The sequence below is a fragment of the Sylvia atricapilla genome, chromosome Z, assembly GCF_009819655.1.
Source record: "Sylvia atricapilla isolate bSylAtr1 chromosome Z, bSylAtr1.pri, whole genome shotgun sequence".
Classification (NCBI taxonomy): Eukaryota; Metazoa; Chordata; class Aves; order Passeriformes; family Sylviidae; genus Sylvia; species Sylvia atricapilla.
The window spans coordinates 39,807,681-39,951,859 of record NC_089174.1 but is presented as its reverse complement, the minus strand read 5'-3'; the positions used below and the strand labels follow the sequence as shown (position 1 = coordinate 39,951,859).

Here is a 144,179-nt window from a genome sequence, read left to right as displayed (position 1 = left end):
CGTTATCATGCAAATACCAGGGTAAGTCAAGGGTGGGATAAAAATCCCAAAGGACTCCAAAGCATTCAGGCAGCCTCCAATGGGAGACAGTCACAAAGTGACAAATCTAGTTCTCATCAATTGGACAGAGCTACCACCACAGCATTTTGGTCGAATGTTTGTACTTTCTTATTAAAGGTAAGTACAACATCACTCCTTTACCAGCAGCAGCACAATCTCTGTGAATTATGTAAGGGTGACCGTTTGCAAACTGTTCAGTGGCTCTTTCTCTCCTACTTTCTACTCTGTAACAATATCCTACTATATAAACATTTACAAACAGTTCCTTAAGCTTCTAAAAAATTTGATATTTCTCCAGTGTTATTGCATGTTCCTGATGCAATAACACCAGATGCAGAAGAGAGGTCCTCCTACCCATGCTGGGTTTTCTGATTCTCTTGGAGGGATGCAAAATTCAGCGGTTTCAAATATCCACACCTGTTCTGCTAATGCCTGAAAAATGATGGTCAAGCAATGAAATGTTCCTAGAGAACAGGCAAGAGTTTTTCTGTTTGAGGGAATTTGTGACAGACTGACACTCCTCACAAAAGGTGCAGCTTAGAGTTAACTTTCGTGCAGTTTCATTCACATCTCTCTCCAAGTCACACAGCAATGAATAATATGACTAGTGCTCCTGTACATATAAAGTGATGGGGCCCAAACCAACATTGCTTCTGTTGTATGATTTGGGTGGGAGTAAAAACCCTTGAGGTTTAACTCAGCTTTATTAGACAGAATTTTTTCAGCTGTTCCTAAGACTGATTCCTGACTGCTCAGGGTTCCCTGCTTACTTAAAACACCAAGGGTCTATGAAAGAATACTGTCTTAGCCAAACACCGAAAGATGAACGTATTTCTTGAAAACTAATAGTGATGACATTTTGCTGCAGGAAAAACCTAATTTTGGTTTCAGACAACAGCTGTCTTCCTGCATCTTTGCTCAAGTCCACAGGTTGAGTTCAGAATTCAGGAAACAAGTTGCAGTCTTTGCCTTTAAAGTCTCCTCTGACCTCTGTCCCACCACTTCCAGAAAACCTAATGCCTGTCTGGATAGAGCCCTATATATTGAGATGGGTCATTAGGCAAAGGAGGATGAGAGCAGCTTGATCACCTTGCCAAAGTGGCTTTTAGGTAATGTAAAGCCTGCATCCCTGGAGTCTCTTCAGGGATGTCTCTTCATGTCTCTTCTTCAACCCTCTAGCTGGTGAGATTAGATGACACTGGAAAACACTGGGACTAGAACTGAATCTCAAGAATTGACATTTGTATTTTTGTTAAACTAAGTTGCAAGTTATTTATACCTCTTCTTTGAACACACCCACATCCTCATCTTGGATGCATGCAAGCATCCAGCTTTTCACAGAGAGAAGTGCTGCCCAATCACACCAAAACCAACCTTTTTCTGACACACATATAGAACTTCACTTCCCATGTCTCTAAAAGATTTCTGTTTATAGTTTTTTCTTTCATTTCTCCAAATAAAGTTTAATTGTCTCTCTTCCTGTAGTTTAAGTGTGCCTAAATTAATCAGATACCACTTAACCTTATTACTCAAGTTCAGCATTAATAAGGTGGTCATGGTTGCTCTTTTTCTTTCATGGCAATATCAAGCATTAAATAATTATCAAAATACTACTATCAAAAGCATATATTGAACAGCAATAATTTTTCCTTAGTAGGCAGTATAGCCATGCTTGAGTTCTAAAGTATAACTTAATTAGAATAAAAGGCCTTTCTTCCAGACTAAATTAATAGTGAAGGCTGCAATCCTCTTTTGGAAAAGTCATACTCACTTGACATGATTATTGGACTCTTCCAGTGATACCTCTGCCTTTAAGAGCAAACAGAATATGTGGCTTCCCCTTTCACTCTACTGAGGAAGAAAGGATCTACAGCAGATTGCAGGGAGCTGAGCAATCAATCTCCTTGTCAGATATCTTTATACACTTCAGCTGGGACCTCTATTTTTCTGTATTTCTGGAACATCTTTATTATGATTTTGATCACACACTTGCTATGTAGCTATCTCCAGTACGTGAATTTTAAGCATTCAACCTTTAAATAAGTTATGCTGAAAGCATATATTGTTACCACTGTGCTAGACACAGAAGTTCCCAGGGCTACAAATTTCTTAAGAACTTCACACTTGGGAAGGCTCCCTGTGGGCTTTCCCTCTTCTGATACTCTTCTCTAGACATCTGCTCTTTGTCAGCAACAGAAAAAAAACTATTAGGGAGGATAGACCTTTGTTTTGAACCTGTATGCTTATATGTTTTGCTGAACTTTGTCCAAAAATCAAGCTTTATTGTTCATTGTTCAAAATGAATGTAAATGCTGGGAAAGGTATTTATGAATGATCAGGTATTGCTACCTGATTATCCGTAAGAAAGAAAACACAACATTATCCATAAGCAAGAAAACACTGGTAACATCTAAATGAAACCAGGAAAGTCAGTAGTGACAAAAATATATTATCTCATCCATCCTGCCAGTGTCCAGTATACCCTATGACTTTTTTTAGGGATTTTTCTGGTTTATGGTTTAAACTCATTGTAATGCAGCATAGCAGAGTCCATCCTTGGTACACCTCATCTTTCTTACAAAAAGAATAACTACAAAGAAGCACTAAAATAAAAATACACCCTAAACAACTGCAAGCAACTGAAAGGACAATTTGTCCTTCAAGAATAGGTCACACCTCAAAATTAACATTATAACATTATCATTTTTCTCATTTGTTTTAATAATTTTTAAAATAAGAGTTTAGGCATCATTAACTGCATCAAAGAGGGGCATTAGATAATAAAAACCCATATATTCTTAAATATTGTCTGTGCTTTCTAACTTTGTAAAGTCAGTCTCTGCTACTTGGAAGCAGAAGGCCAGTAAGGAGTGCAAAAAAAAAAAAAAGAGAAGGGCTGGTATTAAGGCACTTCTAGCAGGGATGATTATTACAGGCAATTAGGCTACATAACTGCCTCAGGAGAGGAAATCATCTGCTGCTAAGAAACAAAGAAACCTTAGTTTCTAGTAAGAGCCCCTACCAGCTGATATGCTGCTGCTGTGAAAGGCTTCATGTAAGAATGTTTGGTAATCTCAACTGGGAGTTATATTCAGTTTTCATTTTAGTAAACCATATGCCTGTGGCAGATTAGAGTGTTACTGCAGAAGCCGAATCAGGTGGCTGCTTTCTACTGCACTTATCATTAATGTAAATTTTATCTCCAGCTTGTGGAAGGAACTGCTGCTACTGAAGTTTCCCACTGGTCTTCTGGTATTCTTCATAGCTTCAGGGAGTAATGGGGAACTTGTCTATGTTACACGTTTAGCAGACAAGCAGTTGGCTCAGCAGAGATAAATCATGTGGGTGGATGGGAAGCTTTGTGAGGCTGGGGCAGAGAGGAAGCCCATTCCCTTCCCTTGGGCCAGGAGAATAGGTGGACTGGGTGGTTTGGGCACATCAGGATCCCCAGGACTGAAACTCTCCTGAGGCCACTACACCTTCTGCTTCTCAGAGACTAACAGCAGTGATGTATTTCCTACCCTGCTCTGCTTTAACTGCAGCCCCTGCCAAAGAGGCGCTGCAGAAACCTTGAGAGGACAACCAAATCTTACAGGCAGGCCCTTAGAAAGCCTGGAGCAACCTGCTCCTGGACAGGGAAGCTGCATGCATGTGTCTGAAGCTGTGGGCTCTGCAGAGGCAGCAATACAGGATGTGGGCCTAAGAGGGAGAAATGCAGGCTTGCGAGGTGGGGAACCAGTTCTTGCAAAATGTCCTCAACTGGCCAAGGCTTGCGCTGTAACGTCAGCACTCCTGGGAGCAGAGCATGCTCCAGCATCTCCACAGCGTCCTCCTGGATCTGGCCTGAATGGGTTTATTATCATAATTACACTGCAATTTGCTTCAATGACACACTACAGTAAGTTATTAGTAATTCAGGTGAAGGTACAGAAAGGCCAGTCAAATATTTACTTCATAAACAAAGCATCATATTATTTCTCAGATCCATGTGGACGCTCTCATGCAACTTGCGTGATGCAGCAGGGCTGTTATAACATCCACGAGCTCTGCGCCTGTTTTCTCCTGGATGCCTTCCTTAAAGGCTGGTTGTGCATGCTGTCAGATTCTGTTTCTGAAGCTGAATCGTTCAGAAATCCTTTCTCTAAAGATGATTTTCTGGAGTATGTAATAAGTTATAAGCAGCAGCAGGCTTAGCACCAGACAAGACACTGAGCAGTTCTCATCTATCTAGACAACAGCTTTTATAGGATCTTGTAGGACTTGGTTATTTTTCAAGAGTTCTGGTCGAGCTGGTTCAAATATTCGTTGTGAAGCCTCATATAAAGTATTCAGCCCTGCAGTCATAGGCATAAGACGTGTCTTTTTGTCACCAAATTCCAGTGACCATTTCCACACCTGATGCCTCCCTCTCAGCCATCTATCTACAGTTGTTCTTCCCTAAAAGGGAGTTTTACTGCTTCTGCATTCAGGCTAGGTAGAACTCCACTAAGCTCCTCTGGTAACCAGATACAGAGCAACATGTATTTCTTAGTGGTTAGATACAGATTAATTAGGACACCAAAACTTTATTGTAACATTGCTTTGAAAAGCTCCATACCATGTTACTTTTACCCCTTGGTAAGCTGCTCTTGCGCAACTCTTTCCTTTCTTGCTTTAAGAAATTCAGTGCTACCTCGTTGACTTCTGCATGTCAGATGCCAAACCATGAGCCCTGGACACCAATTGAACTGAGAGCTCTTGAAAACACAAAACAGGACAAATAGCTATTTGAAAATGCAGTCTAGAAGTACGTGTAGAGGAGGTACAAGAGTTGAGAAACCCTTTGCATAGTTTTCTGAGGGTTGCTATTGTTTTTCCACTAAGTGACCTGCCCCATGGGAACTGTGCAACACAGGCAGACCTTCATAGCACAGTACTGAGTTTGTTGGTTTGTTTCTTCTATTGGAACAGGCAGGCTTGCTGAGAGAGGCAAACCAGGGAATTCTATTCTGCAACAGTGTTCTGGTGGTAAATTTTCTTCCAACAAAAGATAGAGAAGAGCACACAGAGACAAAACACAAACCTATTTATATAGTGTCAGATTTGAATCATTCTACATCTTCCCGTGTGTACATGAAGTAATGCTTATGGGTGAGAAGCTATTTGCATACACCCTACAAGGATATGTGTACTATGTTTAGTTAAATGCAGTGTTTCTCTTCTGGAAACATGTCTGAATTATTTTACAAGTACAACTACCATGATTCAGTGCTAATGTTATTTATCTATTTTTTTTTTTTTTTTATTTAGCCACCCAGCTCTTCCAGTGCTTCTCAGGGCATAGGTCTAAATTAAGAATTGTTTTACATATTAGAGAAATCTTGAAGAGAAAAAAATATTATAAAATTCAACATATACCTTAGCATGGGGATAAAAACATAACATATTTTGCAATGAAATTATATTTTCACATGGTGTATTACAGGCCATGGAGAATGGCTATATGCCTGAAAGCTGATTTAGATGTTATAAAAGCAAACAAGCAGCACTTTTTAAAAGTTATTTAAATCAAAAAGCCAGATTCAGAAATGGAAAACCTCGCTTTCTAGAGAGCCATGCAATCTACTTTTTCTGTAAATTAGACTTGATAGCCAGATAGTTGGAGAGACCTGGAACAATTCCTGTCATCACATTTTATAGGCAGAAAGCATGCCTCTATTACCGGTGGCCCCATAACAAAATCAAAAGCACCTGTTTTTACACTTGTACAACAGCCTGACTTTGTGAGGCAGTAATCCATGCAAGGCTGAGCCTGGTATGAGTGGGAGTGAGCAATTTCAATCCCAGACAAGATAGGTTGTCTACAGCCCTTCTATCATTCTTCTGCAGGAGGTGTAGCTCCCAGATAAGATGGTCATTTAGTACAAACCATGCAGTGTTTGTTACTGCTTTCTTCATCCTCAATTTGCTTGAAGAAGTACAGAACATTTGTTTTTATAGCACTACAGAAACAGAGCACAATGTGAAACAGAGAATCTCTGCATTAGCGAAAAATGCAACAGGTACTTTGGAAAAGGGGAAGTGCTTTGCCATACTTCCTTTTTAAACAATATACAGCTTTATTCCTCATATACCATAAATATGCCTTCAACAGCATAGAAGCACCTACTGACATTATCCAATTTTTTGCTGCATTAACTCGTATATCTGGAAAAATAGCTTAGAGTAAGCAGGTAGCTTTAAACACAGAGAGAGATAAAGCACAGAAATGTTCTACAGGAGCAAAGACAAGAGATCAATTGTGGCACTGGTGTAAAAGCCCATAGTCTCTCACTTGCTGGCTACAATCTCCTACCATGGAATAAGAGGAACCACCTTGCACTTACTATATTTTAAAAATTGTTTGTGACATTGCTACAACTTAATTCAGGGATTCAGATCTTAATGTAAGGTTTTCTCTTGGGATACGGTCCTACTCATCCTTATGTCTCTGGAAATCATCTGCAAGTATTTTGTACCAGTGCACACTGTAGAAAGTCCAGCTGCATAATGAGTGGCAATTGGTCCCACACAGGGGACAGCCCCTGCTTTGGCCAGGACAGGATCCATGCAGTGCCTGCCTGTCCTATGGGGTGGCAGAGCAGCAGGGCGGGAGCACCACACATGGCTCACAAAGCCACCTGCTCCTCAGGCACAAAGGCATCAGGCCAGGGAAAGCTGCCCTGACACTGCCAGTTGGGCAGTGCTGGCCCATTACAAAAACTACCTTTGGCAGCCACTTTTAGAAATAGTCCCATTCATCGTTCTTGCCTCAGAAACAATTAAATTCAGCAAGCTGCTGCCAAAGCAGATTTTTAACCCTGTTAATTCAAGAGCATGCAATTGTTTAAAACAAATTGGTATGTGTATTACACTAAAATCACTTCTTTTGTGAAAAGTAGGCCAACGTACTTCTCTTTTTTGACTGCCAAGACTTGCCTATTTACTCTTAATCAGCAAATAATTGTACTGTATGTACCTCAAGTGTGGTCCTGTGAACTGAATGCACAATGGCAGCTGGAAAGCATTAGAGTATGACTTCTGGCTTGGTTTCTTCCAAGAGAAATCCTGTTTGCATGGTCCAGCTCTGCTCTGCTGTGTGAACCAAAGCAGGCTAGCAGAAGATCCACAGATTGATTCCAGCCACTTGACTGATCCAAGTTAAACATTTAATGCAGCTGTGCCCTTACAGTACACATGCTTAAGCAGAGGAGCAAAGCCTCAATCTGGTGAGCAAGCTTGTGGCTACACAGCTAAATAAGTAGATTGACTAGACAGTTTTGGCTCTGGGCTCACAGTTGAGCATATTGGTATCTAAATGCACTTAGTACATGTCTTGTTTCTGAAATACAAATTTGAAACTTTGGACCTTAGCTATTTATGCATTTAAATTGAAGTTACTAAGCTCCATTGCTTCATGCTGGTGTCAATAGGATGTGAAAGCTAAGTTCTCACAGGTTAGATACCCCAAAAAAGGGATCAAGAAGCAAAACTCAAATTCCCCACTCTGAAAATTCTTTAATTCAAAGTCTAGTGCGACAGAAATTCCTTGTGATATTAAAATTCATATTACATGTTCTTTGTTAAATTTTATCATATTCTGTGATGGCTTATAACACATGGGACTTCCTATCAGGTTTATAACAGCTTTTATCAAAATAATAATTTTAAAAGGTAGTCTTTTTCTTGCCAGTTATAGCACAGAGGCAATATAAAAACAGAAACTAAAGTTTATATTACTTTCTATAGCTATCTCTCCAGTCCACGGGTCGGGGGAGGGGGCAGAGCAAGCAAGCAAGCAAGCAAGCAAACACCCAACAAAAACAAAACAAAACAAAACAAAACAAAACAAACCCAAACACAGCCCCCCCAAAGCAACAACAACAACAACAACCCAAGAAAAATAGTTGAATAATTTTGAATTAGCAGTGTGTGTTGATACTAACACTGCAAAGTCATGATTTCAAAGTAAAGTCAGCTCTACAGAGAGGATTACACACACAGAAGGAAATAACTTTGTATTATTTTCAGGCATAAAAAGAAAATAAGCATGGCAAAATAATCATACACCAGTGGAAGACTGGAGGGGATATCATAACCACTATAACTGTGATATATGGGATCTGATCATACTTTTAAAGATACCAATACATTCAAATCAATATTTCACATACATTCCAATGGTCAGAATGTTGTGTATAATGCTATCTTATTGCAGAACAATGCAGAATAATACAAGTGTTCACTCTTTCAGTATGAAGTAATTGTACAAGTATTAACACAGCTTTTTCAATATCCTATTGTTGCATGTTGAGACTTTACTAAGTGAGTAAATTATATCTGTCATGATGAAATGAATAAGGAATAAGCAGAAACAAAAAGTAGCTATCATAGAAACCTGTAGAAAGAAAAGCTCCAGTGCATGTACTGTCTCTACAGCTCTATCCCTCCACCAGCCTTGGATTCTGCCACTGCTGCTTTTACAGTGAATGAAGTGCTGTGGATGCATAGTCATGAGCCCAGCTGTCCACAATGTGTGCCCCTACAAGGAATACAATGGACACACATCCTACTCCACACATCTCTCTTGCACACACATGTGATGGCATTTGCTTCCACTTGTAAGATACTGTCTGCATACTTGCCATGTTTTAACACGGGGAACGAGCTGGCATAAATAGTTTTGTTGGGACGAGCCAGATCTTCTTTATGTGTCAGACAGCAATGCTATGGCATGTTTCTGACACTAGCAATTTTGCAAAGATCTCTTTACAGAACATACATTAATTTAAACAGCCTCCACCTATAACTAAAACTCCACCAGTCTGCAGAAATCTAAGCTCCTTCCCTGAGCATCCAGAGTTATAAACATCATTTATATCATCCAGCATATGCACAGATTTTATGCAAACTTTATTTTATGCAGTAGTTTGCCTTCCTCTTCATAATATTCCTTTTATTATCTCCTTTTTTGTATTTTCTACTCCACAGGAAAAGAGGAAGCATTGTTTACAACTATGTGCCAGTATTCATACATATATCCTGATAAGATGATAATGCAGTTAATATAGCACAAAATAAAACTGTCAAGCATCTTAACAGATGATTATCTATAACCACGAAGAGAGAAAGGTAAAGTAATGCACAGAAGTGTAACAGGAAGAAAACACCATTAAGAGAAGGAAACCACATATGAAAGGAAATTCCTGTCAGTTGTTACCATTAGGTGGTGAAATAGATACAGAGAAAAAAAAGCAAAATTATTTCTCAAAAAAAAAATTATATGCATCACTTCATTTAAAAATATACCTAGAAACATAGTCAGCACAACACCAAATCTAATCATGACAATATCAAAATACACAGTTTTTATCACCTAGTAGCACAGAAGTGAAGAGTGTAATGGAAAGCAAAGCCAGAAGCATCACCACTCTGTAACACCACTCCATGTCCTGCACCTTGTGCATTGTCCCTCAGCTGGTCATGTCCTGAAGAGCCATCATTATTATTAACATCTATTAACTTACATCTCCTCCCCAGAACCCCCTGATGTGGCTGCCATGACACAACACAAGCAGCCTGTGCAGACTGTGCAACACAGCTGGGAGGGGGGCAAATTGGCAGAGCTCCCAGTGGCTCTGGAAACCCACAGTCCCTCTCTCCTGGGTACTTCTGTTTACTGGGAAGGCAAAGTACTCAGGACATATTGCTGACAGACACAACAGACTAATGTCCCAACCTCCAGATCTCCCAGGTACTTGACAAAACATCCTGGATATCTGGTGAGCTAACCATCTCCCGACCAGCTGTCCCCACCACAGTCAATAATACCCAAGTCAACTCCCTATCTTTGAATGTATAGTTGCTCTTTGTGCAGTTATATATCTGACCATGTAAAGATGTAGATACCACCTGCTGAATTTTTGCTACATTAAGTAGCGTTGATCATTACAGATACTTGCAGCACCACATAACTTGCACGTGTCAAAGCTGCCTTTGGTTGCAGCACTGTATTAATAATATTTGAAGGCTAACCCAGTTTTGTACAATTTGCATGACAGTGTTTGCAGTGATCAAGAAGGGATTTCAGAATTGTGTAAGTCAGTAAAACAAGAAATTGTGTACCTCTCATGGAGCACTGCTTATAGTTTCACGAGGCTGAAGGAAAAGCTCATCCTACCATCTATGGGACTAGAGGAAACATCCTCACAAGGGTATTTTGGTGTTGCCCCACTAATTTCATTGTTTGCTGCATAGTATACTCCTTTCATAAAAGCTTGGAAGTTAAACTTCCCACCAGGTACCACTATCTATGCCTACTGTCTCAGTCAACAGACCAGTTACACTTACTCTCTGCTATACTTTAATGATTTATGTAATTGTATACATTCATGAAAACTTCCTTGAGTTTTCTAAGGCTTGTTTAAACCACTCAAGGCTGTATAGTACTGCTTATACTTCACATGAAAGTTGGTTTCAGAACAGGCCACTTTTATCTGTTCTTGACTCTGAGTAGTGATTAGGCCCCAAGCAAAGAGCAGAAATATGCTTCCTGGCTGTAAAATGAAGAAACCTGCATTTGCTAAGAGAAAAATATAAAAATGTCTAATAAAGTGCCCACACTTGGTATTTTCTGTGTATCAAGACAACTGCCTTAAAGGCAGTTTCTGCTATCACAGCTGCCAGAGTTGTTTATTCTCTTGCTTCTCCATGTGACTTTTCTCAAAGTCCTGGACACACCAGTTGCTGAGTACAAGTTAAGTAGAAAAACAGGCTGTGCAGAAACTCCTGTATCTTAAGTGCAAAACCGAATACTTAAGAGTCTGAGGGCCTCGTAGTGTTTTCCTCAGTGTAAGCCCTGGTTATGCTGCCAGCCTACAGCCTCTCATGACACAGTAACAAAGGCCAAAACACTGCTAGATAGATCCTGTACAAGGAAGCATATTCCAGGAATGCTGTAGCTGAATTTGTACTTCCCTTATCGGGAACAATGAAACTAAGAGCAACCAGCTTCCTTGCTCAAGTGGAAATGACGACTTCTCAGCAAGTGCTACTGTCAATCACTGCGAGCCAGCCCAGAGGAAATGCAACTGTGATAACTGAGTGGTTTTAGTGCCTATAAAGGAAGTGAGTAGTTTAACTTTCTTGCACTGTGGAGAGGGATTACTCTGCCATTTTAATGTCAGGTCCTGGAGCACATGCATAGTTTGTACACAAAAAATGGGGTGATGTTTTCCCTTTTAACATAGGGCCAAATCAACCCACTCATATTAACTTTTCATGAGAGGATCTCTAAAAAAGGCCACACCATCCCTAAATTGTTTTGGACTTAATTTGGCATTGTCATGCAATTAGGTTTCAAAAAATTGGCTTCTAGACTGACAGCTGCTATTGTTACAGCATATGGCAATCAGAGAGCAGCTTGTGGCAGATGTGATGTTTATTCATCATTTGCTAGTTTTAGATTTAATGATGTCTTTCTAATCAAAGCAAATGTTAGATGTGTTTGACATCTAAGGAGTTTTGCAGTCCCCCCATCATGTTTAAGCCACTTCTATCAAGTGGAAACACATCAGCACTGAATGCATCTAAGTCATATTTAAGAATCAATGATGCAATTTACTGGAGGTCTGTATTCCAAAAATCCATGTCTGTAACATGCATTGTGTTCTTCCACCAGACTACAAAGACCTCCTATTACAATAAGTGAGCTCATTAGGCATGCAACTCCTTAGTCTTGCAAGCTGTTGCGATAAGCAGCTGTTGCAAGAGGGTAAAAGGTTGAATTATCAACTTGGACAGCACAGCACTTCATTCAGCCAGCCCAGGAAAGTATTTGAGCAATAACTCTATTACTGTGGAGCAGATCTTTGACTACAGCACGCAAGCAAAACATCAGTGGTATTTCAGTGACATGCTTCCCCGCACCCAGCAAGCAAGACACTCCCAGAAATTAATTGTCAAAAATTTATTATGAAAGCTTCAATAGCAGCAAATATTTTAATAAAAAGTTACTGCAGTATTAAAACAGATCTGCAGAGTGACCCAAGAGGCCTGTTGAAGTCTGTCTGCTTTGGAATATCTGCATTTGTCTTAGTAACCAATCCCCAATACTCCATAAATATTGATACTTTATCCTGTGTTTTACAGACAGCACCAACAGTTTCTAGTTACAGTACTCTATCCAGTCCTTCTGGAAAGTTTTGGCCCACTTCCCTCACACTTTCTCTCTCCCTTCTGAAACAGCTCCACATAGCCAAACTTGCAATACTTCTTTCAGTTCCATGGTATGTCAGCCTCTCCACGGTTGCAGCCTACTGAGGCTCACTGGTGAGATGAGCTGTTTTCCTCTTTCTCCTCTGTAAGAGCCCACTGCATGCCAGTCTGAGTGACTTAAATCCAGTCTCTTGACCAGGCTAATCCATGGAATCAGCAGCTTGTTGCACATTTTGGTGAACGCACAGCACGTTGAGAATGCAACAAAGGTTTCAGCCTCCCCAGTGCACCAGGTGACCATCACTCAGGCAGGGTGATAGCTGGCACCCAGTCATTGACATTTCGGCTCTCTTCACAAAACAAGTTCAGCTTCTCCAGAGCTGGGTCCTTCCAGCCTTCTTCATTCGGGTTCTGCAAGAAAGAAAAAAGTTGCACACCATGAGTGCTGCCCGTCAGCTGAGGTCATCATAATATTTACAGAAATATTAGCTTAGCACTGGAGGCACTTCCAGACAATTTCTGTGTTCTGACACAGACAAGACAGGAAACAGAGATGCTGCCCTTGTGGACAGCGGAGGAAATCCAGTTACGAGAAATTCTGCCTCCTCCGCCTCCTACTACTACTACTCAGCTGACTCGCTGGGCGCCAAGCACTCTATCTGTGCCCAGTAGGGAACTCGACCACCCGCAGCGGGAGAAGGGGCCGTCCCGGGGAGGCTCTGGCAGTGCGGGGCAGAGCCGGCACCGCCAAGGGAACAGCGCCGGGAGGACACCCACCGTGATGAGGATGCAGTGGAGATCCCGCGGCTCCCCGGAGTCTTCGCTGGACCCCACGATGGCCGCCAGCTTGGCCATGTCGTTCACCCGCACGATATCGATGTCGTTCTCGCAGCAGAAGGCTTGTATTAGAGTGAAGTGGATCTGCAGGGCGATGTCCCCCTCGTCCTCCTGGTCCGCGGCCAGCACGCAGAAGGCGACGTTGTCGGGGTCGCTGCAAGAGGGGAGCAGCCTGATGAGTCCCGCGGTCGGCGCCAGCCACCCCGAAGCCCTGCCGGGCTGACTTACACACTCCCCCTGCCCCCGCCGTCCTACTTACACATTCATCAGCTTGGCCGACTCGTAGACGCCAGCGGTGAGGCAGCCTCGGCGCTGCGCCGACACCAGCAGCTCGTGGAGGGCCGTGCCGGCGCCCTGCATCCTGCGGGCCGGGAGAGAAGACACAGGGTCAGAGCGGTGCCACCGCCACCCCGAAACCACCCACTGCCCGCTTTCCTCAGCTCCCCAGTGCCCACCCGCACGTACCAGTCGTTGCCCGCAGGGAGGGGCTGCTGTCCGTGGATCTCCTCCAGAGTCATAGCAGTCACTCTGCACAGCCCGTCGGCGGCAACTCCCACAACCCCAGCGCTGGATACCCCGTGAGCGTTCTGAAGCGGCAGTCGGCAGGCGTGCGCTACTTATAGCCCTCGCGGGCGGCTTCCGGCCTCCCATTGGCCGGCGGAGGAAAAGGGGCGGCTTTATTATGCTAATCGGCGCGCGCCGGGGAGGAAGCTCGGCGCTTGGGGGGGGGCGGCAGAGAGCGGCTCGTGCCGGTAGGCCACGTGGGGCGGGGGGGGAAGGGGGGGCGCGCAGGCACGCGCCGGCCCGAGCCAGCAGTGTGCCAGAGGTGGGCCGGGCCGCACCGCCGGCTCCCCGGGCCGCACCGCCGGCTCCCCGGGCCGCACCGCCGGCTCCCCGGGCCGCACCGCCGGCTCCCCGGGCCGCACCGCCGGCTCCCCGGGCCGCACCGCCGGCTCCCCGGGCCGCACCGCCGGCTCCCCGGGCCGCACCGCCGGCTCCCCGGGCCGCACCGCCGGCTCCCCGGGCCGCACCGCCGGCTCCCCGGGCCGCACCGCCGGCTCCCTGGGCCGCACCGCCGGCCGGTAGGCACTGACAAGTAGTAGGGCGATTTGTGTCCAAAACTTAGAACGGAAAATCTGAACAGTGCAGGGGAGATAGATGGATGGATGGATGGACGGACAGATGGATAGATAGATAAAGAAAAAAGGAAACAAAAGGGCTTATCAATATGGTTTTTGCAAATGTGAACGCCGCGAAGGGAGAGCCCACCAGCGCTGAGGACAGCTCTGCAGAGAAGGGTCTGGGGCTGTACTGGGCAGTCACCTGGTGAGGCTCAGCAGCGGCCCCGGCTGCAGCAAAGCCCCTCTATGCCCTGCTGTGTATGAACAGGAGCATGGCCAGCCGGCCCAGGGAGCTGATAATCCCCCTCTGCTCAGCACTCACGGGACAACAGCGATGTTGTTTGTCCTGTTTGGGCACCCCCAGCAGGGGAAACACATGGATAAACTGGAGCAAGTGCAGAGGAGGGCACAGAGGGGTCCAAAGCCGCGGCGCTGTCCTGCTCTGCAGGCTGAGGGACCAGGGCCAGTTCAGCCTGGGGAAGGCAAAGTTTGGGTGGTAAAGTGCAGTCCCCAAAACCTGTGGAGCAATCATCGAGAAGAAAACACCAAGGTCTTCACAGCAATACCTAGTGGGGAGGCAGGGGACAATGAGGTGAATCAAAAGCTCGGATCGGATATGAGAAAAAACGTTTCTCCCTGAGAACGGTCAAGCAGCAGAGCAGGCTCCTGGTCCAGAGCGGCTGTCTAGATTTCATCCTTGCAGGACTGTAAGCGCGGATGAAGATCTGTTCTGATATCACTGGTAGTCTTTCTGTAGGCTGTTTTGGATTTTTAAGTAGCTGTAATTTGGACAGTGTATCCCTCATAATTAACTCAGACTGAAACGAGTGTGATTGCTGAACTCAGATTTGAACGTGTTTGCCAGCAAACCAAGCAATAATAGAACACATTTTCCCGCTGTGAATGAGGACGGTCTAAATATTAAAAGACAAATCACTTTTCACGTCCCTTCAGCGTCTGACACGCTTAGGCTTAAGCTCAGTTAGCACTTGTCTCCAAGTCACCGCTTCCGAGCAGCCCCAAGCGGTTTCACAGAGGTTGTGGAGAGCCACCTTGGGGTAACCTGTGCTACTGCGACCTGTCTGGACATGTTCCAGACGACTGCACGGACAAATCTCTCTAACTTGTCACCTTTGCTTTCCCTAGCCTGCAGCCGCAGCGTCCCCGTTCAATTATGTTGAAACTCGGGGATGTCCTGTCCAGTACTTCACTGGGAGTCCTGGATGAAGCACATCTTATCTGTGACACTATATGCTATAATCTGCTCAGTAGTTTCAGTCTCTTTGAGCACCAGAGTTTCCAAAATGCCTCTCAAACTGAGCCACTTTAATGAGCTGTTGTGTTTCTACTTCCAGTTATTTCCAGTTAGTGCCCTCATGACACTACAGGTGACAGCATTCGACCTGGCAATAATCATTTACTGAGTTTCCATTTTAAACTAGTGACAGCATAGGCATGATGTCTGCCAGATACATCCAGCCTCTGTAAGAATATTTCTCTGCTGTCTACAGACCTGTGAGTACTAGGGAGAAAATTCTTTGTTGTAAACAACAATTCTCAAGCCTAACAGTCTTTTTTGCATGTCTACTAATATGCAAAGGTATTCTTGACTGGGAAACCAAACCAGTGACCTGTCAGTCTGAATTTGTTTGAGAAGGGCATAAATTCTTAGTTTGCTTTCTGTAAAAAAAATGTGAGAAGTTTCCAGAAAATTATCCCCTGGCCTGTATTCAGGCAAGTGCAATTGTCTCCACTTGCTGGAATTAGCATTGTGTACATAGTGTATACCATTCATACTCAAAAGTATACCATTCCTTCTTAAAACCCCTTCATACATCTGCCTCTTTTCCTTTTCCCCCCCTTTTTTTTTCCTCTAAGTATATAAATGGGGATGAATGCAGAAGAATAACTTGAATGGTAAGACACAGTAAGTGGTATGTCTCTTAGAAGTATTCAAGGGCCTATTTCTGATGAAATAGGTGGGAAATCTAGAACTGACTGACAGCTTTGAAAGATGCTGACATCAGCTATTACTCTGATGACTTTCTCATTACAGTAAAAGTGAAAGTTACTTTAAATGGATCCAAATTGGTAAGCCAAAGTAACTCAGCATGGAGAACAGTGCATATGTCATAGTAAAATATATCTGTCTAGATAATAAAGTGATATATGGAACCATATTAACACATTAATCTTTTGGCATGCAAGCTTCCAGTTTCAGCTTAATGATGCAGCACCCTGGAATGAGGGCTTCTTGACATTATACTTTTCTGTTTGCCCCATTATTCCCAAGTCTCCTAGCACAGATGGTGCTGAAGGCCATGGAGCATTTATTACTAGATACTTGATCCAGCTTATTTCAAACCATAGTATCAACACCAGGCCTCTGACGTAGAAGAGTAGGTATAGAAAGGAGAGCTGTGCAAGCCCAAGGTCCCGTCCCTGGTTTGAAGGCATCAGCTCTGCAGATGTGATACCTTTGATGCTTAATAAGCAAACTGAATTTTAGTGAAGGTCGGTGTCCACTGCTTGTTTTCTTCGTCTTTTCCTCCCATGTTTTTAATACATTTAACTGGTGGGCACAGACCTTCAGCGGATCAACTCTTGAGTGCTCGAAATCATCCTGTAGGTCAAGGAGGAGAATGAAGGACAGTGGTGAATATCACATGGCAACAGCACTCAGCGGATTCTGCCACCGCTGCCGACGGCCCTGGTGTAAAGTCCCACAGCGCGGCCAGGCTCTCCGCAGAGCTGCCCGTGAGGACGGCCCGAGGTGCCGCCGCCGGCGCCGCGCTCGCAGCACAGCCTGCGCTGACCTCTCGTGGTCACCGGGCGCATCGCTGCTGCCGGCGTCCGGAGGCGCTCCCGCAGCACCCTCGGGGTGCCCTCCTCGCCCTGCGTCCCGAACGCTTACAACGAAGACACAGAAAGACAGAAACAAAAACAAAACAAAAAAAAACAACCGCCAACCAAACAAATGAAAAAGTAGACCTTGATGAGTCCTATACAAAAAAAATCCCTAAAGTGTGTTTGTTGAACCGTAGATGTGCTCAAGGGTAGGAAGGCCCTACAGAGACCTGAACAGACTCAATCGATGGGCCAAGGACAACGGCATGAAGCTCAGCAAGGCAAAGTGCTGGGCTCTGCATTTTAGTCTCAGCAAACCCATGCCGTGCTACAGGCTGGGGGAGAATTGGCTTAAGAGTTGCTTGACAAAAAGGGACTTGGGGGTGCTCATTGAGAGCCAGCTCAGTGTGAGCCAGGGTGTGCCCAGGTGGCCAGAAAGGCCAATGGCATCTTGGCTTGACCCAAGAATAGTGTGGCCAGCAGGACTATCGCCCTGATTTTTCAGCCTTCTGATGTTAACCTACACAGGACAAGGGGAGTCATCATCCTCCTGTACTTGGCATTGCTGAGGCTGCACTTGAAGTCCAGTTTTGGCCTCCTCACAACTCCAGGACATTGAGGTGCTGGAGCTTGTTCAGTGAAAGTCAACAAGGCTTGTTAAAGGACTAGAAAACATGTCTTATGCCTGAGGGAGTTGGGTTTGTTTAATCACAAGCAGAGGATATGGCCTTCAGCTGAGATAGGAGAATCAGATTAAGTATTAGGAAAAAAAAATAATAATCACTGTTAGGGTGGTGAAGCATTGGAATAAGTTGCCCAAGGAGGTGGTGGAGTCATCATCCCTGGGTCCTTAGAAGACAGCTGGATCTGGTGCTGGGTAATGTGGTTTAGTGATTTAGAGTTACAGTGGTAGTGCTGGGTTGGCTGTTCTACTGAATGATCTTAGAAGCCCTTTCCAGCCTTGATGTTTCTAAACAAGCCCCCTAATATAAAAAGTGAGCAACAGAGTAAGGGGGAAATAATAGTATATTTAATCCCAAAAAAAGGCAAGAAACCTGGCAGAATTTAACAGGTAAAAGTGCAAAAGTATTACACACCTGTATGGCTGATAACAAACATAAAGTTTGTCATTTCACAGAGAAAAATAACAGCATATCTCCAGCTGATGTGCAGCAGTCACAGACATTACATCTTGGCCTAAGTGAGAGGATATTCAAACCTTCCACATCAGACAAGGCTTGCAAGCCATGGTAATAGACATCTCCGCCATGGGGCTCCTACATGGCACTCACCTGCCTAGCGCTTCCCTGGCTTGTGCTGCACATCCAGACTTCCCATCAGAAAGACTCTCTTTAACAAGACAGACCAGTCCTTTTGGATCAGATGGAGTACTCCCTTCTCATTGTCTTTCCCAATGCATCAGAGCTTCTCCCACTCCCATCCTCCATCCTGTTCTTTTCCCTTGCAGACCTATTGTAATCACACAGCAAGCTTCTTTCTCCAGGTGCAACATCTCACAAAATAAAAAACAAATCAAAAACCTTTCTACGGAACACAAGTTTTAGGAGGCTCTGCAAATCCTGTGGTTAAATTCAAGCTGATTTTGTGTTTCCAGCAGATCAACAGGTCACCTACCTAATCCTCATATAATTTCTTTCCATGGAACCGGACACAGATACTGCTGATCCTCACGCCTCATAAACCAGATAGCATCCTCTGTACATAAACTTTATTCTGTGACACTTTTGCTACAGAAGCAACACCAGCCAAGACCAAACATCCACAGTCTGTAGGCAACAGGGATATTTCACTTACTGAGAAAGCAGTGAAGTAAGGCCTTTCATAGCTTCTTCTTTAAAAAAAAACCCAGAAACAAAACAACAAATAACCCCACCAAACAAAACAAAGAAAAACAAAACCAAGACCAAACCAAACAAACAGAAAAATCCCTGCATGTCACAAGTCTTGGTTAATAAAAAAAGCTGTGGTAATAGAAGCAGCAGTCTTCTCAATGAAGTATTCTACTGTTGAATTATTATTTTTATTATTCTAATAAATGTAAGTGAAATGCTGAAGAATGGAGAGCACTTAATTGCTTGCATAGGCCTGAAAATTACAGAATGTTGTGCAGATGAGCACAGAGCCTCATTTCTTCATCTTTTCAGGCTTTGCACCAAAAAGGGCAAAAGCACTTCTTGCACAAATTTTGAGTGTTTGAGTTTTTGTACCTCAAAACACAGTGCCATTTTCCCCAGCAGGTTTGCTTTCATTGCAATGCATAAACGGAAATATTTAGCAAGTTCAAGCCTTTTTCCTCTATATAAATGATCTATTTGCTGTTTAGATTCCTATACAGCATACATCTAGCCATGTGATCCCTCAATAGTCACATACGGAACCATAGAATCATTTAGGCTGGAGAAGGCCTTTAAGATCATCAAGTTGAACCATTTATGCAGTACTGTCATGTTCATCACTAAATCATATCCCTAAGTGCCACATCCACACATCTTTTAAATATTTCCAGGGATGGTGACTCGACCACTTCCTTGGGCAGCCTGTTCCAGTGCTTGGCAACTGTTCTGGTGAACAAACTTCTCCTAGTAGTCCATCTAAACCTCCTGTGGCACAATTTGAGAAAAAAATTTCTTTTTGTCTTATCCCTTATTACGTGGGAGAAGAGACAGACCCCCCCACCTGGCTACAGCCTCCTTTTAGGCAGTTGTACAGTGATAAGGTTTCACCTGACTCTCCTTTTCTCCAGGCTGAACACCCCCAGCCCTCTCATCTGCTCCTCATAGGACCTGTCCTCCAGACCTTTCACCAGCTCCATTGCCCTGCCCTGGACACGCATCAGTACCTCAAGGTCATTCTTGCAGTAGCACTGCATATTTGGGTTTCATATTTTAAAAAAAGACCACCCCCACCAGGAGTGACTAATGGAGTTACAGACAGGAGATGTTTTTCCTTTTATGTTTATCTCCACTGTTTCACTCCTGAGAGACCCACTCTAGTGTGCATGTACAAAAAACAAAAACAAAATCAAACCAAAACAAAAACCAAACCAAACCAAACCAACAAACAAACAAAAACACTATGGTGAACTGCAATTGTCTGGGACAGCTCCCTCCCCAGCCCTGTGCTAAAATCTGCATAATTTAATCCTACTGGAGCTAAGAAGGGTAGTCCAAAGCAGTAAAGCAGTTCGTGGGGAATACCTGATAACACGTCAGGGAACCTTCTGCAACATCCCATTTCAGGAGTCTATCAGAAACACTGGAAGGCATGACAATTTTTTTTTCTTTTTTCCTTTTCTTTTTGTTTTTCATTAATAACTACTGAAAGTCAGTTTTCTTGGCAATGCTTTCTTTCTACCAGGGCAGATTTTTCAGGATTCTCTCCTGGGATTTCTGTGTGTCTGTAAGTCCAGCAACTGGTGCCTTATTGTGCATTCACAGCAGCTCTGACTGGCTGCTGTGTGACTGGTAATCCTAGACACATTCACAGCCCATATGCACTATGGCTGCGTAACAGTAAATCCTGTGTTTTCTGGCCAAATTGGACAGATTGTGCATGCATGTTCAATTGAAGCCTGTGTGCTAGGAAGTCTGCAGTGTCAGATTTACTATTCTTGAGGGCACACCTTGTCCAAGAATTCCTGAAAATCTTACTTAATAGGATGGCTTCAGATGGAAGGTTAGAAAATTACGTAAGTGACAGAAAAAATTATATTTGCTAGTAATTCAAGCCAGAAGAAAGGGGGGCAAATCAAAAATCCCAGATTCTGTCTCTCCATTCACTCAGCATTGTCTTCCAGATGCTGCTAAGTCACAGTCTTCTAGATGCTGCCAAAAATAATCTCAAGTAAGGCTCAGTTACAAATAAAAATGGGAAATTTTTAAAATGTAGCTGTCTTTCACTCCCTGTTACCTTAGTTCCCTAATTTTTTTTTCTGCCATATCTGCTAATTCCTGCATACGGGCCTCTCTCCTCCAGCAGAATAAAACTGCTGAAGCACAGCCTTGTTTCGCTCTCTCCAGTCCAAACAGATGACAATAAAGAGAGATTTGAATTATGATGTTGGTTTTCCCAGTGAATGGCTCCATACAATGCCAAAGTGAATTTTTTAACAGCTGGACATAACTTGATCAGCATTTTTTTGTTGTGTACTGATATTTTGTAGAGATGCCCAGAAAAGTTAAAAATCAAGTGCTTAAGAAGATCACTGAAGAGCTGTCTGTTAAAAAGAAAGAAGAGCAAAATCTTCCCTTAGCCCACACGCTGTCAGAATCATTCATTTTGCCGGGTAATTCTGCAGCATGAAGAAATGTAATTCACAAAGAAGGCAGATCATAGAATCATAGAATCATAAAATGGTTTGGTTTGGAAGGGACCTTTGACACCATCTAGTTCCATCCCCCCTGCCAATGGGCAGGAATATCTTCCCTTAGACAAATTTGTTGAAAGCTCCATCCAACCTGGCTTTGAGTTGGGCAATCTATTCCAGTGCTTCACCACCCTCACAGTAAATAATTTCTTCCATATATCTAACCTAAATTTCACTTCTTTCAGTCTGAACCCATCACTCTCTGTCCTACCAGTACAGCTCCCAACAAAGGATCCCTTCTCCCATATTCCCCTTCATATACTGGGAGGTTCTTAGGGGGTCTCCATACAACCTTCTCTACTCCATGATGAACAACTCCAACTTCCTCATCCTGTCTTCGGAGGGCAGCTGCTCCTGTCCTCTGATCAACTTGGTGACCCTTCCTTGGACTCTTTCCAACATGGAAATGACATGGAACTCCATGTCATTCATGTGCCAAGGACCCCAGAGCTGGATGCAGGGTTCCAGCTGGGGTCTCACCAGAGCAGAGCAGAGAGGCAGAATCCCCTCCCTCCCCTGCTGCCCACGCTGCTTTGGATGCAGCCCAGGACACGTTTGGCTTTCTGGGCTGGGAGTGCCCATGGCTGGGTCATGTCCAGCCTCTCACCCACCAGCACCCCCAAGTCCTTCTTCCCAGGGCTGCCTTCAATCACGTCTCTGCCCAACCTTTAGAGTGACTTTAGCCTGGAGAAAAGAAGGCTCATGGGAGACATTATTGCTCTCTACAACTGCCTGAAAGGAGGTGGTAGCAAGGTGGGGATCAGCTTCTTTGCAAGGCAACCATGAGAAGAAATGGCCTCAAGATGCACCAGGCAAAGTTCAGGTTAGATGTCAGCAGAAATTTCTTCATAGAATATTCTTACTTGGAAGGCACCCTCAAGGATCACCAATTCCAACTCTTAAGTGAATGGCCCATACTGGGATAGAAACCACAATCTTGGTGTTACTAGTACCATGCTTTAACCAGCTGAGCTAAACTCAGGGTAGAAGGAGTTGTTAAACACTGAAATTGGCTGCCCAGGGAGATGATAGAATCACCGTGGAGGTGTTCAAGAAATTACTAGGTGTGTACACTTAGTGCTGTGGTCTAGTTGACAGGGTGGTGATCAGTCAAAGGTTAGATTTGATGGTCTTGGACATCTTTTCCAGTGTAATTGATTCTGTGTGATTCTGTGATTCTGAAACTTGCAGATGTGTTGCTCAATGTCAAGAGCTTCTCATATCTCAACAGAGATGTGCCTGAGTGAAATTCTCTGATCCTTTGTTAATCCTTTGTTGTCCTCTGTTGTTGGTGTAACAAAACGGGCAGCTGGACAATGAAAATTCAGATGGTCAGCCTTGACCCTTAAATGTGTAACTCTGAATCTTTCCATATGCTTTTTCTAGGCTTTAAAAAGAAAATCTATGAAACTGGCTTATATCTAAACAGGTAAGAAATGAGATGTGATGAGGGCAGGGTTACCTTCCCTTCACCCTTTTCTTTAAAATAAATGAAATATAAGAACATAAAAAAGCTTTACTGACCTCAGTTATTTGCTGAGGCATCTCTTCACTGCAAATTTTCCTTGCTCACAAGCAACATCAAATCAAAACATTTGCACCTAACAATCCTTGGGACAGTAAAAATAGAAAAAGCTTAGAATTAGAAAATGTATAAATTTTCTCTCTCCTTTGCACCTACAAAGATGAGCAGAGGCATTTTCTTTAGATATAAAGAAACACTTTAATTAAACTACTATGTAATGGTATCTAAAAGTTCAGACTTCCTCTTTGAGACCTTATTAATCGAATGCTCCAAATATCATAGTGAGAAGTGAGCCATGAATGACCCCATAAAGAGAAATCCAGTTGCACTCTTTGATGGGTAAGGTTACAAAGAGCAAGTGGTGACAGTTGATGAATGTGCAGAAATATAACATTCAGATGCAGTTTAACACTATATAGGACAAAAGGCCAGTGGAGAGCTATTGAGTATGAAGTAACTGCAGGACTACTATTCCTCGCTATCACATTTTACTAGTTAATTGTCCATCTTGAAATTCACTGATATAGCTCTAATTAATTGAATTAAATTAGGTGTATGTCACCTGGCTAAGCTGACACTGTTGTTCTGTTGCTTTTTACTTGCCCATGTTGATATGTTTAATTCCTTGTCATTTTCCCATATAGTCCAATACCTCAGTTACTGAGTATGGGATTTTAACTCTAACCTAAATCACAGGTTTCCACCTAGACCTTAGGTGTTCCTCTGATGTGGGGAAAGTGTGGCAGGCAGGGGCACAGATGGTGTACATAAGAAGTGGGGTAGCAGGTAGCCTACCCTTGAGGCATGTACTATGATCAGTTACTGTCTAGGGCATGGATACGACACTGTTTTCACAAAGTGTGACCATCTAAAACTTCTCTGATTCCAGTCAGTTTGTATATGACCCTAGACATCAGGTGGACGCTCTTACTGACAATCAAAAATGCAGTATCCACACCAACAGCATAAGCTCTGTCAGCTGTGACTTACGCCTAGTCCCTGACACCTGATGTTTTTCATCATCAACAGTCCTTAAGTGAAAGAGGCAGAGGTGCTCCCCGTGGAACCAGAATGCACCTTCCCCAGTCTCAGCTATCTCCCATAAGCAGTAGAAGCAGAGTGTCTAAGCAGCACTCTCTCAAGTGCAACACATTTGGTGAGGAGTGGAGCTCGCTGCTTTTAGTGCCTCAAGAGAGAGGGTGTCAAGCATGGCCTGTGACAGTGGCATGTAGTTTGAACCAAAGATATGCCCAGAGAGAGCTTCTGACAGCCCTGGAAATGGAAACTGGCATGTAGTACAACACTGAGCAAAGTTTTTTTCTGCTCAGCTGAATAAACAGGGGCAGAAGCAACAACTCTGCTCCTGGTCCTGGGTTTGCCCAGGCAGAACAGCTGCATTTGGTGCTCAGTCCAGTTTTAAAGATGCAGACTGTGCACTCCAGACTTTTAGGGCTACGTTATGGGAAGAAGATTTGGCTGAGCTGTAGAAAAGTGAAAGTCTGAGATTGCTCTGATACTCACACTGGCAAGAATTCAGTTTGGGCTACATGCGTAGTGGAAGCTGAGGCTTCCACATATGGACATTCTGGAGGAATAAGATCTTTGCCTTTCAGCTTGCACCCACCAAGCCCTACCCTTCACACTCTTTCTGTAGTTGTGTACCCAAAGTCATGCACAACATCTTTGATTGGAAAAGCTTCTTCAAAGCCACAGACAAACTTATTGAATAGTGACTCCTCTCCTCACAGCACTTAATTTGATAATTAATTTTAGGGCACAGTGTTTCCTTTCCCTGTATGGTGCTCTGTCTCTATAATTCTTCTACTATAGATAAGAGGGACCATGAGCAAACTCTTTTGACTTGTGCCTCCAAACATTCTGAGAAAAAGATAAGGATGCTGAAGTGGGCATTCATGACTTATATTGCACAGTGACTTCATCCTCCATATTAGGAGTGAGAAATCAGTAAAATTACCAGCAGATACACACTAATGTATCCTCTTGTTTAGTATTCAGTAATCTGCTGAATAGATGAGTGTTTAAAAGAGGAAAAAAAGATCTACCTATTACTGCAAGAAACACCAGGAAAAAAAAAATGTTATCTTTTCGGGTGGCATTCTCATACAAGTCACTCAAAGCAAACTAGTTTAAATATTTGTTACAGCATGTGAGAGTTTAAAATTTTGATAGTAATACAGAATACTCTGTATTCTGAAAAGGACTTGTGTGAAACGAACCTCTAGTGGTTTAAATGGGTATGTCTTCAAACTCTCAGCGCTCCACGAGATCCCTTTCACCTTTTTGGGCAAATCTCCCATTCGGGATCCTGAAGGTATTTTTCAAAATCTAAGAATGACATTACTTTTTTAGAAATATAGTTTCCCTTAGCTCCAGTTTGTGTGTATACAATAGGAGGAAGATGTGAACCTCACTTACCAGTTACTTAACTCTGTTTCTAGTCAGTGTTTATTTTAAGATACACACATTTGGAGAAGTGGACCACTCCCAACTGATTAAGAAAGCCTGGAAACACTGGCAATGACATTTATATAACAATAACAAAACTGAATTTGTTACAGAGATCTTTTCCATTGTACAGCACTGTGCGATGAGCAGCTGTCATTCAGAAAACAGAAGCAACTGTAAAGCAGTAAGACAGTTACTGAAGAAAAGTCCAGAAATCATACATATATTTTGGTGTTTGTTAGCAAGGATTAATGAGAGTGGTGGCCAAATATCCTTACATTTTGGTTTGAAATGGGGAATATGCTGTAAGAATTTAGTCACCTCTGTTTTTTCAGAAGAGGAAGACTTGTTTAGTAATGTGGACATCAGTATATCTAACTCTGTTCAAAATTATATATAACCCTGGACAAAATGGTAAATCTCTCTGTGCCTGGCCTAGTTCCACATGTGCAAAACAGGATTAGCAGACTGGCTGAAACCTGCATATTTTCCGTAATTTTAAATATCCCAGTTCCAGGATTCATGCTACTAGAGAGAAGCTTTTTTTGTATTTTGAATTAAAGCTTTTTGACCCTCATAGCTGGAGAGAAAAGCAGGAAGTGAATGAAGTATATAGACTGACAGTAAAAATAAATAAATAAATAAATAATCATTAAACCAAACTTCTTTTTGCGTGTGTGTGTGCGCGCCTTGGTGTTTGGTGAAACAGAGCACATAGCTGTCATTGCCTCCTGGCAGTTTTCAGCCTTGTAGGAGAAAATTTTCATGAAGGAAGGGTGACGAGTGTTGTCACCGACCGGACAAGACCACCCTGAAAAGAACCCGCCCTAACCCTAAACTGCCAGGCAACTAATCGGAAAAGCTGAGGATGACTCTAGGCAAAGACAGGCTCTTGGTTTTTCATCAGTGAGTACCACGACCAGGCGGAGTGGCACTGCCGGTTCTCCCTGCCGTTGCGTCCCACTGGGTGTCCCGGCAGCGTGCTCTTTCCGTCCGTGAGCCCATGGCACAGGATCGGCGTGCACACGCTCTCATTTTCGCCAGTGCTGCTCTCCCCACACTCGTGGCGTGGGGACAGATGAGAATAAGAGGCAGTCCTGCTCCCGTAAGGTTTGCTCTGCGCACCTGCAGTTCTGCTCGAGTAGGGAACATGGCAGCAGAGACTTCACCAGCTTTGCTCACAAGGTGTCACCCACGGGTTACACTCGTGCAGACTTGCTGAACGCAGCTCCTTAAGTGACTTTTACAAAGCTGTGGGAAGACTTCCATTAGAGCTGGGTTTTCTCTTACAGCCACGGATGGGAAGGTCATCCACGTCTCATGGTGAAACCAGACTGAACATGTGCTTAATGGTAACTACTACACAAAGCACACCTAAAAAGTTTCCACTGACATCACTTTTCGAGATTAATTGCATAGCTCTCTTTTACTGTTATTAATTTATGCTCTGCATAAAAAGTGGTCAAAAATAGATTTTGCATACCTGAGCCTAAACAATGCTTTGCAAAACCAGTAAGAAATAAGGTAACAGGTTCCCCATTTCACCTATAAAGCTCCCGACTTTCAAAGAACAAAACCTGTGCTGAGGATTCCTCTGGGAGGCATCAACAGAAAGTATTACCATTGAAAGCTGAAAGTAGCCAGGACATTGGAAGAATGAAAGTGACCATGACTGGGAATGAAAGAACAAACAATCCCTATGGAGCAAATCATCATCCAACAATGTCAGTCTGACCGACACAGTATCCTACTGCCACAGTTTAGAATCACATACAGTAGTATTCCAGTACCTGAAGACTTCCATATGTAATGGTGAGGTGCATTAAGGTAATTGTTATTTTTCAAGATACTGCTCCTTCAACCATTTCTGTGCTTGGGTTAGGTTATATACAGAAGTGTCTTGAAAGCACTGTTGCAACAGGGCTGTTTCCAAATGCATTGGCCTAAGTGTGGATTAAATTCTTAGTCAGGACCTAAGGGTTTGCTACATCACACAGATTAGGATTGTTTTAACACTGTCCTGACAATTTTCTGACACATCCGTAACAGACAGAAAAAGGTTAACAGCATCCCATCTGCAGCCAGACAGTCTCAGATCCCTGCAATTAGATGCTATCATTGCATTTGTGCTTGTAAAATGTCGGACAGATCCTATGATTTCACTAATTTGCAAACCCACAAATGATACTAGAGTAAAAGCTGAATAAATATTTGCACTTTTTTATAACAGTTAGATGATTATGACGATAATAATAATAGCAATAATTAATAAAGCTGAATGTTTCACACATTGCTCTTTTTCCCAGCATCTAATCCCAGGAAAGGAACATCTGCAACACTTGAAGTGAAGGCAGAAAAAACAAGTTTCACACTTGTGCACCCTCCCCCCTGCAAGACACTCACTCCCTTGGGTCGCCCACTCTTCCTTCCGCCTTTGCTCGCACCAACTCTCCTGGCACGCACAGCGGCTCCAGCCTCTTCCAGGGGTCATTACACTCTCACTGGAGCCTCTCCACTCCCCAGAGAAACACTCTAATATCCTTCCCCCCTGGTAATTTCCGTGGTAAACTCCTCAGCCGCATGTCCCTGTTCCTGCCTGCACAGCTGGCTGACACACTGTAAATGCACCATTTGCGAAGCACAGACCTTACATCAGCATCCAGGAAATTGAGACTAAAGTTTGCGGCTTGACCAAGAAAAAAAAAAACGGGCGCGGGGGGACGGGGGTGGAAATTACACTCAATAAGTAAAGACTTCTGCTTTCTCATTCAGGGCTCTCAGGCAGCAAAACAGAAACAAAATATTTTAGGCTCTCTTTTTGCAAATTTGAGGCCACCCTTTGACAGCATGTTTTTCCTGACAGAATATGGTCTGGGTCCCGTCATGTATTTTAATGTATAGTATATCCCAGAGTCCACACAGCCCTGCTGGCTGCATGCTGGTCCTATGGAAGATTTCTGGCATTTGGCTTATGACCAAAAAATAATACCGTTAATGCACTAATATGCTTCAAAATGTCACACCATTGTTTCACAAAGAAACCATCAGAAAGCTGTGAGAAATCTGCATTGATTCTTCAGATCAAATTTGATGCCACACCAAAAACTCTACTGCTTTTACACCCCATTTCTGGTGCAAAAGGAATAACCCTCACAATTACTCGGGTGCTTTTCAAGAATATTTGTGACCTCAAAATGCCCATGGCATTGCCAAACTGCAAGAAGGAGTTAATCTGAATTCATTCCTCTTGGCACAATCCCAGTCAATGCTGGTCACAAGAAAGACACTGGGGGAGAAGGCCAGGGCTAGCCGTGCCCTAATCTATGTCCCTGTAACACCTGGGCCCCACAGGCCCTGCTCTGCAAGTACTGCCGAGTCCACTGCTGGCAAACAAAGAGGGAGAACCAACTCCTCGGTCACCCATCTAACATGAGGTCTGCTGCTGGACTGCACAAAATGGACACTGCACGCAAACAGACTGACTTTCTCTAGGGACAGAGGCAGGGAGAGCATTAGATGCTCATGCAGGGAATGTATGAGATGTTGAGTTTATTTTAGGCAACCTCAGCCTGGAAGTCAAGTCCCTTGTGTTACTAAGCAAGACGCACTGCTCAGAGTCTCTCAGATGTACAGCCTTCACAGAACATTAGAACTCATCTTCTTGTAACAAATTCAGGTAATTTTATTAAATTAGGACTGCAGACAGCCCAAGGACATACACTAAATAATTTGCAAGAGTCTGACTTAACCATTTTGTAGCTGTTTGGACCAGTTCAAACAAAGAGAGCTTCTGAGGAAGACATGTAATCAAAACACCTAGAACCCAAAGTCAGCACTATCCCTTGAAAGGAGTGCTCATCTTCTTATGGAATAGCAAAAGACAAATAAAAAGCAAGTCACTAGCAGCCTCAGTTGTACTCTGTCCAAGGCATAACAGGAAGCCCTATTCAGCTTTGATTTTTAATTTGCCATAGGTCTTGAATCTACATCAGGAACAGCAGCATGGGAATAAACAAATTACAGTCTTAACCCAATTTAAAACAGTTTTTGCTGATTCACACCATCTACAGAGTAGTGTTTAACACATAGTAACAGCTATCTTTTTTCTAAAAATACATGACACACACTTGTATATGGAACAGTGGGAGGCAGAACTCAGCTGCACTAGTTTTCTACTTTTTGAGTGAGATCAGACAGATTTGTAAATTTAAGTATATTGCCTTCTGTCTCTGAGAAACCTATTTGGTATCTCAAGCAGAGCATGATACAGGGAGCCTATGTTCAGTTACGCATATTCATAGAGCTCTCCTGTTCTCTTAGGAACCACAGAACTCCATAATGATCAGCCTCCCGGTTGGCCTATATTTTTTATTTCAAGATCTGCCAGTTGGTGGCTTTGAAATATACATTTCAGTGACGGATAACCAGCCTAGCTCAACATATTTAGCTAACCTGTTCATACCACTGCTTAGTGTTACACCAAGTAGCAAGTCAGTCCCACACTTGACTTGTGACAATTTCAGGGTTTTCTTTCAGAGAAACACTGTCTTGAAGGGTGCCATGTGTACTGCAGATTCAATTTCAGCTGCAAATGGACAACAGTTTCCCACGTATGGTTGCCTTTGCACTCCACAATTCCCTAGTTCTTAATTCATTCAGTAGGGGGCTGAAGTCATTTTGTATAGTACCAATTACTATTGGTTTATAATCAACCTGTGATGGAGGCTAGGACCCATTTGTCGATTGCATCCTGTACCAACCACTCCATTCCCTCCTGTGATGGATGTCAGGTTCAGGAGCATTTACTGCCCCACTCATTCCATTTACTCTTTTAAGAGATTGGCTTTTTTCCAACCCTTTTCAATGTCTTCACTGTTCCATTTTTTATTTTCCATTGTGCTGACACTAATGGTTCAGAAAGCTCTTTGGCCAATTTCTGGAAGTTATCCAATCCTGTAGACATTTAAATGTTGACGCTTAATATCTGCCATTTAATATCCTCCCTAATCACTTACTAATGTAATAGAAGGTAATCATCACCGTATCCTCATACCTTTCACACAGCCATCAAAAAAAGGACTAAAATGCCTCTTCCACAGAGAAGCCATTTCAAATCCCTCGCCTCTCTTGGTGGCCCTCCCCATCACAGCCAGGTGCCTGAGGCAGCATGAAGGCAGGGCTGGGGCCATGCCAAACTGACACCTTGAAGTCCTCTAGGAGGGGAGCCCTTAAGCTCCAAACTGACTTATTTCATGGTTTCTTGTACTATTCTCTAGATCACCTACCTTGCTCCAGGCCTTCCTTGTTATCTGAGGAGAGATGCATACATCCCTCTATACAGCTGCACAGAAAGAAGCCCTGCCTTTGCTGTTACCACCAGGAAATCAAGCCAATGCCCTCACAGACCTTCATCCTTGGCTGGGATTTGCCCAATTTCCTTGCCATCTCCTCCAGTAGTCCACTTATGGATCCAGGAAGCATTGCACTAAGAACTGGATTAGGAGGGGCATATGGACCCAGCCCCAGAGGAGAGTGGCAGATCCCAGCTGGGTCTAATTGATCAGCGCCATTAACATGGTGCTCCACACACAAGAGGAGCAGTCCCAAGGAAGTCCTCTAATCTCACCTTGACGCAGGTACCTCAGATCTGAGAACAGCAAAGTACAACACCAGGATGCTGCCAGAAAGCGGATGGTCAAAATCACATGACACACAGGTGAGTGGTCTCTACAGTCTGAAGGTGTATTCAATACTTCCCCTTTTTTTTTTTGTATCTGAGGTCTCTGCTCTTCTAAATGACCAATACCCCAAACCAGCATTTTTTATAAAAAGTGAACTTGGATTAGACACTGGATTAAACTAGCTATGGCCTCAAATACATCCTGCCCTCTGTAAACAAGATGAAGACACATTTTCAAAAGCAGTGTCATAAATAAGGTTATTTCTGCTTGAAAGTAATTCCTTAAAGCTACAAGTATTCTGATCCTCCAAAGCAATGAAGAAATACAATTATTTTCAGACAATAAGAAACAATTATCTCCAACTTTGGATACTCTTTTTCATCACTGGATCCAAAAGGCCTTTTACAAAGGAGACAAGTATTATCATCATCACCATCATCATCATTATCATTATTATTATTCCTATGTTAAAAAAGGATGAACTACCCTACAGAAAGGCAAGAGGCTGTTGGTCACTCATTTGTTCACTGATGGAGGCAGATAGTAATTTGATTTCCCATCAGATCTTGTGGCTAGTAACTTGCCTAGAGAAGTAGGTTATTTGCAGAAACTTGTTCCTGTTTGACAGGTCACAACCACATGAATGGGTAACCAACAGACGGTGGAAATTACTACTTTATTTTTAAATGCAGTCTATTTCTGTCCTTCTCTCTTTGCAGAGGTCTGTGAGATCTGTGTTTCTGAACTCAGACACTCCAACAGAGAGGATTCAGGCAGCCATCAAAGAACCCCACAGAGATCTATGGATTTTCCAATAGTGCCTGACTATCCATTTAATTCAGCTTCCTTGTGAAAGAGAGAGAAACTTTTACTGTTAGTTACACTAACTTCAGGCCTGCTGACACACATTTTCATTGCTGTACAGGCTGGTTCTGTTACGAGAACAGAAGATTTCTAACATGCAGTATGAGGCACTGATGGTGGTAAAATGCATTGATTTCCACAGGGCAGCTTGAAGATTGCATATTGTCATTAGGGCACAAGAACTGGTTAGGCAAGGGTGCTTGTTGCTGACACTCCTGATGGTGGGACTTCCATCAGTATTGCACTATGCTTCTTCTCACAAAGCAGACGGACTACTCCAGCTCTGCTTGCTACATATGTCTGCAGACCCCAAGAATGGTAGCAGTGAACATAACTAACCCTCCAGGGGTGAAACTGTTAGTGAGTTGAGCAGAAATTGGTCTCCTTGTTCCACAAACCCAGATTAAGGAAACCTTTCAATTCTACACAGAGGCCAGACTTTCCTAGAAAACACCTGAAATTAGGTAATGGGAAATAAGTTTCCTCCAAAAGCCAGAGATATTTAAACAGGACACGGAACTACAAACATTTTAGGTGATTAATAGGTTGATTTGAGGGCAAGTTCTCCATTTGATGTAAAGTGAAAATTATATTCTTGGTATCAGTTCATGCTTCAGTGATGTAACTATAAGCAAAGTTAGTCAACTACTAAGAATTACACATCAGAATCTATAAACACGTTTTGGTTGAAAACATCCAAAGAGACCACATTTTCCCTGTGGCATGTATGCACAGCCCTGCACCCCTAAAGAGCTGAAGGGTCCATAATACACCTAATCTATGTGCTTCGTAGTTACCAAATCTTATATTAGAAACATAAGAGTTTTCCCAAGTGCATTTCAATTCAGGGTTGTTTACCCAATGACTGTAAATGTAGAAATCATTAATTGTTTTATTTAATAATTTACTTAGCATATGAAATCATTCTGTGAAGACTGTAAGTTTGCAAAGACAAGACTGTGGGCTAGATGCAGCAACTGAAGTGCTTCAATGATTTTTAAATACCCAACCCTTAAAAAAAGATCAATAGATTTAGTCCTTTGACTTCCAGCACACTGGAAGTCCTCAGCGCCTCAGTCTGGCAATGCAAAACACCCACTTCACAGAGGCACAAAAGCAAGCACTGAATGCATGTGAAATATCACCCCACTGCAGAGGCTAAATCTGGATCAGGGCTGCCAGAATCCACCATCCTGAAAACTGAAAAACAGTTCAACTTAGTGCCTCTTAGTGCAATATTGAGACTAGTTACAGTACAGAAAGAAATGCAAGACTAAGCTTTGTAATAAAATCTGGGAGACCTGAGCTGCAGACCTCACTCCAGAAGATGTTTCTGTGTATGCTACAAGAGACATTAACCACAAGACCAGGATATGGAGCTGCCTGGTTCCCTTACAGGTAGGCCTGTATAATATCCCCTCCTGAATTCTCTCCTTCTCATTCTTGCTCTGGATTAGATATTAATGTCAAAGGACTTTTAGTGAAGAAAATAACTTTTTTATCCCAGTCAAGTCAATCCCTTGCAAGAGCCAAAACTCAAGCAGAGTGTGGAGGAAAACCACTCCTTATAGAGAAACTATAGACTTATGGCTGACCTGGACATGCTTATGGGAGGAGCTGCAACCTGCTCTTGGCTCTGAAGCTGAAGACTGTTCTTCAGCAGTGCAACTGCTCCTGTGCAGACACAAGAAAGCCAGGTAGCACTGTCTGCTGACACATCCCCTAAAACACCCAGGATGGCAGCTGAACACACAACTGTAATCAGAGGAACTGATTTCACAGAAGCAGAGCATTCAGTAATTACAAAAAATACAGAATTAGCTATGTACTTTTGCTTCAGGTCTGGATGTAAGAAGGAGAGGAGAAATGAGATTTCACTAACAGACCCTGCATTTCACAAAGCAGCAAACACCCCAGTCATGGGACTCACTGTATTTAATGCATAAAATCAGAGCGACCTGTTTAGCAAGACTTTTTACAGCACTCTCAAATAATTACGCTGTGCTCTTGACAGCCAGAAAGATGTGTTTTAACACGTACTTTGGCCTCTCTTGCATGGCATATTGCTGCACATTTGTCTTGACAAGCTCATTTGCTTTACTGTGTTGTAGCCAAACCAATGTGTGGTGCAAGCAGGTTCAATCCCAGATCAGCTATTGCAGAGGGGGATTTGGCATTCCACATTTCTAATTGTTCTTTTCTCAGGCTTGCTCATGCACAGCCTTGAGCACTGACTTCTTTTAATGCAAACTGAAAATTCTCAGCCTTTTTTAGGATTGAATTTAAAATACTTAAGACAATCTTGAAACCACCAACATAAATTGATGGGTAGATTTCCTCCTCCTTATTTCAGGCTTGGGTATGAACTTTTTGCTCATCAGATTACTGAACTATGTTAGTAAGACTTTGCACAATACTGGGTGTATAAATCAGTTATGCTTTTGGAAGACATAATTTAAGGTTGTCACAGCTGCTATAAATCTTTCCATTTTCGACATAAATGCAATAGGTATATGGTATTTTTTTCTTTTAGGTAATGTTATAGAAAAGGCTTAATTGTAGGAAAGATCCTGTAATAACGCAATTCTGAGTACAATCCTCTTCTAGCTGTGTTTGTATTGATTCTCTAGTCTAAAATGTTTGAGACATGTGGACCGGCTTACAGAATAAAATGTACCTATAAGATTGTAGTCATGTCAAGCTGTCTTTCCCAATACATTTGCTTATTTCATTGTGGCTGCATAGAAGTGGTGGTATAATAATGTACTTGTGACAGAAACCAATATGCTCTGGCACATTTTGAGGATAACAACTTTCCTGAGAGGACTTCAGCTAACACCAAGCCAAGAAAAAAGCAAGTCTACTGGTAAGTGTTTAGCTTTGGTGGAAAGACAATTTAATGGGGAGTAATAGAAATATTAAACATATAATATTTTGTACTATGTAACATGATTTTCATGCAGTGGTTTGGAGGTAGCAACATAACTGAACAAACGGGTGGCCAAGACCTTTCTCTCTACTTGTCTGACAGTCTAAAGTTCCTGGGAGTAAACAGTACATCAAGCAAGCTGCAGCTGATGCCAACAGGACATTACTATACATATCAAGAATAAACAGAGGGTGGGAAAATGTGGCTGGGGTTCTTTTTTTGTCCATATGAGGAATCTGGATAAATCAAAGTGAGATTTGCTGCAGGTTAATATATAGACAAATATGAAGAAAAAAACCAAACACAAATCAAAACAAACCCATTCCCCGCCCCCGCCCCCCGGCCCCACTCCCCTCAAAAAAATCAACCGAAAAAACCAATCCATGTACCCCTAACTTCAAAACAAACAGGAAAAAGGATTACTTTGCATTAGTCTCATGGTACTGATAGCTCGGAAGGCTGCCATACAAGAAGCAGGGGGGAATTTCTGGGGAGTGTATAACTGGCACACCACTCTGTGTTATTTGCCTCTCTGAACTTTCTTCTGCTAGGGGGCACAGTAGAATAGAGAGGAGATTAGAGGAGGTATTTCCAGATTCCCAGCTACATTTCGTTATAGGCAGTTGACTTCTGGGAGAACTGGGTATTTCAAAACAGTGAAAGGAAGTGACAGAGCATTATTATTTCACAGCATATCCCGGGTTACTCCTAAACCTGAGAGCCCACTGCAAAATGGAACCAAATGTGCTGGGAAGACTCCAGGCGATAAGGACTGGCTTCCCTGCCTTTACGGGTCAGACCTTCACTGCCACAGTTCAGTTAAAACTCACCCTGATGCAGTGGCTCACTTGCCTCATTTCTCACACACTTAAATGTCAAGAGCACAAGTGGGCCAAAATGAGCAGGGCATTGCACTACCCTACAGATGAAAGGCCATAAAAAAGATGTAGCTGAGTGCATCCAGACACTGGAGGCCCCAGTGAGGGGACAGGAAACGCTGGTGAGTGCATCAAGACCTGGAAAGCAGTACAGGATGGAAGACTGCCAATGTGCATCCTAGGCTGGAGGCAGGCTGCCCTCCCAGGCTCCCACTGCCAGGCTGGCTGGGAGGTGCTGACTCAGACCACCAAGCCCCAACCTGCTGCAGCTGCAGTGCTGCCTGGCAGCCTCACCACCCTGTGCCCTGCAAAAGCAAGAATACCACACAGGCCACGGAAAGCCCCAGTGCTACAGACTGTGAGTCAGCACAGCACTGCGGAAGGACCTGCCATCCCACCAGCCCCTTTTTGCACATCTGCAGCAGGAACCAGATCCAGACAGTGGTAATGACCACTGCATCAGCTTTAGCAGAGCAAACCCCACTCCTGCAAGGCCACCAGGACAAAAAGAGCTGGAAAAACCACAGTGCAAAAGATGTCTGAAGGTTGTGTGAGCTGTGCACCCTTGGCACACTCTCCCCAGAGGAAAAAGAACAGGTTTTCTGGGGTGGTTAACCAAGTTGTAGATACTGTGCATGTCTTTCAAAGTCATAATGATATTCCATTACTTAAATCTGGATATTAACATGTGGGAGAAGCATTGCATGTGAACAAAATCACACTCTTTCCCTGGCAGCTACATACTCAAATACCTACTATGCTCATATATAAATAAGTATGTCACCATATGCCTAATGAGTATGTCAAAACCTGGTTGGAATGTATGAGATCTTCCAGGGTTTTTTTTTTTTTTCTCCTTCATAAGCTTTTAATGAAAGTTAATTCAGCAGTGAAATCAAGCTAAAGCTCACTTTTTATTCATCAGTTATAAAATGAGGACACAGAAAGGTACAGACAGCAGATAGACTCCTATTTCTGAATTCCACTCTTATTAACACAGATAACCATATGTGAGACAGCACAAGGTAATACTTGCTCCTGCAACAGTCTCCTCTGGTATCATAGGCAGGTGTATATTCCTTTTAAGAACCAAACCACTCGTGACAGAGCTTGTGTGTGGGTGAAGATGATAGATATCCCTTTAATTAGCCTCCTCAAGAAAGACAGATCAGCATCAGGCCTAGCTAAAACTGAGAGCATATTTTGTCCTGACAGACACCCCTCTGGCTGGGCCAGCCAACTCTGAAGTCATGAGAAGGACTGGCAACTGACTGGGGCTCCTGGTGCGGACTCTTTGACAGTGGTGGCTCTGTCACCATGCATGATCTGGGTCTCCAAAAGTTTTCAACACTTTCTGTAGCTGCTGGCATGAAGGCACAGTGGGTGGTCTGCCCCTTGCTTTCTCTTTTCCCTTCAGCTGCTCTTCCTGGGGATCTCAGGAGTGAGGATGCAGCCTGGCACCGTCCCTCTGATAACCAGGAAGAACTATCCTTCAAGAACAAAAATTCATCTTGGAGTGGCAGCATCTACCACCCTTGTGGATGCCTTCTGGGAAGTGATGTGGCTGGCAGATCAGCACCACTGGCACTTTGCAAACTATTTCTATGCTCCTGATCTTCACACTTCTACCTTCTTAGACTGTCCTCTGCCACAAGCAATCTTTTTGACTAGTGTTTCTGTCCTGTACAGGCACTTCTCAAGGGACCCTGGAGTCTGGACAGCTGGGGCTGAGCTGAAGCCCTACCCTGAAAGGAGGACAGCAGCAGGGAGAAGGGTAGAAAGAGAGAATGGATGCAGTGGGCAATGGTTCCAGGAAGGAAGGGTCACAGGCAATGAGACCTGTGAGGGAGTGGGCAGCTACCAAAAAAGCCGCTCTCCTGAGTGGGCAGCTACCAAAAAAGTCATAATGTCCTTCCCATCAATGCCCTGAGCCTGCTCTGGGTCCTCTGACCCACTCCTCTGGGATCCCTGTGCCTGCTCTTCAACTCTGGTTCTTCTCCTTCATCTGCAGCAGAATGGATCCCACCCATCAAACACTGCTGTCAACTGATTTTTGGAGGCTGCAGCCCCTTTTACAGTAATTATGCAGAGCTGCAGCTAAGACTGCTGAACTTTTCACCCTTTTGGTTGCTCATTTTTACAAACCATGACACCACTACACTTTTTTATATTGCACAACCAGAGTCCTGACCAAGGGGGTTGCTTGCAGCACCAGAGAAAATAAAAGGAGAAATCAATATTCTAGAGGCTGAAACAGTCCTCAAAGGGCAGACACTCAGCAGCTATAAATCAGTGTACCAGGATACACTATAGAAAAGCTTATGTTCGTTTAGTATCTGACCTGAAAAGAATTCAAATAATAAAACTGCAGCAACAAGATGGACAAGAATGATTAGATCATCTCCTCCATCCCTCAGGGCTGGAACATCAGGCTACGCTGAGCACTTTGTGCTGTGGTCAGTAAAGCTGTAGCTGGTTCAGGCTCTGCTAAGGCTTTCCATTTCTGTTTTCCTAGTGCTTATTCTCTGACAAATATATTTTGAGTGAATAATTTATGCTTGGGATATTTAAAGAACAGAAACCTAAATCCTCTAGTCGCTGAATAGAAGCAGTGCTAGCCTAGAAGGAAACAGCTGCAACGCCTCATTTCCCACTGCCTCTTCTCTGCTGACCTGCTCAGAACCTTCAACCCAGTCCAGGAAAAGCATCCTCTCCAGAGGAAGCAGTTATTAGAAGAGCAGCCAAAATGATTCTTAAATGACCACGCTAAAAATGGTTTACTTAACATGTTAGGGGTCCAGGTGTTCTACAATATGTTTTGGTTCCTTGCATATTGTACAACAAAAATGAAAGACATACCATATCCACAAAAAAAAGGATCAGAACTGTTCCTGGTAATTTCACATTACCAATTCCTGCAGCTCCAGCCTTCCCTCTCTTTTGAGCACAGAATCCAAATTATACTGTCTGATGCCATCTGGTGAATCCACAGGGGATGAGTAAACAATACCAAACTGATTTCCCTGTACCAAGGGAACTTGGCTTGCATTCACATTCCCTCGGAGATAAATCATTATTATTCTGATTGCTAAGGCAGATTCCACTAAGAGCAGAAGGAAAGGAAGGGAAGTGATAAAGAGACCTTCTTTTGCAGCAAGAATGAAGTGGAGATCATGGAGACAAGCTGCAATAATAAAAGCAACTTAAGTGATAGGGGCTGCTCTTTTGATGTTCTGGTGAATTGCAAGCCTTGATTTAAGCAAGCAGGTCTGCATCTGCTCTGCAGATAAGCAAGAGAAGAAAAGTGTGGGTGAAAAATCTACTGATTTTTAATAAGGGTAGGCAGTCTGAAGTACATTGTGCTCTCAGTCAAATTGTCACATAGTAAAAAAAAATAAAAAAGAAATAAACCAGAGAAATTTATAAACTGGGTGCAGTAGATCTAGAAATGTATAACATAGGGGAGGGGGGTTTCATTCAACACATATTAATATTAATTCCTTTTGTAATTAGATCTTATTAGGTTGATGGTTTTCAATCTAGCAAAACTGCAGCAACTTTATGGTAAGAAAATGATAGAGAGAATTTTGGCCCTGCAAAGACCTAGAAGTGAATGAAAACAGGCATGTCTATAGGTGTCCCATCATGTAACTGGGCAGCTGCAGAGTTTTCAGAAAGAAACACAAAACACAGATTTTGGACCAGTCTTACTAGAGGCAACAGAGTCTAAAGGATGACCACAAATAAGTTCTTTGTACCTTACGAAGAATTTTTCAGGTGAGGTCACAACTGATTTTTACTCACACCTAGTTTAAGCCATCAGTGCAGTGCTCAGGCATGAAGTTCCTTCCCAGTGCCTGTTGCAGACTTCCCAGCACCACGTGACTCATGGACTTATTCCTGTCCTTACTAATTGCATCTTCCTGATAGATGCATCCACACTGGCCAAGTCTGAGGGGAGCCCAGTATGCCCCACACCTGAACAGCTGCATCTCCCCAGGAAGGCCAGCACATCCCAGAGTGCTCAGAAACATGGGCACACAGAAGAGCTCTCCACGGGACAAGCCCCATGTAGGATACATCCCAACAGCTGCACATCACTGTCCTTGCTCCCAGCATGTGCAAGAGCACTTTTTTCAGGATGGCTGCCCAAAGCAGCAGATGACAGATTGCTGCTTAGCACAGTGGTCTGCTGTCAGAAGGAGAAGGGTTGTCAGGAATGTCCTACTTAGGGGATGAAAAATGCACTATCTATACATTCAGGAGCTATATGAGTCATTATGGCAGCTGTTGAAGGAAAAAAAATAGTGTCCCTTAAACTTATTGCCGTGTCATGGGGACAATGAGTATAAAAAAAAAAAGGAAAGTCAAAATGCCCTTTAGGGACAATACAAGCATCTACAGGATGATTCTGGGGAGAAAGGACAACTAAAATCCACAAGAGCAAGCTCCAGTCAGTTTTGGGGGTAGCAACTAAACTGCTGGGAAAGGGATATTTCCTCAGTGTACAAAGAAAAAACAGGCTTTTATCTAACTCAATGGATAATAATAATAACATTAAGGAGCAAAAAAACATTTACAAGTAGGAATTAAGAATATCCTATACAAAACAGCAGGGTTAACATCCAGTAGGGACCAAAAAAAGTGGATGTACTAAATCACCCAGGCAGCAGATACCAGGGAAAGAAAAAGGACCCCCCAATCTTCCCTCTGGCACTCACTCGCATCGCACGTGGTGGCATAGAGGGAATCACTGAAGACAGGCAGGGTGTGTGAGCTCCCACCACGGAGAGGGACAGGGAAAACAGGCTGGGATCAGACTCCCACGGTGAGCTGCTCTAGGCAGGGATTTGGCAGCCTGTCCAGACAGGTCCTGTGAAAGAAGAGGAGAGTTTTTCCGTTTCACTCTGGTTTTTGTTTGTTTTTAAACACCAACAGTATTTCCCAATGTTTATACTCATGTTTGCACTCATTAGCAGCAGCTAATACACCAGCTTTGCTATGATATTTGTGGATTCATAAAGCATCAGTACAGCAGAAACTTCCTCAGCCACAGGGTGTTTGGTTTGTGCAATTCGTTTTAGAAAATCTCTCTGGCTTTTCCCAGGTTTTGTATAGAGTTAGTTTCATTGATGGTTGTGTCTGCAGTTTAAACCCCTCTTTGCTTTTGATACGTTCTCATGGCTCTGTTCCATAACACTCAAAGGCCAGCTGGGAAACAAAAGGAACCTCTGAGATCAAAAAGCTTCCAGCTAGTACGGGACCTACACCTGTGACAGGCTTACCTTGAGAAAACAATCTGCTTCTGAATTTTTTTAAGGAGAATGTAGTGTTAAGAATGTATCGTGTATGTATATGTATATATGTATACATCTACAGATGTAGATGTATACATATAATTTTTTCCCTCACACATTGACAACCTTGTTCTTATTACAGCTCTTCCCAATAGAAGAACACGTGTGTTAGCTAGGTGTGATTAACTTTGGGCTCTGGGCCTCACCATGACCTGTTAACATCTTCTAAAACATAACTATCTTTGGTAATTCTTGTGGATTCCCATCTGATTATCTGGTAGGTCATATTTTCTTTTTTAATATTAGTCAAAACATAATTGATATTGAGTCGATACTTCCTGTAATACCGTGTTTCACCACCCCTCCTCCCGAACATGGCGTTCATATACTTAGGCAGGTTTTTCAGCTAATTCTTCCAAAACGAGAAGGAGCGACGTCCACGCTTCTGCCAAGGTTTTGTCGGTGCGGTCTATCTGGCTGCACAACACAGGCAGGCTGCAAGCTACTCTGCAAAAATAAATCAGAGACGAGCACGGCCTAAGCAGAGCAGCGGCCTGTCGGCTCCGGTGTCCCGGCTCCCGGCGGCGGCGACAGACGGCGGCCGCCCCCGGCCCGCCCGGGGCCGCAGGCATGGGGGGGCATATCCGCCCCTGCTCTGCCACGGGCTCTGGGAATTCAGCCTGTAGCTGAGAATTCCTAATCTCAAAGGAAAGAATCCGGCGCAGAATATGCATAACCATTAACCAAAAGTGCCAGGGCAAACTGCCTGTTCTCATGCAAGCGGGCAGGTGACACAAGCTCCAGGGACATGCCAATGCCCTCCTAAAGCGAGGACAATGTCACTGTTATCAGCCTCTCCTATTCTTTTTCATAGCTGAAGGCTAAGCCCTGGTGCTCACACAAACACTAGCCATAGCAGAAGATTCTTTTCTCACCGGATCCCTCGCAGCACTGTTGTCTAGTCTGAAAGCCTCATTAAAATTCAGACTTCCACTCCTACCTGATTATTCCAGCAGCGATCCGCAGGAGGTCTGACAAGACCCGGGCAGGTGGCAATCCCTGTCACATGCGATAGTTTCCACGCTGCCTTTTTGGGAAGTGGCCAAGACCAGCACTAGAAGAACCGAAATTCAGAAAATAACAAAATATATATTGGGGGGGGCGATGCGGGGTAGGAGGGCCTACATTCAGACAACCCACAGGCGGTTCCGAGGGACCTTCTGGGCAATCCACACGCTGGAGGTGCCCCGGACCTCATTTATACCCGCAGGCTTGACCTCTTACACAGATTAAGTTCTTGAAAAGGAATAAAGAAATCTTCCTACCTTTCTTCAGAGACTACATACACCTCTGCAGGGCAGCCAGCCAACAACAGTACAGCGTTAGTGCACATCTGCCTTGGAATCTTTCTTTCTCATTTTGGCTCCCAAGGAAACATGATTTACAAATGAAAGGACGCTACCAAGCTTATAGCACATCTCGGAGGAAATTCAAAGTTTTTATGTCAAACCATTGTTTCAAAGAAAAAACTCCCAAAACCAAAATGTTGTACTATTTAAATGATAGCAAAAGTTTTTTGCCACATCCTTCCTTCATGGCCAAGCCAAGAGCAGGAATTTCTTTTGCATGCCACAGTGCCTCCTTGTTTCTAGTCAGCTTCATGTAAAAATACGTTTTCTCCTTCTGCAACTGACTCTAGACTCAATAAGCATGCAATAAATTAAAATTACATTTATTAATGAATGCCATCTTCATTCACAAGAAACGCAGTTATGGACGTCCTCTGAAAGGGTTAAAGTGCTTTTTGGCTGCTTACCACTTACTATCAATTTGCGTAGTTAACCCACTGGGGACTGAGGAGTCAGGCTGGGAATAGCTGTGCTTCCAGTCTATATCAAGAATGGAAGTCGACATTACATAAAGTAAACAAAGCTGAAGTAGTGCAGAATACTTATTTTAAGTAAGGGCTTTATCCCATTTGAGCAAAAAGGATCAAGAATGTTTAAAAATAAACTATTGAGTGCAAATAGTTTAGACTCCACCATAACAGGGTAGCAATAAACAAGAGAGTTCTGTAATATTCATTCTGGTTTAAGCAGTAACTGTATGAATGCTGAGGAAAATTAAATAACACCAAATTACTTTGTGTGGGGACAAGTAATTTTTTTACCGTTTTATGGTGCAGCACAAATGGTAAATTATATTATAATGTAACTGCTTTCTACAAAACCTGATCCCACATAATTTCTCCCAATTTATCATGCTGGTTCATACCAGTAAGTTCCCAAACGAGCAGCTTTATTAGCAGCAGGTATTGATTTCTAAGCTCAGACTGCATCTTCCTTCTATTACACTTCACTTGAGAAATTAAAATGTTTCTGAAAATTGGCAGTGGGGCAACACAACACCTTCCTGGCAAGGGAACATTATAAGGCATTTTCTGCTGTCAGCACCAATTCCATCTACAAGGTTGTAGTGCATGGGAAGCTTTTCTGCATTACTAATGAATAACAACTTCTGAAAGATGGGAAATTAATTTGATAAGAAGCCACCCAAATCCTTGCAGAGCAGGGTAAAGGCATCTAGGAGGAATGCATAAACAGGAAGACTGAGTTCTCAGGGTAAAGCAGGAGGGCTGTCAGAGCAACACTTTGACTTTCCTAGGAAATGCTCCTCAAGGAACAGCTTCCCCTGAATGCCACATCAGCAGGGCACTGATTTCACACCCAGATTCACCTTCTGGCCTTCTCTGTACGCCCCTCCTCACTTCTCTACAGCACTAGTAGGTCTGGCAAGAGCCAGGAAGGTACAGAGAGCTTCAGACCTCCCTAATTAACTCCTTAGTCATCGCAGCCCTTGATCTTTCTAGTATGGCCTGTCTTCCTTGTACTAATCCATGAAATCAAGAGAAGTGCTGACAAAAGTATAATTACTTGTTCTACTGTTTTACGGTATGGAGCATTTGGTAGCAAGACTGCTTGAAGGTGTTCCTGTTCCCTTTGCCTGCCCACTGCTTGCTTCTGGTGGGGATACCACTCCAGCAGCCTTGCTGCAAGCTGCTGGAGGAAATGCCCCATTAAAAAAAATGAAATGGACAAGCAAACAGACACCACACCTGAGACAGATCCATGCCTGTGCAGAGAAGAGATTAGGAATGAAAGCTGATTTCAGGGGACAGACCCAGAAGCAGGGCTGCCTCAAGCTTGGACCATCACCAAACACTTGGTAGCCTTATACACATGAATGTTCAGGGAGATTTCTGCTCCCGGAGGAACTCACTGTATTCCGTATGCCAGGAGACAGCCATGGCCAGCAATAAAATTGCTACCAAATGTGATAATGTTTCCATTAGGGAAGATGTGTTTGCATCTGTGTTCAGCTAGGATAGCTTTATGCACAGAGAGTTACCAATCAGTGCTTCTTCCTTTTTATTCTGCACTCTAAAGTCTGATTGGTATTTTTGTCTCTGAGGTTAGAGACAAATTTATTATTTTTTCTTTCTAATACCATTAAAGCTTTGTCATTGTGGCTTTGTGAGATACTTTATTTAATCAAAAAGGAAAATAAGGGATTTTATTTCTACAAAGACTAGCAGGAGGCAAGAGCTGGTATTACCAAGCTTTGAGAACAGTTGCTATCAGGAAAATTATTCTCCAAATGCAGACCACGGTGAACTGAACTGCGACATGTAATTTCATTACTTTGGCTGGGCTAAGCTGCCTAAGCTTATTGCTGTCTTCAGCCAGGGAGCAGGTTGGCTCGCAGCCACAGTGGAGGGATGTAAAAGGCTTGAGGGTTGCTACAATTTTCTGAAGTGCCTAAAAAGTGTCCAAGTGGTCATTAGCTGATCACCTCTTGGTTTGAACAGATCGCACACTGCTTGATCTGAAAACACACTGGTCAGGCAGCATTGTTGTTACAGACTTGTTCTTGAAGAATCACCATGCACACAGGAAATCTGTTTGATTCCCACATGTGTTTGGTTTTCAGACTTACAGGCTCCATGGTAGGGTAGGGGGAAAACCAACAACCAAACCATCATTAATTCCCTTGAGATCCGGTACTGCATTATTTTACTGTATGCAATCCTTTGTTCTTCATGAGTCTATATATACTAGTACAGCATTTCTTCTCCTTCCTGGCTCTTTGAAAGTAAGAGAGTAGGATGAATAACAATCTTGCATGGCAGGTATGTATATCTGTCTGTAAACATTTATATATGACTTTCATGTCTGTGAATTGTGCTGGGCAGATAATCATGGAAACTTGACAGTCTCTCCTTCAAAGCAGACCTGTGAGAAGCAATTACATATATTTTGAATACCAGCTGGACAAGCTTCCCACACCATAAAACATCATATTTATTTTTGAACCTGGAGGAGTTGCATCCTTCCATCTTTACTCTGTCTTCAAATAATATTACTGCACTGCACTCCAGGAAAAAAACATGATGCTTATCATTTGCACTAGCTGCAGAAAACCCTGGCTGAATTCACTGACCTCTGTGATACACAGGGTAGGACTGAACAATCAATCACCTTTAATCCTTAAAACCTATAAACAGAAAGAGGGAAGTGCACAGCTTCCTCCAATATGAGCTGTTCTGTTATCTGTGGCAGAATCCCTAGCATGTAAGGATCTGAGCTTTATAAACTGCCGCATAAAATCCTACATTTATCATGGGTGATGGTACTGGGTGTAACTAAACCAGCGTGGAGAGTGGTTTAACAACATGTATAAACATGACCAAGCAATCCAAATCACAGTTCCTGCAACTCATTTTGAGCTGTTCTCAGAATAGGGAGGAGCAACACACAATAAAGGGTGAAAATAATCGGTTTTCCCCTTTTTGAACTTTTACTTCTTGTTAATTAATTCATACTGTGAATTAGTTCTGGTTGGTTAATACATTTAGGTGTTTTGTGACTCTGAGAGCATGTCCTACCTCCATTCACATTACAAAACAAGCACAACAAACATGCCTATTGACTGGGTGTCTCTACTGCATTTGGTCATTTGAGAAATGTGTCACCATTAAGGTCACTTGGATGCCTGAGAAAAGGAGGAAGGAAGGTGTAAGTGTATATTGGACGAGGGCTGTCAAGTGACAGGAACTGTGGACAGGCTCTTTTGCAGCCCCATAAAGCCTGCTACTCCACAAGCTACTGACAGCAATGTGTTTACTTTTTTTTAACTCAAGGCATATACCTGCACTCAGTCAGTTTCAAATTAATCATTAATCAGCACTCCAAAACTACCGTGAAGTCTTCAAGCACTCATTGCTGTGAGCCACTCAGCCAGACTCACCGCAGAACACAGGGAAAAAAAAAAAAAAAACCAAAAACAACTTGTGTGATTTAATTTCCTTGGTCTGAAACATCAAAAGGAGTGTTAACTATGTGGACAAAAGTCCTATTCTGATTTATCAGGACTTAAATACATGTTTTTAAATCACAATTTGCCATTTTCCCTAAGTATATTTCCAGCTACCACTAGAAGAACAATTCCTGCTTAAGTGTCGACTACACCTGTTTATGATACAGTGACTGGAAACTGGTCAAGAATTACCAGTAGAGCCCAGAATATGATAAAGGCAGAATTGGGAAAATTAAGGAAAAAACTGTGAACATTCTAAATAATGGCATTTTCTTGTATAATTTCCTTCTATGGGAAAGCTCCATGGAGAGGACTGTGTTTGCAAAGATTTTCACAAATCCTGCTGAGAAGGGAGGTGTTACGTGGGAGGAATATGTTGTCCTCCACATCTGTACTTTTTGCTGGAGATGAAGCAATTTGCCCTGAAACTTTATTCCACTCTGTCCGGTCAGGATTTTGATTAACTTGCTCTGGTGCCAAGCTGAGATGACAGAACACTGCTGACACTTGGGAAAAAGGGAGAGGGGATGTGGTGCTATAAAACTCTGGGAGAAGGGGAGGAAGGTGATGACATGGAGGGGCAGCAACTCTCCCTTGCACCCACAAAGTGCAGCATGGCAGGGACAAGTTGTCTTGTACCTCCCCCTGATCCAATTCAGAGATGATTAGAGAGCTGGGAACAGCTGAGACCATCCCATAGAAATTTTTGCCCAGACTAAGGTTTGATGACTATGAAGAGGATGATCTTTCACTTCTGAAGAGTGAAGGGATAAGCAAGTGCCATTAAAAGACCCAGAAAGAGACCTTGTGTAAATTCTACTATTTGCCTTCTCCATTTAATTGAAAACAAAGTAATTGGCAAGATTCAACAAGGCAATAATGCCTCACAACTAGGACATGGTATTAATAGGCTTAAAATCCCTCAGAACACTTAAGCAGTTGCTTATCCCATTTTTCAATGCGTTAAATAAGTACATTGCATGAAACTTTAATGATACATGGTACAAGTGCATGTTATGCCACCAGTCCGCTGCATTGAGATTGGAGGTAATTTGGCTTCTCAACTTGGCCTACTGTACCACTGGCACTGTTTCCCTCAGCTCTGACCACTGGTAATTTCCTGCACAAATGGGCAATCCCAGCCTGCATTTTGAATCTGTATTTAGACTTTGGAAGATCTATCACTTAGCATTTGTGAAAGTATCTGTTATTTTTGCAAAAATAGCAGGCAGCTTAACATGTTTGGATTTGGGCTTGGCTTAGTTCTGTTTTTTGCTTCACACAGAGACTCGTGAGGGGCTTTTTGATGCCATTGGCTTTTTCGACATTACATACTATCTATTAATTTCGTCGTACCAGACTTCCTTGGCTGTTGTGTATAAAATGATTTCCAAGTGACTAACTTGCAGACAAACAAATGAGGTTGGGCTCTGGACCAGGTAAGGGAGCACCAGCCAGGGAGTCTGGTGCTTTGTTTGTCTTTGCCTTAAAATGATGGGACTTCATGCGGAAAGAAGGCAATAGGAACTGTATGAACTGTGACAGTGAGCAAAAGGTGCTGATATGATTCTGATCCCTGAAATCTATTCAAACAGTATTTGACTGAGCTATTTGTGCAGCTGCAAGGTCAAAGAAAAAATGGGCACAGAAAGAAGTAAATACCATTTCCTTATGCTTTGTTATTACAGGGTCATTTTTTGTTGTAGGGTATTTTTTTTCCAATAAAGGAGTGTACACAATAGATATAGACTGAATACACAACGCAAGCAGACTTCCAGTGACTCTCAAAAGCACTGCTTTGAAATGTCTGCCCCTAGGCATATCACTCAATGAATCCCAAAAGCTGGAATCTCCAGACCTGCCCTAACACTGAAGACCTGTAACAACCAGAAACAACAGGCCTTGAAAGCAACTTCAAAACCCTAGGAAGTCTGGGAGTGAACTTTATTGCTCCTAATTACAGAATATTTCTTATCTTTCTTATCTCAGTGGAAAAACATATTTTAAATGTAAGGAACATATAAATAACAGGCCCAGCTGAGTAATTAAATTTTTCTGATATTTTTCTCTGATCTTTTTTTCTTTACCTCCTGGCTTTTTTCTTTATCTTGTTTTTTTCTTACTAAAATGCTTGCTTTCTACTTGACTTTCTTTTCTCTGTTTTCAATCCTAAGGCCAAAACAAAAAACAGTGGCTTTCAGCTAAGGTCCTTCATAATTCCTTTGTTGACATTTTTCTTAGCCATCTTCTTACCTCTCTTAACCTAAAATAGAAATTTGAAGCCTTAATCAAAGAAAAATAAAGGGTAAACAATATGTTCTCCCAGTTCTTCTAGTTTACTCCTAAGGTTAGTACCTGTAGCTGTATCAGCTGTACCTGATGAAACTAGCAGAGTCAGGGTTCCACAGCAACAAGGTATAAGGAAGAGGTTCCATTTTTGTCCTGGACATAATCCCAAATATGCAGTACAATCCTCCCATGCTCCTCCCTGCCTCCTCTTTATGGCAGTGGCCACACTTTGGCTGAGGGAAGAGAGACAGCTGTTTGGGTAACAAATCACATAAATGTCACATAAAAGAATGCAGAACCAAAATCTGCAGTAACAGGTTTTAGTTAACATTTTTGCCAACCTCAGTACAAGTAAATTAGCTACCAGGGCCCAGCTTCAGGACGGCAGCGTATATGGGTGACCATGGCCTGCATCTCTGAGGTCATGAGATGTAAACCTGAGTGACCAACAGACCTTGCTGTCATTATCTCCTATCATGATCTTACCCTGAAGACTACCAAGAATTTTGGACACCTTCTTTCTTGCTTTAGCATCTTCCATGATATTAAAGCATTGCAAATTTACACTAGAAAATCAACAGAGAAATTGTTACCAGAGAAATGGTTAATCAAATTTCATCATCATTAACACTGAAAGTGTTGAAATTGAACGATGTATTCAATTACATAGATCTTTTAGTGTTAATTAACGAATATTAATTTTCAAAATGACAAGACCTTCAGGATAAAACTTTTGGCTAATGGATAAAAATTGTGATCAACTTCATAATTTTAGTTACAAAATCAGTGTTTAATCACAGGAATTGAATCTCTATCCTTGCAAGTAGATTTTGTTAAGCGATGGAGAATTTTCAGGATTATACAAAAATAATCCCAACTTGCTCTACTATAAAACTTTTGCTTTCTCTTCTTCCCAAATTTCTTTTTTTTTTTTTTTTCTCTTTAATTTTCCTGTATGGTCTGGCAGTTTGGCAGAAACACAAATAAAGAATGTCTAAGGAAGGGACTGTTTTAGACAGATAAAAGACTTCATTTCATGATAGCCAAATCGCTTGATGCATATTGAAGGCAGTAATCATCAGTCTTTGCATTTTTCTTTCCCTTTCAGGGAGGACAGCAAGACAGAGATGTAAATTCTGATTTTGTGCACATCTACTCACTTATATTCTCTAAGTCTTAGAGAAGCTATAAAATGTTCCCAATTTCTGCACACTTAAAATGACCTTTTAAAATTATCTCTGTGATTGTCTTGTCAAAGACTAACCTTGGTCCCTTCCAACCTTTTATTCTTCCTTTTGTTACTCCCTGGAACAGAGCTCTGTGTTCCCAAGAGGGTTTTGGTAGTAGAAAATTACTCATATCAGCTTTGAAAAACCCATCCTCTCCTGTACTGTATGTCCTTTTATTTAATTTATAATAGTGAGGCAATTGGATCCTTCGTTTTGTTCTCTTCATAAAGTAACAGAGAGCTAATAGGAGCAACCGGCGGATAGGAAAACCTTACTCTAGGACAGGAAAACAATGTCCCTATGACAGACACCATACTGGGAAGTCATGATCTGGTTTAGCTTCAGTCAAAGAGGTGGGTATTAGGGCAACTGAGTTCAAGAAGCAAGTTACATCAGGTTTTTGCATTCTTTGGGAGTGAGAAGGACAAGGAATGCCAGCACAAAAAAGGAAAAAGGAAAAAAAAAAGGTTACACAAGGAGAGGAAAGCAGTCTGCTTTTACTTTTTATTCACAGTATATTTCCACTGCTGACTTCTCATTTTATAGATTCATGATTGTCTGAATGTTGACAGGAATCAATTGGCTTGTCATTACTTCATTACTTGAGACAGATACCCCATAAGAACAGGAGCAACTATGAGATACATGGTTCACATTAATATTGTTTTTCCATCAAGGTTCAAAGTTGGGAGTCTACAGGTTTTAGCTGGGTAATTCAGCAGAAGTTACAGTTAAAGGCAGTTACAGATATTGGCACAAGTCAGAGAATTCCATAGTCTTGTGATCCTCTGTGAATGAACTGTGTGTATGGAAAGTAACTGAATTAAAATGCTATGTTGAATGATAAAAAGGCAGGCTCTTCACTCACTAGTGTGGTGATGGCACTCCCCCATTCTCACGCCACACTTTGATCTGAGACATGCATATATAAAGGAGACAGGTCTGTGGTTACTAATTCTTACAATCAAGTTTGTAATCAGAAAAATCTCTTATAATCCCACTTTTTGTTTTTGTAAAGCATCATATGAAGTTATTAGTCTATAGAAAGAAACAAGAAAATAAGAAAATATCATAAAATATTGTAATAGTGCAGGCAATAAAAACGTAGGGTTCCTATAGGAAGAATGCAAGCTTAGTATAAAGTTTATAGAAGTCTCAATCCACTGCTGTCAAACCCTACATTTGCTTTTCCTGTATTAACAATAGAATACCTTTGTTACCTCTCTGGTTTCATATTCATTCATGATTAGCACATGCTACCCCACACCAATAGTTTGAGCTTGATATTACAGATGTGAAAAACATGTAAACAGAAACAACTCCTGTGATCAGTGGTGACTCCATTAAGCAATTTTCATTAATTTGACCTTTTTGGAAATGTAATTGCATTTTCAAAAAACATAGAAACAATATATTGAGTTTTAGTTTCTTCATTATTCTTAATGCACTACATTATTAATGTTGCCTCGTTGACCTTGTCTCCTGTGGTAAGCACTGCTGACACCTTTTTTATTATTTTTCTCATTAATAAACATATGCCTCCTTCAATACCCCATGCACTTCTTGCACCATGTAGAGTGCATAAAATGTCTTTTATCATTCATTTATTATTCAATGACTGTTGATTTTAAGTATATCTATGCCATCTTCCTATGAAAAGACTACTGGACTGGTTAGTTTCTTAATTTTGTACCCATGCACATAACTTAGGTGTTTGTACAACATTTATATGTTCTGTATTTGGACACTGTTAAGTGTGAACACAAAATATTTGTTGTTGCTGTTTTGCCCAGGAGCAAAGTATGTTATTAATGTAATCGCTAGCAACATCTCATTTTAAAATACAAATGCTGACACAGCACCAGAACGAGGGGAATCCCTACCACTTTTGCCTACCACTTTCTTTCCCTAAATTCACTGTGTCCCTTATTCCTTTAGCAAACTTGCTAACAGGCTGTGCTGTGAGATTTAACAGAAACTAGATCACAGGTAACTCCATGGTTAGACACTAGCCTACAGTGTAGCTCCACTAAACCTATTATTCCAGATTAGGAAATGAAAGTGTTCTCTGTGACCTTTCCAGTGTTCTTAGCCACACAGATCCACCAAAGGCAGAGAAAAAGACCTTCTTCTGCCACGTCATCTAAACATGCACTTCCCCTACACTACATCACCTAAATGCAAATGTCTGTGTAGCATTTACTTAGCTCCCTCTTCTTCTGTTTTAGGCATACAAACATGGTAAATACAGGGATGGCTTTAAAGTCTCTGAGTGTATCCTCTACATAATTGCCATGTTTATCCATAATGATATAGAAAGAGTTCAGTCCAAAAAAACCAAAAAAACCCCAAGGTTAGGAGATAAAACCCCTTGACTATTATAATTTAGTTTCACTGCCTCTGCAATTGCAAAAGTGAAGTCAATGCATTTTCTCTGCCTGATGGGGAAGATACAAAAGTAAAAGGTCAAGGCTTTATCCATCTGTGGTTCTGCCACTGACTTAGTGTATAATCTTGCACAAATCACTTTGAGCTGTTGTGTATCAAGTCCTAACTAGGATAGTTAATGGCATCTTCCTGCTCTGCAAATAATTTTAGGTCTATGTCAATTCTAGTAGCTTAATAACGTTAGTCAACATTAATTTATTGGGCAATGGTTTTAAATGCCTTTTGTGTACTTATTTTTCTGCATTCATGTTTCCAAAACTGTCATGACTACAAAATATATTTTAAATCCTTATTTTTATTATTTTCCCACAATTGAAAAGGCATTTTTTTTCAGCAATGTGTGCTGTTTTCCTCTAATGCTTTCCTCTAATTTCCTCTAATGTTTTCCTCTAATCTAAGTCAATGACAAGTGATCTGAAAAGTCATGCCATCACAGCAATATAAAGGTACACCTTGAAACTTTGACTTTATTCAGAATTGTGCACAGCTGCATTCACTCAACCCAACTATATGTTCTTTTATTCTCTCATCCATTCATTCTCTTATGCACTCTGCTACTGACCTATTCCCTTGCATGATCTATCGGTTTGCAAACTTCTGGGCACATTCACTGCCCTTTTCACTGACTTAGTAAAAACCTACCACCTGTTCACTCACTCACTTGGATAGATCTGCCCTTGGTCTCAGACCTGGCTTCTGAGACAGTTTTATCTCCTCTCATTCTGTCCCTACTCTGCTCATGTATCTTCTACCCTGTAGCTTATTTGTTTGTGAATTTAATTAAGAACTGCAGGTTTAAGAGCACTGCCAGTTGTTACAGATTTCTTTAACCCCTTTTTCTTGATTAATTGCTTATTTTGTTTTCCTGGCACAGATTTGATACAGCTTGCACAGACTTAAAATACCTGTGTGTATATTCAACCTCAACACATTATCTGAAGTAAATGTATTAGGACTGAGGCAGTCTTTACATATTATTACTTTGCAGAAAGCATTATGTCCTTTTGAAGATTAGACTTTATTATGCTTATAGTAGAGGTTTTTAAAAGCATGTTTCCTCCACGTCCTTGGAATACCCACTATGGAATTGAAGTGGACGTGTACTAATAATCATTCATTATATGATCTCATTGCCACAGCATGCAGTATTTGGAAGATTACTATCTTTTTTAGGAAAACAAAATCAGTTATAATTACTGTGAGGACCAGTGTCTTTAGCCCTACACCACTAGCTCACATACAACCCAGATTAATATTACAGGCCTCTGGAAAACCTATCAAATTTGCATCAGAGGCCATTTGTTTTTTAGTCCTGTGAAAGACATGACTTATGACTGGAACCAAAAGGAATTTTCAGTGGTGCAATTTATGGTATTAGCTGCATGTTCCCAACACTGTTACTATGAGTGTTTTCTTTTTCTCATCAAATCCCATTTGATAACATATTTTAGTTGAAAGAAGGTTCTAAGTGTGACTGAGAATCTGCCATTTGACAAGCTGCAAATATCAGTTCCTTGTTTTCCCTCCAACCTTCAAGTCTGCAAGACTCTCCAGGTTTTGCTGAGAATAAAGATTGAAAACTACATTATACAAATTAACAATATAATTCTTAAGAGGTCATTACATCTAACCTGCATAGAGTCAGCAATAATGGAAATTTTATCTTGGTGCTAGCCTTTGCTCTAGTTCCCTTGAGCCACTGGGGTTTTTGGAAATTTGTGCAGACGGCAGGCTCCCTGGGGAAACCTGACAAAATCCCTGTGATTTTCCTACTCAGAGCTAAAGAACTGCCCGCGCCTAGATTTTGTAAAATGAGAGATTAAAAAAGCTTATTTGATTCTTTCCTTGAAATACCATTTCATAGCTGTAGTCCTTAAAAGATGTTTAGTCTTGTCTGCACTAGAGGGTTTTGCCAGCATATTAATACCAGCAGTCAATCCCAGTAGAGATGCAGGTAATCTTCTGATGGTACAAATTACAGCAATTGCCCAAATAAAATATGATAAGGATTTTTTATCATGCTACTGTACTTGTAGCAAGGATTTTCTGGCATGGTTCATTGACCCTTTTTTATGCCCCTGTAAGACTTAGGTTAATCATCAGAACTGGCTTTCCCCGTTCCTGGCCGATCATGGCTTCGCAGCCCCTCCTGCTCCCTGCTGCTGTCGTCCCCCAGAGCTGGGTATGACTACTTTCTTCTCCATGCTTCATATCCAGTGTTTTGATGGCATACGACTCTACTTGATGTCAATGGTGTGATGAACACTGATTACCCAATGTCAAGCTGGACTAACTTAAATCACCATTTTGAAAATGTAATGCAGGAAAACTGATTTCCCACTGTTTTCCACCCAACAGACTGTTTGCTGACTATGCTAATACCCTCTTTCAGACTACACCATTTCCTAGACCCTGAAATATCAAGGTTGCTTTTTATCTAAACTTCCTTCATCTGAGGTTATCATGTCTCCATGCCTTTAAAAGGCTAGATTTTCTCAATGATTTCTTCTTGACAATATTTCTTACCTACAGCTAATGTGAATTATTAGAGATTGACTAGCCCGTTATCGTAAAAATACAATGTTGTGTAATGCTGGAATTTAAAGGTCACCCAGTAAAGCAAGTGCCAATATTTTGTTCAGTCTTGCTTCAATGACTGTTGCTCAGCTATGCCAATCTCATGACACTGGTATCACCTGTTCCACAGCAATAAAAAAAGCCCAAACCAAACTTCAATCCAAAACCAGACACCCATATGTTGGTCCATGTCATTCACCTGAACAGTCACACCAGGCGTGCGCGGACATGATGGTAATCAATAACTCAGCAGTGACTCAGCAGAAGGATCGCGGGCGAGATCTGTGCATTTACTGACCTATTTTCTGTCCTCCTTTTATATACCGCCAAGCAGTCACCTAAGCGAACCTATGCTTTTAGGTGCAGTAATTCCCGTAACGTTTGCTTTCGATTCCATTCCCTTGGTGCCCAGAGGATGGATCCCAGGTGCGGTTTTCCCTGTGGTCTGCGGCGAGCGGATCCATCCTGCCCGAGACGAAAAGGTGGAGGAGGCGCAGCGGAATGCGACAAGTGGCACTAGGCGCGAGGAGCTACGGCGGCTCTTGCACGGCCCGGCTGCACTGCGGGACACCGCACCTGCTTTCGGCACAAGCGCCTCGGTGCCTTGCCAAGCCCGCAGCCCCAGGTGGCGCGGGAGGAGCCGCCCCGCCGGCGCCGTGACCGGGCTAATGTCACCCGGCGCCGTTGCCGCTTCGGCCGCCCCGCGGGGCCGCTGCCGTTAACGGGGCCGCGCCGGGCGCGGGGAAAGGGACGAGCAGCACCGAGGAGGGGTCGGCTCGGCCCCCCTGCCGTACCCCCGGGACCGAGGGCCGGATCCGCCCCCCGCGCCGCTCGGCCGCCATACTGCGGGGCAACCCAAAGTTGTTACACACGGGCACCAACTCCTCCTCCCGCTCCTGCCCTTCCCGCCGCCGCCGCCCTGCCTCCGCCGGCGCGGGGAGGAGGGGGCTGCGCCGGCCCAACCGCAGCCGCGGGGAAGGCGCCGAGGCGGGCGGAGGCCGCGCGAGGGGAGCGCCGCAGCCCCCCGCAGGTAGGAGCGCCCGGCGGGGCGGGCTCTGCGCCGGCCGGGGGAGGAGGAGACGGCGGCGGGGGGCGGGCGGAGGGAGTAGGAGGCGGCGGTGAGGGAGCGGTCGGCACTGGAACAGCGGCTGTCCGTGCCCGCCGCGCCTTCTCCCGCCGAGGTGGGTGCGGGGGTGGGGGACCCGGCGTGGGGGGGCGGGCGGCGCGGCCGCACCCACGGAACGCAGTCGGTCCTGCCGCCTGAGGGGGCCCGGGCCGCCGCTGGGTTCGGGCGGGGGGCGAGGGCGCTGGTAGCCCCCGCCTGCGACGCGGCCGGAGCGAGGCAGAGAGGAGGAGCCTCCAGCAGCAGCAAATGAGCGAGGGTTGCCAGGTTTATAAATCTGCTTTTGCTTCCAGCGCCCCCGAGCCCCGCTGAGTCCGGCGGGAGCGACCGCCCGCCCGCTGGCTGCGGCTCCGCCAGGTGCGTCCCCGGGGCAGCGGTCGGGCCCCCGCTACCAGTCCTGGCCGCACCTGCCGCGGAGACGGGGGCCGGGGGGCGCGGCCGAGGGTGGTGAGGACGGATGCGAGGCGTTTTCTCCCGGCTGAGAAGCGGTCGGTTTCCAAGGGCCAGAAGCCCAGGTTGCCAGGAGTGTGACCGGGCGCTTTGGGGAGGCCGCTGTCTGCTGGGAACCGCCGTCCCTCACTCAGCGAAGAGTAGGACTGGGGCTGTCCCGCGGTACTGGGAGCTTGATTTCGCGTAACCGGCTGCATGTCTTTTGAACAGCTGATATGTGCTGGTTTATTTTACAGCTGTCAGGAGAGTTTCCATCAGATCTCCACAGAGGTGCCGCGTTTGCAAGGTACTGGTGAAGAGAGAGTTTTCTGTCTCTATTTGCTCCTCAGCTAATTCTGAGGGGATGCCTTCGCTGCTTCTTGGAGGTGTGGGTTGGTGAGTGGTGTTTTCCGCGTATACAAAACTACGCATCATGGGCGTTTAGAGGGGAAGGATTGAGTGGGTAAGTGCAGTCGTGGTAACTTCATTGTTGCAGCTCCTTTCTATTACTTGACTGCCTCTAACAGGGAGGGGAACAGTAGCTTGATCCTGCCCTGGTGTGGGAGGGAGCCTACTGGATCTGTAGGTTGAAGGGATTTTTTAAGTCTGCTTTTTGGTTTAATGCTGAAACATTTTCCTGTCTAAGTGCGTGTCTTTATTCATGTCGTACCTTTTCTGGGGCGTTACTTCGGCTGAAAAATATGAAACATCACCTCTAAGTTTATAGCACCCAGGTACTTCTAGTAGCTCTGGAAATCAGTCTAGTAATAAAGCCTCATTTTTAAAGAAAATTAAAATTCCTACGGTAATTAGCACACGGCTGTTGACTGCTTTGTGCCCATCAGGCTCAGAAATAGCTACTGATCTCATACTCCGTTTTAGATACCTGTATGGAGGTTTTGTTAGAGAACTGTTTAATGACTTCTTTTATTAGAAAGAGTGCGAGCTCAGGCGGTTACGCAAGTGCGCCTAAAGGAAGCTGTGCTGGCTGCATGGATGGCGAATGTGGAGGCCGAGCCGGAGTGGGAGTATCATTTACAAACTGAGTTAGAAAGGGGCATTGTCAGAGAGAACCGAGTGTCTCGAGTCGAGTGAAACACTGTACGTACCATGTTCCCTGCTGTGCAGGGGAGAGCGTTAGTACAGTCTGGTGCGTGGCTTGAGCAGGCTGTGTATGGATGGCCACTCATTCTTTCTGGTAGCAGGGATGAGGTATAGGTGACTTTTTTCCGCTGAAAGTGAGTGAGTGGCGTGGGAATGTGTTACTGCATGTATATTCCTAGAGGAAAAAAAAGAGCAGCATTGTAAATGGGGAGCTGGATTGACAGATGAATCTATCTTTACTATGATCTCTTAGCTTAGAGGGGAAGTATTTCACCATCTCTCTCCCCTCCCCTGAAGCAATTACTTTATATACCTTTTTCGATGGTCAAGAATTGCTACAGCACGTGCTGAGAAAAGCTGCTTGCATTCATACCTGCCAAAATAGGTCTATAGCTGTTTTTTAAATGTCTCTCTTTTTTTTTTTTTATTTTTTTTTATTTAAGAAACAAAAACCATTGTAGCTAATGGGTAGGGCGGTAGCTACTTCCACAGCAAATGAAGCGTTTGATGTGAACAGTTTTATTTCAAAACTGTAACACTGATTCATAGGGTTTTCTGGACACACTAAGTACAGGTGTGCCGACAAACTTAATTTAGTATGCTGTGTTGCTGTCTCTTTGCTGGTATTCTGTTTCAGTCCCCTCTCCTCCCCCCACCCCTACTCCTGCATGAACAGCTATTACATTGAGCACTCGATAACCTTTTTTGTTAACCTTGCATGAATAAAGCAGTATCCTGCCAAAATATGTAGATTTATACCACTAAGCGGTCCTGCAAGAAGGAGAGAGGTTCTGGATGCCCTGATGCATCCCATACTGGCCTGCCTCGTGAACATCTGAGCTTCAGAGTTCCCTGCTTCATGCAGCCTTCTGCTTGGGAGGAGCTGGAGAACTCGGGAGGAGCTGTCATCTTCTGAAGGCCACTTGGGTGGAGTTGAAATCGGCACTGTGCTTGCTCTGCTGTGCAATCTTGCTCTCTCTCCCAGCTGTCTTAAGGGGGTGTGTGCCAAATGAACATTCTAGTTTTCTAATACATTTTCTTAGTTGTTTTCTTGCAGTAAAGCAAGTGGGAGGTCTCTTTCTGTCATGTCAAAATTAATTCTTGTTCTGGGCTGCTAGCATTAGATGTAATACTTGCGTATGCCACCTAGTTTGCAAAAGGTGTTGGATAAGTTGATAGGCAGTTGTGCCATAATCTGATTTTTAAGGATGACTTTTCAAAGTGGGACTCTACATCAGTAGAAATAAAATCTTGGAGCATTACTATCATAGTTACACTATCTTGGAACTCCGCCGATTGTTTTGTTTTAGTTTGGTTTTCTCCAGGAAAAAGGGAAGCTCAAGCCAGTTATTGCAGGGATTTTGTAGATAACAAGAATATTAAATAAAAGTATTTTCCCTGAATGTTGAGAGGTGAAGTTTCTTAACCCAGGTTTTGCTGTGCAAAGGTAATGAAATAATTCCCAAAGTTGACTAACATGTCTTGTAAGCCTCCAGTGCTTCAAAGTGTTGGATCTTCTTGGATTCATATTCTGGGATTTAAATGAGTTGAAAAATAGTTTCTGAAGGTTTATAACCATGAAAGCATTATTCATGAATGGGTGGTGATTTACTGTGCTTCTTATTAAACTAAAAATCAGGTACTTATAGACATGATTGAGACAATATTTCGTAGTCTTTCAAATTCTGGGTAGCATCTGAGAATAAGGTTGGAGATTTAAAGATGACAACAGAAACAAGTAAAGCAGATAGTAAACTTTCATTGTGGCAATATTAAACAATTTGGTAGGAGAGCTCTTTTGTGCCGTATGCTCTTTTGCTGTGTTAATTGAAGAAATGTATGCTCGATTGGGAACCTGCATAATAAGCAAGGACCTGGGAGCTGCTTTGCCTTTTTGTTTGGTTGCTCTTTCTCTGAAGTTTTCTGCCACCTTTTTTCTAACTAGTCATTTCTCTGATGATAAAGCAGTGTTTTATAAGGGTTTCTTCATCTGGCTTTGCATAGTAGTCCTGTGCTTGAGTGTCTAGGTAGGTAGGAAGAAGAAGTATATTGAAAAGAATGAGAGAAGTCCCACTTAACTTTACTTGTGTCTTGATCTTGGAAGCTAAAGAGTTGGAGGCTGAAGAGTTGCTTTTCAGTGGAGCATACTACTGGTTGAGTACCAAAAGGAGCTTGGGAATGCCAAAAGGCACTGCCACAGCTTACATTTGCAGTTTACTTGTCTGTGTGTTGATATAGCTGTGCAGGCTAGATGTGGAAGTTGTTTTAATTGTTTCCCTTCTCTTGCAAAGGTTTTGTCCTTGTTTCTTGGATTAATTAATGAAAGGAACCAAAAATTACTTTTTCTGTTCCCATAGCTCTTCAGCTACAAAGAAAAAGGTAGAACCTCCTATTTGAGACTAATGGATGCTGTCATCCTGAATTGGGAAGTTACAGATCTTACTGTCCAGAACTGGATTAATGACGTGTTACTTTTAATTGTATTCTGGCCAAAAAGCTCTTATATTATATCTGCCTGTAAAGTTCCAAGAATGCAAAGGCCTGTTTAGCTTCTGGATATGCTGCTGTGGCCTGCCATCACCAGGAGGGAGGATATTGCCTGCCGTAAGAGGTGTTTCGAGCTCCACTTCTAGCCAAGGGTGTCTTTAGAGCTGCTCTGCTTCCTCCTGCTCCCTGTAACACCAAGTTGTGGTGCAGCAAGGTTCTGGGTATGTCAGCATTTCTGAAAACGAAATTAATAATTATACCAGAACTTACTTTTAGTAGGTGTAGTGCTTTCTATTTTTTTATGATGTGATGGAGGAGGAAAAAAAGACTTGTTTTGAAGGCAGGGGGATGAATGTTGTTTTCAGTACTGTTACTCTGAGGTTTTTGACACATGAAGTCTTTTAAAGCAGCAAACTGCAGCCTTTACTTCAGGAGTATGTTCTGCACTGAGGGGGACAGTTCTTGTGGCCTAAGGGGGAACAAAACAGATGACAAAATAATTAAAAACTGTGAACAGATGAAAAAATAATAAAAATCTGTAGATGTAAGCGAGTAAGGAACTTAAGAATCTTTGTAAAGACTATTCATATAGTTATTTGAAGACCATGTATGAAGTTTAGAACCAAGTTTGTTGGTACAGGAAGTAGTGGGCACGCTTTTTTGTCTTTCTTTGCTTTTCCACTTTTTTTTTTTTTTCTTTTTTTTTTTTTTTTTTTTTTTTTGGTGTCTCTGTTCATGTACAGCAGTGAACTCATAATCCACTAGGCATATTCTGCATTGATCCTCTTAAAACATTAGTATTAGCCTATATATGAGGCAGGCTGAAGAAGCTTGAACATTGCTGCAAAATTAGTACCTGTTGGCCTCGTTGCAAGGAAAGGTAGGTTCCCTCTTTCTTTCATGGAGCCTGGATGTGTGTTCCTCTGCAGTGTTGTACAGGCTGAGCAGATGTGTAGATAATAGAGCACTGGTATGGAAGTGACTTGGAAATACATGGAATTAGCAGACTGGGAAATTGTGCTGAGATTAGTGCATCTGATTATTTCTCTGGGAGACAGAAAGGAATATGCAAAGCAGGGAAAGGTTTATGGAGATGGCCAGTTCTACTGGGAAAGCAGGGAGGAGAGGAAAAACTTTTACAGATTTGGTTAGCTCTTTGCTGGTGTGCAACAGAGAGACCAAAGGTTGTCTGGAAACTAAAGCAGGTCTGACAGAACTGCAGCAAGGCGAGACAGTGGGGGGGCTGGTGCTCCCCATGCCTGAGTAAAACCTCCAGGTCCATACAAATTCACATGCCATGCAAATGGCAGAGCCAAGGAGTAGAGGGAAAAAATGCATGAAACATGATTATAGTTCTTGCTTTGTTGAAGAGTAGTTTTCATGGCCAGGCTTCAGCAGTATTTCTGAGCTTTCTTCCTTCTTCCAGTGTAAAGCAGGCCTTCTTCTTGCCCCAAATAATTGATTTATAAGTATATGCTCAGTTGTGCTTTATTTTTTTTTTTTTAATAAACAAATGATACTGTATGAACTTTGTAATTGAATACACAAAGGGATGCATAGAAATGTGGAGGCTTTTTGTTTTTTATAGAATGTCTTTGTTCTCCTTTCCACTGAAAGAGAATAATGTGTTATGATTGTGTGTTACTGGAAAAACAGTGCAGGGTATGGGGAAGAGACCTAGAGATGTGGAAGCTCTTGGATTTGTATTTGAATTCTTTCTCTGTAAATTTTATATGTTCTGGAGAGAATGGAGCAATGTATACTTTTTAAAAAAATAAAGTGCACATTAAATTGATGTCTTAAATTGGGTCATTGAAGTTGTGCTTGACATTGGTTAGGTTTGTTTTAATTAAACTCATAATTCTGGAATACTTCAAAAGAAGCTGTCGCTTGTTTTGCTGAGTGTGATATAGACTGGTCAGAGTTGGTGTGAAGGCGCAGTAAATTTTGCAGTTATCTCCATAAAATGCATTACTTTACTTCTCTGGTTTGCAGATCATTTCTTGTGACAGTAGGAAAGCCTAAACTAACAATTCCTTGTGATGTTTGGGACTGTCATATGCACATGGATAACACTGGTTTGTTTGCTAGAATTACAGTAACTTGTAAGAATGTATGTGAATATGGTATTTTACAGATACTCTTCTCTGTGCTTTCACTTCATCTAGTAATGCTCATATTTATTCAGAAGACATTTATTAAGTGACATTTATTAAAGTCCCAGCTGTAAATGCAAGCAGAAAACTTGACTGTTCAGTAAAATCAGATGAGACTCCTTTTGTTTGTCTGAAGATGTAAGGAAGACAGTTTGTGGAAGGGGGGATCATTGGACCAGCTGATACAATGACAGGCTTTGGGACAATCAATATTCTTTTAACCTAATCTTATAAAATATTTATTGCCCTTATTTCTGAGCCCCATCTTGGATGTTCTCAGTAGACTCTAATTCATGCCAGGCATTGCAGTGTGGGCCATGAGATATTGGTGTGTCTAAATTTGTACTTGATTTGAGTATGGTAAGAATTGTTTGCAAAGCATTTAAGAAGAGAAGAGTGGTCTGCAGACAGAAGTTAATAATCAGGGTCCTGGTCTCGCCATCAGGTTTGTGTGGGTGGAAGCTAGCTGAGGCTGGGCGTATGCCTGCAGAGATTGCCCTCTAGTACAGGGACCTGCGCAAGTATACTCTCCTGACCTGTCAAAAAGAACAATTATGACAAAAATCTGAACCAAACACCCTCCTCCCCCGAACAACAACAAAATTATCTAAAATAGCCAAAACCACACACACACATCGCCCAAAAAACAAAAACCCCTGCAAACAAGCTTTAGCTGTCTGCAGACTTTAACTACCGGACCAATGCTGTGCTCAAAGCTTTTTTTTGCCTCCTATATATCTGTTGTTTGTTTTCACAAAACATGCATAAAATGGCCAGAGGCAAGAAATTCAGTCATTCCTGTTTCCACTCAGCAACTGCATGTAATTACTAAGGATTTGCTAGAGGTGCATCTGTGTGCATGCACTGATCCCCATCTGTGTATGGTTGTAGATGTACCCCACCTGAAGTATCCATTCCTCAGAAAAATATTCATTGATCAGAGCTGTAAGTGTAAAGAAAATAAGTACCTTTGATGGAATTAATACCTCTACCAAGAAAGCAAAACAACAAAAAAACCTTGCAAAGCCATTAAAAAGTGTCTGTATTTTTCTCAGTGGTAGCAATTTTTCTTTCCTGTTGAAATCTAGTCCTATTTAGATGAGAGGATGACTGCCTTTCTTTCCATTAAATTATTTGGATCATTGAAAATTTGCAATTAATTGTTTAGATGCTTGGTCCTGTGGAAATAAATTTACTGCTTAGTTGAATCTGACTTAGGTTTTACTTGGCATCAGTGAAATTGATAAACTGCTTTGAAAGGTCACCCTGATTCTAGATTAGTGAGACACGGAATGTCATTTCACTTCTTTTATATTGGAATTAGTTGTGAAGGATTGTATGATGAATATGTGAGACCTTTCCATATGCTTAAGAGCTTTTATCTCTACAATCTTCTCTCTAAAGAATTGAAAATTAAAGGAACCAACCCATAGGTATACATTCACAGTATATTAGCTGTTTAAAATATTTGACTGGCTATTTTTAGTGAGGGTGGATACTACTGAAATAGTTTGTTTCTTCAAATATGTAGATAAATTTGTTCTAAATGTATGTTGAATCTTATTATGTGTCTAAGGGATTTATAACTGCGATGTCAGAGGGTATGTGACACAAATCTCAAATTCATGCAAACATGTGATTGCATAAATTAAATGTGTATATCGGCTCATGTGTATAATAAGATGTTGATAAAAACACATTCTCAGATGGTTGAATTTGCCTCTTTGGAGTTGATTTAAAATAATAGTAGCAAAGGCAAGTGTTTGCATTTGCCTTGAAGTGAGCCTACTACGTGCATAAATTGATTGTGCATCAAATGGTACATACTGATATCCAGGAATTCCACTAAGAGTTTTAAGAATTCTTTTTTCTGTCTTTAGCACTGACAACTACCAGAGGTAAAAGTAACCATTTTTCAGAAGCTGTCTTCTGTTGTCTAATTTAATTGTTGGCTTTTATTGGAGTTCAGTTCCTGTTGCTGCATGTCTGCCTTTGTTTTTCTTCACAGCTCTGCTTTCCATCTTCTGGAATAGGATACAGATTTATTATGTTTCAGTTGCTTTAGAAAAAGAAATTTCTCAGCAGATTATGAAATTATGATCTTGATCAGGTGGATCTGATGGCCCGTGCAACCTCTGTTTTCTGCTTAGTGTTTGCTGAGAAGGCAGTATACTCTGAGGATGAATTTGCTGTAGTGTGAGGAATGGTGCTGAAACAGGTTTGGGATCATGTCCTGGGAGAATGAGTGAGTGCAGCAGAAAGTCAGTTGAGCTGGAGTGGTTGCTGTTTGTCTGTGGAAGGTGAATGGAGTCAGCCATGCTAATTTCCATGCAATAAATGGGCTTTGGGAGTCAAAGGTGCTAATGTGGCCCTGTCATTACAAGGCGCCCGACAGTGAAGGGAGCTTTGAGGTTCCCACAGAGATGTTGGCCTGTGTATCTCCATGGCAACAGCCATCCCTTACACATTTATAACCCTTGATTAAAGATACAGAAAGGAGGGGGAAACCTTTTAAAAGTTACAAATGTATAGCTTTGACTAGAGCTTTCATTTTAACAATATACCTTATTTACATTCCTTGGAGTGTGGAGATTTATAAGAAACACAGCTGTCCTTTCACCATTTGGTAGACTGAGATGACATTTAGAGGCATATGTGATGTTCTGGAGATGGCTATCTGACTTTGATCATAGCTGTACTAACATCACTCCACCAATTTAGTTGTTATTTATTTACACTAGTGTATTGTGTATCAAAATCGTACTCAAAGTTTATTATATAAGGGGATTTGTTACTCTGATAAAAGTGTTTGAGGGAAAAAAAAACCTAATTGATTATTGAATAAGACTTACTTTCAAAGAGGAGGAACATGAGATAGCCTAAATTGTAGTTTCTTAAGCAGTATAGTGGCTGATGCACAAAAATCTTACGCTGGTGGGGAGAGCAAACTATTCCTGCAGAAACTTAGGCTTGCTCTTGGCTTGAAAGCTATGGTGAAGGGCTTATTTATGCTTGCTGCATCTTCACAGCTCTCTCTCCTTCACCCACTTCTGTGTTCTTGATGGTATTTTTCTTCATGCAGTGCTGGCCAGGTATCAGGATTGCAAAAGGAGTATTTTCTGTCCAGGCCAGCTTTTCTCACATATAATAGGTGCACTATGTTGCACTTCCTAGGAGTTTTTGTTACTGAAAAGCAAGGGAATTTTGCCACCCATTGCTTTTCTTAGATCATCCTTGTGAAGAAATAGTGAATTAAATTCAGATTTCACATTTATGCTAGAAGAAGTTGAGCTGTAATACCAGAACTAATGCAGTGGGACCTTCACAGAGGGATGAAATAAAACTGTTTCTTCTGTGCCTTTACTTCGAACAGGTAGGCTTTCTTTTTGCTTTGGACTAATCAGTGGTGACTCTAGGTGAGGCCATTGCTGTTTTGGTGATGGAAAATGACAGATGTTTTGTTGGGACTGCATGCAGAGTCTCTCCAGCATTTTGCCATCTTTTCTTTCAGATGGAAGAGGTGTATAGATGCTACTAAACTTAGTGGTTGGTGATTGATAATTTAAATGGACAGAGTTGCCTAGGGTTGCAAAAACAGGGAGCTTTAGTGCTACAGATGTGTTGTTTGATCTGAATTGCTAAGGTTGAGCAGATTCTGTGGTTACTAAGAGCTTCATGTACTGCTTCTACCTTGACCATGAAGCAAAGCACCCTTCATGCTTGCTCTTGTACAGACCCCTAACGTTCCTTGAGAGAGCCAGTTGGTTACTGTGGAAAGTTCATGACTGTGCAAACAGGACTGGAAAGTTTATAATGTTGAGATGTTTAGAAGGATAGTTTCCATAAAAGAGATAAGAAAAAGCAAACTTGAAGGAAAAATTAGAAGGTATTGCAACCTACTTTTTTCATTTAGGCTGCAAAGAATATTGATACTGTTACTAATCCATGTATTTTTTTTATCAATTCCTGTGTATTGGGAATGATTTACAGTGACTGTTGTGATACGAATAAGTATTTCTAGTCACTCTGAAATGAGATAACTTGTCTGCTTGGGATCTAAGTGAAAACAGAGAACAAGAGGTCTATGTGACATCAGGACTGCATGTCCCATGGACATGGTGGCAGAGTTACAGCATTTCCATCCATTTTCATGAATTAAAAAGGTGAGGTTTAGCATTTGGGTTTAGTCAGTGTGGATTTGTTTTTTTAAGGAGACAGAGGATGAGGCATTGTTTTCGTAATTTTTGGTTTTAACCAGAGTTAAACAGATGCACTTTAAGGCCAAAGTAACGTTTGGGTCGAGTTGCTTTACCACCTGAATGTAAGATGTTATGCTAGTGAATTTAGTTACATCCGTGAAAAACTTGATCATTTGTCTTCTGAGAGAAGAGTGCTATCAGTAAAACACCAAAGTCACAACCTCCTTCTCTGAGGTTTTATTCTGGCAGTTACCACCAGAGAGGAAAGCTGTGCTGTTTTTGTCAGCTTCTGCAGTGTGGCAGAACATTCCAATAGCAGTTTTACAGTGCTGGTTGATTGAGAGTAGACAATGATTTGTTAGCTAGCTTATCTGTCAATTACAGCTAAGATTCTAACCACTATTTTAGGATCCTGAGAACTTGTCTGCAAGTTTTTTAAGGGTTTGTGTCCTGTGTCAATAACAGAGAATAATACCAAGTAAGATCCAGATAAGTAACGTTAGTTGAAACTGCCTAAAAGGGAGATAGAGATGTGTAGAGGTGGGAATCAAGTGGTCTAAAAGATACTGAAAGCATGTATCGGAGTTTGAAGATGGGTATGTAAAATGCAGAAGAGACTCTGATGATCTGAATATGTGCTTCTGGTTGGAGAGATGCTGTGGCAGCTCTGAGCAGTCTGACCATAATGTTTGGGCAGTCTTTGAACAGTTCACCCTGGCCCTGAAATGTCTGCCTGAATAAAGCTCAGCTGGAATAGATATGCATCTAGAAGATAATGCTGTAGCCTTTGTTTAGGATTTGCAGGGTTTTATGTTTGCTTCCAAAAAATGTTTTAATGGTCTCACTAGGAAGAGCAGTGTGGATTTTTAATGTAGTACTTACATTACAGTCAGTAGCACCATGAAAATGTCTGGTTAGATGTCCTTGGAGGATTGCTGCCATGACTTCAGAACTTCTTCAGATGTGATCAAATTACTTCAGCAGGCTCTTTTGAGACCCGTCCCGAGGTGTTGAAAATCCGTTGTGGTTGCATGAGTTCAAGTTGTTCAAACCTTGATATTTAAGACTTTATAGAGTTGAAAATTGTAAATGTAGCTGAGATTCTGTATTTGGTTACTTAGGCAGCACGCTATTAGTTTTTTTTCTTGATACATTGCTGCCTCTGTGAGTGCCCTCTGTTCAGACAGATGAACCTTTAGTTAGGGTCAAAATTAATCAAGTATTAACATTTCCAAATGTTAACAAGCCAAAAGCATTTCTTATAGGCTGTATTATCTGAAGGTGGCATATATTAAGATTCTTGTGGGAAGCAAGACAAAATGAAGTGTTATTTCTGAGATACTGACAATAATGATGCAAATCAATTTTAGCATTCAAACAGGGAATGTAAAGCTTTGAGCCACTGTGTTTGTTGAGGCAAGTCATTTTTTAAAAATGCATTGATGGAACTGTTTGTACTGGCATGAGCCAGAACAACGTCAGGTGGGTACTGCATGTACTGGAACAAGCAACTTCAGTGTTTCCTGAATCGTCCTGAGTAGAGGAATGTGAAGGGCAAAACTGTAATAAAAGCAGATGATTATTGCTTTTCACTGAAAGAGAAAAGCTGTAGCTCAAATTCAGTTTAGTTTAAATTCTTGATGTTTCATTTCCTTTCTACTCCAAAGGAGTTCATAAAAACATAGTTGATACCTTGCCTTTGAAGACAGATATATTCCTTGGGACTTCAAAGTCAGGGTTCATTAAAATTAAAATCACTTTAGTCTAAATTCTAGTATCAGCTGCTTGGAAATAGTTTTAATCTAAATTTTAGAGTAAAGCTATGTAGATAGTTACAGTTGGTTTAGTGCATTTTTAGTGATTGGTAGATGTATCTTGTTACATAAATCAGGTTATATATGTAGGTATTTCTAGTACCTAGGAAAAGGAAGTATTGCATATAAAGCTTGTTTTTCAGTTGCCTTAAATTCCTAATACTGTCATGTACAACAAATTACATCCATAGCTGTTTGTTCTCTTTGCACATTGGCACAGATTTTCCAGACTCATCATGCCGAACCAGTAGTGGGATTTGTGCCAAATGGTTAAGCATATAGAGTAAGAGGCAAGGCATGCAATATCCAGGACAGCTCCAGCAGTGTGATGATGGTCTTTTCTGGTGCTCTGTTACGGTTTGTACAGTCTGTGCAGCAGTTGTGTAAAACTTACTAGTACTTCAAGTGCATGTGTTTGTGGCAGAGGCAGGAAGTGGGAAGATGGAAGCTGTTAGCTTTTCATAAAATGCACAGCAAGATGCAGAATTCATCAGAGGCTCTGTTGTGGCCCAGGTGTCAGCCAGTGGGTTACCTATAGAAGTAAAGTACTTGTGCCTGTTTTGGGGTTGAATTTTGTGGCAGGTGGAAATTGGAGTTCACTAAAACAGCTGAGTGTTTGCTGTGGTAATTGTGGCATGTGTCTGGACTTTGGCTGTAACCCCCTGCTCAGCTCTTTGGCAGGAGAACAGCGTGATCTGGTCCAAAGCCTGAGGTCAGCTACTCAGGCATTTACATCTCTGAGAGGCATGTGGAACAGCCTAGCTCTGAAACTGCTGAAGGAGAAACTGTGCAGGAAGGATCAGTAATTAAGCTTAATGCTTCTTCTTGTGGCCATCTGCAGAGTTGAAAACGTATTGGTGAAGTTCACTGTTCACTGAGTAACGGCTTTGTACTTGGGGGTCATGTAGACATGCATTGTAGAGGAATACATTGATTATTCAGGAAAGTGTTTCTAGTGTGAACAGGAAACACTTAAAAACCTGAGTTTTTCATTAGCACTTTTGCTTCCCTGTCTAGCTTCTATCTGATGAAATACAGTTTATTTATTTCTGGACTTGAATGTCTTAAACATTTGGCAAAACTTTCTTGTACTCAAGGTTTCTTTATCTGCCTACATTCCCACCATGTTTCTTCAAGTTTCTCAGGATGCCTTGATCATTTTCAGTATATAAAGCACTTAAGCACTTCTTGGTTTTGGATCTCCCGAAGCTGAGATTTCTTTCTCCATTTTCAGAACGTTTCTTTAATTTTAATTCCTAATTGTATTTGTTTTTCAGAGTTTGTATGAAAAGGTTGAAGAGTTTCTGTGTTACTGTGATGTGACATGAAGCAAGGTCAGTTTAATCTTTGTAGCTGAGGAAAATGTGAGCTTTAAAAAACATTCAGGAAACAGAAGAAATAAAAGTGATTTTTTGAGAGGTTGAGGAAGTGATTATGAAGGCTTCAGAAACTCTTCCAACAGTCAAACTGTGCATGATAAAGCCAAATTAGGTAGTTCCCTTTATGTGGAAAAGAGGGACTTAGAGATTGTGAAAGGATAGTGTTTGTTGCTTTCACAATTAATGAGTTCTTTTTTCTGCAAAAATCCAAAGACTTCAGACTCAAATGTAATTGATGGCTTTATGGTACTACCAGGGCTGTCATATTCCAGTGGCATTCGAGGGCCCCAAACAGGCAGGTGTGTTAGGAGTTCATAGTATCAAAGCACCAGTGGGAAACATGGTCACTGCCATATGAAGTTGACAGCATGGTTTGAAACAAGAAGAAAGTGAGCCTCATGGAAGGAGGAGAAGCAGGATTTTGAAAGATAATTTGAGTTGTCTTACTCCTTTGAGTCATTCAGCTTTGTCTTTGGCTGTTTTATCTGAAAATACTTTCCAGGTAACTTGTTCTGCAGAAGTGAATCCCAAATGCTTGGAGGAGGGAAAGGCGGCAGTAGCCGTTAGTTTATTGAATTTACAGCAAAATTAAAGGAGTGTGGGGCATGGGATATGAGCATTAGGGACATATGTGAGCTGTGTGGCACAGACATCAAGAGTGGATGGTTAGGAAGGGTGTGGAGTTGGGATGGATGGAAAACTGGATAAAAAGAAAGAAGTATGGAATTTGTATTCTTACAGAAGAGGTGAATTTGGTGTCACTTTGAGAAGGAGGATGGGAAGGATCATGATTTTCAAGCCAGTGAATCATGGAAAGAGAAGGTGACTTGCTCTGAAGAAATGCATCCATGCAATTTCTAGATGTTGATGTTTCATTGTGAAGTGAAACTATTGTGTGTATTACTGACCTGATGAAAGCTGATTCGCTGTAATGTGTATTACTGACCTGATGTATTATTCTGATTGACATATTACCTTCTTGGTATGCCCACTGCAAGTATATTTACAGAGCCCATGATCACATTTTTCTTCTCTATCCCTCCAGTTTGCTGAGAAGTAGATAACTAGTTTAATTTTCTAAGGTATTTATGCAGAGAAGTAAATTCATCAGACAAATCTAGCAGAGTTCTACTGGTATCTTCCCTATGCCAGAGCATTAGAACTTGCAAACCTACTGCTGCTAATTACCATGTTCACACAATGATGAAAATTTAAAGATAATGCAATTGATTATTGCTTACATTTTTGTATTTAGGTATACCAAACATTTTGGGAGTTCATTTCTACAGAGGATTTTCCCTGAGGTTTGTACTCAGGCTGCACTGATTGATCCTGGACACAGCTGTATCAATAATAAGCTATGTCCTAATAGGCAGCTGATAATAGAGCTGGGTTTTTAGAGGGCAGCCTTCCTGGCATATGGCTGTCATTATGGGAGAGTACCACATCTAAAGTCATTTTGGTTCTTGATGTTGCAGTAGTGCCTTGTAGAGATGGTGTGATTGCTCCAGGGAGAAGATGGAAATGCCTCACATCACTCAGCTGTCCTCCTGCTGATTAAGGAGTGACACTGTCCGAGATGCCTTTAGGAGGCAGGCAATTATTTTCAGACTGAGAGATGTTAACCAAGAACTGAAGCCTTCTGGGAACAAAGGATAAGCAGGGCTGGAGAGGGAGAGGGTATTCCAAAAACATTCCTTTTGCTGCTTCTTAGTAGTGGTGTCTCTTTAGAAGGGTTTTCTGTTTACATGGTGAAGCATTTAGCGCTGTGAGCTGACTGTGTGAAGAGCTAAGTGTTCTCTGTTTCATACTTTTTATCTTTACACTTGCTCAAATGTAGAACAACATAGTGCTAATTTGTGTCCTGTTAGTGAGACCAGCACTGATGCTCTTTTTTCTTTCTGCTCATTCCAGGTAGTATTAGGAGTTTTTTTTCCTTGTTTTAATATTGATCCAAAATCTAGTTTTAAGCGGCAAAGGGATTTATGTCCAGCAGGCTGCTGCCATGTGGTCATTATTTTTGTGGCAGATTGAATACTTGATGAAAAAATTCAGGGTGTTGCCAACTGCTTAAGGCAACCTTTTGCTATGGTCCTTGTAATAGAGCTCTGAGAACAACCATGCAGCTTGAGTTGCAGGCAAGAAATTAATTTTCTAGATATTTTGTTAGGCAGAGCTAATTGAAAGCTCATTTAAAGATTCTTCTAGTAAGTGAGGTCACAATAGGGAATAATTTAGTGGCAGTGGAAAAGAATTTTTTAACTTGTAAAATGTTGTGATCTGGGCTACAGATGGAAGAGGTTTACATAGTGTTATCACTATGGATTGATCAATTGCATTACATCATGGAGCTGTTTGAATTGCATAGCAGATTGAAGTTTCCTAAATTGACTCTGAGTCATGTTGCCTATGTGGTGATTGTAAATGTTCTTATGTGTATGTGTACATTGGGATCTCTCTTTCTGTGACTGATTTTCATAATTTCTGTAGTCTTGGTTCAGCTGGAGCCATTTGTAGGTGTATTTCCAAAGAATAGCAGTGCCTGACTAAGGGCCTCAGTGTTGTCTAGTAAGACCTGCTGGGAACCCGTTTTTGTTCTTGTTTATATATACGGTATGTTTTCTATTGTCATACAGCTTAAATGGGAAGAAATCATTAAAAACACTGATGCCTATTTTGTGTAAATTGTAGCAAAACAATTGGCTGCTTCGTTTACATTGTAAGTGGGCAAAACTGTGACTTGAATCTTGAGATTTATTTTGAAGACATCAGGCTTTGATGTGATTTGTAGAAATGTATACAGGATAACCTGTGTTTACAAAAGTGAATGGCAGTTGCATATCAGTATTTTTTGCCCAAAGACATGCTGAAGTTAGATGAGTAAATGGGGCTGGGATGACAGGCACAGACCTCAGTTGTGCTTGCGCTTTAGAATGTATTACTGCATTTTCTGGTTATTGCTTCTGAATTGTGCCAGTGCTTTTGCTTTTTTATTAAAACCTGCGGTATGTATTGCATAACTAGCATTTGCTTTTTCTGGTTTCGTGATCTTAAAAATTTAACTGTACCTTGATTTATCTGCATCACTGAAGCTCACTGGAGTAAATGAACAGAGCGCACCCCACACAAATGCAGAATCAGTAGGGTGTTGTTTGGAAGTATGTGTAAAACAGAAGGCAAACCAAAAATAAAACCTACCTTTTAGAAGACATCAGAATAATCTTCCATGCTTCTGAAAGATCTCTTTTCTTTAATAATAAGGATCCGTTAAATACTGAAAGTATGCTGTTGCACTTTAATGACAGTGATGCTATATCCAATAAAAGAAAAAAAAAATGGGGAGGTGAATCTGTGTGCACATTGAGAAGCTAAGAACTTAGGAAGAAGCTTACTTGGTGCTCACTTAACATGTATATTTTCTTCACTGTTTTTTAAGTATGTTAAAATTTGCTTTAATATGTTTTAATAGGACCTTTCGTCAAGGTCTCATCCAACCTTCTCACTCAAATAATTCCCAATTTTTATTTTTTTTTTAATTTGGTCAGAGAAAGAAGACCAGAACTGTAAAAATAACAGAAAAGCAGGTTCTGAGAAAAGAGAAATGAATGTCGCTGAGTTGTTTTGTGGTGGTTGGGTGTGCAGTGATATCTGAAGTTTAATATCTTCAAATTTCTTTTTCTCTCTTACTATAACAAAAAAGGCGTATATATGTTGTATAAACATATATATATGTTTATTTCCAGTGAGATCAGCAGATAGCAGACTAAGTAGAGATGATGAGGTAGTGTGCAAAATGGGGAAGGATTTTACAAAGGTGAGACGATTACATACACAGAGAATTGGATACCTCTCTTGAGGAAGCCTGTCTTTGTTGGGAGGGAAGACTTTCCTGAAGAATGTGGCTGAGTAGGTGATCTGCATAGATCAGTGTGCAGGAAGCACACTGGAGGCAGGGGAGTAGAGATTAGTCTGGTGGTGGTAGGTCCTTCAGGAAGAGTTTGCCACAGCAGGCTTTTCTTGGGTTTGATTTGGTTTTGGAGGCTGCTGGGAGATGAGGATTGTTTTTGTCGGGGCAAGTGGTTTTTCTTTGCAGTTGGAGTGATTTGAGAGGGTGGTCCCAGTCTATCAGTGGGAGATGTCTGTGATGCAGACCTGCTTTTCTCCTGAATGCCTGAAACCTGTCACATGGTGTAACTTTCTTTGGGGAATGGTAAGCTGATACTTCTGGTCTGCAGTAGCTATCATTGGTGTTTTGCTCTTGCCATTTTCTGTCTGGGTGTCTACTTTTTCCTATTTTTTTTCCCTTTTAATTTTTTTTAAGCTAATGCCACATGGCTGCTGTCTTGCATGAATCTCTTCAGCTTTGCTTATTGATGCATTTCAGTAGAGACTATTATTTTGTCTTTGCTTTTATTCCTGTCACTTCCATGGTAATTAGTTTTCCCCTGAGCTCTGCAGGTGATGGCAGACAGGGGTAGAGGTGCCGGTGGTTTGAGGCAGCTCGGGAAGTCCTCTGCTGACCTGGCAGCAGTGACTGCTGCTGTGGGAGCCTTACTGGGGCTCCAGTGTGCCTGTTTGTCATGGCCTCCCCGTCAATCTCACCATGGCCTGCCCTCTCCAGGAATAAAAGCACTGGAACAGACTGTTATGGAACCTTCACAGAGAGAGCCTTGGGACTGCCCGAGGTGTTAGGGCATAAACCACAGCGGAACTCAGAGTGTTTCTCACGTGAAAGTTGTGTCCTTCTACACTGCTTGTCTCATTTTACACAAATCATATTCTGCTGTTGTTTCTTTGCTTTTTTATCCCACAAACCCATGAATTTGCCAATTAATTTTCGTAATGCTGTTTTTATTTGTCTGCTGAGAGTTACTGCTTTTTAGTTGCAGAATTTTGCTGTAAACATCAGCTGAAGAAGCACAGTTGCAGATTAGAAGTGGAGCAGTGTTCAGGTTTTCTTTCTCATTATTCTGTCAAGAATGAAATGGTTAAAACAATGAGAGGTTTCCAGTTACCATGTTTGTATCAGCTGACGACGTGTTTTTCTTATTAATGAAATGTAGCTGAGTGGTTGGCATATGCTGTTAGGGAGGGTGAGTGGGAGAAGGGAATTATCAACCATGAGTTTTGTGACTTTGCTTTGTAGAGCAGCTATTCAGCATAGTGCACTAAAATTTTGCAATTCTGGCAATTGAGAATGGTGCTGGCAGTTTCACATTGTTTTCTGTGTGGAAGAAAAAGTTTCACGTTGTTTTCTGTGTTCTGGTTGCTGCTGTTAGTCTTCATCAGTGTAAAATAAGGTGCACAAAAACTGCTGTGAAACTAATGATCTCTCTTGAAAAAAATCACAAGTGTTTGGGATTAGTGTGGCTGCTTCAGCAGCATGACGAAGGACCAGACTCGGGGTATGAAGCGTGGCATGCCAGAGCAGAAGCCATAGGTGCATGCTGGCTTTTGCAGTTAAAATGGTTTGCAGAAGTAGTGCTGACAAAGTCACTCCATTGCATGCGCTACCAGAGATGCAAAAAATTGTTTGGGAAGGTTTGGGAAAAGCTGCAGTGACTGAGTTGCCATGCCTTGTTTGGCTTCTGGGAAAGTAATTGTGTGAAGTGTAACTGAACAAGGCTGTTTGTTTTTAAAAATAGCTCATTCTAAAAAGTTTTAAGTGACTTTGGGTGATAGCCTCATAATCTTGAAATTAGTTTTTGAGGGCAGTATAAGTTTGCTGTTTGAATTTTACAACTGGGAGGATTTCAAAAAAGCTCAATAAAGTAAGGTGTTTAAATTTGCTTGAAAGGCCAAAGTGAGGTGAGTGTGTAGCCCAGTTTTCATGACTGTTTTTTTCTTTATATTAAATGTTTCCTTAGACTTTAAAGACATGTGTCAGTGAAAGAAACTTGTACTTTCCAAAATTTTTCTAATAAATGTAAGTAATTATATCACTGTATTAATATGTATCATAGTGCCTAACATATCATATAAGTAATTATAGTAGTTACATTATTAATCATGTAAACACAAATTTTCTTGTCTGGAATCTAGTGGAGGTCAGGATTCTGAAGGGCCCTGTTTACTTGAAGTTCAGTGTTATTCTAAGGATGGATGAGGAACTTCCGGAAGAAAAAGCAAGTTATACCTGTTTCTTTGATTTGAGAAGCTACTAGTTACAAGCTCAGGAGTGTTTACTGCTCTTATTATAGGATCTGTCTTCTTGATTTGGGTTTGTGGGTGACAGAAGCAGATGAAATATTTCAGGAAGTGGTCCAGAATGGAGAAGGGAGGCTGCTTGGGCTAGGTGTCAACAAGACTACGTTTGTCTTTCTGAGTCATAGGGACTCGTTTCTTCCTGAAAGGACCACCTGTGCTTTCAGAGGCCCTGGACATACAGGGCTTCTGGGAAAGGGAGTGTGTTTAACTCTCTGTCAAAAGTAGCACTTCAGCACCAGGTGCTAGATCAGTGGCCCTCATCTGCTTGAGGATTTGTAGTCTTGTGATGGGAAAGACTGGTGTAGGAGGAAAGATACTCAGTTGTGTTGGCACTTCATGTTGACTTCAGTTTGGCAGATGATACCCAGAGTAAGATGTTCTGCTAAAAATGCTTTGGGCCACATGCGTTCTTCAGGGTAGTAACAGTACAAGCACAAATGCTTTGGTCAAAGATAATTTGAACAAGACGTGTGATACTGAGAGAGATGAAATAGTTTTTCTAAACAGTGTTGCTTCTATATGCAGAACATGACAAAATGCTGCTTTTCTTTTTGCTCCAGATTGTCCTATACAGCTTCAGATCCCATGTCAGGTTTTCAGAGAGAGTTTTCTGGAGTCTGGCATGTATATAGAATGCACAGTGTCTTGAGGCTTAAGTTACTTTCCCATTTATTTGATTTTGCAGTCTATCACTTTGCAGTTCTACAATAAAATTTTTCTTCCTGTGGGATTTCTCATGAAGGCTCTTAATTATTGTGTGTAATTTGGGGAGTTCTATTTGCATTTTTGTATTTTATCTTGTGTTATAACTGCAGTTTATGAGCTGCACTGTGCTAGTTTATTTAGAAAGGGAGAAGTAAATGGTGTAGCACTGTGTAAGCATAACACGTGAAATACATGTGTACTGAGAGATTTCCTTTGCATGGCATGAAATCTCAGTTAAATATGTAAAAATATGCAGAGAGAACATTTGTAATTATGCTGTGCAAAGTTGAAGGAGTTTATACGGGGAACTTGTATTGCAGTGATTCATGGCAAATAAGAACAGACTTCAAGAAGTGTGGCTTTGTGACAGAAATTCTTTTAAAGTCTAGGTGGGATTTTTCAAAGCTATGTATACAGCCAAAGAGGGATGAGGAGGGCTTTTTCACAACAATTTTCAGATGGGTCCCTGAATAGAGCTTTGCTCTGTAATGGCTAGACATTGTTTCCAAAGCACAGATGTACTGAAGCTAGGGGTTTGCTTCCAACTTGACAGTGGGTTGGGCAAATTCATAACGGAAAAAATCTGTGCGGTAATGATAAATTACTGCTTTTTGGTGTGTGGGTTTTTTTTGGTTTTGTGTTTTGTTTTGGTTTTTGTGAAAGACTAGGGAAATGTATTTAAAACAGCCATAAGACTGATTGTTGCCTTGGTCTTTGTTGTCTTTCTCGGAGGTATGCATATGAAGTCTTTCAGAGCACTGCATGGGATGGTGAGGCAGCTGCATGTATAGCAGCAGACTGCTGGCTGGGTTTTGCCCTGAAAAGGGGCTGTGCTACAGAGCTGTGCATGCTACTGCTGCAGCTGTGCTCTCTCCTTCACTGCTTCTGCAGCTTTGTGGCACGGCTCACTTGTAGAACTGTGTAAAAAATGTAGAAGATAGTAAAATTCTTGATAGAGCCACAAAAGTTTTCTTATAGCACCCCAGAATTACAGCATTTGGTGTTCTTTCTACGCCTACCCTTTCAGTGCCCTATTGCCTGAGGTGGATGGGGGGAGGGTGTAGGGTGGAGTGCTTCAGCTAAAAGTGGAAAGATAACTTGATGAAAAAAGTGAGCCAGTGCTTCCCTGAAGAAAAGCAAATTAAAGGTGTTATCTTAGCCCCTGAATAACACAGACTTCTGGAAAGACTGAGTGAAATCTTGTTTCATGAAATCTACTCTCATGTTCCCCATGCAGAAAATGGATCTCTCCTCATTTTGATTCTAATGATTGCAAATCCCCCATGTCATCTTATTTCCAAGCATTAATTACTCTCCTCTGTGAGAGCCTTTGCATTTTGTTGTTGATCATCAGTTCCTGGCTGCTGGATCTTTTCATACCTTATTAAATGAATGGCCATGCTATTCAGTATCACCTTCTCCTATCACCATGATAAACTCTTGCAATGCTTGTGTACTGCTTAGACTGTCGTAGGTGTTCATAGGCAGATGAGTTACTGGTGGAAATGTTGGTGTTTATGGACAAACAGTCTATCGTTTATAGCATTAAAATTCAGAGTTCCAGAATATAGTTTTGCGAAAGTGGAAGCATTCAAAACTGTAAAATGAGATCGTAGAAAAGAAGTTACTGAGCAAAATCAGTACTGAATCTTGTTGGGTTTTTCCCCCCATTGATTTACTTAATGTTTTAAATACAGTTTTAAATACAGAACGGAATAGTTCACCATCTAAAAGCACAGTCCTGGAACAATCAACCTGATCATTCAGTTTTAAGTAAATAAATAATTTGGCTGCTTTTGCTTTTCTGTGTGACAGTTGAAGAGGAGGACAAGTGATTATGTTATTGAATGTACTGGTTAAATATCATAGGCTGTTTACACTGTAATAAGGCTGATTAACTCTGGGGGTGAATTTGTTTTCACTTCAAGGAGACAGCTACAATCGTTGCATGCTATATTAAAATACAAACAGATTTAAATACAGGTGGAGTAGGAATTTTTGGACCAGCAAATGCAGTAAAACTTGAATTGAGCTTCTTGTTCATTTAGTTGCATGTTAGTCTGTTAAGCTGAGTGGCATGGTCTTCTGCCTGTCTTCTCTCTAAAAATGAAAGCACTATCTGCCTTCAGCAAATGTAGGCTATGTCTGCCTTAAACCCTGCTTCTGGGAGCAAGTTGAATGGGGAGTGTTTTAAAGAAAAAACAACCCTGAGGGGAACAGCAGAGGCTTGGGGAAGGCTGCAGTGTATGAGTTGGTGGTTAGAGTCACAGTTTCAGTCCTTGGAGATGTGAGATGGGGCAAAAGCTGCTTTGTACATTGCCTGTAGATATGCTTTGCCAGTGAAATAGACACCGCAGCTGGAGTCACAGTCCTGGAGAAATAACCTTTTATTCCGTTTTCTTGTAATAATTACTTTAGTATAGGGAACAGTTGCTCAGTTGCTAGTTGCCTTTTTTTGTTGTTTTTGCTTCGGGTTTTTTTTTTTGTTTGTTTGTGTGAGTTTGTTTGGGGTCTTTTTTTTTTTTTTTTTTTTTTTTTTTTTTTTAAATCTTGGTGTATCTTTCTGAAGCTGGACCCAAATCTGGCAAGTTCTTGAAAAGCTTTGTAGAGAAGTACATACAAAATCGGTTTAGGAGGAGGAAACTGCTGCTAGCAGTTACATGAAACTGTTCATGCAGATGATGCTGACTTGGACTGAAAACTGCTGAATTTGTACCCTTAACTTCACGATGCTGATGTGCTTCAGTGGTGATTCTCCATGAGGTATATATATTCAGTCTCAAGTGTGCCCCTTTACAGTAGCCTTTTGTGACGTAGTCTGTTTTTCAGTACAATTTACTTTGACATTTACTTGAGTAGGTTTTTCTGTTGAAAAGGGTATTTCAGATATCATACGGTAAGGTTTACAAAAGAGTTGCATCTAATTGCTCAGACTGAAGTGCTCTACTCTCCCAGCCTGCATACACACTGCCCATGAAACATGTTAATCCCCTCCTGCCCTCCCCCCATTGAAGAAGCCTGATACATTTCCTTTTGCATTAGTTGGGCCTTCTGGGAAATACATGCAGAAATAAAAGACTTTTCTATAGCCCTTTCTCCCTCAGGAATGCATAGAAACTACCTCCTTGGATCTGGTCCACAAACTTGAAACTTGATTGGGGGGTGGGGTGAGGGAAGGAAATCTATAATCCCATGCACATGTTTCACTCCGAGAGTCCTAATTACAAACTGAGGTAAAGGTATAGAAGCTCAGAAGGTCTCACAGTACTTTGCAAATAAGAGTATGTTCGATTGCTGTTTTTTTTTTTTAAACCTGTGTTTTGATGAGGTTTGCCTCCAAAGCAGGTATTTAAAACTCTCTTTGCTTTGTGACCTTTGTTTGTCCTTCATCTTCATTAGAAGTGTCTACCCAGACAGTCTGCACTGAACAGGCTTGTTTTGTTTGCAAAGATTGGTCAGGTAGGGTAGTAGTTTCTCAACCAGTGATGGTACTCAGACATTTAACATTAACAAGAAGGTTATAGCAAGAATTGAGCCCCTTAAATTGCTTGCATAAATTAGGATAATTATATGTGTGTGCTGGTTGCACATGCATGAAAACCCACAAGAAAGGTGACTGCAGGTTTTCACATGGTATCGCTCTGTGTTGGTAATTGATAACTGTAGTGTACTACAGGCAGAAACGCCATGCTGGATTGGTGGAGTGTTTTGTTCTATAGGAGTGCCTGCAGCTTGGGATGGGCTGACTGTTATGTTGAAAAGGACCCTGAGTTTTGAGCTGCCTGTGTGTGGCAGCTTGGGGTATGCAGGTACTGCAGCTTTGCAACAAAGATCTTGCTGAGGAGCTGACCTGGGGTTGGTTAGACGTGGAGATAGGGTAGTGCTGCCAGGGCATGGAGTGATGTGCTTGCCTGTCTGTGTCCTTGGGCATGTGACAGTGTCTGTGCTGCCCACCTTCTGCATGAAAAGAGGAGTCAGTGTTATTTAAGATCTGTGAAGCATGGATGCAGGCCCCTGTGAGTTGGACAGTGTGGTTGTTCCCAACATAGGCTTGCCTGTGGATTCATCTTTGCTATGGGCAAACCAAAGTTGCCTCTTTCTCCTCCGTGATTATATTTATTGTTTTAATGTAGTCCGAAAATTGCACAATAAAACACTTTATTATGAATACATATGCAAATATCCAACATCGCTATTTGCTCATTAAGATCAACTCAAATATAGCAGCATTAATGGTGCTTTATGTGTTTCTCATGGTGATGGCAATCATGGAGGCTTGTGCCTCTCTCTGTTGGTGCACCACTGTCATTGCATATGCCAGAAAAGCCAGTCAGAACTACTTCTGCCAGTTCCCTCTGTCTTCTCCTTGCTCCCATGCAACTCCCTCAGAAGTGGTAGTGCTGCTGCTTAGAGGCCTGATGTTGCACCACATCAGTGCTGCTTGCTGATGGTGTGTCCCTACCAGTGACAAAGCATCACTGCTGTGGGGCCAGGAGCTGCCTCAGCTGGTTTTGCCAGCAAGGGGAGTGTTGGTGAAACTGTGGTGTGAGCTGTGCTGTGGTGAGCTGGAGCATGAAAATGAGCATCAGCAAATTAAGGGTGAATCTGAGTTGGCTGAAGTGACAGTTTCTTTCAGCTGGCAAAAATATTTCATAAGTTTTTGCTTTCTTTCACTTATTATTTAGTGTAGAATTGTGGTCATGTTTGTTGGCAGCCACCAAAGAAGGGAATTCTTTTAATTCCACACCTCTCCCTGACGCAAGAGATGATGATCTCTGTGATGATGGGTTGTCAGGCTGTCTCTTCTCCCCCCAGATTTTAGGATGGAATTGCAGAGGATGGCTCTGTTGCACAGTGTCCTCTTCTTTTGATGCTGATGCCTTTGCCTCATATTTCAATGCTCTCTGCACCCTGACTTCTGCTATGGTTCAATTTAATAAGTGCATCTGGCATTCTAATGTCGCCAGCTGACAGTTTCTTAAAGCAGGCTGCTTTTTTTTTTTTTTTTTTTTTTTTTTTTTTTTTTTCCTTCCGTTTTTTAAATTCAGGTTAGTAGTTGATCTTTGTGCAGGCACAAGACTTTAACCATGTCATTCAGTCTCAGTAGGTGACATCTTGTTCTTTGGCCTTAGTTTAAGCCCAGAGCTTCAGTGTAAAGGGGGAATCTCTTTAAAGTATGTAAGGGTGGTTTAATTTGGCTTTGTAGACTTTTGTGGACACTTTCCAGCACTTTCCACCACAGCTCATTGTGGTCAATTACTTGGTTACTAGTGAATTGGGGGATGTTTCTGCATTTTTGTTACTGTCAGTAGCTGGTGCTTTTTCATAGCTTACATTCTGCTTAAGTAGTTTCCCTGAGATTTAATATGCTGCTTCCAACCTGTATTTTTTAATTATGTTGAGCAAGTTTCTGATTTTAATACAGAATTTTCATTTAGTAATGACTTCTCAGGCTGCAGGCGATGTTTTGCTACAAAACTGGTTCACTTGGGCTCACCCGTATGTGACAGTTGCCATGAAGTTTGCTGGTCTAGTTGTCCTAACAGCATACTACTTACTAGGTAAGAAGGCTGAAACCAGAAGTTACTTAATTTAGAAACTGTCAACTTTCTGTAGCTTGATGCACTTTGCAGAGAATCACACAGTACATAAATACAGCATGTGGTTAATCTTTTATGGGAGTATTGTTTGCTTTTTAATGGTGGAAAAGTTGTAAGTAGAGTGTGTTGGAAAACACAGCTGCTTAATGGCAGGTCTTAATTTACTTCTTGATTTGATGTTTAAATTTTTAAGAATGCAGAAATCTTACTGTATCAAAACTTGCATCATAGGGACAGTATGGTGTGCAGCTTCTTTTTTAATCATCTTCCTGAAAGAATGGTTGCTAAAGACATGATTAATCTATTTGCTGAGGGGTGCCTGGAGGAAAAAAGTGTACCTAGTCATGTATTGTGTGTTTATCTAGCACTTTAAACTCCTAATTTTCCATATTGTTTCAACTGCATTTGTTTCAGATAACACATTTGATTGTGGAATAGGGTTTAGGCATGGAGAAGGTATTTCCTCCTTTTACAAGGGTGGTAGGGTGGTGTTTTGTGCTCATGGGTTAGAAGACTATATGTCAGCAGAGTTTCTTCAAAGTAAGGACTAGGTAAAAGTTTAGTGGAGTGGAGTGTTGGGGATTTTTAAAGTGTCTAGTTAAAATACAGATTATTTGACCATCAGGTTCTAAGTGAAAAACTTGGGCGAGGGGCGAGAGTTTCAAGGTATAAAATGTGAACTGATGGAGGCTGTCCTCGTATGCCTTAAGAAAAGAAGGTTGACCCATAATGTGAAACAAACTGATCAGTTGATGTTTTTCAGCATGGATAAGATGCCTTTTAAGGGTCTGATAAATCAGTTGTGTGGTTTAATACTGAATAAAAGGCCTCTTTAAAAATACTAAAACTGATATTGTGTCTTAGGTTATTAATGGTAGATGATCACTGTAGACCTCCTTCCTTCTTCTGCAAAGTATTTCATTGTCTGTTGTGCAGGGGCTCTCTGGCTCTTGCAGCAGTGTTGGCCAGCAGCAGCTGACTTGGTGTGATCAGAGTCTTCTGGGGCAGCCAAAGGCTGATTTGCAATGTGAGATGTGGTAGGGATCCACGGAGGCTCTGACCCAAACTCTTCAGCAAACAGAAACATCACTGGGCATCTGTTAAGGTGGGATAGTTACTGCTGGAGTGGCAGGCTGTTCAAGTTTGTCATCTGAAGATTGTTAACAGTGCAGAGTTAATTTTCTTTCTATATTAGGTGAGGAGTTTACCTTTCTTGTGTTTGACGGTAACTCTTATTTTGAATATCTTGATGTTAACTTTTTGTTCCTCCTTTGTCGTAAGTATGTGGAATCTTGCATAGCAAGATGAGCCCCAGTATCAGCAGGGCTGTCCTCCAAGGCCTTTATGCCCTTCACGAAGGCATGGGGCAAGGAAAGGGGACAAAGAGGAGCAGCTGCCAAGCCCTTCCTTGCTTTCAGGCAGTGTGACAGGAGAGCCATCCCTGTCAGTGCCAGACTCTGGGAAGGGCTGCTGGAGCTGAACAGGGCCAGGAGGAACCCACTCTGAAGGATGGGTAGGAAGCCCATTGTTTTGCTTTGCCTTCAAATAATGATTGAGAAAGTTGCAGTGCCACAGCTCCTTTCCAGCAGCATTACAATAATCACCTATGTCTCTAGTAATTTATGCCTCTTACCAGGTTTTTACACTCACTGTTTTCCATGGTGATCACTGCCTCTGTCAGCTTCTTGCCCAGCTATATCACCATCTGCCTGGCCGCTCCCTCTCTGCCTTCCAGTGCCTGCCAGAGAGAGAGCAGGCCCTGAACCTCTGGGAAGTGCATCCTCCCTGTCTTTTACCTTCTCTGTGGTTTTTGGGGAACAGTGCTGTGTGGCATGGTTTGGCTTACACTGCAGACAGTTGAAATGGTTTGTGAGCATGCAGGTCCAGATCAGCTTCTGATCCAGCACCAGAGACTGAGAGCAAACCAGAACCATCTGGCACAGGGCATGCTTTGCTAGGAGGTTGAACTGGGTGTGCCACACCAGCTCCATGTTCCATTTAATGTTGGTAAAGAACTGTAAATCACCTCTTTGTACCTGTGGAAATGGGATTCAGCAAAAACGGCAGGTTTAACAAGATGTCTTTCTAGGGTATTTGTGTTTGATAATGACAACAGCGGCTATTGTGAGGGTTGACCTCTTCTGGGTAGTGATGCTGTTAATAAAGTTTTCTAATGTGTAATCTGGGTGTATTCTTTGTCCAAACGGTTTGTCTGAATGCTCACTCATGCCATCTGGGTCACCAGGTTTCTAGGATTTCCAGGGCTCACTTACAACACAATATTGGATTGTAAATTTTTTTTCTTCTTTTCCTATTTTGGTATTGCTGAACTCTTCTCTGTAATCCTCTCAATTCTGTAGGCATCAATTTTTAGATTAATGAGTTTATTTGTTTGTTGAGGAGCTCTCTACTACAGACATGGTAGCCACTACCTTAAATTCCCATGGCCACTGCTGTCCTGGTGCCCTAGAGTACTGAACCGAGATGCCATCAGTTGCTTCCCATGTAAGTCCGATTCTAAACTCTAAACAAAAAGGGGTCCCTACACCAGAAAGTCAGCTGGTAGAAAACACAGGACCATTTCTCTGGCTTTGCTTTTTTTTTCCCCATTCTTTTCCTATGTGTGGTTGAGCAGGGCATTCAAGTCTGGGAGGACAGGAGCTCAGATGCAGTGGTAGTCAGTCTGGCTGCAGAACATGAGGAAGCAAAGCTGTCTTGTGGGGCATGTGCAGCACTGGGCATTATAGTGTGAGGGAGCTCTTGTCTTCTCCGGTGTTGCATCTTGGGTGGCTCTCCCCTTGCTGCTTCTTTCTACCCTGAAACCTGAAACTGCCTTTGTTGTCGTCCTTGTAAGGTTTAAGCTCAGTTGAGAGGAAGACATTGGGATTCTCACTGCTTTAAGAAGGTAAGTTCAGATGATGGTTAAGCTGAGTGATTTCAGCTAAAAGATGAAGGCAAGAGGTTTGTTGGCTTGTAGTAAATGAAAAGGGAGGAAGGAAGTAAGTCAAAAGGTTTAATTTTGTTTTCATAATCCCATTTGTTTCCTTTGCTCTTGAAAACTCTTATGTAGGTTTTAATTGATGGGAATAAGAGGATGAAGGGGATTTTGTGTTGTCTGGCAAGTTAAGAATTTGAGTCAGATTGAAGAGAAGTACATGTATTCATGACATGGCCAAAGTTAGGCCATTACACAAATCTCTTGTGTCTTAGCAGCTTATCTCTGCTCTTTGGTTGGAGCTGACACACCTCCTTTACCCCCATGAAGTGATGTAGCTACAGTGAAAAAGGAATGCAGAAGTGCACTAAGGCTTAATTTTTTGCTTTTTGACCTTAGGAACTGTGCTGAACTGAATGAAGTGTGACTTAATGAAGGACCTTAGTGTACTGCAAAGTAACTGTTTTAAAAAGTAAAATAACAACCAAAACCAAAACAAACCCCAAGAAATGGCTTTACCTATGCTCTTGATGTTGTAAAGACTATCTGTGTCTTATAGATTCGGGAGAGTAAGTGCTTGCTGTAGGCTTCTCTTTTCAGTAACTAGAGTCTCCTAAATCGACATCTGAGAACTCCAGTGCTGACAGCCCCCAGAGGCTGCTAGTCTCAGTCATGACTTCTGGCTCTGAACCCGGTTGCTTTGAAAACACGGGGTTTTAGACAGGCATTGTCTGAATGTCTCAAAAAATAGTTTTGAAAGACATTTTGGTAATGATTCATTTGAAAGTTTGGACTTTATTGTAATGTCTTAGCAATTGTGAACAGATTCCATATATATTTTTAATCTGTGATGCTTGTAATGCATATAAGTTTAGTGAAGCTCAAAGAAGCTTGTTTTAGTCTTCTTCCATTATCTGTTAACCTGTGAGGGAGTGCAGGATATTACCTGAGTCATGAAGGGTTAGTAAATACTAGAAAATGTTTGCAGTGGGATAGATGCAAGAAGCACTGCCAATGTGACTTGTCAAAGGAAAGGTAGTGGGCATAAATGGGTAAATACAAATGATGAGGAAGAAAAATTTAGATGACTCTTGAGGTTAACGTATGTAATTTTTTGAAACTGAAGGCAGGTATTTCAGAGCAGTAATAAAGCGCACTTTCATAAAAAAAGAAATGGCAATGGATTCTGCCGATGCAAGAGGCTGTATGTTGAGAACTGCTTTTCTAGGAGCAGATTTCCACTTCACCTGTCTAATGGAGGGGTTTAGCAGCCTCTGTTAGGCAGAAGAGCAGACCAGTTTTCAGTGGCAGCTTTGACTTTGTTAGCTATATGTTTTCTACTCATCCATATCTTCCCTTCTGTAAATGCTTGTCGTGTAGTAATTGTTCTTTGTGAGTTTGTTTCATTTCTTACAGGCTTCACCTGATTTAATTCACAGCACTCTGTTACTGACTTTTGTGTTTCGACTTTACACGTTGTTTTGTCTGTATCCTAGTGCAGAAGCAGAGATACTTGAAAACAAGAGAAATGTTGGTAGTTGGAGACAATTACGAGTTATATCTGATATCTAATTTCTTTTGGTTGATTTTGAAGATAGCATGTCTTCATAAAGTTAGGGTCATAAAAAGTAATTAATTTTAAGACTTTGTTTAAAGTGTTAATCTGTCATTTTCATGAGATTATCACTTACAGGCACTTAACATCAGCCAACTCAGATCCATATTGCTAATTGAAAAGCATTTTCTCCCTGTGTGAATTCCTAAATCGTGGGTTCATTACATAACCTGACACTAACAGGCTGTGATAGAATAAATCACTACCATTAGAGGCCCTTTACTTGCTTCAGCCTGCTATTTCATTTTATTCTGGGATTTCTTTCTTTACTTGTTTCTGAAGAGTATTATGTTCTTTGATCATTTTTCTCATGAAAATTGGGGTGAAGGTATTTATTCTGCTCTTTTCAGTTGGTCCTCACATTGTGCCACGTGTGATTGCTGCATGTAGTTAGTGTGGTTGATCAAACATCACAATTTAGAAACAACATTGATGTGACTGATTTTTAAGTGCATTCTATATATATATTAATGGAACACCATCAGAAGCTCAAAATCCTTCTTACCTTTTAGGAAAGGAATTTGCTCCTTACCCTTTCTTTATGCAATTTCATATGTCATATTTTTACTAAAGAATAACTGTCATATCACAAATGTTTTGGAAGAAGTGAATACCTGAATTTTTTTTAGATGTTTGTCTCATACTCAAGTGTCAAAATGTCGTATTTTTTTCATAGGTTTGAAAAGTTTCAGAAGAGCGCTAAATATGGTGATTGAGGAGGATGGAACGAAGATACACTGTCCTTGGGAGGAGGGGTTTTGTACTATCTTTTCTAGCTAATGGCAGTAGTTAAGTGGTATGATGTTGAACTTAAAATCTGATGGCTGTTATGAAAGGGTGCTGTTCAGTGAAAAACTGTAAAAAGAGACTTTAGGGAAACTTGTTTGTTTTATTTTTACTAAGAGTTTTCCCCTCTTTTTCAGCGCAAAATCTCTTTTCACTATTTTGTTTGTTGAGAGATGGGACGTGGAGCTACCTGCGGAAGTTCAAGTCCTTGTTGACTGTACAACAGTCACCTTTTGTTCTCCAGCTGAATATGTAAAAGACTGACTAACAATGGTTTCGTTATGTGATGGCTCCTGAATGCTGTTGCCTGATGGGCAAGGAAGCGTCAGTTTTAATTAATGGACAGTCTGTTAGTACAGTTTGTTTGTTTAAACTGTGCTAGGAGGCCCATTGCTCAGTGATATACTAACCTACAGGAATATTTAGTTGTCTGCCTTGGAAACCTTTCAGACTGGTGTATGAGTTGCAGCATCTAAAATTCATTGATTGGCAGGAAAGTTAGACTTTTGCCAGTAGCTGTGAATTATGATTTATCTGTTTTGAAGCTCTACTTCTGAGTGTGACAGGCTTAGTATTCAGTTCTTCTGACAGGGAAGCAACGCTTAGGCAGGGCTTTAATCACAGACATGGTTCAGTTTCTCAAGATACTCACTTACACTATTTTAGTAACTGCAATGCTTTCTCTTTGGGAACCCTTACATTTAGAGTAAGATAGGCAAACCTTTTAAAACAAAGTTTTGCATAGCTGTTACTCAAGGGTGCATAGCGTGAAAATCAAAGGTTAACAAAGTGCCTGTGTGTGTGAGAGTTTTAGTTGTATGTTAAGATTTTCTTTGGCAGCTCTGAACTATCCTGATTACAGCTTTTGTACAAGGCCTTTTCTGTCTGCTGCAGTTGTCGTGACTATACTGTGTGTCATGATCAGTCTGTCACTGCTCATTGATCTGGAGGGGGTAGCCATTAATTACTCACTCCACTACCTGCATCTCTAGCAGTGTTGCTTTTAGAATCTTCTGATGAAAATACCACTCTTAACTTTGATAGAGTGAGAGGGCAGATTTTGGTTAAACATCAGTGTATTTCAAAATAGTTTACTTCATATTGTTTCTACACAGAGCTGTATCTTTCATATTGTTTTTTTGTTCTTGCAGCCTTTGTTTGCTGCCTGAAGTTGCATCAGGGTGAGGGGCTGTAAGAATTTGTGTTAAAACTGTAAATTCAGTTAATTTCTGTTTGCCATACCCATTTCCTTGGTTTTCTAAGTGATCCTTTATGGCACATTTTCAGTCTTCAGCATGTGGCAAGTAAATTTTAAACATGACAACAGTGCTTGTTCATACTTTCTTTGTGCGATCCAAATAGTGAAACGAGCTTGTGGTACAAATTATACTTGCTAAACTTGTCATCAGGCATTTATCTGCTTGGTCTCACAGTACTCAAAATGGCTTCTGGTGTTCTGCAGTCAGTGAGTTGGAAGACAAATAAAAGTAAATAAACAAGGCTTCAGCATAGGTGACTCGTCCCATTCTGTTCTTCCTCAGTGTACCTTTTTTGTGTCCTGCTACTGACGATTTGTAATGCATCATTATAGTGTCATAATGTTAAATCATTATGTCCCTGCCACAATCGGCTATTTTTCATCAGCATTGGAACAGAAGAGGACTTTGGGACTACTGTCATTCAGTGGCTTGTTTATTTATTTAATAATCTTCTGGGAGCAGCTCACATTTTTGGTGGGAGTGAGAACCGAGTAATGTGGGCTTGGCATCCCCCTACACTGCTGTAGAGAGAGGCTTTGAAGCCCACATTATCTGTCTGCTTAAGGAACTTAGGGTCTTGGATGGAAGAGAACAAATGCGGTGGGACCTGCATTGAGTCTTGCTATTCTGAACTTGTGATTTTCCGCTTTCTACTGCACCTGTATTACAAACTTTGACACGTTGGTCATACTATTTCAAATCAGAATCCTGTCCGTGGCTTTGTTTCAGTGATGCTCAGGTTGGTGTTTTTGAAGTGCTCTCCTGTGTGTGTGTGACAGAAGCACAGCTTGAGCACTTTCGCTTACTCTTATTCAGACCTCTGATATCAGCACAGGATTTTCAGAGATCCCGCCTCTCACTATGCTTCTCACCTTCACTGTAGTTCAAGCACAAATTAACACAGACTTCAAATAAAATAGGTTGGTACTGTGCAGTGTTTTCTCACTTGGTTAGCAAGAGCATTAACCCTGCATGTGCCGTGAGCTGAACAGGCATGGATCACAGTTTGTCAAGTCTCTGGTGAAGCTGCCAGAAGGAAAATTACATAAAAGAGTTTCAAAAGATGCACACATGCAATTAGAAATTGAAGGGACAGGTGGATCAGTGGGAACCTGAACTTGTGAGGAGCATGTTCAAGATGCTTTGTTCTGTGGCAGCAACTTGTCTGGTAGCTTCCAATGTGTTTTCTCTAATTGGCAGAATTTCAGTCAAAAACTTAACAGTTTCCAGAACCGTAATTCTACACTGTGAAAGAGAGCATATTCTTCCTGAAAATCTGCGGTTAAATGAGCTTTTACTTGTTTCCTTGCATTAGTAATAAAGCTTGTCTGGCTCTATATTGAGCTGCATTTAGAAACTGATCTGGCTGATAAGTGATGTCACGCCTCTATTTCTCCCATAAAAGCAAATGGTCTAGTTTTTCTGCTGGATGAGTTTTTTGAAACTTCAAATTTAGTGTTTTCATTTTTCTGTAAAAGCAAGGGGAAGAAAATTATGCATATGTAGTTTCCTGCATCTCTCATAATAATACATATATTACATATATACTGCTGTTAAAGTGTCACTTCAAGCACTGCAAGTCTGGTGGTTGTATAGTCTGAATTTTTCTGCTTGTGTGCCTGGTTCTGTACTTCTTGTCCCTATGATGATGACATTCTGTTCCTGGTTGGTGGAGGTGGAGAAAAGATTGTGTTTGTTGCTGGCAAATCTGTCCATCTCCGTTAATGCACTGCTGATATCTATTCAAATTATCTTCCATCTTGTGCCTGATACTCTTCAGACAAGTGAATTTATGGGCTTTTCTGATGAACCAAATTTCAAGCACTTTATATTTTACACTCTTTTTAATCCTTGGTAAGTAACATTGATGAGACAAAGTGGGGAGAAAAAAAGGCACACGTGCAGATGTGACTCTAGCAATAACCTGGAAAATTCATTTGTGCTTAACTTTTTTTTTGTATATCCCAGAAGTACATTATTCAGAACATGTCAGGTCTGAGAAGTGCTGAAACAAGCAGCAATATGGATCCCTGGCTTAATTCTTTCAGCTAGGATCCCTGGTTGAGAAAGTAGTGTTTTGGGGTACACTGTTTCCCTTTTTTTCTGTGTTAGTAGGGTATGCCAATCTTCTCTACCTATGGCCTAGGCTGGTTCAGTTTGCAGTGAGGGATGATGCTGGGAATTTTCATTGAATATAAGAAGGTGCTGTTTGAGTAGTAATTTCCAGAGTAGCCACTTGACAGCCAAGTGCAGGATCCCATGCCACCTTTGATGAGATCTTTTGCTTGCCCGTGGCACAGTGATTAGATGTGTTGTTGGGTTGCCTGACTTCTGGCCTGACACGAAGGGTGTGTAGGGATGGCGAACACAACATTCTGGTCCATTCACAGTAAGGTGCATCTTGCCATCCCTCTGCAGATGTGCCGCCTTTTATGGCAAAGAGAGTGATGTTGATGCAGTTCAGTTCATAAAGATTTTGCTGACATGGCACAAATTCTCAGGCCAGAGCAGAGAAGCAAAGGTAAATTTGTGTGTTTTATATCAGTGAATGTAGCAAACATCCTACTTACACCATTTCCCTTTGAATTGTGGACCTGTTTTGCTTCTTGTAACAGGGGGATGCATTGTGTTTTCAACACTTACAGCACTGTCTTGGAGCTTTCTGGTTTGATTTTCATGAATCTTATGCTTCAGTCACATGACACATGCAGAATGAGGAAATGACACCATTTGCAACAGGAGAACTGGCTTCTATGAGAAGTTTAATTTTGGCTTTATGGAGGCCCTTTAATAGCTTTGGCCTAATTTGGAAGCTGTCTCTGTCAGCTGTGTGTTATTTCAGATGAGTTACCTATGGCTGTAACAGTAGGCATGTGATTACTTCTGAAGAATCTCAGCAATGGGAAAAAAAATACTGCTTAATTATTGCAGTGCGTTGCAGTTCTACTCATTTTTCTCCATATATAAAACTTCAAAATGACAACCTTGCCTTCCTTGCTCTTCTGGCCATGAAAAGATCAAGTTTGGAAGGTGCAATTTTGGTTTTATTACAGAGAAATCGGGGAGAAAAAACTGTAACTGGAGATTTTTTTTCCTCTCTTCCTGCTGCAACTAGCTTGGCTCTCGGAAGAAGCAGCGCTTTGACAATATGTTCTGAACTGTTAGCATGGAATTTCGACAGTCAGTGCTGTGAGAGCACAGCAAACGTTCACACCCAGGTTTTGGTGTGGAACTTTGCTGATTTCAATACTTATTTTTTTTTAAATAGCAGCTTTGGTCTTATTTTTGCCTGTCCTGTGCTACTACCATAACACTCCTGGCACCAGATGATTACTGAAATTTTGGACATGCAGTCTTAGTACATTAAAATTGTGAGTCTCACAGAAAAAACTATGCTTTTTGAAAACTCGGAAAAAAGCATTTGAAAGAGACTCTTCTCCCCAGCCTTCCAGAAAGTCTCACTGTGGAAACAGTGAAACCCAAAAACATGTATGTTGTGTATTCAGACTATTGCTCTTGGTGTCTGTCTGAAGGCTCTGTTTCCCAGCAAAAAAGTATGCTGTTATTATTGTGCCGTTTGCAGGTGGAGTTTTTTTTGTTGTTGTTTTGCTGGTGGTGGTGTTTTTGGTTTTTTTTTTTTTTTTCCCTCGTGGTGTTTTGTTTGTAATTTAGCATAACCAATTATTGGTTTTGAAAGTGATCTAGAAGAGCCAGGCAAAATTGAAAGTTCTGTTGTGCTTGGTACCATGTTTCCTGATGGGTTTACAGCAGTATTGATTTCAGAGTTGTGTTGGATGCACAGTGAAACAGGTTTTGAACTTGTGGGTAAAGGAAGTATTTTTCAGTTGGAAAACCACAGTTATTCTTATTTGTACTGCCAGATGCAGCAGAAGTTAATCCTTTGCTGCAATATATCTCCTTGAATATAAGGAGATATATTAAGCTGCTGCCAGAGGGATGCTAGCAGATGGGAAATTGGAGAAATGTGCCATTTAAGTTTGTAATGTTAAAAGTTAATATATGTTCCTGTCTGTACTATGTGTAAAAGCAGTAGCTTCACATAGGAGATTGACCTCAGGTTCGTTCTTGCTTAGTTGTGCCATTTCCAGTACTATTGTCCTGCACATCACACATGGATAGGTAATGTGCTGACAGCTGAAACCACCTATCACAGGTGTGTGGCAGTTAAATGTGGCACTTTCCTGCAGCCCCTACAGCAGTTGTTTTTAATCTGTAGTTCCTGATAGTTATTTTACAGTTGTGTTGGATAGAGTTTAAATTAACATAAGTTCTTAATTTCTTGGCTGTGCTTATATGAGGCTGTAACCTTGAGTTTTGTTTTTTTTTTTAATTGTCAGTCATTTAGCTTCCTCAATTGGACATTGTTTACATTACCAAATAATCTGTTCAAATATTTAAAAACAAGCATTCCAAGATTCAATTTGCATTGCAATTTACTAGCCTTTCTTCAAAATACAAATATTGCCAAAAATGTTTCTGTAATGTATTATCTGCATATGATATGGGCAGATACTGAAGTATTTTAATGTAAATGTGAACCAAATATTTTCAGGATTTTTTTTTGCTTCTTGCTTTGCTTTTTGCAAGGTTGTAGCCTTGGGATGCTATCCAGACTTTGAAATGTAAAAGAGAGCATAAAGAATGCAGGATGTTTTTAGAGTAGACTGAACTGTGAGCAGATGGCTGCATTAAATTCTTCTTAGGCAAGGCAAGCTGCATTTGGAACAAAATTGGCTAGAGCAACTGCTTGTGCATTGCTGTCCTAAGTGTGTGGCAGGTAGAATATTTGTACAATTCTGTGTAAAACAATGGTCTATGTACCTTCAAAATATAGATGCAGGAGAGTGGTGCCTCTGTTTTGAGAAACGATGGATATGGATTGAATAAAAGATCGAATGTTCCATCAGTAAACTTTCTGTGCATGTTTAAAATATTGGGCAGGGGGGATGTCTCCCAGTTGATTTTTTTCCTCCTTGATCCTGGAATTCTGTTCTTTGCCACAAATACGTGTTTTACTTTTGGTTTGCTTCCTTTCTGGAGAACACAGTGGAAAATAACATTTATAATGAAATGTAACAAAATGGAATTACAAACGGCTTTTGAAGGAGAGTGATACCTGAAAGGTAACTTTCTTCTTTTAGGATATAAAGACTTCTGGCTGAAGTGTATCAAGGGCATGGTTGTGCAAGGTTTCAGTGTTCTTGTGTTGATCAAAGTTTTTTGTGTACAGTGTGCTCAAATTTTTGCATGTAAGCTGTAATTAGGTACTTGATGCTCAATTTTCTCCCAGTCCTTCTAGCCCCAGTGTTAAAATAGAACTTTTAAAGTTTGGGTTAAGGCATAATATCTGAATACCCTCTTACAAGCAGAATGTCTGTTGAGCTTCAAAGATGGGAATAGCTTTGAGGAGAATTTGGAGGAATGTTATGCCCTTTCAGAGTTGACTGTTTCCTTTAATTTGTTCTCTTTAAAATTAAATTTGAAGGCAATAAACATGGTATCTGGGAAGACACTGTCCTGCTGTAATGCTAACTTTATTGGTATTGATTATAGCATATCCATTCTTTTGCCTGTGAAATGCCTCTTAATTACAAATTAAGTATTAGCTTTTTTTAAGTGGCAGAGGAGGACTAGTGCATCTGCTGCTGGTAGGTCTGAACTCGTGTGTTACAGCTTGTCTGTTAGTATGTGGTGTATTCTGGAGAAGATGGGCTCTAAACAAGCTTCTTTGTTGGTTTCGGCTCTGTTAGAATCCCACTAGCAGATAATCTGGGATGATAGTATAGGGATTAATTGGTTGTGATTGAGTCAGGGAAATGTCTTTATTTATGGAGGTGCTTGTGCACTGGTTTGTTTCACCATACTGAACCAAATACCTCTGTGTAGTAGTTGCATGGAAGTTTGTTGTGAATGTTTATCTGTATTTGCATAATAGATCGGGTCCATGGTTTTTTCCCAGATTGCTTTTTCAGGGTAAATTTGTAATGTAGACATGCATTGCAGAAACTGGCTGAGCCAGACATGATATTGCTGGAGGAAATTTTGTGCTTAATTAGAATCAATACACTCCACAATGAGAGTAGAAAATGACCTTGAATTTGGGAGGGTGAATTACTGGCATTGAAGTAATTCCCAGTGTTATTTGCACCCTGGAGTCTCTTGTTAAGCTTTGTATGTCTATGATGCTTTCTTATAAAATGCTGTCTTTTATAAATAACTGTGTATTTTCCAGAAGTGTGTGTGGTACTAAGCTAGACAGCGTCACTGTTGTGATAGAAGTATCTAAACAGATCCACTGTAAATGTAGTTCTGACCCTAGTAGCTATCTCATGCCTGCCACATGCAGCCAAAGCTTTTTGACTTTTCCTGGTCCATGCTTACGAAAACAGTCATGGCTGTAAGTGGAGCACTTCACCCCACCTCATGGTGGATCAGGTATTTGCCAGGATTGGCAGTGTTTTTCTTACCTCTTTTTTCTTCTCTGCCTCTTTTGCTGACAGGTGTAGCACTGCCTCATGAGGTTGTGGGGACCCTAATGGTCAGGTGTTTTATATTCTAGATTGTACCCATTTTCACCTTTCATTTGAACAAGAACTGAATGTTGTATAACCATAGTTCTGGTTAGCATTGAGTGTTAGCAATATGTGCTGTGAAAAGTTGTCTTGTAAAACGCCAGACCTTGCATGTCCTCTGGACTGGAACTCAGTCCTATATTTGTGTCTGTCATTCTTTGTTGATGTTTTGCAGACAAAGACTGCTAAGCCATTCAGACATCTGGGATGAATCACATTTAACCAGCTTATGTGAGCAAATGTTTCTACCCATGCACATAGTGAAGCGTTAGCTGCAAAGCCTGGGATATTCTGCACAGAGATGAATGGCTTAATGTGGTTATGATTTAACTAAATTCACTCAGTTTGTTCTAACTATGGCCTTTTCTTCATAAAGGCAGAAATGATTGTCACTTTGCAGTGTAGGTTTAATCTTTTGACCCATGGAAATTTACTGCTTTTGCTCTTGTACTCTTTAGCTTCTGTCAGCCACAGACCGTTTATAAGCAGAAGCAATGGAAAGGGTGTCTGCAGACATATTGCAGATGAGATGCCTCTTTGTGACTGGTCAGCCTTGATTTGGACCAAATAATACACAATATCTGAAAACATTTTTGCTAGTTTGGTAGTGTTTTTCTCTGCTGGTGGAGTAGATTTTCAGCTTCCTTGAAACTGGAGATGTAATAAGGTCTGTATGTTAAAGAGATAAAATTATATGGAGTGCATAAAATTCTTAGTTGCAGTCTGCCTTGTTTCCAGACTTTTCTAATATGCAGCATAGGAACATGAATCTTGTGTTCCCATATTCACTCCAGTTGTCAGTGCTGCAGCTCATAGGTGCAAACAGCTTCAAGCTACGCTGCGGAGTGGGAGGAAGGCAAATATTCCAAGGATGCAGGCTTAAGTCATGGCTTCAGGTTGCACTTAACTGAGTAACTGCAATTGCCTGTTCCTTTTCCTTTTGCTCCCTTCCCTGACCTCTTCTGCTGCTGGTGCTGCTTCTCTTGAGTGATGATGATGGGACTGTGGAGTGTCCTGGTTAAAAGTTTATTCTTTGTGTTATTCCCCTGAGATAGCTTTCTTCTGAAACAGGCATCTGATTTTTAAATTTGGTTTTATTTTTACTTTTTATCTTGACTCTAATGTGTGGCATGTTACTTGCCCAAACAAGCCTGTTCTGTTCTTGTATTGTTCTCTTTAGTGCTTAATGCAAATCATGCTCATCAGTGGTTTTTTCTGTTTCAGGTACAAAAAGTGAGTCATTGTTCTACTAGCTTTGTCAAGTCCTGGTTGATGGGCAGCATCCACTGTGTAGATTAAGAGTCTGAATGCTGTGTCAACTGTGGCCTAACTATAGTATTGTCTGCAGAGTGGACTAGTAACTTGACTTTCAGGTCTGTAGACTTGCCTTATCCTCCTCTGCTGGTGATCAGCCTTCTGCAGTCTCATTGATATAATTGTCACAGATAGGCTTCTAAAAGTGACGTGTCATCCCTTCTAATCCAATACAGTTTAAACTTTTGGACTACAGACAACTGACATTACTGAAATGGGGTTTGACAATATTTTATCTTTGCTAAGCATTTTTGTTCAGCATTTCCTGATTCTGATTAAAATTGACAAGCTAGCAGCAGAAACAAGTCCATGTTATTCCATAGCTTTGCTGCTATGAAGACCTTCCTTTGAGAAACATTTTTTATATTTTGGTGAAGTGTTCCAGTGTGCTGCAGTAGTACACTGAAGTGTTTGCTTTATCTGCTTTAATAGATCACTTTAAGATCTTGTAATGTTGTTTGTCTCAATTTCAAGCTGGGAGGGTATCCTAAGGTGACTTTATGATGCTTGTGTCCCCAGTTGTCTGTTCTGTGTGTGCTGTATATTGAGTTCTGTGCCTTTAAAACTGGTTCTGAGAGTGAAGCAGGGAAAGAACACTGCGCAGTTTGTTCTGAGAAAACAGCATTCACTCCTCTGCATTCCTTCTCCAGCGTGTGTTCAGCTGAGGCATGGACAGCAGCGGGACAGAGATATTTTTTGCTTTTAGTTAGTTTAGCTAGCTGAGACAAAAAAGCTCTCTGAACTGTTTTTTTCCTTTTTCTTGGGACTGTTTAAACCTGTCTTGGTCTGAAAAACCCAGAGGAGCCCTGGGAGCTGGCATCTGTGGCACACCAGGGCCTGGACCTCCAGAGGGATGAATAAGGAACTGACTGAGCTGAGCTACACCCATGGCAAGGACTTCCTCAATTTGCCATCTCACTCCGGAGCGAAAGGTTTTATTGTTTCATACTATTCATTCGTCATGCTTGTGGGCACGTTGTGGGCACTTTTCTCCGAGGAAGTTCTTTTCCCAGACCAGCTAGGGGAGGGGCCGTTTGGGTTTGCTCTCCAGAGAAACCCTATTTCAGCAGTCTTCTCCCAAATTCACCCTAAACCAGGACAGAGGGAAAGGATTGGAGGACTACAGACTTTGTATTGGATGAGCATTTCACCTCAGAAATACCATTCAGCTCTTCAAATGATGGCGCATTTATTCCTTCAAATCATGCATCTTTGCTGCTGATAACCCAGTAACAGGCTACGTGCTTTGCTGTCTTAGAGAGTGCTTCTTGATGTTTGTTGGTCTGAAAATTTGTCAGTCATCCTGGAGACAAAACTCTGAAACAAGATCCTGCATAGCAATGGGAGAGAGAGAGGTCCACCTGACCCTGGCAGCACAGAGGAGAGAGGTCCACCTGACCCCTCCTGGCAGCACAGAGGAGAGTAGAGTGTCTGGCATGAGGTCTTCATTTACTTGCACTTTCATCTCTCCAGCTCTGGCTTATCAGCAGCTCATGGAGTTGGGTTTGTTTAGGCACAGAGTATGTGGTGCTGGAACACCAGACAAGAGTGCTTGCTGAGAGAATAGGTGCTTTTTCGAATCTGTCTGGATTCATATGTATGAGATTTTCTTTGCTGATGAGTGTTTCTAATCTTGCATGTAAGTACTGAAAGTGTGGTGATTCTGCTGCAAGTGTGCTTGTTCTACCCCCGTGGCAGTGGCAGGCATAAGTCATTTGGTGCAGTGGCAAGAGTCCTATAGTGGCAAAGACGTGGCTGCTAGAATGAGGTAGCTATGGTAGGTGTCATGGTAGCTGTGAAGGAGTGTGGTGGGTGGCTGGGAGATCCTCACAGAGGTGGATGGAAAGTGGTGAGAGGTGCTCACAAGCTATACTATCAGCTCCTAAAACTGTTAGAGGGAGTTTGATGTTTATTAAACTAGCTTTCTCCCTGAAACCTTATGAAGTGGCACAGTAAGAGGGAATTACTTGGCAAGTGACATGAGCATTAAGATGTGTAAGCTGAAAGTGCAAATTTTCGCTGAATTGTTGAAATTGTAACTTTCAAAAGCCACATGAAAATCCTCACTAGGTAGACCTTCTTTCTGTTGGAGTTGCTGAAGTTTTCCAAGTCTTCCTGATTAGTAAAACTTTGCTTTTTGAAATGTTGTTCAAATGCCCTACCAAGACGAGGCTTTCATTGAAGCCACTTTGACATTTTGGTAGGCTTCCTGAGCCAGGCTTCCACCAGCAGCCTTTTTGACGCAGGAGCCGGTGGAGTGCTCCCTTCAGTACCTGTGTTACTAGGCATGGTCACCTTCTATTTTTGCAGTTACCGTCTCCTTCAGAAGTGAAGCAGTTGATCCCAGGCTCTTGTACTCTTTCTCAGACATGGAACTGGCAACTGCACTGTCATATATCAGAGAAGTGTGAACATAACGCATGTCTCTGAGAGCTGGAAAAATGTACCAGAGCACTAGAGAGAAGATAAATGCTATTAACAAGTTCTGGGCCTCAGATGAAAAAGGACTCATCACTCACGGACTGGTCTGACTCATTGCTAGTTAGCAGCTCATCTTTGTCAGGACCTGGCCAGATTGTTTTCAGGACATGTTTTCTCAGAAAGTGTGCTATGAAGCCTCTTCATTGTTAGACGAGGACTCCTGTAGGAAATCTTGCAGAAAATCATGTAGTGGGTAGAATGAAGCAACCAGTTTTCATACTCTGAGAAGCAGCAGGAGAGGAGTTGTCATTAGAGGACACAAAAAGAATGACACACACACTGTCAGATCGTCAGGGCAAAAAGAAGGAGGTTTATTTTTTAACTTTGATCTATATAGATTTTGGACAATGACTAGGGATCGGAGGGTAAGGTTGTTACTTCTTTAACTACACTGGTCAAACTAGAAGTCCATCAATTGTTCTTCTTCCAGAGAAGAATAATGAACAACAAAACCAATTTCCAAACCATCACTTTGTTTACCTAAAAATCTGTAAAAAACTCTACTACAAGAATACGAACATCAAAAAGTTAAAAAAAAATTCAAAACAACAAGGAATTTTTGATTCCTGTGCATCATGAGCAATTTGGAGAACTTAGGTGAATGTCAGCAAGATGAAAATTCTATATCATTCTGAAACATATATGAAATAAACCTAATTCTCTGGTTTGTCATAATTGTGTCATTGTCTTGAAAAAGGTTCATTTTGAGCAGTACTTTCAAATGTTAACATTTAAATTTTTTTTCTCTCATTCTAACACAAAAGTAAGAAACCACTTTTTTCCTGCTGAGGAGTGATGCCGTTTAACATCATCTAACGCAACATAGCATGACAAGTGTTTTGCTAGCAGTCTTGAGGGAGGGGGCAACTGTTGTGAAATTGCATCACCAGTTCCTGTCACTTAAACACTGGATATACCACCAGCCTTTCAGAGCATGTTAGAATTCAAAAACCTTTAACCTATTCACATACTTTGAAAGTGCCTTGGCTTGAAAGAGCTAATGGTAAAGTGCATAATGCCCATTGTGTTAGAAAGATAGAGGAGTTTGAGCATAGATGCTCCAGTACCTCTTTTTTTTCTGCAGAGTGACTACTAGTGTTAGACTTTCTCTGAGAGCAGTCAGGGAAGTTTTGTGATCAATAATGAACAGCTTGTGTTGTGCCTCGAGGTGTGCAGTTGGCTGACCTTGCTGGTGAGCAGCTTAGACTGTTGCATGCAAACTTTAGCACAGTTTCTCATGTATCACTGAACAACAAATCTGTTGTTAAAGACAGTGTTTTGCCAAGCAGAAATATGTCTTTAGCCTGTAAGAATAAGGAAGCTTAAATGAAGCTTGCTAGCAAACAGTCCAGCAGGAGACAGGATTCTTTGCAACAAAAATAATGAGATCTGTCATTCTGTCTTTGTAGAGGAGTGGTAGCAAAACAGCTAATACATGGATGTTAATCTGGAGTACTGATTTCAGTTTGTAGTGTGTATACTTGTGGTTACCTTGGATGACTTCTTAGAGATCTGCAAAAGCTACTTAAGACAAGTAAGCTGATTGTTAGTAGATTTAAATTCTCAGTCCGAGTCTGCACATCCTATAGGAAACTTGAAGATTAGTGGTTTTTAATTTCTAAAAAGAAAAATAATCTGGATTCAAAGAAGTCTAGGTAATTTGCTGGGAAGAAAACTTTATCAGAAGTAACTCCACAAATAAATAGTATTCTCTAGCTGAGTTCACATTTTAATAATGGGACATTTTATGGTGTTTTTTTGTTGTAAACTCTTGGAATAATTTAAAGCTAATATTCCAATTAGAGAAAATTGGGGAAGGTGTCAAGGGAGAATGAGAAGGAAACCAGTGCTTCGTAAGAGTCATTTATTTACTGTACTGTTCAGGTTTTTTGCCCTTATCAAGTGAAAATGAAAACCAAAATGAGCAGACCCAAAACAAATGACCAGACTTTTAGCAAATGAGCTGCATAGCAATCAAAATTTGAATTTAGAAAATTAATACATCCACAAAGAACTTTAACATTAAAAGTTTAATTGATTTGAATTAATGTAGAAGGAGATTTTTTTACTTTGTAGAAAGGGCCCATTTATTTTATAGGCTATACAGGGGCTTTTGTTTGTTTCTTGCTTTATTAAGTGCACATTAGAAGAGAATGGTATTTTGCAGTGTAGAATGACACTTGGAATATAGACAGTGAAAGTATCATCTCAAGTCCTGCCTCTGCTTGTTCTGGGTTGTACAGCAAGGAAAGATGGTATAGCAGTCTCAAGGATGTTCTTCTTTGCATATTTTCTGGTAATGTGTTGCCAGTATTTGATGACCTCGAAGTTATAAAAGGATATAGGGAAGCAGCTAATGGCTTGAACATCTCAGCAGAATCTGGTTCACAAGTAACATTAATTGCTACTGAATTATCTGACATATCTCACTTGTTTGGGATTAAGTTTTGCATTTGGTTCTGCTTAACCTAATTTTTCCACTCTGACATTTGAAATGTGAAAGCTGTAAGTGTTCTAGGATGGGAATCTCTGGTTTGAGATAAGACATGAATGGTGGTTTCTGTGGCATTTGGAGGTCAGCATTGCCAAGGAAAGCTTTGTTTCTCTGTTGAGCCCTAAACCTTGGAGGAAGCGCATAAATCTCATCTTGCCTCTAATGCCTTCCATGTAATTTTCCAGTTCTGCTTTTCTGTAATACTAACAATCCTCAAATTTAGGTTTCAAAAGCTGGAAACTGGTAGTAATTATCTGTTTTGTCAACAGAGTTTGAGATAGAACCTCTGTGGTGTGCATATCTCCTATCTTTCCTGTTAAAATATCTATAATGATAAGATTTGCAAAGTTAATCAAGTGTTTTAATGACTCTCAGTAGCATTTCATTTGGCATAAGAAAAAGCTCATTTTAGGCTTTGCAGGAGTTAAAATCCCAGTAATGCTTATGAGAATGTTTTGCGAGCAAAGCTTCTATTAATCCTGTTCCTGACACGCTCACACATAATTTGATGTGAAACCTGAAGCACTTTTACTGAAAGATCTGCACCTGTGGTTTTGGATGTGCAGAAAGCAATAATATGGGCACAAACTGACACCTGGTTACTAGATAAAGGACCCAAAATGACCTTTGCATTATTAATATCAACACAAGGGTTGTATTGAGGCAGGAAGAGACATAATCAATGCTCTCTAACCCCATAGAGTAGATGTAACAGCACATGATTAACTGCTTCATTTGTGGAAGAGAACACAAAGTCAGAGGTGGGTTTTTTTTGTTGGTTTCTTTTTTTTGTTTGTTTTTGGGTTTTTGTGTGTTTTTTTTTTTTTGTTGTTGTTGTTGTTTTGTTTAGTTTTTTCTTTTTCCCCCCAAACTCCAGTCAGTCATTGTTGCATTGTTGATGACTGCATTCTGCTTATGTTTAACAAGTTATGATCTGTGCAAAAATTTTTGTATTTGCTGGTTATCTATAATTTCTTTGTGTATCTTAGAGAAGAGTGCGGGCTCCCTGGCTGTACATAGTTTAAAAAACAGCAAAGGTTTTAAATGAGCAACGGTAAAATAATCTAAGGATGATTTAAAAAATCCATGTCAGTGCTGTCTCTAAAAAGCAAGAACAGCTTATTTCAAAGCTACAGTTCTGTTACTTTTCAGCATAAAAAATGCAAGGGTTGATGTAGAAGATTTAACACAGTAAAAATGATAATTCATTTCTGACCTAGCAGAATCCTAAACACAGCAAAATCCTGAACCTTTTAAAATGCTTGCCACTGAAGCTGTCTGCATTAGCTGTATCTGTTAGAGTGAAATGATGATTTCTTGAATTTCAAGGTGGTTTTACTGGTACTTCTGTGAAGCTTAGCAGGAAAACATGAGTTGTGTTTTGCTGTTGGATAATCTCTTGTCGAGATCTCAGCTATTTAAAATGACTTTTGACGTGTGTGGTGAATTCTAAATTTTGACCCTAGACCTCGTATGTCCTGTTTTGAGTGAGATTGGCTGGGACATGCAGTTGTGCCATGGTATGTGATCTTTGCCAGCCCTTAGAGGCAGTGGAGTTTCTTGAATATGAGAGGAAATGTAATGGTAACACGCTTGTGGCCAGGGTTTAAGCTCATGAGAAGGAGTTGTAGTTGTTTTCATAATGATGTTGCGGCAGAAGAGCAGTGTTTACTCTTGGAGCAGTGGTGTTACCCTTGGGTGGACTTTTGTCTTTAAAACATCTTTTTCAGCAGGCAGTCTTGCAGAAAGCTCCGTACCCCGTGAGTGCTATACAGCATCACAGGGGAAAGCTGAGTTATGTCTGTCACAGGCCTAGTCATTTACAGCCCTCAGACCTTCAGAGTTTTCTTTCATGGACCAAGATGTCGCTCATCTCTTCCTCAGTTTTTCTTATTTTGACCCTGAGATGAGGCAAGGAGGACTTGGAGTGAGTCTAACACTTATTTGCCACTCCTGTTTTTTTCCCCTGCCCAAGGAAGGCCCAGACTTAATGTCTTCCATAGTGTCCCACCTAATTTCAATCTCCCACAAGCTAGAATTGCTGCTATGTGTGGATTTAAATTTCCTTGATCCAGCACCTCTCCAAAGTAGATTTTTAGCCTGTGAAAAGTTGATCAGTTGACCTCCCTGAACAGTTACACAGTGCTGTATGGCTGGGAAAGCAGTTACAGATGGAGACCAGAGGGCACAGAAATGGCCATGGAGACCTTAAGTAAGCAGGCTGGATGTCTTACAGCTGTAAGGAAGAAGAGCTGTTACCTTGTTTTTCCCAGCTCCATTTTGGGAACCCAGGGGATGTTTTAAGCCATTCACCCTGGGAATCCAGGGGGGATGATTGTTTTAAGCCATTCACCCTGACACATTGCTAAATTTATGATGAGTATCTTAAAACTCTGATGTTCATGAATTTGTAAGCTGGTGTCGAGGATCTGTAGAGCCTGAATGTGATGGTGACTCTTCAGCTAACTGCCATAGAAATACAATCATTTGAGGAAAAAGCCTCAATTGTAATGCCCAGTGGAGGGAAAATGTTACAGATTTTATTGTTCAGGCAGCATGATTCATGTCAAATACAAAGTTGGATGTGTGTGGCTGTCAGTAGAAGCAGCTCTGTGGAGGGACAGGTAAAGCACTGGGGAGTGATGATGATTCTATCCCTTCACTGCATCCAAAACTGAGAACTCAAAATTGCTATCACAGATGTTTGGCATTTTGTTGGTGTAGTTCTTCATTCCAAATGTAACTGGAAATGTAGTACAGGTAGATTCAAGAATGTATGAAATTCTTGTGGTCCATTCTGGTTTTTGTGATACACGGAGCGGGCATGTTTTGTCATGCTATGAAGTGTTGTCCTTACCAGTTCTAATGACATTACATTATGATTTGTGCAATTGAACATGAGAGGAAGATAGGAAGCTAGTTTCAAAATATTTGCATTTGTGATAAGGCAGCTGTAATGCATGATAGTAAGATAAAGATACCCAGAACTAAAACAAATTTTACCTGTTCATAACTCCGAGATGGCCTTGCATAACTTGTAATGCTTGAGGAAATCCCTTTTTATAGCTTTTTATGGGGTTTTTTGGATATGAACAGTTTTGTTTTGGTTTCACAAAAAATGGGTGCATTCCACCTGCGAATTTTAATTGGGTAAATAATAGTAAATACTGCTGCAAGGTTCAATTTCTGATTCTTATATAGCCAAAGAGAGTAAAGTTTTGGTTTTGTTTCTTTTCCACTGTTTTGAATAATTTGGTTTGAATTCCCTACTTCAGCAAGCTTGTGCAACTCCCTCAGGGAGACTGTGCTATGTCTTTAACAACCAGGGAGCTGGAGACTGTGCTATGTCTTTAACAACCAGGGAGCTGACTCAGGCTCTTTCAGCTTAAGTTGATTGTTTGTTCCAACACAAGTTTTTTCTTAGGATGGACAAGTAACCTTTTCCAAGGCTTCATTTAAGGTGCAAAATTTTTTGCTGTGCAGTTGAAGAAGTACTGGTCTGTAATTTTGTGTGTTGAGATGAAAATTGCTCCTCTTTTTCCTTCTGTTCCACTTAATGCCACATAACTTCAGCCAAAAAAAAAAAAAAAAAGGAAGGCAGTGTTTCGAACATGCTTTTAAAGTTAAAGCTGGTTTTGTATTGTGTTGTCTCATAGTGTATCTGAACAGTGCATAGTGTTGACTGTGTGTGGAAGTATGTACAGCCACTCAAGTTGAGTGAGTTTTCTCAGTGGGCAAACTGACCCAAAGATGTTTTGGTACTGAAGACTGCTGCTGTGTAGTAAAGGTAGTTGTTGTATTTGCCTCCTCTGAGAGTCAAGAAACTCTGGAGTCTGGAACCTGTCAGTAAGTGGCATATTTTGTTAAATTTTCAGGTTTGAAAGCCTGAAAAACTAGAATCTGATACTGAATAACTGGGTTTTTATGCACTATCAGGATGGTAAAATACTCATTTCTAAAGAATGTAAAAGATGCTTCATGTCTTTTCCTTGCATTTTTTTTTCCTTTCTTTCTTTCGTTTTTTGGGAAAGGAGCTGTGAGTTTCTCAAGGCAAAAAAGAATACCAAGACAGCATTGAAAAATGCTGAATAAGAAACACTGGGAAATCTAGGTGTTTTGTCAGATAACTCTTACATGTATTCAGACTATCACCTTAAACACTGCTAATGCAGTGTATGTAAATCCAGAAAAGTAAAACCAGGAAATACTCTAGTATTATATAGTTGAAAAGCGGCAAAACTTTTCTGAAAGTGACAGAATATTTGATCTAAGCTCCTAAGAAAGCAGGTGGTATAATACAGCGTGTTGATCTTAGTTTTAGCTTTCCTGGGTTTCCTAGGCGTGTTGCTAGAATGAATATGGAAATATGTAACTTCTCTTACTAATATTAGGAGGTGTTTCCCATAATTGGCAGCTGGTAGTCTTTTGGGTAAGACACATGTTTTTGTGTGTTTTTGAGGGCTTTTAACTTTTGATTTTCTTTTAGAGACTTTAAAGAACATCTGATAAAGAACATCAATAAAAAATGCAGGTAGAATTTAGACTTCAGTTTTCTGTTGCTTTTCATTGAATACCAAATCCTTTCCTGAAGAAGGGTTGGGATGCATAGATACTATTATGAAAGCTCCTGTTTGGTTTTATGGAACTCAAATTGCTTAACTACAGATTCTCTCAGTATCCTTAAATATGGAGAAACTCTTTATCATGGCAGTAGCTGGCTCAGCCTTGATATTTCTGTTTAGCTGTTGGGATACAAGAGGCATTAGTAGCTGTCTGCCACCAATTTAGTGTTGTATTTTTCTTGGCTTTTTTTGAAGAGACTTACAAGATCTGAGGAGTGCCAAGGTGACAGGAATTAAAACTGAGGATCCCACCAGAGTTTCAGCTAGATAGAGATGTTTTTTCAAGACCTAACAGGGCTTTTTTGCCTTGTTGATTCAGAACAAGGTTTTAGCACAGGCCTCTGCTTCTGGTTAAAGGTCACATACTTACTTTTCCTATAATGTTCAGAAAATGTAGAGGGGTGTTGATAGTCCAGTAAATGGGTCTCTGAAATAAAGATGTTTTTATGAAAGGTGGACTTGGCAGGAAGAAAAGGGGAAAAAACATTTGAGCTTTGCACTGTAAGTCTTGTAGCACGCTTGTTATTTTTTTTTCACCCCCAGTATCTCGCATAGGTGGTTAGAAGATGTAAATCATCAGCCCCATCCAGAGCGGGTGAGGGCCATGTCAACAGCAGTTACTTTAGTGTGTCAGATAAATTATTTAAATAGTGATGGTAATATGTGCTGTTCTTGAAGTTCGTAGTGTAGCCTACCTTTTAATGTGACTCAAAACTCTAAAACTACACGTAGCATTTACAGTAAAGTTCTTAGTGACAGACACTGCTATGGTCAGGTGTCTATGCAGAGTCTTATTCATAACTGTATGTTGGCTTTATTGTGGCTTCCATATAAGCTTTAAAAATAGTTTTTCTAAGAAAGCCAGTATATATAGGTTGTGGCTGACTTGAGACAGAGGTAGCAAATACAGCTCTAGTTGTAATCATCAAGGTTTTATCTGGAAATGGTATTTCAGTAAGGCTGGTATATAGTACTGTAACACTAGAAATCTTCCTAAACTCAAAATTTACCTCTATGGGCTTCCATAGAGGTAAAAATTTGTTTATAAGCTACTTTTCTTGAATTTCCTTTCTTCTGTTCATTTAGAATCACTAGGACCTGGTTACAGCAGGCGTGTACTTGAGTAGAAAATCAAAGAAATACTCCTGATCTGGATGGTAATTGATGTGCAGAAGGAAAGTAGTCCGTTAGCTGTTCTTTGGATTTTTTATAATTTTTTTTTAAGTGCGAGTAAGATGTGACAGTCTGAAGTACCTTGTAATACATTAGTGTGGTTTGGAATTTGACAGATTAGAAAGTCTTCAAATAAATAAAGTGTATGCAAACACACATATATGAAGGACTGTGGATCTTTTATGAAAAATTTCGTTAAGGTAAAATTTCAACTATCCTTTTATTCTATATAATGTATTCCAGGCTGTCTTTCATTTATAATCTAGTATATGTTTTCTTTAATCTTTGAAGACTTAGTCACAGTTGTCAAAATAATGAGCTATTTGTGGTGTAATTTTTCTCCTCAAGCTTAAGTAATTGTTGCCAGAAGAAACAGTTCAGAGTTGGTGTTTTTTTTTTTTGGTTGTGTTTTTTTTGGTTTTTTTTTTTCCCCCCATAAGTTTAGACTTAAGTACTTTTAAAACCTGACAGAGTGTAAGGTTTGTTAAGGAGCTCCTGCAGTGCCTGCTATAAAGGATTACCTGTGAGGTTTGAGTCAGACAAGAGCACCTGAAGGATGTCTGCCAACCTGCAGTGCTTACATGGATGTTTAATTTCATACTCAAGTCCTAGCTGGATTAAAGGACTTAATTATGTCATAGCTTCTGGCAAGCTGGGAGTAGTTGCTCGTGTGTAGCATGAATACAAGTGGTGTCTTGATAGCCAGCCAGTGGCAGTATGACCAAAGGAGAAGAATGAGCAAACCACCCTTCACCTTAGCCCAGCCACCCTCACACCCAGCTCCATGTCTGTGGGCTTCTCTTGCCATAAACACTGATGATTAGTGGCTCCTTTTCGAGCACCACACCGAGGAGGGATGGACTCCAGTGAGGAGGGATGGACTCCTCTTATGAGCACAGTTCCTGAGTTGAGCTGCCACAGCTTGGAGGTCCTAGCAGCTATCTCATCTGCCTCCTACCATCTCCATGGAGATCCAGAGGCTGACTGGGAACTTGCCTGACCTCCAGCCATCTGCCGCCTGTCTTTCAGTGACCTCAGATCATAGTTCAGAAACCTGAAGCTATTTCTGGAGACTGGAAAACCCCCATGTCAGGCTGATTAAAGTAAGCCAGGAAAGTATACAGGTCAGCTGATTTGCTGCTAGGCTTTCCAGAGAAGAAGTTTCTCACCTGCTGTAGCTATTCATTTAGATGCAAGTGCTTTGTTGCAGTGAAAGTGCTTGTACAAGCTATAGGCTGCTGGAAGCTCTTTCCCAAGAGGGGCAAAAGAGAATTTTTTTTTCCCCCTTAAGGTACCTGCAATTAAAATAGTTCATTTTAATTTGCTCTGGGAGCAGTAAGCTACAAGGAGGTGTAGTGGGATCTGAAAACTCCAGTCGCAATAGTGACTATGTTGATTGGTGGCCTCTTGGGGCAAGCAGGAAATTTTTGTAAATTCACCTGTTCACTTAAATACTGAGTAGCTACAGCCATAGGGATGATCTGGTGTAGGTTAGTTTGTGGAAAGCTTTGTAACTGATCAGTTGATTTACATTTTGCTTGCTCTAGTTTGTTTTCAGCAGAATGAAACATGGAAGGGTTTTTTTACATCAGAATTCAGTTAGCTACATTCTGCTGCTGAATGTGAAAAGTAGCCGGTTGGTAATAACATAGCTGGGTAAAGGATATTCATGGGATATTTTGTTGAAAAATGATTGTGGGAAGAATCAGACTACTTTGCCCTCTTTATATAGCCCAGAAGATATGCAAAATACTGTTTTGTAAGCAAAAGTGGGTTTGATGTAGCTGTTTGATGCCTTTTACCATGCTTGTAGTTGCTCTGTTGAAGATCTCTGGAAAAGACCCTGTATAGGCTCTCCCTTAGAGACATGCAGTTTTGAGCTGCTTCTTGTAATTTTCTCTAGCCTGTTTCTTTTGAGGCTTCTGTCTTCTGAGTTGTTATAATCTTCTGGGACAGGAATGAAGCTTTCAGAAGTGCAAAGGAGATTTTTTTGTCAGGTGCACCATCTTACCACATGCATCTTTGTGAACTCCCTTGCTACTGACTCCAGTGTAATCTGCTTCAGATGCTCAGTGACTTCCATTTAAAAAACACTACTCCTTCACATGGCTAAGATCCTTCTAAAAGTGCTTTGATGAATATTAAATACATATACTGAATACAATCTGATGTAACAGTGTTACGAGTCTGCATACATGGAGCAGTCTTGGGATAAATGCTTTGTTGTGCCCAGTTGTGATTGCTTCAGAGTGGTCCACTCTTCTGTGATTACAGCAAAATAAGTACGGGCATGCCAGGTTTCATTGCCAGTATCCAGATCTTTTTTACTAGGCTTCTGCATAATGCAGGAAAGTGTTGGAACTGCTTTATATTAATTTAGTAAAGGGCTGGTTGGTGTGTAACCTCTCTTGAGTACATCCTGTACCATCATGTGAGGGCTCCCAGACTCATACCAGTATCAGTACTTGCTACTGCAATGCAAGTGCTGAATAATTTTGTTCTGGGTAAGTATCAGCCAGCTTGGGATAGGAGAAACAAATTGAGTTTTAAAAGGGCTGATGTGTCTGCTTTTTATCAGTCTGCTTAATATTTTTTTGTGTTAAGTGCAACGTCAGGATCTTGGCTTATTGGATGCAAATGTAGCAGTTCTGGTTTTTGTCAGGAATGCTCTGCCCTGGTAATCAGGAAAATAAAAGCCAAACTTTTGGAGGAGGATTTATTATAATTCCCTCCTTAATTATATAATTATATAATTAATAATTTTCTATTAGTTATATAATTTATTATATAATTAATATAATTATATTAATATAATTATGATATTATAATATCAGAACTTGCTTTTCAGGATTATGTGGTACTGATTTCAAAGCCTGTTTCTTACTCTTTTTCAGAAAGGACGTGTTTCTGACAGCTTCCCAGCTCTGGGGTGTACAGGAGGCTCTGAAGGGTGGCAGGTACGTACATTGAAACCAGAGGTACATCCCCACAGCAGGGGGGGCTGTGTTGGACTCGTGGTGACTTTGTTACAGGTGTCCTTGTTAGTAAAACAAATATACAGCAAGAACACTAGGGACTTAGTTCATACTGGAAGATGTAAATCAGGATTGATTTATAAGTTTGATTTATTGTATTTTGTTTGAAGACCAAAATACTCAGGAAACTTACCAGGAATAGACTTTTTTTCACTCAGGAATGTACGCTGTATTTACCTGTTCTTTAGTTACCACTAAAAGGTCATGTTCAGGGGTTGCATCTTCGCTGTGTTATGTGGTTTATGTATATGAGGGGGTACTGGGCTTTCTTTTGGGGATGTTTGATTCTGAAAGTGTTGCTGGACACCTGGAATAGTTTTTTTTAAAGCACTCATACATGTTAATTTAGACATGCAGGTATTTTAACATGTGACATCAGTTGCCAAGAGGCATCTTCAAATAATTCAAATTAGTCATTTCGTCCTATGAGCCCAAGAAGAAATGAGAAAGAAACTGAGTAATATTTTTGATTGCGACAGTATGTTTAACTGGAGAAGACAGAAGAAGACAAACTTCAGGACTGACTTTCTTACTTGGTTTTAACTGCAGCACTGTCACTGTCACAACCCAGGTTTAATATCTGGGAGTATCCAGTCAGGCACAAAAGGGTCTTAGAACATGCCCAGGGCAGCTCTTGAATTCTCTGTTTGGTTTAGCTCTTTCCTGTTGCTCTTTGAAGCTGACGCCTATTTGTAATGATTTACCTACAATAATCTTAAGGATTTTATTCTGTCTTATAATTGGTGGGTTTTTTTCACATAACTCTTTATCTCTGTGTAATCTTTGCCCACAGAAAAAGAATATAGTGGTAAAAGAACAGGAATGTGAGTTTTAAAAAAAACAAAGGCTCTCTAGCAGTATCCCTCTGAAGATAAATTTTCTTCTTTGAGCACAAGCATTAGTTTCATGAAGGCTGTTTGATGGCATATTTATCATGCAGAAACAGAAAATACGGATTTTGGGCCTAAAACTGGGCATTTGTTTTCTCAGATTTTGTATCCTCTTTTAGTATTAGTGCATATCCTTCAGCAGGCTTTGTGGTAGAGATGAAGACCACATCAAATTGTCTTGAGAATCTTCAACTAATTTATAATCATCTAGCAACTACAAAGTATTTTGATTACAGTTTTAAGTGCAAATAATCCCATGCTCTACATGTATGTTAATAATAAAATGCTACTGGTCTGCTACTTTGAGGCTGTACCTTACCTCAATAGAAAATGAATTCATATGTATTTTGTAATAAAAAGATTGTAAATAATGATGCTTTTCATGAGACTATAAAAATGGCACTGTGCCTGAGCTTTTTAAAAGGGTGAGAAATAAAGCAAAGGATATAACCAGCCTGTCTTTACTGATCTGAAATTCACAACCTACGTAGATATAACTCAGCTATCAAAGGTAATCTGTAGACATCTCACTGTGTAATTTTGATTACTTAAAATACAAATATTGCTAACTAACTTTTCAGTTTTGGAAACAAACTTGAAAAATAAAGGGGTTTAAGAAAATCTCACAGTTGGACTTCTCTGGTTTGTTTTTCATGCATGGAGCTTTAAAATCTGTTATAAAATAGACATCAATAAATATTAAAGCAGTCTTGTATTCTTTTGAAGCTTTAAAAAAACATTACTTAGGGAGAACTTGGTATTTATGGCCTCTGACTGTTGAATCCTTTAACTCACCCTTTTCTTCTGGAAGAAGCCATTCACTCCTAAATTTGCCTGTCTCTACATCTGGAGCGCCATATCCTTCATCATAGTTACTCCTTGCAATTTTTGCAAATGTTTTTGGTTTTTTATTGTTGGTGTGGTGGGTTGTTGTTGTTCTTGATTTTATTATCTAAAGACAGCAGTGTAGGCTACCTGGTAAACCCAGCATGGTTGTTTTGCTTCTGGCAGTGGGAAGGAGGGGTGTCTTGCAGTTAGTTGTTCCTTATTGTGTGATCCTCATTTTGCTGTCCCTGGACAATGACTGATGTGACAGTGATTTGACAGAGAGGTAGGGAAGTATGGATTTTAAAGGCCCTTCCTTTAAGCCTAAAGGAAGGTGGTCTTTTGTCTGGCAGCCTCACTGTGGGGCTGGCATCACCTGTAGTCATGGAGCTAGCTGTTCATTGCTTGTGCTGGGAAGAAAAGTGAGTGATAGCATGTATGGGAGAATAAGTCCAGAGTAGATGAAGGATTTCAAAGAAAGATAAACCCTGTGGAGGAGAATAAAATGCAATACAAAAATGGAGGGAAATTATGGGGGCACTTAGTATGGCTGGGGAATCATGAAAAGAGTGACAGAATTAGGCCAGGATGGCCAGTGCTTCTTTGGCTTTTTTCTCCTGGTTTTAACCTTCATATACAAAATAATGCTAGATCCACTTAGCAGTTGATGTAATACTGAGCCAAACTGAGAAGTTGCACAATGCAAGTAAGTGTTTCTCAGAAGAAAAAAATATTTAAAAACCAGTGTTGCAAAATTGGCCATTTCCTAGTTTGAAATTCCAGGATTTGGCTATCTTGTGTGGTAGTTGCTCATATGAGATGCACACTTGGTTCCAGCTGTACCATGCTGACTGGGGAAGAAGCCGCCTCTGGGTTGCATTACTTAGAACAAAAACCTGGGTACTTGCAAGGGTGGTAGAATCGACATCTCTGAAAGACAGAATTTTGTGTTCAGAAGTACTTTGTGCATACTTTGCCCCTGTGTCGTGGAGGATGAGAAGGATGATAGTCTCCTTTCTGTGGTTGGTTTTCCAGTTTCTCATGCTGCATGACTAGGATTTTGCATTTTTCCTGAAGGTGGACTAAAGCACTGCTTCTCTGATGCCCGGTGCCACATGTGATGTAAGACACAGATGGTTTCTGATCTTGGTAACAGTCAATCCGTTGCATCTCCATGGTTTCAAAACTTGTGCTAGTGTTCCTTACTAGCAGTTATGCAGCCTGAAATTATTCTAACAGCTTTAAATTTATATCCTTCAAAAGGGCAGGAAGTTGTTTCTACCTTTTTCTCTGTCTATAGTGCATTACAATTACGCATGTCAAGGAGAATTTTCAGAGTTTTGAGCTTCCAGCTGTGCTCTGCCAAACTGGCAAGAGCTGCATTGATTGCTTCTGCAGTTGCCCTGTTTTCAGTCACCATAAATACAAGCATTATGGAAAACTCATTTTGTTCCATTTCATCATTATACACTGATGTAAAATTATCATCAGAGTCCCTAAATTTTGGATTTACTGATTATTTACCTCAGAAAAAAATTTAACAGTTTTACAAAGAAGTAGACCTGTTGTCGCTTTAATCAGAATTTAATTATGTAACCAAATATTTCAGATTTCTTTCTGCTTTCCTTCTTCAGTGTACTTGTTTCCAAGCAAATTGGGGCTTATTTTTTGGGAGTAATGCTCAAAGTATTTGGAGACCTAACTTTTCAGAAATTCTAAGCACTCAGGTCTAATCAAAGCTAGTGAACATAGATGGATCTCAGTTAATCTGGAAATCAGGCCACTGTCTGGGCCTTTTTAATTTTTTTTTTTTTTTTTAACTTTTCCTTCTTGTACCCTTTGTGTTATGTAAAAAGAGGTTCATATTATGAATGACCTCCCGGGGGATGTCAGTGAAGGACCAGATAATTTTCAGCACAGGGAAGGGAGGAGCAGGGGAGTGTAATTAAATTGAAGATTAAATTAAAGGACAAGGTTCTGAGTACACTTTCATCTCTATTTGAATTTACAGAACAAAGTGGATCTTGCACAATTGAGTATGTAATGTTCACTGTAGTCTGTTTCATTCCTTTTTGTAACATGCAAAATTTTGCCCTAGATCATGAAGTAATGTCCCACAAGTCAAACTTACTAATGTGTAAAAGGACCTTTCTTGCAATCCTGTACAATAGAAACGAAATCACAGATTTCCCTTTTGTATAACCAGAGCAATTCTCAGTCCACACAGCGAAGCAGGCACTAAAGGATCCAGCCAGACCCTTTGTTTCCTTCAAAAGATAATGTAATTTGTTTCAAATTTCATTGTCACTTCACATTTACTGGGGTAAAGCTAGACTAGGAATGTGACATGACTGTAGGAAAACTCCAGATTTTCCTTTACTAGGGCTTATATTTGCTAATCCTATTTGAAAGCTCAAAAAATTTACAGGACCTCAGAAATCTTGTGTGGAGTAGTCTCTGCTATGTGTATTGTACATAACTGATAGCTTAAGGCTGTCCTAGCTGTCTCTTAAAAAAAAATTTAAAAAATCAAGAGTTAAGTAGGAACTGATTTTTATATGCAGCCTTTTCAGTAACAAAAGGCAGCGTTAAGAAAAGGATGAGCTATGTATATAAACAATGGCTCAAAGATGTTTTTTCACACTGCTGTTTTTCTCATTACATTTCTCTTAATAAAACAGTTAAACTGCCTAGGACTTTGTAATTCAACTATTGTTCCCTTTTTAAACACTTACCTGTAAAACTGTTTGCTTCCCTCAGAATATGTCATACCTTGTAACTTGGATGAGTGATACATTTTAATGTATTGGAGAGCAAAACCTGGAATTGCTTGTATACGATGATAAACAGGAAGGATGAAAGACAAAAGGGCTAGTAAGCTTAACTGAAAACATTATGCCTTAAAAACCAAAACAATTCATATGATCTGCTACAAACAGTTGGATTTAATCCAAAGTACTTACTGAGACAAAAAAACTAGGGAAAAATATCTAACTCACAGGTTCAGCTTGGATTTTGTAACTCGTAACACAAGTTACAGTCTTGTGTGGATTTTTTTCTTAGATAAAAAATTTATAGAAATAAATGAGATTTCTACATGTTTTAATCTTGCCTGTGATCATTTAGTAAAGCAGGTGTTAACACTTAGGATGTAGTTGCCCATCTTCTACTCGGGCACCTTACTTAAGATCCACTGGTGGTGCTTACTAGAGATTCCTTGCCTTTTCCTGCTTAAACCCAGGTCCTCCCAAAGGTATCTTAGTTGTGCTTAGAGATCTTCTTGCTTCAGGTTCCCTTCAGTCTTTTTACCTCTGTGTGTTTCAGGTACTGGCCCTTTCCTTTTTAAGGTTACTGATGATTTTGTAACCTTCTGTCATAGATTGGTACCTGCTTCTGGTTGCCAGGTACCCACCAATGCTGCTCACTCACTTTCCTGTGCAGCTGGACAGGGGAGAGAAAATTTAACAGAGTTCACAGGTAGAGATAAGGACTGGGAGAGATTACTCGTCAGGTATCATCATAGGTGAAGCATGCTCTAATTAGAGATATGAATTGAAAACATTACTAACACAATCAGAGCAGGATAATGAGAAGTAAAAAAAGCCCTTAAGAACTACTTCCGCCCACTCCTCCCTCCTTCACAAGATCTGCCTCCTGCTGCAGTGGTGCAGATTGACAGGGAGTGGGGATTATGGTCAGCTCATCAGCTGATGTTTATCCCACTGCTCAGGGAGAGGAATCATTCCCCAGCTGCGCTGTGGAGTCCCGCCCATGGGAGACAGTTCTCCGTGAACTTTTCCAGTGCATGAGCAACAGCTCTCGGTGACCTGCTGCACCGTGAGTCCATTCCATGGGCAATGGTCCTCCTGCTGCAGCATGGGTCACTCTTCCACGGGCTGCAGTCCTTCAAGGAGAGGCTGCTGCAGTGGGAGCAGACCCCCTCTTTCCAGGGTTTTCTCACAGCTTTCTGTAGCATCCACCTGCTGTGGCGTGGGGCTCCTCCATAGGGTGTGGGTGGATCAGCACATTCCCATGGAACTCCACAGGCTGCAGGGACACAGCTGCCTCTCCATGGGCTGCACCAGGGGCTGCAGGGGAATCTCAGCTCTGGTGGCTGGAGCAGCTCCTCGCGCTCCTTCTGCACTGACCTCAGTGTTTTCAGGGCTGTTTCTTTCACATGTTCTCACTCTGCTCTTTTCAGCTCACTTAACTATGCCACTTCCTGTGTTTTGATTTCTTCTTAAGTATGTTATCACAGAAGTGTTACCACCATTTATAATCAGGCCGGGCTTGGTCCAACAGCGTATCTGTCTTTGGAGCTCCCAGGAGTTGGCTCTACTGGACGTGGTGGAAGCTTCTAGCAGCTTTTTGCAGGAGCCACCCCTGTAGCTCACCTGCAATCAAAACTAGGCCATGCAAAATCAGTACACCTTCACTTGCCCTGCTGCTGGATAACTTCCAAGTATTACAGTTACCTTGTACTGTAGTGTGTACTAGTCACATCAGTGTCTCAGGCAGTGGTGGCCTGTGAAAGGCCACAGTGAAAATCCAGCATCTTATGCCCTGCTGCAAGGGACAGCATGTTTTTTTCATCACCACCCCAAGTGTATAGGCCTCAAAACCTATTTATAATCTAGTAATTGATGAATGCACTCACTACTTCTGAAGTATTAACCTAGGAGTGGTTGTAGGGAGACAGGAGTGGACACTTCGGGAAGATGGTGTAGAAAGCAGTGAACAGTTTTATTAGGACAGGCCTTTCTGGATCTGAGAGTAATAGTTGACTCAGAGACTCAAAGACTTTCATGGAGCTGTCTGTCTAACAGTTTCACTGTTGTAGTTGTTTCTCCCTTAGTTTTTGTATGCTGTGTATTAGCTCTTAGTTTCTGTAGCTGTGTTTCTACCCTGTGGATGCTGCACACCTTGAGTGAGTTAGTAACATTATAGGAAACTTCACTTAAAAGGACGCTTCTGTAAGATCCCAAGTATGGGAGGTACAGCAGATTTGTGTAACTATACTTACTATTACTGCTGCACTTCTCATGTTCTTTGCTCAGTGATCTTAATCATAGCAAATTTTTGTTATCTTTGTTTACATTGTTTGTTAAAAAGGTGGGATTTTCTTTGCCACACTTTTGAAAGAATTGGCTAGAGTCAAGTTTAGTGCATTAAGCATAATTGACAATTCAAAGTATTTATGCTTGGAATTCTAGATTGAAATTATTGCTTTCAGCTATGGCCTATTTGCCACATAATATGTGTCTTGTTTTTAAGATTATGATTTTTGCCAATTAATATATTTTGTATCCAAACTAAGATAAGCAGACAGCTGTAGAAATACTGTGAGATCAGTGCTATTTTTGGCAGTATTTGGTTTGCTTTCTCTTCTACTTCTTACTTCCCTCCTCTCTCCACAGTATCATTTATTTCTCTGTTGAAACACAAGAATGCACTCCGTCCCTTTTCAGCAGCTCTGCAGCCCGTGGAGCGTGTGGGCAGTCTCTGTATGCAGCATCCTGGAAAATGTGCGCTCTCTTGAAGTGATCTGCTGAAAAGCACGTACTTGTACAGTTGTTCCAGCCTCCCTTGTTGCATTGCTCTCAAGGGCTGAAATGCCCGGTCTCTAATAGCTCCGTGGGGTCTCCATCTGCCAAGGAAACGCTACCTGCTGCAGTTACCCAGTGAACTCCGAAGAGCAGGGACACTGAAGATGGCTCTGTGTGCTTTTTATGCAGTTTGGTGTTTGTTGCTAGAAGTGGCAATAGCATTTGGCCCAGTACCAAGGATCACTTGGGAACACAAAGGTAAGAACCTGAAATTTAAGTGTTGTAATATCGGACATTGCCAAATCCTCAGGGTTTCTGTGGGATTTGAATCTCACTGAGACTTTAGGCTCTTTCAGTCAATTTGCTGTGTATTTGGTCAGGTGTTGCTACTTTGCTTATCTTATGAAGTGCTTAGGACCAGAATATTCAAAAGTCATTCAGGCACTGAGCTGATTGATTTTGGTTCCTTCAAGCAGCTTTGAAAGCAGAACTATTTGAAAGTAGAAGAGGAATTCCAAATTTGGCTTTCTCAGCTGAAGGATATTGCAACTGAAACTTGATTCAACAGAAAACCCCAATAGGTGTATTTCATTTAAAACAAATTATTTTTACCTGGAGTTCAAATATGTTAGCAAAATGCACCTCTCTGGCTAGTAATCTGTTTTGACACTGAGCCACCCTGAGCCTTAAATAAATCAATGGGCAAAGAAAAAATAAGCATTTGGCCCTCTTCCAAGAGCATTTTATGGTGTCTAGATATGAAAGTCTTTCACAGAGCAGGGCTTTTCTTGCCTTTGAAATTGCAGCATGTATTCATAATCTCCCAATACAATAATCAGGAGTCTGCAAATATAAGTGTGAAGACAAATAATAGAAATCAGAGTATGGTTTAGCTTTTTCTTTAATAATTCAGCCTGGTCTGAAAAGAACTTCAGAGCAAAGTCTATAGAGTAGTTATTTGTGAGTATATGCATTGTTTTTCCTATTTTCTGCTCCCCCTCACCCTTTACCAATTACACCCTTTACAATTTGAGAAATTCTGTCTTAGGGTTCTTCTTTAACATCAGTAAGCAGATGTTGGTTGCTTACCCAAGTGTGCAATAACTGAACAAACCCAAACAAATACATTGGCTGCATTATGAAGCTGTCTTAAATAAAGATGTTATATTCTGAGCAGACATCCTGTAGGAAAAGATAGATGGAAATTAAGAATGTAGTAGGAAGAAGCAGATTACATGATGACTGTAGAAAGTGTTTTTCCTGATTATTGGTATAGCAGTTAGTTGCTGATACAGCCTTTCAGAAAGAGTGGCTTAGACAAGGATTGTAGTTCCTGCTTAGAGTCCTTGATACCTGTCTTGTAGTTAAAATTTGGCAAGAGGCTATTTAATGGTATAGTAAGGTACTGCCAACTCGCATCCACATTAGTGAAAATAAATGGGGCTTATTTTCACTACTGCTACTTCTCTCTCTGTCTGCTCAAGATCATTGCATTTAAATGTTGGAAACCTACTTTTGAATAGGAAAGGGAATTTAGTTCAGCAGAGTTGTATGAACCAGTTCATCCATTTTGGGAAAATTTTCCTGCCAAGTAAAAGATTGCAAAATTACATGCTTGAGAATCTAGTTTAAAATTTATGTTTCTGGAGTGTTACAGTTGAAAATGTGCAGTTACTAATGATGGAATTGGAAGTAATAGTACACTGTTTTCATCTGTATTGTAAAATGCCATGCTTAATAAATCTTATGTCTTCATGTACAAAAGCTTTCAGTTATTTTTTGCATTAGAGTTGCACATTCAGAAAAAGTACTCCTTTGCATCAGGCAGTTTGTGTCATCTTTCTTCAAGCCATTTTGGTCCATTCTACACGCTTCCTCATTCCACTACCTTTTCTCTCATCTCTCTCTCTTTTTCTTGTCTTACTTCTGTTAATCTTGATTTTTTCCCTCCTGCTGTTATTTTCTGTGTATGTTGTGTATTACATTACCGTTTTCACTTCAGAATCAGCTGCAAATGGGTTATATACTTTTGTGTCTTCTTTCTGTTATGTCAGTATGCTGAAGCGCTGTCTTAAGGTGCAGGATATTTTGTAAGATTTGTTCAGGGTAATTGCAAGGGATGTGTGACTGGCGTGGTTTTCCACAGTAGACTGGGATATGGAAAGGAAAAGATGAGGAGTAATCTGACAGTGGATGTGGAAAATAGAAGTTTAGAAGAAGCAAGCAGAAAAAAAATGAAGAAGTGAGTTACAGGGATCACCGTAAGAGGAAATACTCAAGCATTTGAAATTGAATAAGAAAATTGGGACAAGTGATTTTGATGTTGGTGGAAGCTGCTGTTTCTGCTGAACCAAGCTTCTAAGGGGTCCTTTGTTTTTTATATGGGTCTGAACTAACCTTTGTTGTTTTCAAGTTTTCCAGCAGCTATTAGACTACTTAGAAAAGATTACTCATGAGCTTGACCCTAAGTGATTGTGTTTCTTCATGAGGTACTTTTTTTTCCATTTCAACAGAGGTCCAGCTAATACATTTTAATGAATCAAAAGTGTCAAACTATTCAACCTTGCTGTTAAGTGAAGACAAAAATGTTCTATATGTAGGAGCCAGGGAAGTGATCTTTGCCTTAAATGCAGTGAATATTGCTGAGAAGCAGCATGAGGTATGCCTTTTAATACATTATCCTCCGTGTAAAATTGTACTCCAAATTTGACTTAATTTCCTGGTATCAGTAGCATTGCATTTTGGACAAATAGGTACCTAAAAGAGAAATTGCTCTGTATGGTCTATTTCAATATTACTTCTGGAAGATTTTACCGAGTAAAAGAGAGGAAGAAAGGAGAAGCTAGATAATATAAACAAGTAATTAAAGATCTCCTTGGGTGTTTTCTTCTTGAGGGTAGGTGCTGGATGAGAAGCACTGTGGGATATCATCTTTAGCCATAGTTCTTAGAGGCATTTTCTTAATATTAGGAGTGGGCCATTTTCTGTTAATCTGAGTCAAAAAGTAATTTGAAACACAGGTGGAGCTGGGGCTTGCTTGGAGCAAGCTGTAGATGTGCTGCAAATGACGGTCCTGTCCTTTCAGTCTCTTGTTCAGTGTCTGGGTGTATTTGCCCAGCAAGTGATGGTGCAGACAGGTCTGATCAGCTTGCTCAGAGAAGTACTTTGAATGTGTTTGTGCTGGTTTCTCAAAGTCTAATCTAATGTTAGATTGCTTCCAGGTCCTTCCTGGGCTCCTTGGAATGCTTTTCATTCTATCAGCAGCACAGGATGACATGTAGACATGCAGTGTGGACTACCACCTGGGGTGCTTTAGAAGATGCTTATATGATTTTTAATCTGAAGAACATATTCATAGGTGGTAGTGGGCACTTTCACCAGCATATAAAACACAGTTGTAAAATTGTAGTCAGTATAAATTAGTCCAGTAATTTTTCTCAATTCTTTTCCCCCAAGTGTTTTTTATTAAAGTGTTAATGAAATAGACAAGTACTTTAAATTGAAAAAATACTTAAGCCAGTTACAGTTGCATTTCCCTAATGGATATGGTAATGAAAAGTTCATTAGCCTTTTGTGGGGAATCATCATAATGAACCCAGAAGATGGTAGTTTACTTCTTCTTAAGGCACATGGATTTGAAAATGCCACCTCCTTGGGAAAACATGGCTTTGAACCTTTGAATGCTACTTGCAGTATGTCTTTTGCATTTGCTTTAGATACGATTTTTCTTGTGTGTGTTACTGCAAGATTTTCAGACTTTGCATTGAATTAAAATACTTTGAATGTGCTTATTTGTTGTGTGGTTTTTTACTTAGTTACACTGGAAGGTCACAGAAGATAAAAGGACTAAATGTGCAGTGAAGGGCAAATCAGAACAGGTATGTACTTTTATTGAACTTTGAGAAATATCTTGCACATTTTACTTCAGGAGGAGTGACATTAAAAGAAGAAAGTCTCCAACTGTTTGGAATTAAAATTTAAAAACAATGACCTAGATTTTTTAAATTAACTTGAGCATTAGAAACTGCAGCGTGCTTGGTCTTTTTTTTCTTAGTTTATTATTTCTGTTGTTGGATATTATTTGAATGTTTGAAAATCTGAACACACCCTGATGTGTACTTAATGCTAATAGTTTTCCATTAAGATGATAAACCAGTATTGCTTTCCCTGAAGTAACTGATAGCAGCTCTTGTGTTTCGTTACTGCAATAATTCCTTCACAGCATTTGATTTTAGAGAGTGAATGATTAATTTTGTGTGGTTTGCTTTAGGGCATAGGGGTTTTTTGTTAGGCCAGTGTATTTTTTCACTAACTCTGTGTGTTGAGTTGCTTGGCAGGTGTGCCCCTTGTGGTGCACTCTGCTCAGACAGCACCTGAGCAGCCAGACTTCTTGTCAGCTTGGGCAGGGGCACAGGCTGGCCTGCTTGTCTTGCGTCTGGGGGGATATTGTTTACTTGAGGTAGTTGACTGTATGTGTGTGTACCTTTCTGTTTGTGTAACATTACTTCATTTAATGATGCAGTAAAGCAAGAATTTGCTGGGCAAGACTGATGGTCAGGCCATTAGCGCAAGTTTGAAAGTAGAAGTCTGCAAGTCCTCTGAAGACAAAAGGCAGATCTGCTCTGCACTTGAAGGGATTTGACCCTTGAATGTGCAGCCTGTTTAGTTCTCACTATTAAAAAAAACCCCAAAAGCTGGATCCAAGGCTCATAGTTACCCTGCATTCCTGTGGGACACCAGGATGGGAGTGGGCTGTCTCCCTTTGACTAGCTACTTCTTTTCCTTGACTGATGACCATCAGTGCATTATTGAAGCGTTAGGTGTGACAGGTATTTAAAATGTGTTTCCTTCTTGTCTACCTCTCCAGGACAAGTTCAGAGAATACTATTTTTGTTTTACAATTCAGTTGGAGTTGCTACTCCTGGAGATTGCAGAGAGATGGTCCCAGTGTAATGCATGTTTCACCTGGGCTTGCCAGTTTGATGTGGCATAAGTAGTGGCAATGGATAACATTGTTTGTTTATGTTGGAATATGGAGCTGTGGTTTATGGGACTAGTCCTTTCCTCATCCTCTATTACAGACAGAATGTCGTAATTATGTCCGTGTCTTGCAACAGCTGAATGATACTTTCCTCTACGTGTGTGGAACTAATGCATTTCAGCCAACATGTGATTATCTGGTAAGAAATGTACATGTTTTGATCCAGCAACAGGTGTAATCTAAAGGCAGCTCAGGTAAACACTGAGTTACTCTTCTTTCCCAAAACAGTTGCATCCTCACTGCTGGCTTTAAGGTTAGGGGCATTTGTTGCACTGTCCCATCATAAATGGCAGAGTATACTGCTCCTTTTTCAGAGCACTTAATGGGTTATTGATTCATCTTGTCTAACTGCAGATTTACTTTTTTCTTAGCTTTTATTCTTCTTCATGTGTTTTGTGTTAGCATGAAACAGTTACTAAAACTGAAATTACATTCTTTGCAACTTCCACTAGCTACTGAATCTCCCTGAAATTTGTCAGATTCCTGTCTCTGCTCCTGGTTATACCAAAGATGTGTAGTGCTGAATCCTTCAGAGTGAAGTTTTGGCACAAAATTAAAACTCCCTTTTCACTCCACTGACTCTTGTATCATTTTCCTTACTGCAGCTCTTAGCAATTCAAAAACTGAAAAATCATAATTCTTTGTGTCTTTAGTTTCCAGTGCTTTCATTGCACAATATAACTGATTACTTCCCCAGTACTGTGGCTATATTTCAGCTTTCTCTTATTCTCTTGGTTTTTAAGGGATTTATAAAGTAGCAGCCAAAATACTCTGTTGCTTTTTAAAGCCTAGTTGGATTATGCCCTATCTCAAAATATACCATCATCTCAAAAATTGCATAATCTATCTCAGAAAGCTTTCTTGATTTCTAAGACTCTCCACTTTTTTCAAGTTAATTGCATAATTGCCAGTTCTTTCTGTATATCAGTTAACTTCTCTGCCTTTCTCACTGTCTAGCTTCTTTGGGTGCTCTTTCTTGAGGTGTGTCTGGATTTAACTTTTCATTTTTTGCTTTCTTCTGCTTCCACCTTCACAAGTTATAGGATCACGTTTTTTTCTCTGTCTTTGGGACTTGATAAGATTTTCTGAAAACACATATGCCTTCTATAATTTTACACAAAATGCCTTTGATGCTGGAAGTTGATTATATAGCCCATTATTTAGTGTTTAGTTTTCAGCTAACTTTGCACAAGTGGAATGGCTGAAAGAAAAAAGTGCTAATAGTTGTTTTATGTTTTTTAACAGAATTTAATTTCCTTTGAACTTGGAGGTAAAAATGAAGATGGTAAGGGCAGATGTCCATTTGATCCTGCTCAAAGCTACACATCTGTTATGGTTGGTAAGTTCAGACTTCACATTCCTTGTTCTTATGTTTAAAAATGTTCTGTCTCCTCCACTGTCACCCTCTAGTCTGTCATTATCAAAATGGTGGCTTGCATCCATTTTTTTGTCTGTGGTGTATATCTGTATAGATGTTAAAATACTTAAGTAGTCAACCTAAGCATGTTTCTTAAATGGAGAACTTGAAACTCTAGGTTGTTTTGAAAGCAATTTCTAAAATACCAATTTTCAAACTGTATTTCTAGATGTTAAACATATTTAGTCTGGATAGTCTAAATGTACTTAGACTGTCCTTGTAGTAGCAGTTACTGTAATTTCAGAAATACAAGAAGTACTATTGTTAGCAGTCTTGAAGACATGCTACAGAGTAGGGAAGCGAAATATTTTTTGCAGGCATACTTACTGTATGGAAACACACCATTGAATCTTAATTTGGGGAAGCCAGAATTTGTGACTTTTACCTGCATGTCTCAAGATAATAAAAGAGAAGCTGAACATCGCATGAAACAGGAAATGAGAAAAAAAATAACATCCTCCCTGTACTGTGCCTAAATCTGTACAAATCAAGTTTGAATGATGGCATAGAAAGAGAGGAAATAATTCTAGACTTCTGGTGCATTTAAGTAATTTAGATGTTCTAAAATAAACTGTAGGTTTTTCATGTTAAATGTCAAAATGCTACAGAAACAATGTTGACTTTTTTGAGTTTTCATGTTAGAGCAATAATAATAAAACCAAGTGTGGAAGTGTTAGCTTGAGAATGATCGACTGAAATGCAAACATGAAAGTCATCTGTAGGGCAATTCAGAGGAAATCTGTGTTTGCCTTTTCTTGTGGGAAGTTAAAGCTTACATAGACTCCAAAATATTAATGTACCCTTTTTGGTATCCAGTCCATAAATTCTAATATATATGGTTTTGTGTTGAAGATGAAGAGCTTTATTCTGGGACTTCCTACAATTTCTTGGGAAGTGAACCTATTATTTCACGGCACTCTCATCAGAGCCCTCTGAGAACAGAGTATGCAATACCTTGGCTTAATGGTAAGTGAGCATGAAACTGGCCCAAACAAGCTATTTTTTTTTTCTTCAACATCACACCTGCAGAGTTTGAGTGTCTTACCTAGATAAGGAGCAACTGTCTGATGTCTCAAAGAGATGGATTTTGTTATACTGGCATACACTGTGGCTGTGTGCCATCATGCATGCCATCAAGAGATTGTATTTTGAAATTTCAGGATTTTTATCAGCACTGATGATGAAAGCTGCTTCAGAATATACATGTTTCAACTTGACATTAATGATTTGTTTGTTACCTACTTGTTCATCTTTGCAGTAAGGCAGCTGAATTATGATATGGTAAGGGACAGAATGGGTTTGGTCTTGAATTTGTTCTTAAATTGAACTGATCATGGTTCTTGACACAAGTTCCCAAATTTCAAAATGCAATGAATTTTGTGAAATCTCAGAGGTTTGAGGCTTTGTGCCAAAAAGGACTAAAATCGTGACCATTGTCCAAAAAGTAAAATATTATATAATACATGTTGTAATGGCACTGTCATTTTAGTGCTTCAGCTAATAGCTGAAATAGAAGAGAGGCAGGCAGGGGAAGGATTACCTCTCCATGCCCATTAGAAAACCACATTTGAGTGTGGACTGAAGAAGTAATGAGCTGTCAGATCACAGAGATCTCTCAGGTATATTAATGCTTTCACATAGACTTCATGGCTTTCTGCGTTTTTCTCTGTTTCTGGTTGGTTTTTTCGTGGTTCGCGATTTTTTAAAGAAATCCTATTCATATCATGAACATCAAACTGTAGAAGTAGATCAGCGAGTAGAGAGGAGGTAAATGCAATGTGGAGTTTGGATGAAAGATAACTTCTGAGGGTCTTCGAGGGAATCTTTGAGTTAGTCACATATGTAATAGAAAATTCTTCTGTTTATATCTGTAGAGCCCAACTTTGTTTTTGCTGATGTCATAAGAGCAGATCCAAACAGCACAGATGGAGAAGACGACAAGATATACTTCTTTTTCACTGAGGTGTCCGTGGAGTATGAATTTGTTGGAAAATTGATGATTCCAAGAATAGCTAGAGTATGCAAGGTGGGAGATAGTTCAGTTTACTTTTACTATATCTCTTGGGATCTTGTGTGTGTGTGCATGTTAAAAAGCATTCATCATTCTGATGTACTGCCAGGCAAATAGAGGTGTTTGAGTTTAGTAAACCTCAATGAATGAGCCATTCCAGTCAGTTATCAGGACTGAGAAGGCCTAATGGTTGCATTGTAAATAAATAGTTGATATAATTTTGCACAGTTGTGAAATTTCAGCACATCTGGGGGTTCTGCTCTTCTCTTGGAGAAAACAAAGCAACCATGACAAAACCCAGCAACAGAAAAAGTGTTGCTCCAGTTTTCATTGTTAATTTTTTTTAAACAAGTACAGCTCCCTGTGAGAAGTGACTTTGGTTGGAGCTGAGCAGATAGGATGTGTGTCAAGTGACTTTGGAGTATCTGTATGCAAGCACAACTCTAGCTCTGTTCACAGCAAAATGATTCTTGACTGTGGTGTAGCAGATAGGACTTCTGTGAAACTGGCTAGAGCTGCCAGAGCCTGAAGGGAAGTGGTCACCAACAGCCTGATTCTGTCACACTTGCAGTGCTTAAGCCTCAGTGTGTTAAGCTGATTCAAGTAAGGTCTCAGGAATGCTGGTTAAAAGTCTTGCTGATGGAAACGTTTTCAGTAGAAAATGTTTATTTAACAAAAACATTTTCACTGGAATGTATCAATTTCCTTTTTTTCCAACAGGAAATTTACCCGGCTGTTTCATTTTTGTGTGGTTGAAAGTTTTATTTTGACTTTACTGTTCTGTTTTTAAACAGGGAAGTCAAAACAGCAATAAGAAGTTAGTGCCCTTGAGATTTCCCTTAAACAAGGAGCTGGAGGCAGGTTTAGATGGGGCTTACTATTATGGCACTCTGCCCACTGACAGCTTTGCACACTTTAAAATGGAAGTATTGTGGAATATGAGAGCTCCATTTATTATAGTATTATGTATTTCAGACTGTTGTTTGAAATAGGAATCAGTGGCAGATTGCAAATCTATAAGCACTTATACTTAATTTTTTAAATAAATTTTTCAGATTCCCTTTAATACATTGCATACACCAATGGATAGTGAATGGAAATATTAAATGGAAATATTAATACTGTTTCAATGTGCCCTTTTATAAGAGAAGTATCAGACCTACAGCTCAATTGTCAAAAATGTTTATTTGAATTTAAATCAGCTGTGATGTCAGAGGACAAATACAGTACTACATATTTTTCTTAAAGGACAGTATAATACTTCCATGCTTGTTTTGCTTTTTTCCTAATGAACACTGCCCATCTCAGTTTTTCCATGTGGTGCTGAAGTGTGGTTCTTCATTAACTCTACCATTTCATTTTCCCTGTATGTGCAATAGGAAAAGTTTTGCATTATTTTTTATTCTACCAATTTTCCTGTGACTTTTATACTGTTTTGTTTGTGAATATGTTAACATTTTTTGATGTTGCTATAGATGAAACATTATAAAACACCAGGGCTTAGTAATTGCATGCTATATAGCAGTGGTTCTTGGATGCAAAAATGCTGCTAGTTTTTCTCACAAGCACCTTTTTATTTTTTAATACCATAAGAGGGACCAAGGAGGATTAAGGACCTTGCAGAAAAAATGGACTTCGTTTCTCAAGGCCAGACTGATTTGTACCATCCCTGATAAGAATTTAATTTTCAATGTTATCAATGATGTTTTTATTCTCAAATCTCCGACTTTGAAGGAACCAGTGATATATGGAGTCTTCACCCCACAACTGTAAGTGTGGCATAGCCTTTTCCTGGATAACTACCTTTAATCTCAGTTGGCTACAAGAAAATTTTAATTACTCATGTTTTGTTGGGGTTTTTCCTGACTTCTTCCTGATTTAATAGGAATAATGTGGGATTGTCAGCAGTGTGTGCATACAATCTGTCTACTGTAGAAGAGGTTTTCTCAAAAGGAAAATACATGCAGAGTGCTACAGTGGAACAGTCTCATACAAAGTGGGTACGATACAATGGGGAAATTCCAAATCCTCGACCTGGTGCGGTAAGTTTCTGTAGTTTTGAATCTGATGGCTTTTTTAATGCTCAGGAGGAAACAGACTATGGAATACTGGTAACCTACTAATGATTCATTTGTTTGCCCTCACCTGGTTAGTTCTTGTAAAAGCTTCATAGAAAAACGTTCAAGTGATATGTTCTGAACTTTTTACATGGGAATCAAAGTCTTGAGAAACGGTTTGGGAGTTTTTAAATTTAGAATTAAGTTATTTGCTGGTTTTGTATTTCATTATTTTGTTAATAACTTTCTCGTTGTGAAATAGAACTCAGTTTACACTAGTGACATCATACACTTTTTAGTTCAGGTGAAAAGAAGTATAGCAACTGTTGCATTGTCTCAGTAGAGTCAGCATGTTTATCTAATGCGGTGCACTTCTCTGCAAACTAAAACCTTCCTAGTGCTGGCGTCTCTTTCAGACTTCTTTACTTCCTTATGTTCCTTACAGTCATACTGTTGTTAGCTCTGAAAGAGGTGAGGGTTAAAATTACTGAAGGTGCGTGAGAGTACAGAAGGAATATTTAACTAGAACATATTTTGGACCCAAAACAAATTGTAGTCCAAAGCTCAGGGATTAGTACATCCCTGAGGCCAAAGTCCTATGACACCTGAGGATCTTCCTTGGTACAATGAGTATAGTGTACAGGTGTGGTTACTGGCCAGAATCGTGTGGAAAAGAAAATGGATGTAATTGCTGTTAATTGTTTTCATTTTGTATAAGTAAATGATACAATTTGGTTGTCTTTTTTCTTTTTCACTCTCTCACTGTCCCTGCTTCTAGTGTATAAACAATGAAGCCAGAGCATCAAACTACATGAGTTCTCTGAATTTACCAGACAAAACGTTGCAGTTTGTTAAAGATCATCCTCTGATGGATGACTCAGTGACCCCAATGGGAGACAGACCTCGTCTAGTAAAGCGAGATGTGAAGTACACACAGATTGTAGTTGACAGAGTCAGAGCACTCAATGGCACCATCTATGATGTTATGTTCATCGGTACTGGTGAGTTCTGCGAAACACCTGTTTTTGGTGATGCACTTATTCTTTAATTTTCTGAGAGAAGCTCCTGAGATTTCTGTTTAAAAAAGTAAGATACTACAGTAAGTTGACAGTCTTAGGTGCTTTGAAAAAGTACTGCAGGAAGAGAACTGCAAAGCTTCAGTGAGTTCAGCAAAACCAAACAATACAATCCCCAGCCAGTTATTCTGTGTACTAAAACACTGTTTCTTGCTCCAAGGTCCTGATGATGGCAAGTTTAACGATTGCCTTTGACATGGAGTTGTTTTCTTGAACAGCAAGCAGATTATTGAGACAACTTATAGCAATTGTGAAGGCTTTTTTCCTGCCTTTTTATTTCAAGGATCTTACTTAAACATATTCACCTGTTGTTTCAGATCGAGGAGCGCTGCACAAAGCTATCAGTTATGAAAATGGAATGCATATTATTGAAGAAACACAACTTTTTCCAAATTTTGAACCAGTCCAAACTCTATTGCTTTCATCCAAAACAGTAAGTGGTATAAGCATCCCAGCATTCATCTCCTTTTGTTCTTTGGCAAAACCTTCTTTGTGCCGTTTTGTGACCTTGTGACAAGGAGATCATCACTGTGAATAGAGCCAAAGGCTGCATTTGTAACTCACCATGCTTCAGCAATCACATATTGCTTGCTGTGTTTCAGTATGTTTGGTACGTGGCAAGCTTCTGAACATATTTAGATCTTCATCGGGGACAGCTGGAGGAGCACATGTATGCAAGTCTTCACTTGGTTTCCATGTACAAAAGCAGGAAACTGTAAGGTGTTTTAAGAAACCGATTTCAGATTTGGACTGATGTAAAAAACCTGACCCCTTGTGGCCACTGCAGATTTGTGAGGAAAAATCCCTGGGGTTGAGGTTGGCAGAGGAGTGGTGTGTGGTTCTGAGGAAGTAGACCTGAGAAGAGAGAACAGTCTTCTAGCATAGACACTCACAATTGTGTAGTTCATTGATTTCTGCTGTCCCAAATCTTGCAGACTCCTGCATGCTGGTTGCATCATGAGAGCAGTCATGTTGCTGCAGCTGTGGGTGAGGGCCTCTGGTGAGGTCCTGTCTGCCCAGTGGGGCACCAGCTGCAGCTCCAGCTGGATGGCACAAGAGCTGGTGCACGCTCCAAACCTGGCAGCTGTCCTGCACTGTTTATTACTTGCTTAGTTTAATCCTAGAGTGCTTTTTGGGACCACAGGAGGGTGGTCACTGTGTGTAGTTGTACATGACTTATGTTCTTGCTCCTTGTTACACAGACCTTCTTATCCATAAATGTGTCTGTCTATGCCTAAAGTCATCAGTAAAATTTTCTGGGTTTCATAGAGAATGAATGCCTCTTTTGAAGTATCTAGTAGTAATACCAGCATTCAGTAGGTACCTTGTGATCCATGGCAGCATAGAGACTTAGGAATACTTTGAAACAGCTTTTATTTTTGTGTGATATTTGATAAAATTTTGTATGTCAACGTGATCAGCTCATTGAAACAGAGCTTTATGCAGTAGTTTTTGCAAGGTCATCCGGCATGCTTATTTATGATTTCATGCTTATAATAGAAAGGACAAGAGTATGTTTTTGCTAGACAAATGGAAATCAGGATTAAAAACGTCTGTATTTAGTTTTCCATAAATGCGTTTGTATTATTTTTGCATGATGCATCACACTGACAGCTCATTTATATATCTGTGCAAATATGTGTTTTGTATATATATATATACACACACATACATATACAGACACACACAGACACACAAGGTATTTGCTTAATCTACCAAAAAAAGTTTCAAATTTCTTGCTTTGATAGGAAGTTTTGGAATTTGCTCTGTCATAGAAGATAATGATAGATACCTCTTCTAATACATATGCTAATACCCATTTTTCTAAATTGGGGGATCATTTCTTCACTGGCTTATTATGATTTGCCTATTTCAGGGCAGTGCAAAGAAGGAGATGGGCATTAAGCCTGATAAGAAATACACATCACAGCAATTTCAGCACATACTTGGAAGGCTGGTGTTGGAATAATGGCATTGAATTTATTCCCTCTGTGTCCAGGTGCTACATACTCACTAAAGTAATGCCGCCCAGTACGTTCCCATAAAACCAGAGGTCCTTTTCAGTGAATGGGGAGTGGGAGGTTGGGTCAGCTTCCAGAGTCATGGTAACTGACTCTGGTCATAGTACCACCATCCATAGTCACAGTACTACCCAAGCAGGGATTCCTGTTGCTTTCCAGCCTGAAAACTTCCCATAGTGAAGTTCATCACAGAGCTGCTGTTGTGTTACATGTCATGGTATTCCACAGTAGTAGACTAACCACAGAAGGGTAATAATTACCCTGATGGTGGGCTTTAGACCTCTCTGGAGTCAGAGTCCTTTCTGAGTGCATTTTTCAGTAGTCTCCAGATTCTTCCTGTAGTGTGTAGAGGGTGGTGGGAAGTCAGATGAGCCTACTGTAGATCATCTTAACTCCTGCTTGACTGGAAGGTGTGTCTGGATTATTTTTTTAAATGGTTTGCCCAGCTCACTGCATGTTCTTTGAACTCTTGGATGTATGAGTTGAGAAACATGCCAAGATGCTACAACCCATGCACAGTGTTGAACTGTTATCCAGCAGAGCACTAGAGAGATGAGCAGTGCTTGGTGCACTGTGGAAATCTTTGAGGAGGAATAGGAAGTTATATGTCTCCAGCACTATAAACTTCCTTCTGTGAGCACTGCAGCATAGTCCAACACTAATCTGTGTTAAACTTCAGGATGGAAGAATGCATTTGAACGTTTGTTTGACTATCATTCAAACTGTACCTTCCAGCAGTGCCAGCAGATTCTTTTTTTAATCATGTTTTATCTCACATTTTCCAGTGTCAGGAGTTTCCCTGAAAGCTTTTACGCACTTCATATGGAAGAAGGATTCAAACTAATCTGTGCTTGGTCTTGCGGCTTCCCCATGAGACTTCCATATGATCGTTGCATTGTAGAGACTGACCTGTTTGGAGCTCTTGTGGCAGAACCTCCTTACGTCCTTAGTTGAAGGAGCAGAGCATCAGTGAGCCCCAAAACCTAAATGCAGCTTTAAGAGGCTCTGTCAGTTCTTTTCTTAAGGGTGTTTTATGATAGCAAGACCAAATGTGTGCACCTGAACATGACATTTTTGAAGAATGTTTCTGTGGTTTAAATCTTCCTTGGCTGTCTGCTCATCACTCTGTGACCATACTCATCCTGTTGGAGTCACGCAATCTCACTGCAGATGTGACTGAGTACATTTCTGTGCACTGAGATCTATACAGCTGCAGAGCAGGAAAAGCAGTTCCATACTTGTATACATATATATATATATATATACACACGTATATATTTTCCTGACAACTGCAGTAGGGTACTGCTAAACCTGCTCGATATTCTGCTCAGGATGAATCAGCCCACTGCTGAGGTGGGTTGTGCCATTCAGCTTTGTCTGCAGAGCTTCTCAAAAGCAGTAGTGGTGGATTTGGATTGCAGCACAGGCTCCTTTCTTGAGATTTTGCCTGATAATCTGTAAAGTCACAGTGTACCTTTAGCCATCATTTTCCCTGAGCTCTAAAGCAGATGAGTGAAATAAAGCAGCTGCCTGCCCTTTATGATAAGGATGAGTGTGGTCTTTTCCTGCTGTGCTCAGAGTCAGACTGCTTTAGGATTGCCAACAGCAATGGTTCAACAGCCATTGTGATTGTTTCCCCCTTCTTCTAGGTGTCTTGCCAGTGCTGTTTCCTTTGAATATTGCCGGTGTTCTTCCCTAAGAAGCATTCGACTCTCACAAGGATGATGCTGATGTGGCTACAGAGAGAAGCTGGCTAAAGAGCTGAAGGCAGTAGGGCTGCTTTGGGTTTACAGGAGCAGCCCTACTGCCTGCTCAGTCTTGTATGTGCCAACTGCACCCTTGTCACCAGCTCAGCCTTGCCTTGCCTCAGAGAAGGATTACTGCATTCACATTTCTGAAAAAACTGATAAATTCATAGTTAGACATGGTTACTTTCCTGTTCTGGGTTTTTGTTGTCTTTTTACACTTTCAGCATTGCTGCAATATTTCCAAGATAACTTGCTAGAAATAAAAGCTAATCAAATGCTTGTTCTCCTGAGGCACCACTTTTAACAAAAAAGGCTGCATATATGCAGCTTTAATAACATTTAAATTGTTCCATGAATTGGTTGTTTGGGTTGAGAAAATGATTGGTTGTGATTTTTTTGTTGTGTTTTGTTTTCTTTAGGGCAGAAGATACCTCTTTGCTGGTTCAAATTCTGGTGTGGTGCAATCTCCAGTGGCATTCTGTGACAAGTACACCACTTGTGTTGACTGTGTTTTAGCAAGGGATCCTTACTGTTCTTGGAAACCTCTTGAAGCTTCCTGCATTGATATTTTTAAAGAAAGTGAAATGGAAAGGTAATAGTATCTTGATTAACTTACAGTCATTATTTAGTCAGTCTTGTCCCTTCCTGATAATTTGAATTGAAAAAAAGGAATGTTTTCAAATACAGAGGTTTTCCTTTTCACTTATGTCTGCTGTTTAGATGACTCTTATTAGTACAAGAAGATAGATAGACTTTAGGAAACAAGATTTGAAGTTGTAATGGTTGTCCTCCTTTTACAGGAACTGGATTCAAAACATAGGTGGAGATGCATCTTCCTGTTCTGGTGAGTTAGTCTTCAAAGAGCTCCTTCATATGTCTAGGTGGAGTGGTGAAAGAGTCCTATTTAGTTCAGCTTTACTTTTGTGATTATCTGGACATTCATTTACATTTTAATAGGTATGGGATTCTGCTTTGAATATTTGAGCATCTGTACAACCTGCATGTTGTCTTAAAAACTGTCTGTGTTTGTATGCATTTCAGTGTGCAGTGCACAACCCCCTGAAAAGAATGGGGGCACGTCAACAGTGACTTGTGATTGAAAGCAATACCAGAAGTACTTCTGTTGCAGAGGCCTCTATCTCTTTGATGCAGAATTTGACATTCTACTGTGAGCTTTGACAAGTGCTTGGTTATTGCTGCTAGATCAGATTAAATTATTCTGAAAAAAAGAGCTGGTTTTATGGTGAGAGGGGAGGAGGAACTCAGAACATGATATGGAGCAGCCTGAAGTACCTTCCATAGTGCTTTAAAACAAGTAACTACAAGTCCTTTCTTTATTGTGTGTGCTGCTGCCAGCACATCAAGGAGATCATAAAGCGTGGTAGAGTTACAGGAGGTTTTAGCTGCAGTAAAAAAAAGCTTTTAAGAGTTAGATGTACTCACTTTTTATATCTAATTCAAGCAAAGTGTGGACTGCCATGAGAGCTTTGCATGTTATTTTTTTTTTTTTTGTTAACTTAGAGGGTGCCATAAGTTGTGGGTGTGCTATAAGTGCAAATATCCATTTTTTCAGAAGAGAGTTAGTAATTCAGTTTCCTCTTGGATACCTTGTAGTTGCTGCTTTATTTAAAATGCACTGATTGGATATAAAGTGAGACCAAGTACAGTATCTCTCCAAAACAGTGACTTCTCAGGTGCACACTCAGTTGTCAGTGAGGTCTCACCTTTATCTAGAAGTGGAGACCATCTTAGAGTTGAGGTGTCCTGTCTCTTAGTTTGTCTCAATGTTCCACATGCAGTTTGGTATTCCACTGAGATTCTTGCATGCTGTCCACCTGGTCTTGTGAGGTGAATGCCGTAATCTTCATGCTTCCAGTAAGACTGTAACACAGTCTGGTGAAGCTGTACAGATTAGAGCAAACTGGAATCATTGCTGATACTCTGCACATTTATTTTGATGTTCCAGATAAAGTAAGAGAGAATCCCCTACAGCATACATTCAAGCATGGGAGCACAGCAGAACTCAAGTGTTCTCAAAAGTCCAATCTGGCGCAGGTAGTTTGGAAGTTCAAAGATGATGTGCTGAGAGTGGAGAGTCCCAAGTACCGTCTGCTGGAGAAGGCACTGCTCATCTTCAATTTATCAGAAGGAGACAGTGGTGTTTACCAGTGTTTGTCAGAAGAAAAAGTTAAAAATAAAAAATTTTCTCAAGTGCTGGCTAAGCATGTTTTGGAACTGAAAAAAATGCAGCATACCACAGTGGGTCCCACCGCAACAGCCGCACCAACAGAAGGTAATAGTGATGTGCCAAAAATATCAGCTGTATCAACCGAGGGGTCCACTGCTCACATCTCAACCACTCACATGGTACCAGTAACGACAGCAAGGATATTAACAAAGCCCATTGGCCCTGTCCTAACAAGTGTAGCCTCCAACACAGAGCTCTTCAATTCAATTCCTGATGCAGTCCCAGAAAAGACAATGTTCCTGAAGTCAAATGATAACTTCCTGTTGATGTTCCTCTTCCTCTTCTTTTTCGTTCTCTTTCTGTGCCTGCTCTCCTACAACTGTTACAAAGGCTACTTGCCAGGGCAGTGCTTGAAATTTCGCTCTGTGATGCTGCTTGGTAAGAAGAAAACAAAGTCAGATTTTTCTGATTGTGAGCAAAGTGTGAAAGAGACGCTGGTGGAGCAGGGCAGCGTCAGCCACCAGAGCGGGGAGCAGCCCAAGCCTGCGCACGACACCGGCTACGAGACGGAGCCCGACTGTGGGAACAGCCAGCTGCAGGCTGGGGACTCGCAGGCATCCCGCGAGGCCAAGGACAAGCCCTTCGACGTCAAGTGTGAGCTCAAGTATGCCGACTCGGACGTGGAGGGGGACTGAGGGACCCTGCTGTCCCTCTCAGCGGCGGAAGTGAGCTGTGATCCTGCAGCTGGCTGTTTGAGCATGGAGGGCCTGGGTGTGACAGCTAAGCCATAGCAGGGGTTACATGCTTAAGCTGTACAGCAAGCCAATTTTTCAGATCTCAACAGATTAGAGAAATGTACTTGTCTGAAGATCATAGCATCTTGTGTTGTACTGTCTTTTTTTCTGGTGGTTTTTTTTTTTTTTTTTTTCCAAATGGCCAGTTTCAGATCACCACTTGTTTATTCCCAGTTTTCCCCCCACTGAGCACTTTTGCTCTAGTGAAGGTACTTGCTTGTTCTTTGGCCATATTCTCTGATAGAGTAAAAGTAACTTTATAATTCAGTTGGCTTTAAAAAGTACTTCAGTCTTAACATATTTTTAGTTGCCATTAAAAGAAGGTCTAGTTTCATTTTAATTCCAAATTGGAAATTGAGTTTAGTTTATCAGATTGGTAAATTATAGACTTTTGTCCAGATTGGGACATTTTTTTTCTTTGCTTTTAGTGATTGTTTTTAGTTTCATGCTTTGTGTTTCGGCACACTAGATCTATTTAGTTGATTAAAGTTAATTTTTTTAACTGCTCTATAAGTATCTTAGATTTTAAGGTATAATGGGGATAGCATTGCCTTGATTTGTGTAAGACTCAGGGATAATCTTGTTTAAAGGCTCTTTTTTTTGCTGCTTTCTAGAAATGTAGGTACAACAATATCAGTACAAAACATGGAGTAAGTGGGGAATGGGGAAGGAGGAAACAAAAGCTTTTCTTTTCTTTTTTTTTTTTTTTCCTCTCCCCACCAGCCAGCCAGCTGGACATAGTCACGTTTTATTTTCTATACAAAACTGGATTTTTTGTTTTCTCTAGTTTATGGAACAGTACAGGCAAGCAACTGTCAGTTAGCAGTGACACGGAAAGAGATTTCTTGCATTGTGGAAACAAAACAAGAATCAAGAAGAATTAACTCCAACAATTCAGCTAGTGACTCGCTGGAATGGACTGTTAGGACACAGCCTGATGAGAAAACATTGCTGATTTTTTTCTTCTTTTCAGATTCAGAAATAACTCAGCTTCTTTTTGTGACAAATACTTGCAGCGTGACCCTTTCTGGATGATACCTTCACTCTCCTATGCAACTGGAGACTGAAACTGGAGCTGCTTAAACAATCAGTCCTTTGAACTGTTTATGTGAATCATGCCTGCTAACGTGAAAGTGTGCATTTGTTCTCAGCCTGGTTCACAGTAGCACTGTTTGTCTGTAAAAGCATTTTATGTGTGCAGTACAGTCCTGAAGAATTGTTCCTCTCACTGCTTCTTTCTGTAAATATTGCTAGAAGTAGAATACATTTTAACAGTAAATAGCAGTATGCCTGGGCTGCTTTCCTGTGTTGAACCTTCATGCAAACATAATTTAGACCATCTTAGTGTAAACAGTTTATATTTTATAAGATTCAGTTTGGTTTTATTTTTCTATTTTTAATTATGTACATATAACAGAATAAATATTAAAATAAATTGTATTACATCTTGGCTTTTCTGAAACATAACACAATGACAGTGCTTTCCTTTTGGCAAGCACTAATATTCCTTGTGATTTCCTTTGGGGGGAAATGTAAAAACTTTGTAATTAATTTGAAGCAGCCTCTCAGCTTCAACTGAATGGGTTATAACCTGGACTGGGCAGATGGGAAGGATGGGAGAAAAACAGTGTGGGTGAAGGAGGAAAGTGCTCTTCTCTGGGGACCTAGGGACACTTCGTCTTACTACCTTTCTAAATCTCATTTGTCTTTTTGCATTTTTTCTTCATTGTGTGATGTATTTCTTGCAACTTGTTTCCTTAGTACCCTTTTACTTTCTTTTCTGTCCTCTTCTGTCACACAGCCTCATCTCCTATACCTTTCCCTCCTACTGGTACCTCCTTTTTGTCCTGTGTGGGAAGTGATTCACCTCCTTCACCCACCAGTACCCAGCCTGATGTCTGGTCTAGCACAGACCCCGTAAAGATCATGTTGTTGCCACCTTTCCTAAGTGACCAGGCACAGCATGTTAGTGTCCGGGGACCCTTCCACCTCTTCTGCCAAGCCACAGGTAAGTTGGGGGACCCCTGTATATGCTAGCACTTTCTGCATTAAAGTTTTAGCTGATGTCACCATGTACTGTATACATTTTACTTTCGTGATGTTTGGGGAGGAAAAATGAGCAAAGAGAGACAGTATCAGGATGCCAACATCCTCTTACCAAGAATAACTCACTGTGAGTACTGTACTGTAAAATGGAGGCTCTGATTCAGTAATCCACTTTATGTTATGTTAATAGTCAGTTGATTTTGTTAGGCTCACCTGCAAGGAATTCAGTGAATCAGGATTGCATATGGATGTTTAGCAGGTAGATATTGTCAGTGTGTATGCAATTTAAAAAATACACTTCTACTGGATTTGAACTTAACCTGTTTTCTAGACCAGGTTAGTCATTCATTTTTCCATCTTATTTCATATGGCGAAGTACATACAATAATAACAACTTCCAGTTTATAACAGGTATTTTATCTGAGGTGTACAGGAGGACAAAGCCATTTTTTCCATAGCAGTTCAGCTTTTTTTCCCAGTTTTTGTTGGGTTGTTACAAATTACAATTTGTAATTGGTTTAAACTAAGTGTGATTTAATGGATTGGAACAGCTCTTCATATGTAACCTTGTTCTTTAAAAGAAGAAATTATATAGATGGAATAATTTTTAAAAGTAGTGTTGTTCCATGTAAATTCTTATTAGTGTTTTGTGGAATCAGATCAAAATGCTGAAGTCTTTATTATCATAGATCTTAACAAAGGCGCTATTTGTATTTCCATGGCTAAAAGGAAGAACAGTGAAAGGAAAGTTCTTTCATAGATTAGAATAATTTAGATTGGAAAGCACTTTTTAGCAGTAATTTGTTCACTTTTGTTATAGGCAATTCAGAAACTTGGTTGTCCACATGGAAAAAGAAAGTTACAGTGGCACAAATTACGTAAACAGTTAGATAAATGTGCTACAGACATAGACTTTATTTTAGAATTACTTTATTTCATCCGGCAGTGCTCATCTTAACATGATGCTGATGCTGCTCTTAAAAATTGTCAGTAATTATTTTTGCCATGGTACTTAAGAAGGAAGGCACAGTGTGCTAAAGTCAGCATGTGGACACCATTCCTCAGGAAGTGTTGGGGTGAATAGTGAAAGAGACTCTAATAAGCACCTGACATCCAAGGGATGGAGCAATGGCACAGGTGGAGATGAGGTTACCCAGCTGTGGACGTGCTTCTAATGCCTTTCAGAGCAGGGAAGGACTGGACTTTGTATTATGGATAGAGTTTTTGCTCCTCTTGGGAGGAGCAAGGCTGTTGGCTGACACATCACACTCCTCTCTTACCCAGAATTATGATTTCAATCTCTTGATTTAAAAAACAAACCAGCAAATGCAAACCAGCACACTGAACTGATGCAGATATTTGCATCTTTCTGGGCCCTGCATGTGAGCATATATTCATCCTGGGTTGGGGGTTGGCTGAAGAATTGCTTTTGCAAGGAGAATCTCTGTTTGGATTTGTTCATATTTCTTCAGTGTCTGTTGAAACTTCTTTATATTAACATAGCTGTAATGGAACTTGATTTCTCTCAGCCATGACTATAAGGTAAAATGTGTTTGGAAGGGGCAAAAGGGTTAAATGAGACTGGCAGAGAGTTAAATGTTGTGCCTCATTATCTTGCAGAAAGAGATATAGCATCAATAAATGTATGATGCAAGTACATAGATGGCCACATCATCCAGTAAAAACCTCCATGCTAATTTTTAATTAAATTTCTAACTTGTTAATTTATCAGGATTGCTGAATCTCTTCCCTTTTTTTTTTTTTTTTTTTTTTTAATTGTAACTATCTGTTTCAAGCTGTCTGGAAACTCAGCAGGAGTTGGTGAGTTTTTTTGCTCATCTCTTACTCATCTCAAGTGTTTTAACCTCAAAGCTCACCTAAGGATAAGACTTTACAACCTTCTAACTGGCTCATTTCCATAAGGTAATGTTAAAGTGGATACAGCACAAAGAGCACTTGCGGCAAACTGCTACATTTTTTTTGAAAAACGAGTTTTTTAAATCGTGAAATAGTCCTGCCCTTCTGAAAAAGTGAGGAATAAATCTCCCTTCACAAATTTTCTCTTAGTTTGTCTGTCTTTACTCCCCCAAAGACTTTCACATATCTCCAGAGACCTGCCTGCTGTATGTGCATGGGCAAACATTAGGTCTCCTGTGTACTTTCTCTAATAGAAATTTTCTCTCCCATTACAGAATTTTTAAAACTTACAGAGGCAGTTCAGGCAAGCTTCAAATAAATTCAACAAAATACTACATAATCTGGTTCAGAGGAAAGACAGTGAGTTGGTTATGTACACACCTGCTGTATAATTTCTCTGGTTTGCTGTGTTGAAATTAGGTATAGTAGGAACAGGATTTCTCTAGAGTTTTGATTCTGCTCGAAGATGTTCTTTGGCACCTCCTCCCCCAGCTTTAGAGTAGTATCTCCATGTCCATAATGTCACAAAGAAAAGTAAAATATGGTGAGTGTGCTGTGCAACAGTTCAAATGCTTTTATAATCAGATACGGGTATCTGGTAACACCCATGTACAAGGCCTGTTCTCTGTGGTTATACTATTTTAGAAGGAGTACAAGAAAGTTTTCCGCGTTTGTGGAAGAAAACATCCATAACTTGGAAGAATCAGAACTGCAAGTGGTTCACTAGATTCCTCTTTAGTGGAGCCTGAAGTTGCACTGAAAGACATACAGAAGGATGGGAAAGTACATAACAAAACACAGTGAAAATATGAAATGCAGTGCACTGCACTTCAGGAGGACTGCTGCAGACTGAGTAAGACTCTTGACAAAGCATCTGCAGAGTGAGTCTGAAAGTCTTGTCCAGGTGGCTGAGGGCTGCTGGTGCTGTGTCACCAAGTGCTGGTGCATTGCAGGTCTCAGCAGAATGGCTCAGGGCTCAAAACCCCATATACCCAGCAGTGCCTGATTTTTTTCCCCCAAGATGAGGAAGTTGCCTGTCAGAGACTGACTGACCCATGGAAATGAGTAATTCATTCTTGAGTGAGGGTTTTTTGCATCATTTGCATGATTGCATCAGTCATGGTGCCCTGGGGTGGTCTTGTCTGGTGTAGAGCTCAGCCAGGAGAGGCATGAAGGTATGCAGCTTCCAGAGCAGAATGAGCCTGCCCAGGAACGGTTCTTTGTGCTGGTCAAAATGTTGCTACAGAATCACAAATGACAGCGTATCAGTATCTTACAATGGACTTTACTTGGGTTGTTACTTTTCTGTTCTTACAAGAACACAAATATCAAATACCGGGTTTTCATACACTTTTGTTTTATAACCAGTTGAAATTGGTAAGTGGCTCTTAATTATGGCTGTGAACAGATACAATGTTAGTTTTTGAAACATGATAATGATTTAATTGGTAGCCTTGACAATGTTAGTTTTTGAAACATGATAATGATTTAATTGGTAGCCTTGAAAGGAAAAGCTCTGCATCTTTCAGAACAAATCAATCCACTGTGCAAATATTTCAAAACTTCATAAAATTTTCAAATTTTTAAGCAGTGTATTTTGAGATTTACACAGTGATGCTTTCCGGAAGCTATACCCATTACTTTATACTGTATTCTTAATAAATGGTTGTTTTACCTTCCTGTAAGAATGCTAAGTTTGCACTTTGTTGAACAGTTTCATATCTCACTTTATGAATTGTCTTCTCTACAGACCTTTGGTGTTTTATCACATGTGCTTTGACTTAATTTCACAGTCTTTGGTTACAGTTATCTCATAGCTGTTAATTTGTAATTTTGTCGTTTTGTATAATTTTTTTTTCAATTACTTCTGCACTGACTAAGCATTGTTTAACAGCACTGTGGCACTACAAAATCTTTTCTGTGCAGATCTCTGACATGCCACCTGTTTATTTGGGATGCATCTAGAAGACAAGTTGAAAAATAAGATTGTTCCTTTAATACATAGTAGAAAAGGTCTTTTCTATTAAAGGAAATCTTATAAAATTGGGTAAATACCGCAGATCTATTTTGCATAAAACTCATAGACATTAAAGATACCCTTGTTACTTTAGATTGTGATATCTCAGGAATGTAATTTTCTTATTACAATGTTGGCATTTCTTTATTCAGTCATGGGGCCTGCTGAGACCCTCATAGCTTCACCCTGCTGACCCTCAAGTCAGCATGCAAAACCAGCAGCATTAAAACACCTTTGTAAGTGCTGCTGTTACCTCAGCTCTGATGGCTTCCTTCAAAGCAAGTTCTCTAATAAAATTGAAAATTAGTTTTCATTAGGACTGTGACTTGGGTGATGCATTTTTAAATTCTGGCATCAGCAGCAGATTTTGAAACATTTCTGGAGAAATTTCCTTTGCTATGCAGTTTTATGGGCAAAGGCTATGGTCAAGCTAAAAAATACTTGGAAAGGTATGCAACAAGAATGCCTTTTTAGGGTTGTGTTCTTGTTGTGGGTTGGTTGGTTTTTTATTTGATTGGTTTTGTTTTCTTGTAATTTTATATTAGTTTTCTAGTAAAGATAGACTAAATTCAGTGTAAAAATATTTCAAGCATAAGGTAAATAAAAAGCATCGGGCATAAAGTTAAAAGGGGGAGAGCAAGGAAAAGAACCAAAAATGTCTTGGTTTTTTTTCCCTCAGAAGATTTTGTTGATCTGTCATTTTCCTACATTTCACAGTGTGCAGCTGACTGCACTTGTGCAGGTTTTTCCTGTGGAAGGAATAATGAGGTGCAGTTGGGAAACATCTTGTGTGGCTTTTGGTAGTTTATAAATGATTAAAACATAAAGACCCTAAAATACCTTGGGAGATTCAGTCCACTTAGGACTAGCAGCTGTAGCCTGCAACAGTTACTGCTGTTGTAGTATGCATAGAACCCTTGAGGCTGCACGTGTGCTGCAGTGTGTCCCCTGCACACCGGTCAAGTGTTTTGTACAGTCACCACTAAGTCTTACAGGCTGCAGCTCATGTCAGCAGAAGGCATGGGGAAATGAAGCCATTGCATGGTTTTCATTTCATGTGGTAACCTTACAGAGTTTGAATAAGCCACCCTTTTGTGAGAGCACCTTGTCAAAAATTCCGTTGAGGCCAAGGAAAAGAACACAGGACTGACTACCTCTGTGAAGCAGCAGCTTTGCTGTTTAGTTGTCTAGCTCAGCTTTTCAGCCGGCTTGAGGACTGGGTGATGCATGGGCTGTCAGCAGAGATGAACAGCTAGGTCACAAAATGGGCAGTATTCTCCATTTGAATTTCATGTACTCAATTTTGGGAGACTACAAGGGAGCAGAATTCGCATCAGTTTTTGTAGTGTGACTATGTATAAAAGGAGAAGCTTGCTTCACATTGGGGTTTTTGAGATTGAAATGCCCTTTGGGATGCCGTCTCTCAGGAGGGAGAGGGATTCACTTCAGGTGTGTATTTTCTGCTCTGTACCATTTACTCACAAGAGTTTGCTTGACCTCCCAGTGTCAGCTTTTTTTTTTTTCAAATCAGCAAAAATATTTCAACTTTTTCTCCTTGCTAATGTGGAACTTTTGATTCAGTAACATCTCAGTAACTCAGTAATTCAGTAACTGCCTTGATGCAGTACACTGGTAATAACTGCTACACTGTTGCCATGATTGAGCAGCTATATTTCCCAGCTCTGCCTTGTGAGATGTGATGGGTTTGCACTGGTATTGTAATCTGGACCATAGCCGCTATTTCACGCTCTTTTCCTCAGAACATCTTGTTAGCCCCTTCCAGCCAGCATTGCAGCATGACTGCCCATATACTTATTTTTCTTTCCCATGAGAGCTACAGCCTGCAGAGTTGTAATTAATAATCCGCTGGTGTGGTGGCTGATAAGATAAGTACTGATTTAGACCAAAGCTGTCGTCTTTTTTTAACTATTTCAGCAGAAACTGCTGTCAGAACTGTCTCAACATATTGTGTGCACTGTCACCACAGTGGAGATGAAAATCTCTTTTCGATCTCTTCAGTCATCCTGCTA

General features: G+C 40.8%; 2 protein-coding genes across 5 annotated transcripts; one reads left to right on the top strand and one right to left on the bottom strand.

Annotated features, from left to right (window-relative positions):
* Nucleotides 1-12,031: 12,031 nt before the first annotated feature.
* On the bottom strand, nt 12,032-13,727 carry GADD45G (growth arrest and DNA damage inducible gamma). The gene is made up of 4 exons (XM_066338453.1): nt 13,597-13,727; nt 13,391-13,492; nt 13,072-13,285; nt 12,032-12,705 (listed from the first exon to the last, which is right to left on the bottom strand). Exons 1-4 carry the CDS (start codon nt 13,647-13,649, stop codon nt 12,595-12,597), a joined length of 480 nt encoding a protein of 159 aa, XP_066194550.1. The 5' UTR covers nt 13,650-13,727; the 3' UTR covers nt 12,032-12,594.
* Nucleotides 13,728-56,018: 42,291 nt separating this feature from the next.
* SEMA4D (semaphorin 4D) lies at nt 56,019-137,609 on the top strand. Of its 4 annotated transcripts, XM_066339807.1 has the most exons (18): nt 56,486-56,525; nt 56,855-56,904; nt 110,415-110,477; nt 117,688-118,074; nt 120,330-120,475; nt 121,632-121,694; nt 122,898-122,996; nt 124,103-124,196; nt 125,127-125,240; nt 126,149-126,300; nt 127,879-128,054; nt 128,171-128,327; nt 129,121-129,343; nt 129,736-129,851; nt 133,607-133,779; nt 133,988-134,031; nt 135,154-136,039; nt 137,149-137,609. In XM_066339807.1, the coding sequence occupies exons 4-18, from the start codon at nt 117,981-117,983 to the stop codon at nt 137,234-137,236; spliced, it is 2,625 nt and encodes an 874-aa protein (XP_066195904.1). In that variant the 5' UTR covers nt 56,486-56,525; nt 56,855-56,904; nt 110,415-110,477; nt 117,688-117,980; the 3' UTR covers nt 137,237-137,609. The 4 variants fall into 4 exon arrangements, with proteins under 4 accessions (XP_066195902.1, XP_066195904.1, XP_066195901.1 ...); XM_066339805.1 differs by lacking the exon at nt 56,486-56,525 and adding an exon at nt 56,019-56,075 and having other exon boundaries at nt 135,154-137,609; XM_066339804.1 differs by having other exon boundaries at nt 135,154-137,609.
* Nucleotides 137,610-144,179: the final 6,570 nt, after the last annotated feature.

Coding starts and splice junctions, on each gene's coding strand:
- GADD45G (XM_066338453.1), bottom strand. CDS start 13,649: ATGACTCTGGAGGAGATCCACGGACAGCAGCCCCTCCCTGCGGGCAAC. Junction 13,493..13,596: donor CTCCCTGCGGGCAACGACTG/GTACGTGCGGGT, acceptor CCCGGCCCGCAG/GATGCAGGGCGCCGGCACGG. Junction 13,286..13,390: donor TCGGCCAAGCTGATGAATGT/GTAAGTAGGACG, acceptor CCCCTCTTGCAG/CGACCCCGACAACGTCGCCT.
- SEMA4D (XM_066339807.1), top strand. CDS start 117,981: ATGGCTCTGTGTGCTTTTTATGCAGTTTGGTGTTTGTTGCTAGAAGTG. Junction 122,997..124,102: donor AGCCAACATGTGATTATCTG/GTAAGAAATGTA, acceptor GTTTTTTAACAG/AATTTAATTTCCTTTGAACT. Junction 128,328..129,120: donor CAAATCCTCGACCTGGTGCG/GTAAGTTTCTGT, acceptor CCCTGCTTCTAG/TGTATAAACAATGAAGCCAG.